This window comes from Chelonia mydas, chromosome 2 (genome assembly GCF_015237465.2).
Source record: "Chelonia mydas isolate rCheMyd1 chromosome 2, rCheMyd1.pri.v2, whole genome shotgun sequence".
NCBI lineage: Eukaryota > Metazoa > Chordata > Testudines > Cheloniidae > Chelonia > Chelonia mydas.
In genome coordinates, this window is record NC_057850.1 from 137,551,766 (window position 1) to 137,695,476 (window position 143,711).

The 143,711-nt window shown below is 46.1% G+C and overlaps 3 protein-coding genes and 1 long non-coding RNA gene across 9 annotated transcripts; 3 read left to right on the forward strand and 1 right to left on the reverse strand.

Moving 5' to 3' along the window:
- The first annotated feature begins 3,185 nt into the window (after window positions 1–3,185).
- On the forward strand, window positions 3,186–16,814 carry LOC102930333 (serine/threonine-protein kinase SBK2). The gene is made up of 4 exons (XM_007057805.4): window positions 3,186–3,293; window positions 14,235–14,409; window positions 14,841–15,043; window positions 15,489–16,814. Exons 1-4 carry the CDS (start codon window positions 3,186–3,188, stop codon window positions 16,056–16,058), a joined length of 1,056 nt encoding a protein of 351 aa, XP_007057867.4. The 3' UTR covers window positions 16,059–16,814.
- A 41,718-nt stretch (window positions 16,815–58,532) lies between these two features.
- On the reverse strand, window positions 58,533–69,779 carry CCT5 (chaperonin containing TCP1 subunit 5). The gene is made up of 11 exons (XM_037893345.2): window positions 69,643–69,779; window positions 66,314–66,374; window positions 66,051–66,215; window positions 65,352–65,550; window positions 63,250–63,442; window positions 62,861–63,010; window positions 62,410–62,529; window positions 61,770–61,955; window positions 60,582–60,719; window positions 59,517–59,697; window positions 58,533–58,822 (listed from the first exon to the last, which is right to left on the reverse strand). Exons 1-11 carry the CDS (start codon window positions 69,745–69,747, stop codon window positions 58,695–58,697), a joined length of 1,626 nt encoding a protein of 541 aa, XP_037749273.1. The 5' UTR covers window positions 69,748–69,779; the 3' UTR covers window positions 58,533–58,694.
- A 162-nt stretch (window positions 69,780–69,941) lies between these two features.
- ATPSCKMT (ATP synthase c subunit lysine N-methyltransferase) lies at window positions 69,942–84,255 on the forward strand. Of its 6 annotated transcripts, none has more exons than XM_027820248.3 (5): window positions 69,942–70,081; window positions 75,699–76,053; window positions 76,662–76,799; window positions 78,741–78,791; window positions 83,657–84,255. In XM_027820248.3, the coding sequence occupies exons 1-5, from the start codon at window positions 70,068–70,070 to the stop codon at window positions 83,855–83,857; spliced, it is 759 nt and encodes a 252-aa protein (XP_027676049.1). In that variant the 5' UTR covers window positions 69,942–70,067; the 3' UTR covers window positions 83,858–84,255. The 6 variants fall into 6 exon arrangements, with proteins under 6 accessions (XP_027676049.1, XP_043396204.1, XP_043396206.1 ...); XM_043540269.1 differs by having other exon boundaries at window positions 75,699–75,996; XM_027820249.3 differs by lacking the exon at window positions 69,942–70,081 and adding an exon at window positions 70,274–70,660.
- Window positions 84,256–90,873: 6,618 nt separating this feature from the next.
- On the forward strand, window positions 90,874–108,550 carry LOC122464590. Its single transcript, XR_006288773.1, has 3 exons — window positions 90,874–90,916; window positions 103,864–103,972; window positions 107,654–108,550. It is a non-coding gene; the product is annotated as an uncharacterized LOC122464590 (long non-coding RNA).
- Window positions 108,551–143,711: the final 35,161 nt, after the last annotated feature.

The window sequence follows — 143,711 nt, forward strand, 5'->3', positions numbered from 1 at the left end:
GGAGCTGCTGAGCTGGGGTCTCCCCTGCTCTGAATGGCACCAGCATTGGGGCTGGAGCAGTGCATTCCCCATGAGAGTTCCTCTGCTGGTGGGAGCCCTCTGGCCATCAGCCCCAGTGCGCCATGCTTGCACCCAGCCCAAAGCCATGGCTGCAGTGGGCTTTGCAGTACAGAATGCCCTGCATCCAGCTCTGCCCCGCAGTACAGTGACGCTCCCCACCCTGGGTCTGAGTGGGTTGACTGGGGCTGCTTCCCCTCCACAGAAATTGCCAGGAAAGAATTAGCAGTGGGCAAGTGGAGGGGATCCTTCAGCCATGGCGGTTGAAGCCAGAGGAAGCTGCTTGTTGGTGGGACACAGACCCAGACGAGGCTATGGCAGCTGCCTTGTCCCTGAGCCAAACACAATGCGAGAGTCACTGTCTTGATGGGAAGGGAGCAGGACATGGGAAAGCAGGTTGTTAGAAAGTCAGTTATGAAACTGAGAGTCAGGATACCTGGGTTCCAGCTGCAGCTTTGGGAGGGAAGTGGTCTCTAGTGGTTATAGCAGGAGGCTTGGGCGGCAGGACTGTTCTATCCCCAGCACTGGGAAGGGACTATTGTTTAGTCGTTAGGGCACCCAGGGGTGGGGGGGAGGGGAAGAGGAGGGGTCAGGACTGCTGGGTTCTATTGCTGGCTTTGTCCCTTAATCTCTGTGTGACTTTGAACAAGTACCCAAGGCCAGTGTTCAACAGTGGCCTCTGATTTGCATCATAAAAATGGAGGCATCCACAATCAGAAGCCACATTGTTCTTAGCCTCTCTGGGCCTCAGTTTCCCCATGTGTATATGATGACTGAGTTGTTAGGGGGCTGGCAGGGCCTGTGTACAATGGGATCATACAGCCCTAGCAGGGTGCCTCCCAATCAGCTACCCCAGCATGTGGCTCTCAGACACCCATCCAGCCAGGCCCAGGATCCCCATCTTTCTGCTGTGGTTGCTCAGGTCCCACCAGCACAGGGGCTCCCTACTTTCCACGTTGAAGGCCTTTCCCCATCACATGGGTGGGCCCAGGCAGCCTTCAGGCATGGGATGTGGAGGGGGAGCTGCTCTCATCAGCCCCAGCTGCCACGGGATCTTTGTTGCATCAGCCACCCAATCACAACACCCAGAGCCCTTCTCTTGTCCAGGTGCAGGGGCAAAGCCCTGATCCTGATGGACTGTGCTCCTTTTGCCCTCTGCTCTCCTGACCTGCCTGTGAGGCACAGGGGATGAGGCTGGTTCCCCAAGGGATTGTGGGTCTGTAACAGGCCAGGTGGGTCTCTCCTCACTGCCTTCCCATCAGGCAGGGCACCCAGTGACAGGCCCTTGGTGAAATATCCCTCCCTCTGGGCAGCACACAGAAGGGCTGAGTCCCTGTGCTGGAGAAGAGCAGCCCCAGAGCCTAGGGCACTTGTGCTTGCAGAGGCCACACGGCTCTCCATGGTGAGGGACAGCCTCTGTCTTTCGCCACTGCCCCTTGTCAGTCCCCCAGACAGCGCTGCCTTCCCAGGGATCCCAGAGCAGTGGCAGTGAGAGCTGAGCATGGGCACGTCACCTGTGCTGCTCTGGTCATGTAGAACAGGGAGCAGAGCACTCAACTGCCATGCGAGAGCCACAGCACTTGCCCCATACCAGAGACGCAGCTGCGCATACACAGGCCTCACAGTCACCAGCTAAACAGCATGCAAGCGGCACTGACCATCTGCTCCAAAACACAGGCCCCTACCCCACGGTCACGTGCTGTGATCTGGGTCACGTCAGTGTCATCATTGGGAGCAGATTCTTTCTCTTCCCACAAGTCCATGATGAAGAGAAAACAGCTAAGTCCCAGCCAAGGACACAACCTCTACACAGGGGTCAGCTGGCTGCAGCTATGGGGCATACCCCTGGGTAGGTCAGTGCAGCTGCCATTGGGGATTTCCATCTTCCCCTGTGGCACCAGCAGATGCAACTGTCACTGTGAATTGGCTGGGCCCACGAGGCTCCACTGTGATAGAATCCTAGAATCACAGAATATCAGGGTTGGAAGGGACCTCAGGAGGTCATCTAGTCCAACCCCCTGCTCAAAGCAGGACCAATCCCCAACTAAATCATCCCAGCCAGGGCTTTGTCAAGCCTGACCTTAAAAATATCTAAGGAAGGAGATTCCACCACCTCCCTAGGTAACGCATTCCAGAGTTTCACCACCCTCCTAGTGAAAAAGTTTTTCCTAATATCCAACCTAAACCTCCCCCACGGCAACTTAAGACCATTGCTCCTTGTTCTGTCATCAGCTACCACTGAGAACAGGCCCCTGCCACTTTCAGCCCCTGGGGCTCCCCAAGGCAGATAACTGTGACTGAAGGGACTTTTGCTGCTCAGCAGCCATGGTGCCGTTCTGGAGAGTGGTGCTGTGCTCTTCCACAGGGGGTGTGGCTCCAGAAGGCCCCTTTCTTGGGCACTGTCCCTGCAAGCATCCCTGAGGGCAGGGGGGCAGGGCAGGGTGGGGGTTTGAGGAGCTGAGGCGGTGCTGATGGGAGCTGATGTGGTGTCCAGTGATTACTCAGGCCTGGTCTAACTACACAGTTAGGTCAGTTTAACTACATCACTCAGGGCCCTGAAAAATTTCACGCCCTGGGTGATGTAGTTAAGCCAACCTGAGCCCTGGTGTAGACACCACTTTGCTGACCGAAAGAATTCTTCCATTGACTTAGCTACTGCCTCTCGGAGAGGTGGATTTACTACAGCGAGGGAAGAATCCCTCCTGTCTCTGTAATAAATGTCCCCACTACTGCGCTACAACGGCGCCTGTAAGAGCTCTGCTTTGTTCTGTGTCAGGTTCCAACTTGCAACTGGCTGTGCACAGCAAGCGCTTCACAGCGCCTTGCCAGGAAAGCTCAACCCTTAAAGGCACAGTCCCCAATTCCACTGATCGAGCCCCAAACCCCAGGTGCCCTCCCAACCCTGAGCATCCCTGAGGTTCATGGGATTAAGACTCCGTGGGCAGCAGTAGCCCCATTCCAAGCACTGTGAGGGCAGAGGACCCAGGATCACCCTCCTTTCCATGTGCCCTATCAGATAGATAACACACCAGGCACCTCCCCTCTGCTGTCACCTTCAAAGCAGAAGCAGCAAGTCCCCCAGGGCCAGAAATATGGGGAGGGGGCGGAGCGTCACGCTCAGCCCCGTAATGCCTGACAGCCCCTCCAGCTGCGCAGCGCAGACTGAGCTGAACCCTGCAGCAGCAACAGGAGAAGCAGGACAGCCTGCAGCAGTCAATCCTGAGCTGCTGGAGAAGGTGAGAGCCTTGGGGCAGGCGGGGGAGTGGGGGTCATGCAGTCCAGTCACTGTCAAAGAGAAAGGATAGGCGCACAAAGAGGCATGACTAGGTATCCCCAAAACCAGCACCAGAAAGCAGGGGTAATGCACTGCACAACATGGAGCCCAGCACTTCCAGACATCTAGCAGCCAGTGCCATCTGATCAACAGTGAGACTGTTACACGGTTCTGCTTGGTGAGATTGTTACGTGGCTTTATCCGGTGAGATCACTATGCAGTTCTGCCTGGTGAGATAATTTAACAGCTCTGTCCTGGTGAAATTGTTATACAGTTCTATCCTGGAGAGATCGTTAGATAGTTTTGTCGGGTAAGATTGTTACATAGTTTTATCCGGTGAGATTGTTATACTGCTCTGTCTGGGTGAAAATGTTACACAGCTTTGTCCCAGTGAGATCATTACATGGTTCTGCCCAGGGAGATTAAGAACTGGTTCGCTGACTGATCTTAAAAAACCAAAGACAGATTATTAGGCCAGAAGAGACCACTGTGATCATTTAGTCAGATTCCCCCTAGAACTTCCCTGAATTAGTTCCTGTTTGAACAACAGCATATCTTTGAAAAAATATTTCAATCTTGATTTTAAAATTGCTAGTGTTGGAGAATCCACCATGACCCTTGTTAAATTGTTCCAGTGGTTAACTACCCTCATTTTTAAAAAAGTACACCTTATTTTGAGTCCAAATTTGTTGGATCTTTTTATGCCTTTGTCAGCTAAATTGAAGGACTCATTATCAAATAGGTTTCAGAGTAACAGCCGTGTTAGTCTGTATTCGCAAAAAGAAAAGGAGTACTTGTGGCACCTTAGAGACTAACCAATTTATTTGAGCATCAAATAGTTCACCATTGAGGGACTTACAGCCTATAATTAAGTCACCGTTAACTTTCTCTTTGATAAACTAAATAGACTGAGTTCTTTAAGTATATCACTATAAGGCATGTATTCTAATCCTTTTATTATCGTCGATCTTTTCTGAGCCCTCTACAGTATATCAACATACTTCTTGAACTGTGGACACCAGAACTGGAAATGGTAGCCTAGTAGCGGTCAGACCTGTGCCAAACACAGAAGTAATATAGCCTCTCTACTCTGCTCTAGATTCCCTTGTTTATACAGCCAAGGACTGAATTAGCCCTTTAGGGCACAGTGTTGCACTGGGAGCTCATGTTCAGTTGATTATCCACTATGACCCCTAAGTTTTTTTCAGAGTCACTGTTTCCCAGGATAGAGTCCCCCATCCTGTAAGTATAACCTACATTCTTCATTCCTAGATGTATGACTTTACATTTGGCCATATTAAAACACTTATTGTTTGCTTGTACCCAGCTTACCAAGCGATCCAGATCACTCTGTATCACTGACCTGTCTTTTCATTTACCACTCCCCCAATCTTTGTGTCATCTGCAATCTTTATCAGTAATACTTTGAAGTTTTCTTGCAGGTCACTGATAAAAATGATAAATAGCATAGGGTCAAGAACTGATCCGTACAGGATCTCACTGCAAATGACCCTCTCGATAATGACTCCCCCTTTATTATTATTTTTTGAGACATATCAGTTAGCCAGTTTTTAATCCATTTAATGTGTGCCACATTGAATTTGTATCAATGTCATGTTGAATTTGTATGAATAGTTATCAGTGGGGAACCATCATGGAAGGGGGTGTTTCTAGTAGGGTTCCACCGGAATTGGTACTCGGCCTGACACTATTCAATATTTTTATCAATGATCTGGAAGTAAATATAAAATCACTGCTAATAAAATTTGTGAGTGACACAAGGATTGGCAGAGTGATAAATAAAGACAAGCACAGGGCAGTGATACAGAGCAATCTGAATGGCTTGATAAGTTGGGCCAGTTCAAACAAAATGTTTTTTAATATAGAGCTGGGCAAAACAATTTTGGTGAGTGGTACATTCACCAAAAAAAAATGCATTTTGGGGGCATCAAAACTATTTGGGAATTTAGGTTGAAGTTGGCCAGAAAAGAAAATTTTTCATTTTGATGTTTCATTCTGAAACAGCATTTTGTTTTAAATTTAGCTATTTAAAAAACAAAACACCAAAAAGGGTGAAACACCTCTAAAAATGATCCATAACAAAATGAAAAAAAAATCACTTTGGGTCAAAAGAAATGTTTAGCTCAAACGAAAATGATTTTTTATTTCATTTATTTTTGTTTTGATGGGAAAAACCAAAAACTCCTCAGTTTTGGTTCAAACTGAACAGATAGTTTTTTAGGATTTTCACAGTTTGGCTCCTGAACCCCAGAATTAATTATTCACTCAGCTCCATTTTAATACAGCCAAATGCAAAGTTATACACCTAGGAACAAGGAATGCAGGCCATACCTACAGAATTGGGGAGTGTATCCTGAAAAGCAGTGACTCTTAAAATGATTTAGGGGGTCATAATGGACAAGTAACTCAGCATGAGCTCCCAATGCAATGCTGTGGGAGAAAGGGCTAATGAAATCCTTGGATGTATAAATAAGGCAGTAGGGTGTAGGAATAGGGAGGTGATTTGTATCTGGCATTGGTGAGACCAATACAGGAATACTGTGTCCAATTCTGGTTTCAACATTTTAAAAAGGATGTTGAAAAACTGGAGAGGGTAAAAGAGCCACAAAAATGATTTGTGGACTGGAGAAAATGCCTTAGACCTGCTCTACACTAGAAAATTAGGTTGGTTTAACTATGTTGGTCAGTGGTGTGAAAAATCCACACCCCTGAGTGGCATTGTTAAGCCGACCTAAGTCCCTATATAGACAGTGCTAGGTCAATGGAAGAAATCTTCTCTCAACCTAGCTGTTGCCTCTCTGGGAGGTGGATTATGTAAATTAATGGGAGAGCCTCCCCTGTCAGCTTTCGTAGTGTCTTCAGCTGTGCAGCTGTACTGTTTTAAGTGTAGACAAGCCCTTAGAGTGAAAGACTTAAAGAGCCCAATCTGTTTAATTTATCAAAAGGAAGACCAGGAAGAGAGTTGATTACAGTGTACAAACACCTTCATGGAGAGAAAACATAGGATACTAAAGGACTTGTTAATCTAGCATAGAAAGGCATCACAAGAACCAGCTCCTGGAAGCTGAAGCCAGACAAATTCAAACTGGAAATAAGACACAATTTTTTAACAGTGAGGATGATTAACTATTGGACCAAACAACAAAGGGAAGTGGTGGAGTCTCCATCTTTGAAGTCTTTAGATCAAGACTGTACACATTTCTGGACAACACACCATATAACCTGTGGTGAACACTTTTCACAAAAGGATCACTCCATATCTGATCTTTTGATCCTCATCCTCAAAGGAAACCTGCATAACACCTTTACAAGATGAGCCTGGGAACTTAAATTCATAACTTTGTTAGACACTAAAAATCATGGTTTTAATAAAGACACTGGATTTATGGCTCATTACAACACTGGATTTATGCCCCTCTCCTTTTTTGTCATATTACTGCAGGAGTGTTTAATGGGCCCCTTCACCTTGAATGGTCGTTTAGAATACGTGTTAACTACTTATGCTAAACAATTTGTTCCACTTTGTATATAGCTGTAACACTCTGAGGCCTGGTCTACACCATAAAATTAGGTTGTCTTAACTATGTTGCATAGGGGTGAAAAGCCACACCACATGGCAGTGTGGTTAAGCCAACCTAACCCTCACTGTAGCCCACACTAGGCTGACAGAAAAATTTGTCCTTTGACCTAGCTACCACCTCTTGGGGAGGTGGATTACTTATGTTGATGGGAGAGCCCCGCCCCTCCATTGGTATGGGTAGTGTCTACACTGAAGGGCTACAGTGGTGTGGCTGCAGCGCTGCAGCTGTGTCGCTGTAGCATTTTAAGTTTGGACCTAGACAGTGTACCTTTCCCAGACCTGAAGGAGAGCTTTTTGTGCCTCAGAAACTTGTCTCTCAGATCAACAGAAGTTGGTCCAATAAAAGATATTACCTTACCCACCTTGTCTCTCTGGAAGATATGCTTTAGCCAGACAAGTTATAGAGCTCGATACACAGGTAACTGTGTGAAAGTGTGAAATTCTATGGCCTGTGATGCACAGGAGGTTAGACTACATGGACCCTTCTGGCTTTAATATCTATGGGTCTATGAATGTACGGTTACATAATTCTGTCTCAGTGAGATCATTACATGGCTCTGTCTAACTTCGGCTCCTGGAATGCATGGAGTGCCCCTTTTTTGACACTCATGTGCCAATCAGCCTAGTAAAAGTACCAGTTACCAACCCAGGAGACAATGTTACCCACCCAGGAGTAGATTCCTCTGGTGATAACTGTGGGGTGAGGGTGCTGGCTGAGACTTTGTATTCCCATGGCCTCTCTCCTCTGCACGGATGTTCAGGAGCATTTTCTAAGAATGGGGGATTTTCCTGGAGTGACCTTGGCTTGCATTTTATATCCTCCCTCTTCTTCCCAACCACTGCTACACCAGCTAGTGCTCTCCAGAAGAGTCTGGAACCAAACATATGTGTGGGCCCCCATGGGGAATGATTGTAAAAGACAGGAGGGGAGGTTGGTCCCCGGAGCAAGGCAGGGGCCGGGGCAAGCACAATGGAGCAGGAGGGGGTGGACAGGATTGTCCCCAGGGCGGCACATAACCGGTACCTACCTCTGTCTGCTGGAGCTGGGTCTTCGGGAGCCAGTTCTCTCTCTCTCCAGCTGAGCTGCAGCTCCTCCAGGCAGCAGCAACTGCTCTTCCTGCCCTCCTGACGGGGAGGCTGACTGCGGTTACTCCTGTAGTCAGATTTTTAGTGTCTGGTCAGCAGTACTGACAGGACATTGCCAGGTCTGCTTTCTGACTGGACTTTCCAGGCGAAAATCAGACACCTGGCAACAGGGGCACCAGAAAGGGGGTGGGGCAGGGGGCCATGGCCCCATCACTTTTAGCCTTCCCACTTTTTTCCTGCCGTAAGGATGCAATGCAGGGCCGGAGAGGAGAGAGCGGTGGGCAGGGCCTTGGGGGAAGAGGCCAAGCGAGGGCCAGGCTTTAGGGCAGAGTGGGGGTGGAGCATAGGCAGGGCCACAGGGAGTGGGATGGAGCAGGAGGATGGGGCCACAGTCTGGGCGCGGGTGGTCCCCCCCACTTTGAGGGAGCTTCCGGTGCTCCTGCCTGGCAACCATAATGGGCCCCTTCAGAGTGTGGGCCTAGCACAACGATGCCATTGGTGCTACTGTAAACCTGGTCCTGCTCTCCAAACAAGTCAAAGGTGGGCAGATCTGTAGGTGCATGGAGTGTGGGATGTACTCAGGACCTACAGTAACTAACAATAACCAATGGCAGGTTTCAGAGTAACAGCCGTGTTAGTCTGTATTCGCAAAAAGAAAAGGAGTACTTGTGGCACCTTAGAGACTAACCAATTTATTTGAGCATAAGCTTTCGTGAGCTACAGCTCACTTCATTGGATGCATACTGTGGAAAGTGTAGAAGATCTTTTTATATACACACAAAGCATGAAAAAATACCTCCTCCCACCCCACTCTCCTGCTGGTAATAGCTTATCTAAAGTGATCACTCGCCTTACAATGTATATGATAATCAAGGTGGGCCATTTCCAGCACAAATCCAGGTTTTCTCATCCCCCGCCACACACACACACAAACCCACTCTCCTGCTGGTAATAGCTTATCTAAAGTGACCACTCTCCTTACAATGTGTATGATAATCAAGGTGGGCCATTTCCAGCACAAATCCAGGGTTTAACAAGAACGTTGGGGGGGGGGGGTAGGAAAAAACAAGGGGAAATAGGTTACCTTGCATAATGACTTAGCCACTCCCAGTCTCTATTCAAGCCTAAGTTAATTGTATCCAATTTGCAAATTAATTCCAATTCAAAGTTTCTCGCTGGAGTCTGGATTTGAAGTTTTTTTGTTGTGATATAGCAACTTTCATGTCTGTAAGCGCGTGACCAGAGAGATTGAAGTGTTCTCCGACTGGTTTATGAATGTTATAATTCTTGACATCTGATTTGTGTCCATTTATTCTTTTACGTAGAGACTGTCCAGTTTGACCAATGTACATGGCAGCGGGGCATTGCTGGCACATGATGGCATATATCACATTGGTAGATGTGCAGGTGAACGGCCTCTGATAGTGTGGCTGATGTTATTAGGCCCTGTGATGGTGTCCCCTGAATAGATATGTGGGCACAGTTGGCAATGGGCTTTGTTGCAAGGATAGGTTCCTGGGTTAGTGGTTCTGTTGTGTGGTATGTGGTTGCTGGTGAGTATTTGCTTCAGGTTGGGGGGCTGTCTGTAGGCAAGGACTGGCCTGTCTCCCAAGATTTGTGAGAGTGTCGGGTCATCCTTCAGGATAGGTTGTAGATCCTTAATAATGCGTTGGAGGGGTTTTAGTTGGGGGCTGAAGGTGACGGCTAGTGGCGTTCTGTTATTTTCTTTGTTGGGCCTGTCCTGTAGTAGGTGACTTCTGGGAACTCTTCTGGCTCTATAAATCTGTTTCTTCACTTCCGCAGGTGGGTATTGTAGTTGTAAGAATGCTTGATAGAGATCTTGTAGGTGTTTGTCTGAGGGGTTGGAGCAAATGTGGTTGTATCGCAGAGCTTGGCTGTAGATGATGGATCGTGTGGTGTGGTCAGGGTGAAAGCTGGAGGCATGTAGGTAGGAATAGCGGTCAGTAGGTTTCCGGTATAGGGTGGTGTTTATGTGACCATCGTTTATTAGCACAGTAGTGTCCAGGAAGTGGATCTCTTGTGTGGACTGGACCAGGCTGAGGTTGATGGTGGGATGGAAATTAGTGGGTTTGTGTGTGGGGTGGGGGGGTGAGAAAACCTGGATTTGTGCTGGAAATGGCCCAACTTGATTATCATACACATTGTAAGGAGAGTGATCACTTTAGATAAGCTATTACCAGCAGGAGAGTGGGGTGGGAGGAGGTATTTTTTCATGCTTTGTGTGTATATAAAAAGATCTTCTACACTTTCCACAGTATGCATCCGATGAAGTGAGCTGTAGCTCACGAAAGCTTATGCTCAAATAAATTGGTTAGTCTCTAAGGTGCCACAAGTACTCCTTTTCTTTTAACAATAACCAATAATAATCATTCATCCTACAGCACCTATTTTTTGTTCAGGAAGGAGCTGAATTGCAGCTGCCTATCAGGTGATTCAGCATATGCAGTTACTGCATTTAATACAGTTCCAAGGACAACACAGCCAGATCATCTGCTATCCTCATGTACTACCTCAACCCCTAACCTGCCCAAGGAAGAGAGGTGGGCAAGATCCCAGGAGTGTGGTTCCCAAACACCCTGTTCTAACCCACTAGCTCAAACTCCTCTCCCAAAGCTGGGGATAGGAGCCCTGACTCCCAGCCCTTGTGCTCTAATCACACAGCCTTCCATGTAAGCATTAGCTGTATTGCCGATAACAATAATAGCATTGATAGTAATCAGCTGAAAAGAGAGAGATGCAGTGTATGAGCAGGAAAGGGCACGTGACCTGCCAGGCTGTGGGGAAAGCAGACTGTTCTACCCCAGAGGCATGCGGAGGGCAGGGAGAAGCAGAGGGGCAGTGCTATCTCCTGTGTGGGAGGTGGTGCACCAGGGATATGGATGACTTACGTTCCCTGATGGATCCATTTTCCAGAGATGATCATAATCATTTTAATTCCCACACTCTGCACCCAGCCCCTATGCCCATCCTCACCATGGGCTCAGACCTGTCAGTGAGGACTCCTCACCTGGGCAAGGGCTGCAGCTGACCCTGAAAGCAAGCGGTGCTGAGTCTCAGCCCATATGACAGGGTTTGGTGGGTTCTGGGGGTCTTGGCTCCTTCTCTCAATTCTGGGTAAATGCAGGGTAGGAGGGATATGAGTTTTTTGCACTCCTGACTAGGGCCAGGTTTCCAGAGATTCTCTTATCTGTGCTCACTGAGAAGCTAGCCCCAACTGGGGAGGCTGAGCCCCATCACATCTGGCCCTGAGCTCTTGTGCAAATCTGGTCCTTAGAGCTTTCCCTAGCTCTAGCAATTTCATGGCTAAATCACTAGATTCCAGAGCTCTGGTCTAATTTAGCAACAGCAGAGGGTGCGGGGAGGAAGGAGGAGGCACAAGCTTTGGCTTCTGATTTAGATGAAGCGATGTAAACCCAAGGGAAAACGCTACATACCTGTTATTCTTGCTCATTCTCCCAACGCTGCACCTGCCTGTATAGCAGCATGATGCCGCTCACTCAATAGAGTCAGAGTTTTTCAGGGCAAAGGTCCTAGCAGGCCCGTGGGGCTCTGACCTCTTGTGTCTGGCTTAGACACTTGGGGCAAGGTGCTCTGACTTACCAGTCCAGTGTGTACCACAGTCCAGCCCAGGTGACTAGTGCTGCTACCTAAGGCTGGGACCCTGTTAGCTCGAGCTATAGAGGATGGTCTGTGCTGCTGACTCAGGAACGTTGCCCACTGAGGTGCTGTGACTGGGGGTCATTATAGAGACCAGAGGCTGCTCTGGGCTGGGCTGTAGGGGACAGAGGGACTGGATCCTGCCCCCAGAGCTCTGTGGATGGTGAGCAGCTTAGAAGCACTGAAATCCCAGGATGGAGCAGGATCAGAGCGAGGGGCCTGACAGGAAAGCAGAGCCTAGAGACAATCTCCACAAACCACATAGGGCAGACTTGGACCCCATGGCACTGCACCAGCTCCCAAGAGAGGACTTGGAGCAGGGCAGGGAGGAAGGGGGTAGAGTCACACACAGCTCTACACCCAATGTGCCCGGAACCAGCTGTGTGTCCAGCTCTCTGGGAAACTTGGCATGAGAGTGAGTTGCGTCAGTTAACCCTCTGATGTCATTTGACACTGGATAGCTAGCTAGATAAGATTAGATTAGATGATAGATCGGTGAAGGGCATCTAATCGCTATACAATGACATCCAAACTTCAGATCACACAAGTCAGAAATGATCAGTTGAGAGTTTGGTTTCAATAGACTTGAGGGGCTAGGCTCTGTCCTGATTCCCACCACTGTAAATCCAGAATGACCCCATCCACCCAGTGTGGTTTGCCCTAGCGTCACTATGAGTCTGGCTGCTGGCATCAGGCTGGCAGAAACCAGTGAAGTTCAGGGTGACAGCATGGGACAGATAGACACTGTAGGGGCCCTAGGGTAGAGCAGAACCAGGGCCTAGCTGCAATGACTAAAAAGAGGGGGCTGGACATGGGCAGACCGAATGGCTCTCTGGAACCTGCCCTGCTCAGTGTTGCCACCTGGGCCTCCCCATAGGGCCGGGCCAGGCTAAGCAGTACCAGGTGAAGGCACCCCTAATCAAAAGGGATCAATTCTGGTCTCTGAGAGTGGGGGGGTCTAATGAGTTGGGCATTGCCCCCTAACCTCACCCCCACTCCCTGTAAAATGTGTCTGAGATGCCCAGGCTCCAGGGGACCTTGCCAGGCTCTGAGTCAGAAGGAAAGTGCAGTGCTTCTAAGTGCGCTCTGCCCGCTCCAAGCCTGGAGGCACCTGGGACCCTGAATGGTGCAGCTGGCAGGGAGGGACGAGTGTGGAGCTGCAGGTCAGGGTGGTGCCACGACCGTCCCAGCTGGGCAGGAGGGTGCTCTGTTCAGTGCACAGATGGGGCTGGCTGCCTGGGGATGTTTGGAGCTGCCGCGCCCAGCCAGTGTCCCCAGGAGAGCTGGGGGACATTTTTGTACCAAAAAATTTTTCAGCGAAAAATGCGGATTCAGCGACACTGAAACATTTTGCGAATTCGTGTCAGTTTCACCGAGTTCTTTGTTTTGAAAAAACAAACAAAAAAACCTGAACAAATTTTAATGTTTTGATTTTAATTTGAGTTTGAAATTGCCAGCAACCCAAAAAACATCACTTCTTCCCCCAGCACTAGTCCCAGGCACCCCTGAGTGTGTCCTGAGCAGCAAGGGAGCAGTCACTGGATCCAAGTGCGGATGCCTCAGGAGCCATGTCAGGGCAGGCGGCCAGGCCTCACAGCCAGAGGCTGTGCAGTGGCAAGGGTTTACAGATTTCTCAGGTGTACTGAGGAGTCAGGCCTTGCCCCTTTACACACTGCGCCTCTGGCAGGATCCCTGCAGGGCATGGGCTGACAGCACACGAGAGGCACTGTGTAGGGCTGGTGTGCCTTTGGCTCTTACGCAGCATCTGCAATAGGAAGGATCCACATGGGCAGGGTTTGGGGTATTTTTCCCAAATACTATACACAGCATGCAAGGTCTAGCCACATCTACACACTGCTGCTCTGGTGGGGGTTTGGTGGCTTCTGAACACAGAACACAGTGAGTGCCCTGTCCATGGGATAATCTGTCCACTCCCCCATTAGGTGGGGTCTGGTCTCTCCAGAAGCACTTAGAAGGGCTACTGGAAGGGCTTTAACTCAGCTCCAAGCCTTATTCTGAGCCAGAGGGACCCTGCATCTGGGATGGGGAATGAGGCTGGCACATTTGAGTCTCTTGCCATGTGCAGCGGTGATGGCCCAGACCTTACAAGGAGCTGATCCTGGCCCCCACCCACAGAGTTGGGCTGGGGAGGCTTGGGAGGGCTGTTCCTGGCAGCAGTCCCTCCTCCCACTCAAGGCAGCATCTCATTGGCCTGTATGAGATGAACGGGAGTCTCAGCTGCGTTCCCTCTGGACAGTGCCATTCCACCCCGCACTAACCAGCCCCTCGCCCAGGACAAACAAAGGGGGATCAGGTCACCAAGCCAGTTCTCCCCTCGCCTGTCACTTTGTGCCTACAGTGCAGGAGGCTGCTGGGCAGACAGGGCACCATCACCTGGGTGCTGGGCTAGGCACCATTCTCAGCAAGCCCCCAGGCTCCTGTAGAGCACTTAGGGATGGGGCGGTGTATAAGGTGCCAGGTCTGGCTCTCTCTGTCCAGTGAGAGCTGCCCCTGGCTCAGCCTGTGGTGTCTCTGCAGGACTCAGTGATGGCCCAGTGCCCAGGAGCAGCGGCATTGGCCGTGCTGGATGAGATGCTGGAGATCACGGCCCAGAGCCTGGTGCACGCCGAGGTGGCTGAGCACTACCAGGTCATCCGGGAGCTGGGCAGGGGCAAGTATGGCCATGTGGTGCTGGTGACACACAGGCAGAGAGGTAAGGAGCTGCCCTCCCCTTGGACCTGCACACCACCTCACCTCTGCTCCCCCCACCCCTCAGCTCCTCTCTCCCACTGTCCCGGGTCAGGCCAATGGTCCCATATCACCTGGAATCCTCCCTCTGACTGCCCCGGATTAGACCAAATGGGTCCATCTAGTCTGGTATCCCCCACCCCCTGCTGTCCCAGGTCAGACCCTGCCCACCCAGCATGCAGCTGGCTGACCCAATCTCAGGATGGCCAGGAATGGCCATTCCTCTTAACCAGCTCCTACAGTGCACCCCTGCCCTCAGGATCTGGCTGGAGATCCCCCTGTGGCAGTGAGTTCCACAGTTCCATGCCCCGTGGCTGCCCAATGCCCTGCCTGTCTGGCCGGCCATGGTGTGAGCTGCTTTTCAAGGGGAACCTAACCTCTCTCCCGCATCCTCAGGGACCCCCATGGCTCTCAAGCTGCTGCCCAAAGCTCACACCAAGCTGCACACATTCCTGTATGAGTACTGTGTGGCACTCTCCCTCGCCACCCACCCTGCCATCATCGGCATGTTTGGCATTGCCATTGAGTCCAGCCAATACTACGGCTTTCTCTACGAGCCAGCGCTGCACAGAGACCTCATCTCCATCATCAAACCACGGGTGAGTGCCACCGTGTGGGAACAGGAACTGGGACTCAGCACCAATCCAGATCCAGGAATGGGAATGAGACATGGGGTCTTCTCCTGTTGGAGGCACTCGCACCCATCTGGCCAATCTGTGGGAGACTAGCTGGCTTAGGAGGTGTCAGGATAGGGCTTTCCCCATTAGGGGGCACCAGCTCTGATCCAGCCCCAGCTTCTGGGACTGGCTGGTGGAGGGGGGCAGGGAATGGGCCCTGCTCAGGGAATGGGCATTGCCCTGCCAGGGGCACCATCTCCTCTCCAGCCGCAGGTTTGGGGGAATGACTGTACCCTGGGAAACCCCATCTCCAGCATTCGAAGTGTCAGAGTCTCCCCCACATGCAAAGCTGGCTGGTGCACGTTCGGCTGGCGGGGCTGCCATGGTGCTGTGGGCTGCAACATCTCCTCTCTCTGTCCCTGCCCAGGATGGGATCCCCGAGCCAGCTGCCAAGCAGTGTGCCAAGCAGCTGGTGAGTGCCCTGGAGTTCATCCACAGCCGGGGGCTGGTGTATCGAGACGTCAAGCCTGAGAACGTGCTGCTCTTTGACCCGGAGTGCCGGCGCATCAAGCTGACCGACTTCGGGCTCACCCGGCCCAAGGGCACCCGGCTCAAGTTGGTGGCTGGGGTGATCCCCTACACTGCTCCAGAGCTGAGCAACACCACCAGTGCCCAGGGCCTGCCCATTGATGCCAGCCTGGATGCCTGGGCCTTTGGTGTGATGCTCTTCTGCCTGCTGACCGGCTACTTCCCCTGGGAGCAAAGCCTGCCAGCTGACCCCTTCTTTGAGGACTTCGTGCAGTGGCAGGAGTCGGGCCTGGATGAGGACCTGCCACGCCATTGGAGGCGCCTGACGGCTGAGGCCACCCGCATGCTGCGGAGCCTGTTGGTCCTGGATCCTTCCCAGCGCAGCCCTGTCAGTGGGGCCCTCCACTACGTCGATTGCCCCTGGAGAGTGGAGAACTGGCCTGGTGAGGAGCAGGCTGTGGGGTCCTAGAGAACCTCCTTTGGGGGAATGGAGGCCATCTCCTTGTGGGGCCTGTCTATAGGATGATCAGGATCCAAGGCCCTACAACGTGCCTCCAGCAGGACAGGAATACATTGAAAGGGGCTGTCAAAATAACAGCCATAGCAAGATCTGTTCCAAGGAACTAGCTCCAGTTCCTGCCAGGCACCAATTCTCTTCTGGGTGCCAAATCCCCCACGGGTGCCAGTTCCCACTGGGCACTGATTCCCCAGTAGACACCAATTCCCCCTGGATACTGATGCCCACTGGGTACCAAATCCACCCTGGCCACTGATTCCCCAATTGGTGCCACTTCCTCCCGCCCGGGTGTTGATCCCCTCCAGGCACCAGTTCTCCCCCAGGCACTGATTCAGCAATGGGAGCCAATCCCCGCCCCCCCCCCCCGCCCCAACTACCACACCCCCTCCCTGATAAAGGCAGGTCTCGTTGCTATGGGGAGCACATCCCCCTGGAGCAGTTTCTGCCCACCACAGCCATTGAATTGTTACAGAAATAGAAATTTATGCATCAATAAATTCCCATCTGTGGCTCTTTTTCACTTGTAATAAAATCTCCAAGCGGGTGCCTATATAGTGTGTGAGAACGGGTTACAATGGGCTCTCTCCCTGCTTGGGAGATCCACCCAGGGTCCACTGCAGGATGCCAGTGAGTAGCTGGGGGACAGGTGCTGGGGAGCCAAGGGGCTGGAAGGAGGCAGCTAGAGGATAGGTTCCAGGTCTGGCAGGAAGCGGGTAGATGGGTATTGGGGGCAGGAAGGAGTTAGAGGCGGGCTGAGGGGCTAGCATGTGGTTGTCATGGGATAAGTGCCAGGTCTTGCTGGAATGGGGTAGCTGGGGACTTGGTTTTGGGATGTAGTTCTGTAGTGTCCTGTCTCTCACTCTCTGTCTCTATCTAATAAGTGTCCAGCTCAACTGCCAAGACCCCTTGCAGCAGTGCTGGGAACGTGGGAGCAGAGAGGAGGCTGAAGCAGGGCCTTAAATAGCCCCACACTGGCACAAGTCTGCCAGGTTTGGCTGTGGGTGCTCGAAGCCTGAGCTGGGTCTGGGATTTCCAGCAGTGACCTACCAGCGAGAGTCAGTGCCAGACACACACACTGCATTCTCTCACCCCTCCTGGGCCAGTTTGTTTCATTTTGTCTTAAATGGACCACGGTCAGACTCCAGCAACAACAACCACAGCCGCTCCAGCCCATCTCCAAACGCACAGTTAATACCAGCCAAACAGATTGCCTGGCAGGGGCTTCCCCTGGAAAAGCCTCTCCAGCCAATGGGAAAGGGCTAAGGGGATTGTTCCAATGGAAGCCACACGGCGTGCTGTCCCTCCCAGTGCTATCACTGTTTCTTCCCCTTTGCTGTGTGTTTGATAATGGGCTGATAGGGTGGCTGTTACAATGGGAGTCTCCAGGGCTGGCTTTGCACAAACCCCAACCACCATTACCTGCCCGCTGTGGGAACAATGATCATTAACGCTTTCATTACTATTGTCGCCCTTTAGCAACACACGCACAGGCACAAACTGGCTGGGACAGTCAGTGCAGGGGGTGCTTGCTCAAGTGGCTGGGTGTGAATGAAGCAGGCATGACAAGACAGGGGCAGAGCACCATGTGAGATGTGGGGCACCTGGCAGTCTGGGGCGTGCCATTAGCCTAAGGGTCACTGAGATATATTGGCAGGGATTGGCTTTGCTAACCAGAGTAGGGGTCAAACCCTGCAGTATGAGTAGCTCAATATCTCTATGAGCGACATCAGGCCTTTCCCATCCCACAGGAAGAGCGTCTCAACTCATAGTCACAATCAGTGTGGAGGGAGCTCAGTGTTATGTCACCAGTCCTACACCAGGATCAGGCCCCACAATACAGAGACCAGCTTCAAAATCATGAGCTTTTACACAATAATCCATGTGGGGTCTTTTGGGGTTGGAGCCTTTAGAGGACCTTGTTTGTTAGCTTTTCTCCCCACCCCAAGGGTAAGAAACAGAGTTTGTTTTGGAAGCTGAGATTGTCATATAATCTCATGACTCCAGGTGCTGGGGATTTATAAGAAACACCAGACATGCTGAGAGTTGGCAGCACTGCAGTGTTGGATGCTGGGACAGAGTTAAATTGGTGAAGTCAGAGCTCCAAGTGAAAGGTGGTATTTTCAGAGGGGGCCCAAGTGCACTCAGCACTCAGCTCCCACTAACGCTATGTGATCTAGGTACTGAGTCTACTCTGAAAACCCCAGGCTCAGTGTACAGGAACCACATTTTGAAAAGGGGCCTCTGGTTTAGGGTGTCTCAAACCAGAGGCCTCCTGTAAAAAATTGGCCCAAGTTTCTCTCAAGTCAAGATCTGAAGGAATGAGCTTCTATAACAGCTAAAGGGACAGCTACAGTCACAGCGATCAGGGGAAACAGCCCTTACTTTTCTAATGGGTTTTCTTTGTGCATTTCCCCAGGACCTGTGCAGTTGCACTGGGAGCTCATGTTCAGTTGATTATCCACCATGACCCCTAAGTTGTTTTCAGAGTCACTGGTTCCCAGAATAGAGTCCCCCATCCTGTAAGTATGGCTACATTCTTCGTTCCTAGATGTATGACTTTACATTTGGCCATATTAAAACACATATTGTTTGCTTGTACCCAGCTTACCAAGCAATCCAGATAGCTCTGTATCAGTGACCGGTCTGCTTCATTATTTACCATTTCCCCAATCTTTGTGTCATCTGTAAACTTTATCAGCGGTGATGTTATTTTTTCTTCTTCATCATTAATAAAAACATTAAATAGCATAGCACCAAGAACTGATCCTTGCAAGACCCCACAGAAACACACCTGCTCATAACCTTGGAATAATGAGGAAATTATAGACTACTGGAAGAATGAAAATGTCATGCTGATATTCAAAAAGGGCAAGCCGGTAACCCAGGCAGGCAACTATAGGCTGGTTATCAATCTCGAGCGAAATGATGAAAATGCTGATCCAATATTCAACTGACAACAAATTAAAGGATGGGAATATAATTAATTAACATGGTATTATGGGAAATAGGTCCTGTCAAACAGACCTGATTTCAGTCTTTGATGAGATTACAAATTTGGTTGATAATGTACACAGACCTTTGCAAGGCATTTGTCTTAGTACCACATGACAACCTAATTAAAAATAGCACTATATAATATCAATAAAAACACATGAGGTAGATTACAAACTAGTAAACTGACAGATCTCAAAGAGTAGTTGCCCTTGAATGGGGTGTTTCTAGTGCGTTTCCTTAGGCTGGATGCTAGTCAACCTTTTTACCAATGAGCTGGAAGTGAATCTAAAATCACTGCTGCTAAACTTTGCAGATGACACAAAGATTGGTGGGGCGGTAATTAATGAAGACAACAGGGCAGTCAGACATAGTGATATGGATCACTTGGTAAGCTGAGCCCATTCAAACAAAATTTGAATGCAGTTGCACATCTAGGAACAAGGATGCAGACTATATGTATAGAACGGGGGACTGTATCTTGGAAAGCAGTGATGCTGAAAAGGATTTAGGGGTCATAATGGACAAGCGACTCAGCATGAGCTCCCAGTGTGATTCTGTGGCAAAAAGGGCTAATGTGATCCTTGTATGCATAGGGGAAGGAGGAGGGAGGTGATTTTTACCTCTGTATCTAGCATTACTGGTGAGACCAATACTGGAATAAAGCATACAGTTCTGGTGTCTATGTTATAAAAGCATGCTGAAAAATTGGAGAAGGTGCAGAAGAGAGCCACAGAAATTATTCAAGGACTGGAGGAAATGTCTTAGAGTGGAAGACTTAAAGAGCCCAATCTGTTTAGTTTATCAAAAAGAATATCAAGAGATGATTTGATTATAGTGTATAACGACCTCTACGTCAAGCAGGGCTGCCCCACTGGCCCAGTGCGGGGTTGGTACACCCCGACACACAGTCATTGGGAGTCCCTGTGGGATCAGGTAATTGCAACAAGGAGGGCTCAGGACCTTGGCCAGGTCAAGCAAACAATCAGTCCGCAGCCCCCACAGGGCAGAACAATCAGTCTGTCTGTATCCCCTGGGTGGGGCAGAGCAAACAAATATTGGCCACACCTAGTGGCAAACTGGTCATGTGTAGGGGAACCCAGGCCCACCCTTCTCCACCAGGTTCTGACCCAGGGCCCTACGAAGTTGGGAAATTCCCCATTAAGGGTTTAAGCATCAGCTTTTACTACATTCCAAAGGTCACTTCCTACCACAAAGTGCATCTCAGACATCTCCCCAGCTGGCAGCAGCTGTGTTACCAGCTTTGCCCATTACTTTGGGGTACTCTCATTTATTAGGGTTACTCTTCTGGGGGGGTGATATTCTGTACTTCTATCAATGTACTGCTTGTGTTACTTGTGTTTTCATATGGAGCTCTACTTCTCCATGCTGCAAGTCCCCTCCCAATGGAGCTGTCCTGCAGGACCTAGGTTCCCCAGGGCTGGTTCCTCCAGCCCCAGAATCAGATGAACACACACACACACATTAACAGAGAGCGTCTGAGAGGAGCGGGTTAATCAGCACTCCCAAGCTGACCCCTTATATGTCCCTGGACTCAGCAGGCTGGGTGGAGCAGCACCGCCAAGCTGCCACCCTCATAGGCCGTGGGCACCGCACCAGAATAGAGCGCACCTGATCAGGCTGGGTCAAGCAGCACTTTCAGTCTGCCCCCCTCATATGCCCCTGGACTCTGCAGGCTTGTCGAGCAGCACTTCCAAGCTGCCACCCTCATAGGTCCCAGGTTCAGTACATCCCTCTCCCCACTTTCATGTTACAATTGTTCTGGTACAATTGTTACTTGAGGAGCAAACCCCACAGGCTTTTTGGGCACTGCAGGGATCTTTTATCTTAGGTGCAAGGAGCGTTGCTGCAGAGTGAATGAGGAAACCAAAAAACACTCATGAGGGGGAGAGAGAGAGAGAAGTAACCAGCTTAATCATGAAAGTTATTTATGGCCAGGTAAAAATCACAGGGGAGTGAAACAAACAAAACAGCATAATATTAAATCTAACTTAAATTTGATTATAAAAGTCAGGTTTAGAAAACTATAACTGATCACACAAGTCAAGGTCAGAAGCCTATACCGAGAGAGAGAGAGAGCTGGGTTCTCACCACTCTGTGAATCTGGAATCGATTGGGGGTCCCAGGTGGTGGTGGTAGCTGAGGGTCCGGAGTGCTGGAGACACGCAGAGCCGCCAGCATGATCAGTCAGGAGAAGATGAAGTCCCCATGGTATAGAGGCAGATTTTGGATCCAAGTATCAGAACATTTACTTGAGCGCGGGTAGGGGTTTTTGTAGGGAAAGAACAATGGTTCAAGGGAGAACACTAGATTTGTTTATGTGTAAACTGATGGCTCAAGGAACTATACCAAAGTTGTTTGGTTCAGTGGGAGCTGATAATTCCTGGTTTATGTGCGTTGTTTCTTGGAGGGAGCTCACAATGCAATTAGGGAGTTTCACTATTTTGGATACCAATAAGGATTTATTACTAGAATTGGTCTGATAACTATTGAGTATTGGGTATGTGCAGGTGTGGATTCATTAACATCTGGAGCAGAGACCCCCCATCATGCAGTGCATCCCTGCTTTTCCGGTCCCAGAGTTCCATTTCATGCCTTGGAATCTCTGTTCTCCATTCTGTATGCTAATGGAGATGCCTCCTTGTCCCATCTTTAATGCAAATGAGGCTAGGGGAGTTTCCTTAATCCTGTCACCCTTATCCCAGGGGTTTAGGTGTGTCTCCTGCTGCCTTTTCATTGCTTTTTGTAAGTCTTTCTTCTGATGCAGATTTGGTTCAAGCAAAGGCTGGGGGCAGGGGGAAGGTCTTTGTGTGTCAGACAGGCTGGGTACTGCGCCCTGGTTCCCCAAGAACACAGAACTGCTAGGTAACAGCTCGGTGACCCAGTCAGTCTCCACGGTCGGAAGGTTGTCCTCGGTGTAGTCCGGGCCCATGGTTCCCGTTGCTTGGAGAGTCGCAGGAGCCTCTGCAGGAGCCTGTAGCACACCTCCTTCCTCCTCCTCAACCAGCCCAGACTGAGCTAGGCGGTCTCCTTTTATCTGTCCCTACCACCTGGAGCATGTGCAGCAGGGGTGTGGGGGCGTGGTTTCCTGGGTCCACAGTGATTGGTCCAGTCCCGGTGGCCCAGTACAGGGTTGGTACACCCTGCCACAGGGAGAAAAAACAGGGTACGAATGGGCTCTTTAATCTAATAAAGAAAGGTAAAAGAAGAACAAATGTCTGGAAGCTGAAGCCAGACAAATTCACACTGGAAATGAAGCACTTTTTTATTTTTTTAACCAGTGAGGGTAATTAACCGTTGGACCACACTATTAAGAAAGCAGTGAAATCTCCATCTCTTGGTTTCTTCAGTGTTATGCTCTGTGTGCTGAGTCACAACATGAAAGGACTTCACGACTGCAAAACTAAACTGGCTCTTTTTTAAAGAGAGCTATTTACAGAGATGATGCGGAGAGATAGCTTTCTAGCCAGGTGCACAGAACGACTTTCTAGTGCCTCCTCCAAACTCTTCCTTCCTGCAACCTGTCTCCATCTTCCTTACAGGTTGCTATATCTTTCCTTTTAATAATTGTTGCTATTGTTTTTGTCTTTGTGCAATGTGCAAGCGTTTGCTGACTTGCTGGGACCAGAGGTTATGAGTACATAGCACACTCCAGGGACGTGGCCTTCACCATCCCATTGTAGTCTGCTCAGCCTCATAGTCCTTCAAGTGTGCTGGTCTTCAAACCAGTCTCCCACTTGTCATTTGTGTTATTGCTGTTTGTAGGACACTTACTCCCCCCTGTTGCTGGTCTGCTCTTTCTGTTGGGTGCTGTCCTGTTGGTCCCCTGTGTTGCTCATATACCTAGTTTCTGACTGTCCTAAATCAGATCAGCTGATGGCAGAGGCTCTTTCTATGTTCTCCTGGTCCTGGCCTTGGGCCTGTCTGTCTGCGTGAGCCAATTGTCTGCCACTACTCCACAGTTGTCTTCGGTTTCATCACCACTGCTGTCCTGAGTCTGTAAGTACCTCACATGAACTGATCACAATTCTTTCCTGAATGTCGTCCTGATAATCCACCTCCTAGAAGTTGGAGCAGTGACCTACTGTGACCATGTAGTTCCTGTCATTAAAAGTGAACAGGTCTGTTTTGACCTTTTCCCAGGGACGGGCAGGGATTTCATGAGGCTGCATAGTCTCCTTCTGTTGTTGATCCCCATGGGAGGAGCATCTAAAAAGCTTGGGGAGGCTAAACCTCCTCAAAATAAAAAAGGTTGGCTATGCAGGGGGCAAATGTCGGATGCGGGTCACTTCCGTTTGGAGGTGTGCTGGCCCGCCACCTTTGCACCCTGGGAGCAGGAATGCTGGAAGCTCCCTAGAAGAGTGGGGGCCACCGGCACCCAGACCATGGCCCTGCTCCGCCCCTCCCTTTAAGGGCAAGCGATGGGTTGGAGGGGGTAGACAGGAGCAAGCAGTGGGTGGGGCCTTGGGGGAAGAGGGAGAGGGGGTGGGAAGAGGTGGAGCAAGGGCAGGGCCTTGGGGGAAGAGGCCGAGTGTGAGCAGGGCCTCGGGGCGGGGCCACAATAGCCCCCCCCCACACTTCTAGGGAGCTTCTGGTGCTCTTGGGATTAGCATCCCCAAACAAAAGACTCACACACCACCTACGTCGATCACTATACTATTTGTACACCTCACACTGTTTCATGTATGCTCACAAATGGGCATTCATGCCTGACCAGTAGATTACCTGGCTGTTCTCGGGTATGGCTTTATACCCAGGTGTGAGCTGTGTATCTATCTCATGATGTCAGCTCCTAAATCTGATGGGGTTACTGCTCAATCTGCTTTAAACAAAATCCCACCTTGCCCACACAGCTCATCCCTCACCTGGTAGTAAGGGTAACCTCCTGTGGCACTTGCTCCTTGTGATCTGGCCAAACCTGGAGTATCAGTCATTCTACTGCCTGTAGCAACGATCCTGTCTGGTGTTTTGTTAGATTGCCCGGAGCATCCCATCAGAGATGTGAAGAGATTGTAGCATGTTGATAGAGTCTGTTTCCTGTTCCAGAGCCATCTGTGTTCTAGTCTAGAAGCTACGCCCTGCTCACTGTATCTGCCACCAGTTGTGACTCTTCTGGGCAGGAACTTGCCGTAACATTGTCGTGCTGGATTCTCAGTAACACGTGCTGTAGTCACTTGGGTGCACTCAGCAGTGGATTTTTCATGATGCTTTCTAATGGCATGTAATCACACTGCACATCCATGTTGTGCTCAACAGTGAACTGGAATCGTTCCATTCCAAAGACCACAGCTTGTAGCTCCTTTTCTACCTGAGTAAAGCCCCTTTCTGTGCCTGTCAGAGCTCTGCTAGCAAATGCTATGGGCTGCTGGCTTTGCATCAGTGCTGCTTCTAGGCTTCCTTTTGAGCATCCCATTGTAACTGTTCCGTAGGGTTGTAGCACTTTAGGACTGGTGCATTGCTTATGATTTTCTTTACTCTTTCAAATGTGTGTTCTTAGGTCTCTGACCTTCCCCATACTGCATCATTGTGTGTCAACTGCTGGAGCTGAAGGGCTCACAGGTTTCTGACAGGGACTCTATCAGTGGGTGGTACTGCTGTGTCAACTGTGCTAAACTCCAAGCGATAACGTTTCTTGTTCTGTGAGTTTCTTATTGACAGCCCATCACAAGCACTTGGCCACATTTCTCCACATTTCTTTGTCTCATCTAATGTTGCTGCTTACCACTGTTGCTGGGATTATATTGCAGCTGGCTCCACAATCCATCTGGAATCAAATTGCTTGTTGATCTAATAGCATAGTTACAAATATGGCAGTTGAATGACTGGCAGCCTTCTTCTGCACTGCATGTACACAGAGTCTTTGGATCTGCTAAAGCAGGGGTCAGCAACCTTCAGCACACAGCCCATCAGGGCAATCCACTGGCAGGCCACGAGACATTTTGTTTACATTGACCGTCCGCAGGCACAGCCCCCCACAGCTCCCGGTGGCCGCGGTTCATTGTTCCCGCAGCTCCAATTGGCCGGGAACGGCAAACTGTGTCCACTGGGAGCTGTGGGGGGCTATGCCTGCAGGCGGTCAATGTAAACAAAATGTCTCTTGGCCTGCCAGCGGATTACCCTGGTGGGCCGCGTGCTGAAGGTTGCCGACCCCTGTACTAAAGTCACATTGCAAGTACTCTCCTCTTTGCTGGAAGTCTATGTCCTCAATCACAGCATGTACTGCTGCCTTTTTCTTTCTAGAGTAGCTGTGGCATTGGGACATAGGAATGGTTGTATTTCTCATCCACCCCTTCCATTGTTGCCCATAGGCTGGGCTTTTTTCTTTCTGCCTTTCGGATTGCTTTCCCTAATAGATATACATGTAACCCTTCTGCCCGTCAGAGTTGGCAGCAACAAGGGCCGAGTTCAATATCTAGGGGATCCATTCCAATAACACAATGCAAACTGGCTCGAGCCCCCATCCAGTGACCTGGGACAAATATATACCACCCCCGCTGGGCACCTCCAAGAGGCAATACTTCCCCTCTCGCAAGCACATAGTCTGAGTGTAGCAAAAAGCCTTTTAATAACAGAGAGAAACAATGTGGCATTATGTTGGGGAAACACCACCAACAGGATTCATAACACAACCCATGAGCAAAAACCCACCCCAAGCAAATTGGGGCATGCCCTTTCCCTTTGGTTCTTGAGTCCAGCAACCCCAAATCACCCAAAGTCCCAAAAGTCCAATGACCCCAAAGTCTCTGTCCCTGGTCAGGGCAGCCCCAGAGTTCAAAAGTTTATCTGCAGAGCTTTATCTCCCAACCTGGGTGGAGATGGCGGGGGAGCAGGGGGTGAGAGAGAGGTAAGGGGCACCTTACATGATCTGAAGCTGACCGCCCCACAGCTCCATAGGCCTTCACTCCGCTCCACCAGCCGCCCCACGAACTGCTTTGCTCGGCTCCGCGTCCCACAAGCAGCTCCCGCTGTCCCACGAACTGCTCCGTGTCCCACAAGTAGTTCCCGCCGTCCTATGAACTGCTCCACCAGCCTGTCCACAAGGCACTCCAGCCATCCTGCAAACTGCTCCACAATATATCTTCAGGCTCCCCCACTACTTAACACAACGCTCAGTGATTTCAGCTCTTAGGTGATTTCAGCTTGTAGTAGGGGAGCCTCAGTGCTGGTGCACCATTAGCCCAAAGTGAGCTTAGCAGCCTGTAACTAGACTCCTAATGGAATCAAAATTAGCTCTGATATTCCACAGTGGAGAGAGGAGGAAGTGCAATTAGCATGTAAGGCCCTCACCAAGAGGCCCATATCACCAAGTATTAATACTTGTCCCCATCCTCCCCCAATTCAGAGTTTTGGAACCGATGACCCTTGCCTAGCGAGTGCTACTTAGTTGATGGTGAGTCCCTCCATCATAACAAAAGGCCAAGTACAGTTCCAAGCACAGTTCCCATAATCAGGGTAATAACAATTTATTCTTCCTGCCCCAATAACAGAGACACTGGGGATCCTACAGCAGCCAACGTGACCATTTGGGCATCTATGGCCTCGTTCTAGGCGGGGTGGGTGTGCCTATGCAAATGAGATCAGCCCCTGAAGTTCTTTTCCACAACTTGCCACACCTCACCACCAGATGTCAGGGTGGAGCTCATCCTGACACTGCTTACATCCAGAATCATGATGCCTTCATTCTTGGTCAGCCTGTCTTTGGGGTTTCTTTAGCTGGAGCCTGTTTACTTGTTCTGCACTGGTGGCTGTTACTGTTTTGATCTTTCCCTGGAGAGTTCAGCTGCCCTTGCTATTTGGAGGCATTTCTCTAGGGTTAGATCTTTATCTCTAAACAATCTCTCCTGTAAGGTGGAATCACGTGTCCCAGAAATGATGCTGTCTCTAATAGGAAACCTTTAATGTCTCCAAAGTTATATGTGGATGCCAGAGTTCTCAGTTCTGTAACCTAATATGTATTCCCACTTCTGCTTCTTGGCTTTGGGTAAATGACAGCTTGTCTACAGCCTCATTCCGTCTGGAATCGAAGTAGTCATTTAACATCTTTATCAGCAGGTCCAGTGTTTTGGGCATTATTCCTGGCAATATTGTCTCGCTCACTTCTCGTCTTTTTTCCCCAGTGAGATACTAAAAAAGCTTTACCTTCATTTTCTCATCTTTACCCCATGGTCAGCTCTGTGTACAGATTCAGTTCTTGCTTGCATGATTGTGCGAGATTTTTTTGTTGAAATCCAGTATTCCCAGTGGTCTGAGTCCCTCCATGCTGCCTCTGCTCTGTTTCTAGGTGCTCTGCTTAGTTTGCCTGTTAATAACACTCTGTTTCTCGCTGTGGGTCTCACTAGACTGGCTGGGTCAATGGCCACCATGTTTCGTGCACTGCATACAGAGTAACAACATGACAGGACCACGTTACTGGCTCTAAACTAAGCTGGCTCTTATGAAGAGGACTATTTACACAGGTGCTGCAACAGCAGCTGCCATTCTAACCTTATGCACATAGAGTGACTTCCTGGTGCCTCATCCACACTCTTCCCTCCTGCAACCTGTGCTCCTCCTTCCAAGTCCCAAGCAGGTTGCTACCTCGTCAAATCCAGGATTGGAAGCCTTTCTGCAAATTATGCATTAGCCAAACACAGATTGCGCTTCAGTCAAACAAGTTATTGGGCTTAGTACGGGGTAACTGGATGAAATGTAATGGTGTGTGGCACACAGGAGGTCAGGCCAGATGATCGAATTGTCCCTTCCGGCTTTAAACTCTAAGGAGTTAATGGTTAGAGTAGTGGCCGTTGGGAGTCAAGACTAGAGCCGGTTGGAAAAAAATTGATGTAACTCTTTGTTGGAAATTGTCAGTTAGTCAAAATTAAAGTCTCCTGGAGACCACTCAGTTTTGATGAAATTCCGCTGGAAGCCAGGTAGATTTCCAGTGAAACCTGCCTGGTTTCCTGCTAGCTGATTACCTGGCTCCTCAGCAGGCCACCTGACAGGTTACTAGGGAGCGTGGGCTTTGAGGCTCCTGGCTCCGTGGTGCCCTAGGGTACCTGGTTCTGGAGCAGCCTGCCAGGTGGACTGTCCTGAAGCCAGGGCTCCCAGTGGAGCTAGGCAGAGAAAAGTAATTCCATTTCACAGAATATTTTGAATTGTTTGGTTTTCATTCTAAATCAGAACAAAACCAAATTTCAAAATCTCAAAATCCTTCATAAAATGGAATCACTGGTCTCCACCCACCCCTGGTCCAGGTTTACCCTTCGTGTGGTGCAGTCACCACATCTGTCAGTGGGGTGCAGTGATTCTGAGCCACCCCAGAGGGTTTGCAAGGTGAAGTGTGCAGCTATGGCAGTGCCCAGGATTGTCTGTCACTGTTCTGCACTCTGTCTCCTTTAACTCAAAGAGTCCTGTCCCTTTGGACAGGCAGGATCTCTGCCTCCAGGGAGCTCTGTCTGGTGCACAGATCAAGGTCAGACCCAGCACTCTGACTGCACCACACCTTTGGTGTTGGTGAAACCAGCATAAAGACAGTGCCTCTGGTTTCCTCACAGGTTGGGCTCAGAGGCACAAGTGCCTGGGGAGACCGGGCCGGATGCTCTGCACCTGCCCCTGCCCCTGCACTGGGCTCCCTTTTCCTGGGGCCTCGTGCTCACAGTCAAGTTTCTTAAATCAACTAATAAGCAGGCATGTTGAAGTCTTTCTCTGGGGGGGCTGGAAATGGATCTTCTCACCCTTGTCACCCCTGCAGCAGCTGCTGAGAGAAGCCAAACGGAACAGCTCTGTGTGCAAACATGCCAGCCCTTTGCATTCTCATCCACCCACGGCTGGGTGGAGGGGGGTAGGGGGCTGGCCAGGTGCCGGGCACAGTAAAGGGCAACACTTCAGCTAATGCAGCCATGGGGTGGATCTGGTGACATCCCTGAGGCGGTATCGAGTGGCTGAAAAGGGGAGGAAAGAACCCAGCACTTATCTCCTCCCTGAAATGGAATGAAGAGAGAAACGGGGGAGGGGGGGGGGTAAGTACAGAGCCCACTGCACTGTGTGAATCCTGGCACTAACGCCCTGGTGCCCAGAACCCACTGAGCCCATAGGCCAGGGATGTGAATATCGAGAGGCTCGGGCTTGGGAGTTAGGATTCCAGGATTGGCATCATGGTGTCTGGACCCTTCTGCACCCAGGACAGGGCTATTCTGCACTCAGGACAGTTTTTAGTCATGCACTGAGTGCTCTGCTTGGCTGTGTGGGCAGTTGCTTTTTCACGGATTCATAGATTCCAAGGCCAGAAGGGACCATTGTGATCATCCAGTCAGACCTCCTGTATAGCACAGGCCATAGAACTTCCCCAAACTAATGCCTAGAACACAGCTAACAGCCAACCTCGAATTAACAATTGTCAGTGATGGAGAATCCACCACAGCTAAGATTGCCAATCCTCCAGGATTGTCCTGGAGTCTCCAGGAATTCAAAATTAATCTTCAATTAAAGATGATGTCATGTGATGAAACTTCCAGGAATATGTCCAACCAAAACTGGCAACCCTAACCACAACCTCTTGGTAAGTTGTTCTAGTGGTTAATTCTCTCACTGCTTAAAATTTACACCCTATTTCCTGTCTGAATTTGTCTAGATCCAACTTCCAGCCTTGCATCATATTTTACCTTTCTCTGCTAGACTGAAGAGCCCATTATCAAATATGTGTTCCCCATGTAGGTACTTCTGTAACAGCATGTGGGCTGTGATGCAGACAGAGCTAGGCAGGTGAGGACAGGGCAGGAGCAGGGTGGGGAAGGGCAGGGCCAGGCTATGTTTCCAGGGCCAGATGATGCTTGGAGCTGGGAGTTCTTCAGCCGGTGCCCTGCAGTGCAGCTCAGCGCAGTTCCCCGTGCCACAATAGTTAGAAAACAGATGAATGGTGGCATTTGGGGGATGGAAGCAGCATGGCAGTGGCTGGGGAGCCCACCTGGCCAGACCAGCCTGGGAGCAAGTGGAGTGGGGGCTGAGGGGGCAAAGAAGCCAGCATAGATGAGGAAACCACGAGAGGGCTCTAGGCACAGAACTGGTGCAGGGTGATAATTGTGGGCAGCTGAAGAGGGGATTAGCTGGGGAGGTGATAACGGTTGGGCAGCAAACCAGCCACCTCCAGGAATTAAAGGGGAGAGTCCTGCAGAGAGGGCTCAGGCAGTGTACTGGGGTTCTTACCCAGAACTCCAGCACCCCAATACTCTGGGCCGTCCCACAACCAGGCCCTTTGCACTGGCTGGTTGCAGGCCCCACAGTACAGGGACAGGCTGGGCACTAGGTTTGGCCCATCTCTCCTCCAGCTCCAGGAGGATGCAGGGCTGGAGTGGGACGTGCTGTCAAACAGGGGGCTCAGCCACTGACATTGCACAGCATGGAGGCTGCCTGCGGCCCCACTTGGGCCAGGCCCTGGAGCTCTTTCCAGAGGCTGGTGGTGCAGGGAGATAGTCTAAAGCATCCAGCAACAACAGGGGGTACCTTCTCTGTCACCTTCCTGGTCTCATCTAATCTTGAACAACACTTCCATGACACTGGCCAGCTCTGTCCCATGCTGGCAGTGCCTCACAGTCCCCAATGCCAGGCTGCCTCCCATAGCTCCTGGAACTAGAGGTGCTGGGGGTGCTGCCTGGCTTGAAGTGGTTCCCATCATATACAGGGTTTGGTTCAATGGCTCTCAGCAACCCCACTATACAAATTGTTTCAGCACCACTGTTGCCTCCCTCTCCCTCTTGGACCCCTGCCCGGCCCTGCTGATCTCCCCCTGCTGCCTGGGAACCCACAAATCATCACGGGGGCTGGGAGATTCCCAGAGCAGAGGCAATGTGCTCAGAAAGGGCGTGGCCCTAAATATTCCCTAATGCCACCATGTCAGGCCTTGATGGTGCAAGGAGACCCTTGCGGCCATGCAGAGCCATACTCACTACAGGTTTAAGTGACAGAGTGGCAGATGCTATTGCAGGAGTAGGGCCAGCAACTGAAGCCTTTTTTTTTTTTTTTAGGGCAGGGATTGCTGCATGTGCTGGCAGGCTGGAATGGGGCTGCACAGGGCCACAATGCTGCACCCCTCCCAGGTTCCCTTCTTCATCAGAATCTCGGCTTACATTTCAAAGGAAAGCCAGCCTTTAGCCCTTACACTTACTGCAAAACGTGACAGGGAGGAGAGAGGCAGGAGTTGGGGAATATTTTGAGTTGGAGCTTGCAAGCTGTTTAGCACCCATCACAACCAGAATAACTGACACAGTGCTGCCTGCCTGAGTCTGCAGAGAGCCTGAGACAATAGCTCTGAAATGGTCCATAACTATCACTGGCTGAGGAGTCATGACAACATCAGATGACCTTATTGCAGCCCAAAGGGACTGAGACCTCTTGGCTCAGAGCCAGATGGGCTGGAGAAGCTGTACAGGAGAGATGTGCTCTTGGCAGGAAAACGTGTAGACAGGAATGCAGTGCCTTGTGGTGCTGCAGCCCAGGCCCCTCCATCACTGGCTCATGCAGCCCAGAGGGCAGGTGCAGTGTGAGACAGAGGTAAATGCCTTATTTTGCGGGGGCCCAAAGTAAATGGCCTTATATCTTCCATGCCTGGTGGAGCAGCTTGGAGAGTGCCTGGGCCCCTTGAGCTGGGGAGAAGTGGGGTGGACTGTGTAACATAATCCCATGCTGACCTGGAGAGATGCAGGGATTCGATTCCAGGCCTTCTGCTCCTAGTTCTGTGCTGGAGCATTGAGGTGTGCAATGGCTGTGGGGAGAGTGCCCCTTTTCAAGCTCCCACTTTGCACCCTGGGTTTCCTGGGTTGTCTTCCACACAAGGCCTGGCCCTGTGGCTGTGGGGAGCTGTGGGCATCAGGGCTGCCTGTTGCTATGGGGGCATGTGTTTCCTTCCCCTGGGCTAACTGGCAGCTGGGCATATTTACAAGACTCATGTACTGACTCGATTGTGTGTGGGAGAGAGGGAACCGGGGGGGTTGGCTAGGCCCAAGGTGGTGACAGGAGGCTCTCATAATTGTCACATGGGCTAACTGCACCACTGACTCTACAGGTCTCTCCGAGTGCGGTCTCTTGGGGTGGAATCAGATAATTTTCCCACTCTCGGACTGGGTGCTGGGTTGCAGTCTACTGTGTATCCACTGTGATTACTTCATGAGGTCTGACTTAGACTCAGACCCTGCAGTTCTGTTCCCTCTAGGGAAATGACAGCAATGCAAGGGATTATTTATTTAGAATAAAAGCACTTCAAAGAAAATGTGTCTTAAAAACAATAAAACAGCCTCTGTGCATGCCTGCTTACAAAGTGCCTAACCACGTTCCATGGGCAACCCTGGACAGACTGATTCCCTGTGGACTCCTCCACGCTCAGTGTCAACTTTTCTGCCCCTCAGACTTTATTGACACTTCCTGACAACTCACTCCCCTTTGCATGTGTAACCCTTCTGCCCGTCAGAGTTGGCAGCAATAAGGGCCAAGTTCAATATCTAGGGGATCCATTCCAATAACACAATGCAAAATCGGCTCGAGCCCCCACCCAGTGACCTGGGACAAATATATACCACCCCCGCTGGGCGCCTCCAAGAGGCAATACTTCCCCTCTCGCAAGCAGAGTCTTAGTGTAGCAAAAGCCTTTTAATAACAGAGAGAAACAATGTGGCATTATGTTGGGGAAACACCACCAACAGGATTCATAACACAACCCATGAGCAAAAACCCACCCCAAGCAAATTGGGGCGTGTCCTTTTCTTTTGGTTCTTGAGTCCAGCAACCCAAAGTCCCAAAAGTCCAGCAACCCCAAAGTCTCTGTCCCTGGTCAGTGCAGCACCAGAGTTCAAAAGTTTATCTGCAGTTTTACCTCCCAACCTGGGTGGAGATGGGGGGGTGGGGTTTTAAGGGGCACCTTATGTGGTCCAAAGCCGATTGCCCCAACTCTCCATGGGGCTCCGCTCCGCTCCACCAGCTGCTCTGCTCTGCCAGCCGTCCCATGAGCCGCTCCAGCCGTCCTGCGAACTGCTCTGCTCCAAGAGCCGCTCTGTTCTGCCAGCCGTCCTGCAAACTGCTCCGCAATATATCTTCAGGTTTCAGAGTAACAGCCGTGTTAGTCTGTAATCGCAAAAAGAAAAGGAGTACTTTTGGCACCTTAGAGACTAACCAATTTATTTGAGCATAAGCTTTCGTGAGCTACAGCTCACTTCATCGGATGCATACTGTGGAAAATACAGAATATGTTTTTATACACACAAACCATGAAAAAATGGGTGTTTATCACTACAAAAGGTTTTCTCTCCCCCCACCCCACTCTCCTGCTGGTAGCTTATCTAAAGTGATCACTCTCCTTACAATGTGTATGATAATCAAGGTGGGCCATTTCCAGCACAAATCCAGGTTTTCTCCCCACCCTCCCCAACAAACCCACTCTCCTGTTGGTAATAGCTTATCTAAAGTGTTAAACCCTGGATTTGTGTTGGAAATGGCCCACCTTGATTATCATACACATTGTAAGGAGAGTGATCACTTTAGATAAGCTATTACCAGCAGGAGGGTGGGGTGGGGGGAGAGAAAACCTTTTGTAGTGATAAACACCCATTTTTTCATGGTTTGTGTGTATAAAAACATATTCTGTATTTTCCACAGTATGCATCTGATGAAGTGAGCTGTAGCTCATGAAAGCTTATGCTCAAATAAATTGGTTAGTCTCTAAGGTGCCACAAGTACTCCTTTTCTTTTTGCGAATATATCTTCAGGCTCCCCCACTACTTAACACAACACTCAGTGATTTCAGCTCTTAGTAAGTTTAGCTCTTTTGTGATTTCAGCTTGTAGTAGGGGAGCCTCAGTGCTGGTGCACCATTGGCCCAAAATGAATTCAGTTCAGCAGCCTGTAACTAGACTCCTAATAGAATCAAAATTAGCTCTGATATTCCACAGTGGAGAGAGGAGGAAGTGCAATTAGCATATAAGGCCCTCACCAGGGGGAGCCATGCCACCAAGTATTAATACCTGTCCCCAGCCTCTCTCAATTCACAGAGTTTTGGAACCCATGTCCCTTGCCTACTTAGTTGATGGCAAGTCCCTCCATCATAACAAAAGGCCAAGTACAGTTCCACTGTCCTTGATTCACATAATCAGGATAAAAAGAAAAGGAGGACTTGTGGCACCTTAGAGATTAACAAATTTATTTGAGCATAAGCTTTTGTGAGCTACAGCTCACTTCATCGGATGCTATAGCTCACGAAAGCTTATGCTCAAATAAATTGGTTAGTCTCTAAGGTGCCACAAGTACTCCTTTTCTTTTTGCGGATACAGACTAACACGGCTGCTACTCTGAAACATAATCAGGATAATAACAATTTATTCTTCCTGCCCCAATAACAGAGAAACTGGGGATCCCACAGCAGCCAAAATGACCATTTGGGCAGCTATGGGCTCATGCTAGGCGGGGTGGGTGTGCCTATGCAAATGAGATCAGCCCCTGAAATTCTTTTCCACAACTTACCGCCAGATGTCAGGGTGGAGCTCATCCTGACTCTGCTTACACATGATTCAAAATACTGATTAATTGTTCATAGTGCCCTTTGATCTGTTGTTGCTGGTGGTAAAGAGTAAAGCATTTTGAAGAGTTTGAAGCCATGGTTCAATCTCCTTTGCTTGAAGGTGCACACCCACAATTGGTCATAGAATCATAGAATATCAGGGTTGGAAGGGACCTCAGTAGATCATCTAGTCCAACCGCCCTGCTCAAAGCAGGACCAATCCCCAATTTTTGCCCCAGATCCCTAAATGGCCCCTTCAAGGATTGAACTCACAACCCTGGGTTTAGCAGGTCAATGCTCAAACCACTGAGCTATCCCTCCCCCCTCCTGTCAATTCAGGGTGTAGTCTAGGGGTATGTCTACACTACGAAATTACTCCAATTTTAAGGAAGTCAATTTTTGGGAACAGATTGTATAAAGTCGAGTGCATGCATCCACACTAAACACATTAATTATGTGGTGTGCGTCCACAGTACCGTGGCAAGTATCAACATTCCAAGCGGTGCACTGTGGGTAGCTATCCCACAGTTCCTGCAATCCCTGCTGCCCATTGGAATTCTGGGCTGAGCTCCCAGTGCCTGATGGGGCCAAAAATTTGTTGTGGGTGGTTATGGGTAAATGTCGTCAGTCAACTCTCCCTCTGTGAAAGCAACAGCAGACAATCATTTCACGCCCTTTTCCCTGGATTGCCCAAGCAGACACTGTAGCACAGCAAGCATGGAGCCCGTTCAGCTCACTGCAGCAGTTATGACCATTGTAAACACCTTGCGCATTATGGTGTAGTTTATGCAGAACCAGAACCTGAAAAACCAGGTGAGGAGGTGACGGCAGCGCAGTGACGAGAGTGATGAGGACATGGACACAGATTTCTCTAAAACTGCGGTCCCTGGCAATTAGGAGATCATGGTGTTAATGGGGCAGGCTCATGCCATGGAACACTGATTCTGGGCCCGGGAAACAAGCACAGACTGGTGGGACTGCATAATGTTGCAGGTTTGGGATGATTCCCAGTGGCTCCGAAACCTTTGCATGCGTAAGGGCACTTTCATGGAACTTTGTGGCTTGCTTTCCCCTGCCCTGAAGCGCAGGAATACCAAGATGAAAGCAGCCCTCATAGTTGAGACGTGAGTGGCAATGGTCCTGTGGAAGCTTGCAACGCCAGACAGCTACCGGTCAGTCGGTAATCAATTTGGAGTGGGCAAATCTACTGTGGGGGCTGCTGTGATGCAAGTAGCCAACACATTCATTGAGCTGCTGCTATCAAAGGTAGTGACTCTGGGAAACGTGCAGGTCATAGTAGATGGCTTTGCTGCAAAGGGATTCCCTAACTGTGGTGGGGCTATACACGGAATGCATATCCGTATCTTGGGACTGGACCACCAGGGCAGCCAGTACATAAACCACAAGGGGTACTTTTCAATGGAGCTGCAAGCACTGGTGGATCAAAAGGGACGTTTCACCAACATCAACGTGGGATGGCCGGGAAAGGTTCATGAGGCTCGCATCTTCAGGAACTCTGGTCTGTTTAAATGGCTGCAGGAAGGGATTTACTTCCCAGACAAGAAAATAACTGTTTGGGATGTTGAAATGCCTATAGTTATCCTTGGGGACCCAGCCTACTCCTTAATGCCCTGGCTCATGAAGCCGTACACAGGCACCCTGGATAGTAATAAGGAGCTGTTCAACTATAGGCTGAGCAAGTGCAGAATGGTGGTAGAATGTGCATTTGGACATTTAAAGGGTCGCTGGCACAGTTTACTGACTCACTCAGACCTCAGTGAAACCAATATTCCCATTGTTATTGCTGCTTGCTCTGTGCTCCACAATCTCTGTGAGAGTAAGTGGGAGACGTTTATGGCAGGGTGGGAGGTTGAGGCAAATCGCCTGGCCGCTGAATACGCGCAGCCAGACACCAGGGCAATTAGAAGAGCACAGCAGGAAGCGCTGCGCATCAGAGAAGCTTTGAAAACCAGTTTCATGACTGGCCAGGGTACTGTGTGACACTTCTGTTTGTTTCTCCTTGATGAAAACCTGCCCTCTTGGTTGCCTCTAAATTCCCTGTAAGCCACCCACCCTCCCCCCTTCGATCACAGCTTGTTGCAAAGGAAATAAAGTGACTATAATTTAAAAACCATGTATTCTTGATTAATTGATTATAAAAATAGAGAGATAACTCACAAGGTAGACCGGGTGGGGTGTGAGAGGGGGGTAGGAGGGAAGGAAAAGGCCACTTCAAAACTTGTTGAATGACAGCCTTCTGTTGCTTGGGCTGTCCACTGGGGTGGAGCGGTTGGGTGCCTGGATCCTCCCCCTGCCCCCGCGTTCTTGGGCGTCTGGGTGAGGAGGCTATGGAACTTGGGGAGGAGGGAGGGTGGTTAAACAGGGGCTGCAGGGGCAGTCTGTGATTCTGCTGCCATTCATGAACCTCCACCAGACGCCGAAGCATATCCGTTTGATCCCGCAGTAGCCCCAGCGTTGCATCCTTCCTCCTCTGGTCTTCCTGCCGCCACCTCAGTCATCCCTCCTGTCCTCACGTTCATTGGCTGCTTTCCTGTACTGTGCTACTGTGTCCCTCCACACATTCTGCTGAGCTCTGTCAGTGCCGGACAACTGCATGAGCTCAGAGAACATTTCATCACGCGTGCGTTTTTTTCGCCGCCTTATCTGAGATAGCCTTTGGGACGGAGGAGGGAGGCTTGAAACATTTGCAGCTGCAGGAGGAAAAAAAGGGAGTGAAGTATTTTAAAAGATACATTTTACAGAACAATGGCTATACTCTTTCACAGTGAGCAACACTGTTCACATTACATAGCACATGTGATTTTGGTACAAAGTCGCATTTTGCATCTTATATTGAGTGCCTGCGGCTTTGGTGTTAGAGATCACACACATAGTGCTGGGCAACAGGATTCGGCTTGCAGGCGGCCATGGTAAGCCATAGTCTTTCGGCTTCTGCAACCTTCATAACAGCAGCGCCCTCCTTTCCCATACCAAGCAAAGCCTGTTGAGTTGGCCATTTAGTCCTGTGGTTTTCGTGTTAACATGCAGCAGCAGAAACCAAACTAAACCCCCTGCCCCATCCACTTCTCTGGGATGGTCGCTTTACCCCTCCCGCACCACGTGGCTGGTATCAGAGAAGATCCCTGCTAGCCAAACGCGAACAGCTCAGCGCCAATGGTCCCCCCCTCCACCGAGTGGCTAACTGTGGGGAGGATTTCTTTTCAGCCACAGGAAACAGCCCAGTAGGAACAGCCATCTCTGAATGTCTCCTTAATTAACTTCCCATATGTCAACCAGGTTACCATGAACGATATCACTCTCATGAGGATAACACAGAGAGATAAAGAACGGATGTTGCTTGAATGTCAGCAAACACCGGGATCATACACTGCCAGGCTTTGTCATGCAATGATACCAGATTACTTGCTACTAGCATGGCGGGGTAAAGTGTCCTACCATGGAGAACAGAATAAGGCTGCTCTCCCCAGAAACCTTCTGCAAAGGCTTTCAGCGTACCTCCAGGAGAGCTTCAAGGAGATGTCCCTGGAGGATTTCCGCTCCATCCCCAGACACGTTAACAGACTTTTCCAGTAGCTGTACTGGCCACGAATGCATCCCAAGTCCTCAGGGAAAATTAATCATTAAAAAACACTTTCTTTTAAAACATGTATTATATTTTAAAAGGTACACTCACCAGAGGTCCCTTCTCCGGCTTGGTTGGGTTGGGAGGGTATTTCAGTCAGGGTGATAAAAAGATCCTGGCTGTCCGGGAGAATGGTGTGCTGTGTGCTCTCCTCAAGCTCATCCTCCTCCTCCTCATCTTCCCTGTCCGCAAAATCCTCAGGCATGGCGGAAAGTACTGCATCATTGGAGTCCATGGACAGGGGTGGGGTAGTGGTGGCGGCCCCCCTAGAATTGCATGCAGCTCAGCATAGAAGCGGCATGTCTGGGGCTCTGTCCCGGAGTGTCCGTTTGATTCTTTGGTTTTCTGGTATGCTTGTCTGAGCTCCTTAAGTTTCACGCGGCACTGTGTTGCGTCCCTGCTGTAGCTTCTGTCGCTCATGGCCTCCAAGATTTTTTGAAATGTGTTGGCATTTCGTCTTTTGGAACGCAGTTCTGATAGCCCGGATTCCTCTCCCCATACAGCAATCAGATCCAGTACCTTCCGTTTGGTCCATGCTGGAGCTCTTTTGCTATTCTGGGACTGCATGGTCACCTGTGCTGATGAGCTCGCCTGGCCAAACAGGAAATGAGATTCAAAAGTTCCCAGGGCTTTTCTTGTTCACGTGGCCAGTGCATCTGAGTTCAGAGTGCTGTCCAGAGCGGTCACAATGGTGCACTGTGGGATAACTCCCAGAGGCCAATACCATAGAATTGAGTCCACACTAATCCTAATTCGAAACGGCAATGTCAATTTCAGCACTGATCCCCTCATTGGGGAGGAGTACAGAAATTGGTTTTAAGAGCCCTTTATGTAAAAAAAAATGGCTTTGTTGTGTGGACGGGTGCAGGGTTAATTCGATTTACCTCTGCTAAATCTAACCTAAACTCATAGTGTAGACCAGGCCTAGGAGTGCTCTTGGCTTCCTTGCTAATGCTGAGCTCCATTAGCAGCATCTGTAATGGATTGCTTTCCATCATGTAATGTAATGCTTTCCATCATGTCCAGTTGGCTAGGAGACTCCGTCCCATCCTGGCAAATGAAGACCTGGCCACAGTTATTCATGCCCCTTCGTCACCTCTCAGCTGGATTACAGCAATGCAATATAGCTGGGCAGGAAGGAATCTAGCACTTAGGAATTTCCAGCTAGTACAAAACACTGCAGCATGTCTCCTCAGCAACACAGACTACTGGGAGCACATGAAACCTGAGCTCCACTCTCTGCAATGGCTTTCCATAGAATTTCAAATCAAGTTCAAGGTCTCAGTCCTTATCTTCAGACTGCTCCATGGCCTGAGCCCAGGATACCTAAAAGACTATCTAAAGCTCTGGGACGAAGACCATGGTCAACAACTCTGCTCCTCTCTCACAATGGAGCTCTCGACAATAAAGGTAAAGCTCATCTGAGCAGGAGACAAAACTTTCTCTGGTGGTGATCCAGGACTGTGGAATGAATTCCCCTAGGACCATCACAAACTTCACCACCTTCCACTCTAAGTGCAATTTCTTTGGCCTTACCTTCTCTCTTGTCAACTCATAGCAACAAGTACATTTTAAAAAATCCCTGCCAAAGCAAGACATTCCACTGCACATGTTTCTCCCCCTGGGGAGAGGATGAGAGAACAAACAACTTGAGGCAGATGTTAGTCATGCTGCTTAATGCGCTACTGGAAGACGCCCCAATTGTATGGTGAGGAGCATGGAGGGCAGGTGGACACCTCCTTCAGGGAGGCTAGCCCCCGGCCCTGCCCTTTCAGCATGAGGCCCCGCCCTCCGGCCAGAACCCTGAGCCCCTCTGGCCTCCCTGTGGCCGGAGAAGCCCCCCCCCAGGGCTGGCCAGAACCCTGAGACCTTGCAGCCTCCCCTCTCGCAACCAGAGAAGCCCCCCTGGGCTGGCTGAAACCCCAAAACCCCCGTGGGACCAGAAGGACACACGGACCCCTCCTAAAGATAAGGTCAGGGTAACAGGGTGTTGGATTAGAGATGTTTTGATCGAACCAACAAGTATAAGGTAAAGGGTGGTAACTAACCATGTCAGAGGGGCAATAGGTTACTTGTTTGTAACAGTGTATAAAAGAGGGGTCACAGAGGGGGTGTCTTTGTCTGGCCGAGGGGAGAAACAGAAAGTCCCGCCATTCACGGAGCTGGTCCATTGTAACGAACATACATATGTTAGTGTACCTTTAATCATTGAGCCGGGGCACTAGGACCATGCTTCATTGACAATAAACCTGGCTGAGTGCCTTCGCTACTGAACCCAGTCTGTGGTCTGCATGTGTGTTCTCTCTATGTGCTGCACCAGCTCCAGCCAGGTAGCCAGGACAGCAGGCTCCCATCGAACTGCCCGAAGCTTTAGGCCTCATACCAGGCCCCTTATAGCAAGCCTCATGTCTCAGGCTCTCTCTTTCTATAGGCAAAACAAGGCTTACAACAGGAGACAGGATTTTTGAAGCCAGCAGCCTGCCCTGTTGTCTTTCAAGTGTCTGGTTTGGTGTTTTTATGTGGGAAGCCATTTTGTCACCTTCCCTAGACATTGGAAGTGTATAATAAACATTCTACTACCCCCAATACAAGCTAGATCAATATAGTCACATAGGGAATTCTAATAACTCAATATACAATCACTTCCCCTCACTGATCCAGTTTTCATAAAATGGTTACAGCTCAGTACTCATAACATGACTTACCTCCATGCCTGTCACAGAGGCACTTTCATCATTATTGAGCCATATCCAGGGATCCAAATGGCCCAGCTGGCATGTGACCTGCCTGGGCAGTGAGCATCACTGTCCGCATGAGGGTGGGGAATGCCGCACAGCCCCAACAGGCTTGGGAAGAAGAATTATATACCCCTCACCCTATGGCGATGCAGCCGGCAGGGTCCCCTCCCCTTTCTCGGCTGCCCTGGAGCCTGTGGGGAACCCCCTTCCTCACTACCATTTCACTGCTCTCACTCTCTGACCCATCCTTCTCCTTAGCCCAGTCTCCATCTTGCTGTCTCTTTCCTCCTTCCTTCCCCTTGTCCGCTCTGGAGCTCAGACCCTCCCCTGCTCCAACCGCAGCCTCCCTGCCCTGTGAGCAGTGGGAGACTCAGCACTGGCAGGGAGCAGTACAGGGTGCTTGGTGCACAGCTGAGCTGCTTCCCCTCCAGCCAGGGGGAGGCGCTGCTTTCTTTCTCACACCTACACTCCACTCACTGGAATCAGTTCATTCCTCCCCCACCCCCCATGCCTGAGATGGGGAGCAGCAGTAAGTGCAGCCGCCCAGCACCTCTGGGCCAAGGCCTGTGCTCACACTGCTACTCACCAGTATTGGGGGCACTGCAGGTCACTTCTGCCCAGCCAGGACACTGAGTGCCCCTCTGCCTTCCTACCCAAGAGGGATGTGTGTGAGGAAGGAGCTCTGCCTGCTGCCACCTCATGCACTGAGGATTCAGTCTCCAGGGGCTGCCCAGCCGACCCTGCAATGGGGTAACTGGGCACTATAAGATGCCCACCCTTATTGGTGCGATAGCAGCACACACCAAGAGACCAGGCTGTGGGTACCTTTCCCCTTTCACACCTTAAGGCCCTCTCTCCAGTGAAGGCTCTAACAACTGTGTGGTCCCCCACCCCACACTGAACATCTCTCATCTGCATTGTGTGTCCCCCTGCTAGGAGCATAGGGAAATACTCACCCTGAGAGCAACAGCCTGCTGGTTAGAACACAGGGTGGGCTGGCAGCCAGGACTCCTGGGTTCTATCACCAGTTCTGGGAGGGGAGTGGCGTCTAATGGCCAGGGCAGGGGGTTGAGAGCTAGCACTCTGGAGTTCTAACTCCTACTGACCTTCTGTGTGGCTTTCACTGCCATTTCCCGTCTGCGTAGCAAAGGGAATGGCAGGCTGCTGTGCGAGGCTCCCAAGGAATGGCTAAGCTGCACAGCCCCTTTTGTGGGGGGCACGAGCACTCTAAACTGGGTGTGTGGGGATTAACTGGGAGCCATGGCTGCCGGGGGCTCTGACTGTCTGAGGCCAGGGAGGAGCTGAAGACCCCAGCCGAGGCTGCTGCCCAGCACCAAACCATTGGATAAGCAGGCACATGTCAGGAATTGGATATGGCTTGCAGAGGCCAGGCTGTAACAGGAGCCCTCTGTCCTTTCCCTTCCTTTCATCACCAAGGAAGAGGAGATGAGCTTACAGCGTGTGGTGTCTGGTGGCCTCCCCCAAGCCACAAAGGGGCTGGCAGGATCAGACTGGGGGAACAGGGTGGGCAGGAGTCAGTGATGGGACAGGATGGCTTTCATTATCCTTATGTCACCCACATTGTTGATTGTCAAGGTTCAACCTCACTCATTGCCTCAGCAGCACTTCCCATGCCCCGCACCCAGCAGGATCCATTCAGTTCTGCAACCAGCAAGGGTCCAGGGGGAGAACCTCCGGCACACTGCAAAGATTTAATCTGTACCCCAGGTCACACAGCAAGTGAGCAGCAGAGTTGGGGATAGAACCCACAAGTCCTGACTCCCAGCCCTCCATTAGAAACCACACCATGCCCTAGCTGACTTTCTGGGGATTCCAGCCTTGGCCTTTCCCTGTGCCTGCACCAATATCCCTGCTGTATCCCCTCTGCTCAGAGCTCAGACCCAGCATTTCTCTAACTGCCTTCAGCAAGCAAAGCACTGAGTGATCATCTATAACCCACACATCCACAGCTGCAGGCAGCCTTCCCATCCCCTACCCACTACTCTCAATCCACCAGCATCTCAGCAGCTGTCCTCAGAATTTATCTGTTAGGGACATTGCAGCCAAAGAATTCACCCCTGTATTGGGGAGCAACAGGGCTTACAGCCCGTCCACTGGAGGAATGATCCCCTGGTTGGATCCAACTCCCTGTCAGGGAGCAAAGGGGCTCCCAGCTCTTCCACAGGGGGACAATTCCCTGGACGGATCGAACCTCCCTTGTCATGAAGAGTGTTGTGTTGTACAATGGACACTAGGGGACAGCAAAAAGAAAAGGAGTACTTGTGGCACCTTAGAGACTAACCAATTTATTTGAGCATAAGCTTTCATGAGCTACAGCTCACTTCATCGGATGCATAAAGTGGAAAATACAGTGAGGAGATTTATATACACACAGACCATGCAAAAATGGATGTTTACCATACACATTGTAAGGAGAGTGATCACTTAAGATGAGCTATTAACAGCAGGAGAGTGGGGTTGGAGGAGAGAAAACCTTTTGAAGTGATAATCAAGGTGGGCCATTTCCAGCACATTTCCAGGAGTTAACAAGAACGTCTGAGGAACAGTTGTGGGGGGGTTGGGGGGGGGGAGAGGAGGAATAAACAAGGGGAAATAGTTTTACTTTGTATAATGACTCAACCACTCCCAGTCTCTATTCAAGCCTAAGTTAATTGTATCCAGTTTGCAAATTAATTCCAATTCAGCAGTCTCTCGTTGGAGTCTGTTTTCGAAGTTTTTTTGTTGAAGAATAGTCACTTTTAGATCAGAAATCGAGTGACCAGAGAGATTGAAGTGTTCTCCGACTGGTTTATGAATGTTATAATTCTTGACATCTGATTTGTGTCCATTTATTCTTTTACGTAGAGACTGTCCAGTTTGACCAATGTACATGGCAGACGGGCATTGCTGGTACACGATAGCATATATCACATTGGTAGATGTGCAGGTGAACGAGCCTCTGATAGTGTGGCTGATGTGATTAGGCCCTGTGATGGTGTCCCCTGAATAGATATGTGGGCACAGTTGGCAACGGGCTTTGTTGCAAGGATAGGTTCCTGGGTTAGTGCTTTTGTTGTGTGGCGTGTGGTTGCTGGTGAGTATTTGCTTCAGATTGGGGGGCTGTCTGTAGGCAAGGACTGGCCTGTCTCCCAAGATTTGTGAGAGTGTTGGGTCGTCCTTCAAGATAGGTTGTAGATCCTTGATACTGCGTTGGAGAGGTTTTAGTTGGGGGCTGAAGGTGATGGCTAGTGGCGTTCTGTTATTTTCTTTGTTGGGCCTGTCCTGTAGTAGGTGACTTCTGGGTACTCTTCTGGCTCTGTCAATCTGTTTCTTCACTTCTGCAGGTGGGTATTGTAGTTGTAAAAATGCTTGATAGAGATCTTGTAGGTGTTTGTCACTGTCTGAGGGGTTGGAGCAAATGCGGTTGTATCGTAGAGCTTGGCTGTAGATGATGGATCGTGTGGTGTGGTCTGGGTGAAAGCTGGAGGCATGCAGGTAGGAATAGCGGTCAGTAGGTTTCCGGTATAGGGTGGTGTTTATGTGACAGCAAACAGTCAGGGATTAGGAGTGGGTATAACATTTAAAGTGATTTAATGCAGAGTTTTACATCTAGGGACAAAGAATGCAGGTCTCACTTGTAAGACGAGAGGCTGTATTCTGGAAAGCAGTGATTCTGAAAAGCAGAGGTGGAAACCAATTGAACATGAGCTCTCAGTATGCTGTAGCTTAGCTATAGCTAAGAGGGCAAACATAAATCCTTGGATGTATAAGTAGGGGAGTGTTGGGGGGGGGGGGTAGGGAGGTGGCATTACCTCTGTGTATGGCATTAGGGAGACAGTTACAAGAGTACTATCTTTACTCCTCATGTCTATACTTCTAAACAAGTGAGATTCATGATCTGGAAGCTCCATCTCACAGTGAGACTCAAGAAGCTCCGTCTATTTCCCAAATGAGCTGAGGGTTTGGGTTTGCAGTGACACTGGCACTCAGCCTCAGCCTCAGGCCACGCCCCTCCCTGCCGAAGCACAAGGTGCTCCCCCTAGGGCTATCTTCTTTACAAACAGTGTGCTCTGGACAGTGAAGGCTGGGGCCAGAACTCAGGAGGGCCAGACTTCTAATCTTGGCTTTGCCATAAGCTTGTTGGGTGGCTTTGGACAAGAGATCCTATGGCCCTTTCTGTGATGGCTGGGCTGTGACTGCTGGTGTCCTGAGCCAAGCTGTCTGACAGCAGAATGCAACCCTATATACACTTCACTTCTGTGTTGTTCAGTGATGTTTCCTGGATGGGAGCAGCCAATTGATTAATAAAAATGTGCACAGATCCCCAAAGCTGCATGAATTTATCACGATTATTCCCCATCTAAAAATGCCCCCCAGAAAATAGCCTGTTTATTATGCACAGCCATCCTGTTGAAAAAGGATTGTTCTTTCTAGGGACAGGAGCACAGGGCATAGGTGACAGACCACAGCCAAGAGTCAAGTGACTGGGGGCAAATGTCCCATGGGCTGGGATTGTTCCCACTGGTGAACAAACACTTTAGGAGAAACCAGGGGTGGGTCCTGAGCAACTCAGGAATGGAAGGAAGGGCGAATATAACAAGAAATATGGCTTGCATGGAATGACTAGCCCATCTCTGCCTCTGGCCTATGCCAGCATGTTCTGATTAGCAACAAGCTGCCTCCCTGCATTTCCCCTGTTGGACAAGTTTGTAATTACCTCCCACTCTAAAGTGCAGTGCTGTGTAGGCCTACAAGGGTGCTAGTTGATTTTGGAGTGAAAGCAGCATATTATAGTGATTCAATAATTGATTTACTCACTAGAGTATGTTTTAACTTCTAGCCCTTTCAGTATTTATGGCCATGGAGCATTGTCTGCTGTGTCAACACTGGGTTCCTCTAGTAAATTCATTTTTATTGCTCAGGCAGTAATCTGGAATTTGGACACCTAAATCAGAGTGCATTCCTTCATCACAGACACGACTGCCCCTCCTCATCATTGAATAGTTTAGAAATCAGTGGAACAACCCAGTCAGGAGTATGACAACATAGGACAATTTGAAAGAAACAAGAAAAAGGCAAATGATTTTGATTGCATAGAATTAATCACTACAGTAAGACACCAATGAAACCTTCAACTACCTCTCTCAAGAAGTGTATTATTTGACCATAGATTGTAGAATAAGGAGCTGGTCATCTGGCCAGCTGGTGATTCATAAATTCTAACACACATGTAACAACCCCTTACTAAATCTTGACAAAAACAAGGTGTTTGGGTCTCATTCCAATGCTACATTTCCTTTCACAGATGAAGAAAGTTGCTTAAGAGGAGTTCTCTGTCCCTCTACTCTGTCCAGTCAAACTAGACTCCCATAGGAGATAAGGTGATAACTAGCCCTGTGTCACTGTGCCTCAGTGCGTAGCAGCCAAGAATACCAGATTCAGAACAAATTGATGATAAATGGGGCAGACCCATCTCAAACTGGTGGTTATTCTTCCATAAGATATACCAAGCCAGTAACAAAAGTAAACTTCTGTCTCATGGCACTGGTTAACAAGAAATCCAAACTGCAGTCTCTTTAGGCATCCCAGCCCTTGTTTCATCACCTAGACACTAGACTTTATGATGAGTGGTTATTTAAAACCAATTTAATCAAACAAAGGGTTCTTCTAATCCCAAGAAATCAGCCACATAGTCAGGTCAATATATAATTCAGATCTTACCCAATAATCAAGCTGTTGCCAATCCTTTAGTATCTAATATCTAAAGGTTTATTTATAAGAAAAAAGGAGGCGGGAGTTAAAATGGTCAAAGGAATCAAATACATACAACTGTTGCAGAGTTCTTATATCAGGTTTAAAGCACTGATGGAATAAACCACTGGCTTGTAAAGTCTCTGGTAACTTGCAAAAGATTGGAAGGTCTGCAGTCGATTGATTAGAATGCTTCTTTTAGTGTGAGTACAGAGATCAGAGCAGGAAAGAGGCAAAATGGAGATGCTTCCAAGAGTCTTTTATACTTCTATACTTTCTCCCATGTGGAGGGGATACTCTCAGTCTTAGTTGTTTGTGGAAAATTACAGGCACAAAATGGAGTCCAGAGTCACATGAGCAAGTCACATGCCCTTGTATACTTTGATGAGTCATAGGAGCAGCCATTACCCATATTCTGGCTAAAACATCTACAGGAAGGCTCACCGGGAAGAGATGAGCTTCCTCTGTACCCATTGTGGGAGCTAAGTGTTCTTTGATAAGCCATCAACTTGAATAGTCCATTCACAATGTGCTGGCCAGACTGGATGTAAATTACATTCTGGGTGTTACCCCAGGAGAGAACACATTTGGAATATTGATACATAGTCAGTATTCATAACTTTAGATACAAAGAGGATACATGCATAAAAACAGGATAATCATATTTGATAGATTGTAACTTATCCATAGATACCTTACATGACATGTGTTGTACAAGATTTGTTGCAATTCTGTAACAGTGGCAATATTAATGATATAACTGGTCATGTTTCAATCATACAGCGTTACACCCTGCTATCGGCCTTCCCTCCAGTTATGGCCTGATTTTGTTCAGCTTGTCTGAAATAGACCTACTCATTCTGTTCAGAGCTCATGTTGCCAACTTTTAGCACTTACCTCACCACTCTCCTCAGAGGCTCCAGTGCTAGGGCAGGCAGGGGTCAAGGGGCAAGGTAGCTCCCATGTTCCCAGCTTTTCTAGGGCCAATTCAGACCCATAGCTTTGCTCTGGGTTTTGTTTCTTGAAGCACGGGCATTCTGGAACTTGTCTTCAGCAATTGCAGCTGCATGGATGAGGGGAGCAGGTGAAAGAGAACAAGCAGGCTAGAATGAGTAGGCTTTTGCTCCCTTATTTATAACTTGGAGGGTACTCACCCCTAGCTCAATCTCAGTGCTCTGTGGGTTAGAATCATAGAATATCAGGGTTGGAAGGGACCTCAGGAGGTCATCTAGTCCAACCCCCTGCTCAAAGCAGGACCAATCCCCAACTAAATCATCCCAGCCAGGGCTTTGTCAAGCCTGACCTTAAAAATATCTAAGGAAGGAGATTCTACCACCTCCCTAGGTAACACATTCCAGTGTTTCACCACCCTCCTAGTGAAAAAGTTTTTCCTAATATCCAACCTAAACCTCCCCCACTGCAACTTGAGACCATTACTCCTTGTTCTGTCATCAGCTACCACTGAGAACAGTCTAGATTCATCCTCTTTGGAACCCCCTTTTCAGCTAGTTGAAAGCAGCTATCAAATCCCCCCTCATTCTTCTCTTCCGCAGTCTAAACAATCCCAGTTCCCTCAGCCTCTCCTCATAACTCATGTGTTCCAGTCCCTTAATCATTTTTGTTGCCCTCCGCTGGACTCTTTCCAATTTTTCCACATCCTTCTTGTAGTGTGGGGCCCAAAACTGGACACAATACTCCAGATGAGGCCTCACCAATGTTGAATAGAGGGGAACGATCACGTCCCTCGATCTGCTGGCAATGCCCCTACTTATACATCCCAAAATGCCATTGGCCTTCTTGGCAACAAGGGCACACTGTTGACTCATATCCAGCTTCTCGTTCACTGTAACCCCTAAGTCCTTTTCTGCAGAACTGCTGCCGAGCCATTCGGTCCCTAGTCTGTAGCGGTGCATGGGATTCTTCCGTCCTAAGTGCAGGACTCTGCATTTGTCCTTGTTGAACCTCATCAGATTTCTTTTGGCCCAATCCTCTAATTTGTCTAGGTCCCTCTGTATCGTATTCCTACCCTCCAGCGTATCTATCTCTCCTCCCAGTTTAGTGTCATCTGCAAACTTGCTGAGGGTGCAATCCACACCATCCTCCAGATCATTTATGAAGATATTGAACGAAACCGGCCCGAGAGTTATGCAGGTGAATTGCAAACTGTCCATAATCATCCTAGCCCCGATGGATGGTGGGAGGGAGGAGGCAGAGAGGAAGACTTGGAGTTGGAACTGTTTGCTCAGAGCAATAAGGAATGTGTGCTTGATGAGAGAGAGAGAGAGCATTTGCAAGGAGCAACTCCCTTCAGGAATGGCAGGCATCAAGTCTCTTTTCTAGCTTTTCCCTTTCTTCCAGGTTCCCATGCGATGTGGGGTGGCAGGGAGCATCTCACTGCCCTCAGTCAGAACCTTTCCATTCTGATTCTTGCACATTGGCCTCGGGACCATTTTCTTTATTCATCTGGGTGATTCAGACAAGTTATCATTTAGGGTAATAATACATTTTCAGAATATTGTTGCCAGTTAATGTCTCTATTAGCATCGACAGGCTCCCATCTGAGATCAGCAAGCCAGTGGTGAGGCGATGCCCATGGACAAACCAAGAACTTGCAATGAGAGAGACCATGGCAAGATTGCTTGGTGGAGCTCAACCACCAGCCTGCTGAGAGCTAAATGCAATTTCTTGTGCCACCGATATTTTACCAAAGTAAGAAGAATTAGAGGGATGGAACTGGCAATGGGCGACTACTGCTCCAGCTCAGTTTATTGACAGCTCTGTATGATCTGGAGATTGGAGTTATCTGCCTGTGGCAGGGGGTAAGGGAGTTTAGAGGACAGAAGATCAACCAGCAGTGTTCCTAAACCTGACCATCACAGTTTCATTGCCCTTTATGAGGGAATGCAACTAGACTCTCTTCCAGTTGCACATTCCATTTCCTTGTAACAGAACCTGGAAGATAAGCTGTGCTGGCTTTTTAGAGGGATAGTTGAGCCAGGGCTTTTAAAGACTCTGCACCCACCCCTCACACCTAGTCTCATATAAGGCAGGTCCAAAATCAGAGCTAGATCAGAGCAAGTTAGAGTCATTAGCACCGGGCCTGGTGGAAGAGTTGTTATTAAAGGAAGAGTTTGGGTAGGCACAGCCCTAGGTGTTTTGCTGCTCAGGAAAACATTTTTGGTGCCCCAAGTGCCTGAGAAAAATAAAACAAATAGCTGAGTGAGTGACACTCCTGCCAGATTTTGGTTTGGCACCCCTGGAAGTTAGCACCTAGGGTGATTCCCTGATCGCCTGGCGCTAAGGCCATCCTTGACTTTGGGGGATATGGGGACTACGCACATGACACCTGGCTATAGAACAATGAACATAAAGGTGGAGTTGTGACTTTTTGTTTAACAGAGCTGTCTTCCAGCCACTGATCAGCTCAGTGTTCTGGGGCTTCACTGAGCAAAAAGCACAAACCAGGGAAATACAAGCACGACAAGCTCTCTTTTTTCCTGGCACAGTTTTGGTGAATAAATGAGCTTATTTCCTGTAACCGTCTGCAGATGGGCAACAATAGGGGGAGTGTTTTATCCACCAAGCTAGGATTGAGTTTGACTTTGCTGAAGGCAAGTTTTCCTGGCACAAGAAGAAAGCAGAGAAGACAAAAGGAGCAGGCCAACTATAGAAAGAAGGACAAAGAGCCATTCACACAGAGCCAGAAGGATGTCCCCTAATGTGACCAAAGCCTATACACACAGCTGAGTAGAAGCCCTTGAAGAGCAGCTTCACACTTAAACTCTCATATCACCTAACCTCTTCTCTTGAAGGACCTGGAGTAATTGCTGCTGCACAGAGTTGGAGATGTGGGCTGTAATGTCACACTATGTTGCATGGAGTGAATGAAAAGACTTCTTCCCCAGTCTTCTTCAATAATGGAACAATTCCTCACCTACCCTGCCCCACCCAGGAGGCCCACTGTCAGAGAGAGAGAGTGCGCACCTGTCTTCATATTGGCTTTTTCCCCATGTAACCGCTTCTTAAGTATGCTAAGTCACAACTTGGTTTCCCAGCAGGAACTCCCAGCCAACTGTTGCGGGTGAATGTTAGTTCCAGTAACACTCACCCAGAGGTCCCGCACTGACAGCACAAGTGTGTGAGGCAGTGCCCCCCTGCAGGAGGCAGCCGTCCCAGGATCAGTTACAAACAGAGGAAGCTCCGTGCACTGCCTGTTGCACCAGAGATGATTTGTTGAGGTAGTTATAATCCAAACACTGTCAATCCATTTAACTGGCTCTTTAACAGGGTGAGAAATGTTCTCTTGGCAGCAGGTGAGTTTCTGGGAACCCCTCCAAAAGCGGAAGCGCAGAAGCAGTTCCATGCAGTGAGAGACGATGTAGAGGACAGAGGATCAACACGCTGCTTTCCCACAATTTAATCACCCCCTTCTATGGGGCATTATTAAAAAGCTGGCAAAAAACCCTTGTCAGAGCTAGACTGTTAGTTTGCAGCAGGGCCTGGTGTTTACTGAGACAGGGAGAGGGGGTTAATATCTTGTTGTGAAAGGGAGGATGGGCCAAGCCATGTCATAAAACTAGATATAGTGGAAAGAATCCAGGATAGGAAAATGCTGGCTCCAGCAGAAGAGCTGGAAGCAGAAGAGTGAAAGTGGGTAGCAGAAGCCTGTGAAAAAAAAGAGGAGGGGAAATGGCAGCCCAAGAAAAGCAGAAGAAAAGGCAATATGAGCTTAAAAAGCTGGAATTAGAAGGACAGAGCCCTAAGCCCCTGGGTGCTCCTCACAGGGACCGCACAACTGGGACACACTGTGCCCGAGTTACAGGGAGCGGGATTGCATCGCAGAGTATTTGACCATAATATCTTACTCCACAAAGCTGTTAATATTGGGAGCAGTAGCAGAAAGGAATATGTCCCTAAGTTCCCAGCAGTAAGCTTTGAGGAGGAAGAGGTAGTTGATAGAAGGGAGAGGAGTCTTGTGCTCCCTTATCAGCAGAAAGTAGTTATGAGTCTCTAAGGGAGGGGAGTGAAGATTCACCACTATTAGCTGAGACAGCTCTCAGTGCAAGCAAAAGCTAAATAAAGTTTGCCCTAGAACTAAGTGCAGACACCTCCCTGGAGAGCATGCGTGAAGCCATCCTTAGCAAGGCCATGGAGAAGCTCTCTACAGAAAAGGGAATGATTTACAGAGAGGCCTTAGTTGGGAAAAAGAAAAGTCCAGGGAGCTCTACAAACAATTGATTGTGTTCACAAAGCATTGTGTCCAGTTAATGCTACTAATTCATGACTGCCATTTTGCTGGAAATGGAGAGGACATATGCCAGGCTAAAGAAAAACTTCTATTGGCTCAATATTAAAAATTTGTGACCACTAGTGAATACTCTCCCCCCCGCCCGAGCCTTAAAAGGTACCCACGATTCCTGAATGGAACTGCTGCAACAGGAGAATCTGAGGGAGTCCCACATCACGATACCCCATAGTTCACTGCTTAAAGCCTCCTGTTCAAATCCTTTCTCCCCATCTAGCAGAGAGGGGGGAATTGAACCTCGGTCTCCCACAACCCAGGTGCATGTTCTGACCATGGGGCTAAAAGTTTCAAGATCAACACCTGCTTCTCTGGCCTTTTTGCATGGAGCAAGTCAGGCATCTAACTCATTCCTACAAGAGATACCTGACTCCAAGTGGTGGGTTCCTGTTTGTAGATTGCTAAGCCGAGATAGGTGCCTCCCTGGAGCCCAGACTTAGACATCTATTTCCCAGAGAGGGGCGGGGCTTAGCATACACCTCTTTTGTTGGCATCTCCCACTGGATACCTTAGATGGTTGCCTAGCGTGCTGGCTTTGTTGATTGCAATCTAAGGGCTTGGCTACACTTACATTTTATAGCGCTCTAACTTGCTGGCTCAGGGAGGTGAAAAATCACCCCCCTGAGCGCAGCAAGTCAGAGCGCTTTAAAGCGCTAGTGTAAATAGGCTCCCAGCGCTTGGAGCTAATCCCCTCGTGAAGGTGGATTACCAGTACTGCCCTCGGACTTCAAAGCGCTGCTGCGGGAGCGCTCCAGTGACAGCGCTTTGGTGTTTCCAGTGTAGCCATGCCCTGTGGATATGTCTACTTGTAAACCATGACCGTGGTGCAGCTTCATCACTGCAGCTGTGCTGCTGCAGCATTTCAGTGTAGCTATTCACCACAGCGATGGCAGGGGTTCTCCCATTGTGGTAGCGAGGTCGATGGAAAAATTCTTCCGTAGACCAAGTGCTGTCTACACTGGGGATTAGGTTGGTTTAACTATGTCACTCAGGGATTTGTATTCTTCACACTCCTGAACAATTTAGCTGGGTTAACTTAACTTTTTTGTGTAGACCTCACCTAAGGTGCCTATCTGATCCCATTCCTTCTAAAGGGAGGCTAGGCTTGTGGATCTCAGTGCTGATTCTGTGATTTTCTTGGAACTTGAAAGTTAGGCACCATGATGCTCAGCATTGTAACGCCTAAGTCCCTTTGTGGGTCCCACCCACAATGAGTATAGACAAATGTTAAACTGCCTCGTCTCTTTTCACTGTCCAAAAATGAAATGCACAGCATCATAGAGAAGAAATTACTTTAATTTTTCACTTTAATACTGACCTGAATCTGACACCATTCCATTATTAAAACAGTATTCTAATTGTGTTTTTAAAGGGGGTGGTTTTGGAATATTACAAACTAATTTAAAAACATTACACAACTTCCAATTAATTCAAAAAATGATTAAGTTGTGTTGTGGTGAAATAAAGGTGGACCTGCAACTAATGATCAGACTGGTGTTCTTCCAGGTTTAATCCTGCAGTCATTGTGCATACAAAATTCTTAATGGGAAATGCATGCAAGTAGGGGCAGGAAGGTCAGGCAACCAGGAGCAAAATGATCAAGAAAAGTTTGTCAGTACATTGCTGATAGGTACATGTGGCGTTTACATTTCCATAACCTTAACAGGGTTTGATTGTTAGGATTATACTTGTTGGTAAAGCATGAGTAGGAACTATAACCCAATTCTGGTTGTGAAATGAACTTTTTAAAGTAGAGTTTGATTCTGGTAAGAAACAAAAGTTGTTGTAAATGTATTTCTGTTCTATAGTGTGTATGATGGTTCCACTCAGAGGGGAGTCATGGAGTTATACTGCTCCCTGCAGGTCTAACAGTAGCTCTAGTATTTTCTTTTTCACGTTCACATTGAAAAAATTGGTGCATGCATAGCACTATGTATATGTAAGGTTAAGTTCAGATTTTAATCACTAGTCAAAGACTTCAGAATCACAGCAACATAACCGAGCATGTGGACACTCAGCATTATACAGAACTTTAAATGTACAAAACATAGCTCCCATTGACATTAATTGCCGCCGTGGATGCTCAACTCTCCTGCAAATTGTGTACTCCAGGAAATGAGGGCACCCTTGTCTCCTGTTTCTCTCACTTTCTGCAAGTGGGTCCTGTGGGAGGGTGCTCCCCACCCACACCTCACCCCTGGCCCTCCAGAATGCCCCCTTAGTACCCTGCCCGATGAGCCTCCCTGTCTGTCCCCACCTGAGCTGGCTGCATGACAGTCAGCTGGTCCACCTCTGAACTGCACCCAGACAACATCTGAACGCACTCATGCTTCACATCATCCACTTTCTTGCCCTTGTGTCCCACCCTGACATAAAATAGCAGGACCTGTTTTCACCTAAGGAGGGTTAGGAACCCTGGAGGGCCCTCCAGGAATATTAGCTGGCAGTGCCTTCATGGAGCCTTGAGTACAGGCATGTACCTGCTGTGGTTCATGAACTCACCCGACAACTATCCCTTTTGCAGGAAGAGGGAGATCTCTGTATGGTGTATCAGGTTGCAGCACCTCTTCCAGGTCCTCCAGATCCTCTTGCTGAGGTTCTGGCTTCACTTTTCCCTGCATCGTCTGATTTCTACAGACCCCATCTGTGGTCCCACAAAGTCACGGGACCTCCTCATCAGCTTCCTCCATGGTGGCCATCTACCATATATGGAGGAGGACGCGGGATGGGGGTGAGTACTTTGCAACTGTGGGGCCTGTTTCCATTCCCTTACTCTAGCACATCTCCTGGCAGAGTTCCTCTGGGCAGTGCTCACTGACTCCCTAAAAGCCTTTGAGGGACAGTGGGCTCTGTCTGGGGTTCTCTTGTAGGTGTCCCCTTCTGGTTTCTTGATTTTTAAACTTTGACCTCACTCGTGTTCCTATTTTCTCCTTTGTTGTCCTCCATAATCAACCTGGACTAGTGGTTCCTCTCCCTTGGTTGAGGGGAAGGACATTTAGTTTTGGGTAGGCCTAGACTCAGCTGTACCAGTACTTTAGATAGTATGTAACTGATTCATTCCCAGAGCAGAGTCCAGGCTGTGCACTGAATGAGGCAGTGGGTCGTGTGGAAAAATTTGTATGTGATCATGTAATTAAAGTCATACTGCACATACACTGGTAAACTTAACTGGCATTTCCTAACATTTTCAATGTAATTTTCTAAATTAAAAAAACAAAACAATAAAAATAAAATTCTGTTTTGTGGAACCATATTGAGCCCGGGTGTTTTCAGAAGGGTTGGAACCTTTAGATTCACTGCACAGACCTCTGCCACTTGAATTAAAGGAATAATTGATAGCAGCAGTAGGTTGTCCTCCACGTAGGCCAGCATTAGAAGAGGGAGAGACAGACTGTGCCTGTGGGTTTCACAGATATTTGCTGACAGCAGAGGAATGATGAGACACAGGAATCTTCAGTTCCATTCCAGGCTCTGTAGTGTAGTCCCAGCATCCTAGTCCAGCCAGTCACTCTCCCCTCCACAAAGGATCCTTTTCCAAATCTCACACCTCCCCACCAAAACCTGTGGCTCTTTCCTCTTTTGCATTCAAAGCAGTTAACTTCCTCCTCCATGGTGGCTGTGTCATCAAGGAAAGCACTGACAAGTGAGAGCCCCCAAGCAGCCCACAGCTGCAACTGCAGGGAAAGAGTCCTGTTCAGCACAAATGGAAGCTTTAGGGAATTTAGCTGCCAAGCTCCCCCATCACCCCGAGAATGTGCGAACTGCAATTTTTCAAACACATATCACGTGGCCAAATTTAGGTGAATTTTCACAGGCATGGCAAAAGCCCTGCTCTAGGGCCTGGAGGTGCTAGAGCATCTCAAAGAAAAGATTTCCACAATTTAACATGGGCAAAAATGTACTAATCTCTAACCTTGTTCTTGGAAACTGATGAACAGTTTTGTCTGAAATTTTCCAGAGATATCCAGCCTGAGGCTGACACCTGGCTTGGAAAATTTCACTCTGAAGAGTTGAAGTTTGGCAGAGTTTAAACAACTGAACACAGGATCTTATAATGGGAAGTATCAGCCCTGCCTATAATAGCTTTTGAGTACAGAAACACACAGTAAGCGAGGAGACAATCTCCAGACAATAATACAACATAAAAGAAACTCCACTTTAATCTTATGATTCACAACCCATTTTGCTGGAGCCCTCTCCACCCCTACCTTCCAAAGGCTGCATAGATGGCTGAGACACTTATGTGAACTAGCTCCACTATTCTGTTTTCTCTCACCTGTTAATAGTTTGGGAGGAAAGAGGATCTGAGGGCTTTAATTTCTTTTGCCATCCTCCTCCCCTACTTCATGGCGCATCATTCCCCAAAAACTAAACATGTTGCCCATGTATGGGAGCTGACATAAGTTCTGTAGCAAAAAAAGGGGAGCTTGAAGGTAGCTGCTCCTATATCTATCTGCTGCCCCAGAATCCGGCATAGGCTTCCCTGGAAGCACCAAGCTAGCACTTTGCATGCAACTATGGAAACATGGTAGCAGGGCAGGGCCCATGAAGGATTCCGTAACTTTTGGCAGCCCTAATGCTCAGGCAGATTGTGGTGGCCCCCCCACAGCACAATTATATGGTAACTATTGTAATGGATGCATGCAGTTAACACGGGTGAGTTAGGAAACTATAAACTGAATTTCCCTATTAAAGTCTCAACTAAAATTTTAGGGTATTTGATTTTTTTTTTTTTTTAAATACAATTTGATGATAATCTGTTTGAACTTGAGTCAACAACTCAATCCTTCCTATAGAATTGCACATTTAAAAAATCTATTTAGCAGGTAGGCACCACTGATAAGGTCTTTTAGATATTAGCTTACATCTTTTGAGATTTAACACACAAATAACTTACAGTGGAATAGTAACTTGCCAGCCATTTCTCATTTAAGGTCTTCTGAGCAATTTAATTGTACCATTCTCAATATACTATATAGTACTGGAGCCCTTTTGAAACAAGTATATCGTGAAATGACAGCTAAGATATTTCTGTGAAACAATAGTGGGGCTGTTTTGAGAATTTATTTTTGAAATTGCCCAGAATCCCCACTTCTCAATGTTTACACTATAAATAGCCATTACTGAAGCACAGTGTAGATTTTTCTTCAGTATGTCACTTTCCATAGTAGAGAATTCCTCTGTGCAGTTGGAGCACATGGAAGTTGAAGTTCAGTTTTACTTCATTTATTAGAAATTGGTGACATGCTCAATTATTAGGAAGTAGCTTTTGAACTTTCTCAAGTGAAAGAATTTAAACTTTCCTTCTTAAACTGCAGTAAAACACTGCCCTTGGGTCTCCATTGGGTTTTATCATGTTAGTCTTTAGTTTCTCCTGTGAGGTGGTCTTTCATCATGTGTCAGCATTCAAGGGTATGTCTACACAGGGATAAAAACCCATGGCTGCCCAGCCAGCTGACAGGCTCAGGCTGAAAAACTGCTATGTACATATTTGGGCCCGGGCTGGAGCTTGAGCTCTGGGACCCTGTGAGGGTGGAGAGTCCCAGAGCTGACTCCAGCCTGAGCTCAACCATCTACACCACAACTCTTAGTTCCACAGTCCAAGTCATCTGACCTGGGCCAACCACGGCCATGCTGTGGGTCTTTTATCCCTGTCTAGCTGTATCCCAGGTGGCGACAATAGGAAGTAGCACTAATCATTATGACAATGATCACAAGTTGTCATTAAAAAATGAAATACTGTTAAATAAAAGCAGCTAAAACTACTGGTTTAGAGAATAATAAAAATTAAATGCTCACATAAGGGAAATGGAAGCTTTAAAACAGACCGGCTACAAAGACCCCTAATTCATCAAAGCACTGAAGCATATAAGTAGTTTTATTCAGCAAAGCACTTTAACATATGCAATTTTCAGCACGAGTAGTCCCAATTACTAAAGTTAAGCACAGATTGAAGTGCTTTGCTGAAACTGAGCCAAAATAAAGATAAGAACAAATAAAGTAGTCCAATTTAAGAGGAAAATGAAAAGAATGGACTTTCTACATGTCTAAAATACAGCTATGAGTAATACAAAATTCTGCAACAAAACTGAAAATTAGAGAGGATGGGACAGTGTAAAATCAAATTTATCATGTGAACAAAGAATATTGCATTATTCGTTTGCATATTTAATTCCATACAAGACTCCATTTTTAAAGTTTATGTAAATTGACACAGAATTTCCAGTCTGCTGCACTGAAAAGCTAGAGAATCCAGACCATCGGACAGTCAATGGTAAGAGATTCTGTCTACAGGCAACAGCAGGAGTCTGCTGCAGGGACAACGGATGAAGGGCCATAAATAATTTGAACAATGGAACATCTGAGCTATCTTTCTTGCAACATGTCAGTATAAAAGGATGTATTTGCTAGGAAACATGTAAGAACATACAATGATGCCTCAAATAACTCTTGAAGCCACAACTGCTAAATGGTACTTTATTGTCTTCAACAACTAGCAGTTACAGTATCTAAAACAAAAAGAAAAGTTGTCAAGAAATAAATAGCTGAAGATGAACTGTTGAGATCTCACTAATTTTTGTTACTGCAGTGGCTCCATTACATTTTATTCCTTGTTTTTCAGCCTTCATTCTTCAGATTCTCCAGGCCTACGAATATCATCAATCTTTAGAATCATTCTAACCATCTGAGTAGCCAGAGCAATCTGTTGCTTTTTACCAATTAAGGTTTCTATGACATGCTGTTTCTTCATATCTGTCAAAAGAGGGGAAATATTTAGACATCCCCCCCAAAATCAAAAATTAAAGACACACTAAAAGAGCCCGTAGAGCGCAAATCACATTTCAGATTTAAAATTCTACTACCATACAATCATGCCCTTCTACCAAATCCCAGAATTTTGGTTTTATTCCCTTTATTCCCTTATACCAAAATAATTTTGGTATTATTCCCTTTCAGCTGTTTAGAGATTACAGTGAGGTATCATTACACATACTGAATCTATTTCCTTAAGTTAAGTATTCTCACACCTTCTTGTCAACTGTCTAAATGGGCCATCGTGATTATCACTACAGACGTTGTTTTCTCCTGCTGATAGCCTCTCACAGTTTGTATGGTGACTCTGTGTGTGTGTGTGTGTGTGTGCGCGCGCGCGCGCTGTAAATAAATTGGTTAGTCTCTAAGGTGCCACAAGTACTCCTTTTCTTTTTTCTAAAAGCAAAGACAGTTCCAAGTCAAATTCTCACCTGAACTCATTCTACTTATGCCAAAATGTTTTGCTCATGTGGTGTAAAATTAAGGATTTTTATTCCAAATTCTTCAAATATGAAGTACTAAGTGACTGCATTTTCCAAAGTATTTGTAGCACGAACGGTAAGTCTACTATGGCTTTTTACATTTGTTGAGAAATGCCTTCCACAATATTCACAGTGTACCAAGGATTTCTTACCATTTGTTCCTTTGCGCAAACAATCGATCCCAAGAGCAGGATTGTTTTCTTTCACTTGCCTAGCTCGCACTTCAGTCATAGTCTGTATGGGATTCATTCCACTGTTTTCAGAAAGCGCAATGGGAATGACTTCTAGGGCATCAGCAAAAGCCCTCATAGCATACTGTTCCAAAGAGGGGCACTAGAAGAGTATAGGCTTATATTAGACTGTTGGAAAAACCAGGTTACCACACTAAAACAGTGAAAGAATTTATCCATATACTATAGATACAAGTGTTCCTTAAAAACATGGCCCACCCTACCCAACAGAATGTTTATACGTGGTGCCAAAGTACTTATATGCATAATACATCCTACATCAGTCTTAAGGACAAATGGCTTGTCTACATGGTAAGCCATTTCACTGTGTGAATCTACAATGCATCAGCTGGCTGCTCAGTAACTCATCACATGGACCCTGCTACATTAAAAGTCCTGGCATGAAATGGTGGGAGTGACTGCAATTTAATTATCATATTGAAATGAGGGTCTGGGGGTAGGGGATGGAATCATGTGCCACTGAATGCCCCATCTACAACCATAGTCTCCATTCCAGGGGCTGCATATTGTGACCTGGCTAAGGTTACATCCTTTTAAAGCCAAATCCTAAGATCTGTACTTGAATTCAGACATGACTTTGATATGTTTAAGTTGCCCCATTTCATCTTTCAAAAGACAATTTTAGTATTGCAAAAGGAACATCACTGATAACAGTACATCAGTCTGGAAAGGCCGCTAGCAACCCAATGGAAAATTTCACAGTATCATTTAATCAGTAACCACGAAATAGTTTACTAAAGCACAACAGCTTTTCTTCTTCTACTTTGCTTTCCTATGCTGAAGCAGCAGCAGTTACTATGTGAAAAACTATGTATAGTTTTTCACTAAAACTATACAACACTGTGCATAAGTGAAAGCATGAAATTCCTTAGCATACACTTGTTTTGCAGTTACAGATACTAAAGGCTGATGTTTTCCTTGAACGGGAGAATGATGAAAAAGGTTGTTTTTTTTTTTTTTTTTTACCTTATCTGCTGTTTCACTAACTGCCAAAGCACAAGAGATCTCGGCAGCACCTCCTCCATACACAATGCGGTTATCACGAACCAGGTTCCGGATTACACACAAGGCATCATGAAGAGATCGTTTTGCTTCTTCGATTATCTTGAATTTTAGAATATAACAAGTTATGTTACAGTATGTAAAGTTAGGAGAGTCCCGAAAATCTTACTTCATCAAGGTTTCCTAATACAAAATCAGAAACTCCACACAGCCAAGTAATATCTGAATAGAAATCTGTTGTTGTAATGACCTAGATTTTTTTAATTCACTGTTTTCATGAAACTTTACATTTTGAAATAATCAACTTTTCAATACTTAGAAATTGCACATGCACATTTTAAAGATTTTCAACCCTTCACTTGGATGATCAAATTGCGTTTCAATCCTGGGGTATTTCCAAGATAAAAACAAGGCTTTTTACACTAAAATATTTATGGTTCATACTTCAGAAAGTCCACTTAATAGCTTGATGCATTTTATTATTTTTTTAAAAAGCTAAGCAAACATCAAAAAGTTGTTTTTTTTTTTTTTTTTAAAAAAAAGATTACAAATCTATTTTTAACTCTTTATTTGTACTCTCTCAGTTTTCCCCTTTTTCTTATGCTTTTGGCTCCAAATAGGACTTAAGTACCAGCAGGATAAGAACAAGACACTAGACACCAACCGATTTAATGCAAAGTTTTGATATTTTGTTTTGCTGTACAGGAGATACCATTCTTATCTAAAAGGTCAGGCCAAGACTTACAGATGAAGATTAGATATATACCGCTATGTGAAAATGAGTAGGGACCTGGATCCTCCAAATTATTCAATATCATTTTATTCACATGAGCAGTCCATTAAAAGTAAAAGGGATTAGGCACAAGAGTAAAGTTACTCGTAGAGCATGATAACAAACGATCATCAGTTTTACTCAACACCAAACAAAGTGAATCTTGTGGTACTCTGCACAGCGAGTTGCCACTCTTAACAAGCAATCACTGTTGGCTGTCCCAGTCAGGTGGACTACGGACTTATTCACTCCCTCTAGCCACACTTCAGATAAGACAGTACAACACTGAGGCTTCTTTTGGATGCACCTGCTGATTTTGCAAGCTGACAGAATTAGCAGAAGACATGTTCAAACTCTCATTTACATATTGAGCATCTCACCATCTTATTTCCTCCTCTAATGAAGATGGTCACAGCTCTGGAATTCTGACATTGCTCAATGACAAGCATTTTATCCTTTGTCGTTCCAAATGAGATCTCCCTGACAATGCCAGCAAAGCCTAGTTTCTCAGATGTGAGTTCGCAGAAACGAGGAACGATGCGCCCTCCAGTTGCAATGGCAATCAACTACAAGTTAAAAAAACAAAACCAAACCAGTCATTTTGAAAAGAATTTTTTCTCAAGGGTTTTTTTATTGTGGGACATGGATGGAAGAAGGCCAGCTTATGGACTAGACTCTGAAATGGACACTTCCCCCTCCTTCAGAGTATTTCAGGGAATCAGTTGCTTCTGCAGAGCAAGGAATGACATTTTAAATGCGGAGTCTTAGGTCACCTTTCTGTAACCCATCACACTTTTTTAGCTCAATTTTAACTCCCATCCTTCAGTTATTATTTGTATTGGGGTAGTGCCTAGAGGATTCAATTGTGAATCATGGCCCCATTCACAGTGGGCCCTTCTCACAAGTGATATTCTACAATCAGTGATTTAGACTTGTATATATTAGTTGTGCTGCTCTCCTCCTGAAAGCCAGAGCTTCTGAAGTGATCATGTGTTAGAAGTCTGAGAGAAGTATACTTACTTCTATTTCAGGTCCGCCAACCCAACGAACAGCAGGTAGCTCATTCTGAAGCAGTAAGTGATTTGCCTCATCATCAAACCCCCACTGGCAAATAGCTAGGTTTGCACCAGTGTCTTTAATCTGAAAACAATTCCAATATATGTTGCTAAGTTAAAAGCAATACAATGCATTTAATTTGAACCCACAAGTACCAAAATACAGTGGATACAAAGGATGACCCGTAAAGACACTAACCATGGAGCTGAATTTCAAATTAGTCTGTTAATTAATTACAGCTATTTTTTTTTTTAATAGTTTGTCATTCAGTTGTAACTTTTTAAAAGTATATGTATGCAAACAGGTCTGCTTCTTTTGAGACTACTAGTCAAATCATACATGAAAAGCAAAATATTTCACTCTTGTATACACTGGGGAAAAGTCATCAGGGATAAATACGTTTATAAACTCTAACCTGTTTTACCATCTCTTCAAATTTCTCCTTTTCATATTTCTGCAGTGCCTTGTAATCTTCCACGGATGTTACATCAAGCTTGTGCTTGGTTTTAGGCTTAGGTGGCTCAAATGGACAAGTGAGAATTGCAATTTTAGCATCTTTAACTTCCTACATGTTAAAATAAAGTTTAAGATTAATTATTTTGACCTCAAAAATATTTGCACTCTCTCTCCCCCGCCCAACCCCATACTAATAAAGCTATTTTTTCAACAAGCTAGGAAAGAGCAACTTTTATTTTAGAATACATGAGAGGTGTTCAGAGACAGTAGTTAGAGGGGCAAAGAAAAGTTCCTTGATGATTTAAATAAAGCCTAACATACAGACACTATCAGAAAAGACTAACTCACTTTAGGCATCTGTGGATGGCTGAAATCTTTATCCACAATCACTCCTTTGACCAATTGGGTATCTTCCAGTCTCCCTCCCACTTTGCCTTGTACTTTGATTAGCTCAAAATCAACATCTTTGCGTTCCATATCAGCCACCGTCAGTACAGCATTGACAGCGATTTCTGCCATTTGTCTGTTGCAACGATTAATTCTAAATTTAAGCAAAATGTAATGAAGTTAGTTAAGATTGTTTAAAACGTCCCCCCAAGAGAACAACTGTCCTAACAAACATTATTTGAGCATTGAATGTTTGTTCATTGTAGGAAGATGGGAGAAGAGGAGAAAAAGGAAGTTAAACTATAAAACAGGAGACAAAGAACTGAATATGTCTGCCTGGGTAGTAGAGACAGACACCTCTTCTTGGATATGTTACCAAGAAGCAGATTTGGGCTCTCACACTTAACTGATTACAAGTGAGTTATAACCAATGAATGACCTACAGGCTGCATGCCAAACAACATGCAAGGTACATCTTGGAAAGGACCTCTTTTAACGTGATTACATGTACTTGATATACTGGTGCATGCTATAGACAACTGGTGCTGGACCATATGTAGATTTTTGGCTGCACAGAACAAGTTAAATTCTAGATTAATCTTTAAGATTAAAGCAAAATGGTTTGACTATATCCACTTTAATATGCCCCAAAGACAGGGGAAGGAGAGAGCTGCCTTCAACTACGACACTAATTGAACAGTTTTCTGAGAGACCTGAAGTGTTCCTTAGTGTAAGTAAGACAAGCAGCAAATGTCACAGAGTTAACTGAAAAAACCAAGTGTTTTTTGAAACTTTGTTTATAGTGCCATTGTTCTACCTGCCCTACATTAAGAACAAACAAAACAGTAAAAAGAAGAGGAGTACTTGTGGCACCTTAGAGACTAACCAATTTATTTGAGCATAAACAAAATAGTGTTAATCAGACTTACAGTTAAGTCAAGCATCACTAGTAGCTTTTCCTTTGTTCCAATAGCGACAGGAAGGAACAAGTGAATTACTTTTGTTTTAAAGTGTCTGGCAGCCCAGCACAAAAAGATAACTCACACCTACTATCTTAAAGGGAACTGAGAAAAACCGTCAATGGTCAATTGATCTGTTGAATACTTGTTGATGCATCATGCTGGGTTACCCTATACTGTGTTTCTTAACTAGTGGGTCATGAACGGCAATTGAAGGGTCATGAACATTTATTAAGTCTAAAGCAAAGGACATCTCGCTCTCCCCTCCCCGTCCCCATTACCTTTCAAGGTTAAATACTCTTTGTCAGCCTCTCAACACACACACAAGTTATATAGGCTTATTATCGTCATCACTGATATAAATTAAATGTAAGGAGGTAGTGGAAAAACTTTGACTTCAAAAAAGGGGCTGCACACCTGAAAAGGTTGAGAGGCTGTCACCTAAAATGCCTGCACCACTTTGGGCTGGTCTACTGACAAAAGGGGAAAACCATATTATGCCATCAAATCATTATCCCAGCAAATTAAAGAGCCACATTTCATTAATTAACCCATGATGAGTATCAAATTAACTACCTAAATACCATTTTACTATAGCCAAAAAAATAAGAGCAGTGACAGAGCAAATTAATAGAAGTAAAGGTAGCAGATAAGGCTATAATGATATTAGCTATTTGTCACATGTGAAATCCATCTACTGTCATCTTTTCTTTAAGCAAACTATCATCTTTTAAAAGTGAGGGGAAACAACCACACAGAAATATATAAAGGGCGGTTAGGAAGCGTGGAAGTGGAAAAGAAAGGAATTAGACAGATAGCATAGAGGAATTTCTATTGCAGCTGCTTGTCACATGTCATCAAATCTGTAAAGAGAATGGTTTACTAATGTCTTCTCCTAAACTTGTTGCATCAGGGAGTTACAGAATAGAAATTAACTGGCAATAAAAATAAAAAGTGATGTTTAACTTTAAGGAAAAATTTCATTGACGAATGCAACAAATTTTATATTCCAGCTAAAAAAGTCAAACAACTGTAAAGGATTTTTCCCCAAAATGCTTTCAAGTATGAAACTACATTAGTTAGGTTTTTCAAGTATAAACTTACACTTTAGAACCTAGAGTTGTCTTTGCAGTCTGGATAAGAGGTTCGCTGTTCTGTGGATCAACTGGAAAACTGTCGCTGATTTTGTCTAGATTCTCAATGGCAACGCGTGCAGCCTGCTCATAACCATCTGCTATTCGCATAGGGTGAATACCGCGATCTAACAACTGCTCAGCCTGTTCCAATAATGCACCAGCCAGAACTACAAAACAAAATAAAAACAAGGATTTACTTTCCTCGATCGATTTACTAAGTTATTTGATCTTGCAACACGTTCTTAGAACACGGAAAGCGTGTTTAACGGACTTGCCCCTGCAAGTTTACACTAATTTCTAAAATTCATCAACAGATGTTGACCAATTATAGTGAGGAAACTACCCAATTATTGCTTTTTCTTAAGGAGTGAAGATGGAATTGGAAGAAAATTAAGATATGTGAAAAAATAAATACATGGATGCATTTAATACAAGGGATAGAGTGTCAATATTGCCTGCAAATTTAGCCTACCCTTTTAAAAACAAAAACAAACCACCTCCTTCCCCCAGACTTCTGATACAGAGCCCGCAATATGGGAGCTGCAAGAGGATTAAAATGCTAGCTACTCTACTAGGTTTGTTTGAGATGCTAATTGTTTATGTAGGGCCAACTCTTTAAATATTTTTTAAATAACCTAATTTCAGACAGATTTGAAATGTCTCTTACCTACAACCCCTGTAGTTCCATCCCCAATCTCATCATCCTGCGATTTAGACAACTCTACCATAAGTTTAGCTATTTGATGATCCACGTCCATCATACTTAGAATGGTGGCCCCATCATTCGTGACAGTCACCTCACCATCCTTGTCCACCATCATTTTATCAAGACCTAAAACAAGTGTTCAAAAAGTATACAAGTTATAAATAATCAAAGAAACCTTACCAAAAAAAAAAAAAAAGTGTTTAAACTTACATTCTCATACTTACCATTGGGCCCCAGTGATGTTCTCAGTGTATTTGCCACAGCCTTTGCTGCCATTATATGAGACTATGAAACAAAAATGCAAACATAAATTCAGTCATTATGACACATCCTTAAAAATACAATGCTTTATTAGTAACACTAAGCAAATAAATAGTGAAAAAGAAAGTCTTTTGATTTTAGTTGTTTGCAGATACAGTTGTGTGTCAGAGAAGATTAGGTGTTCGTGTTTTCAGGCCCATCAGTTAGCCAGTTGCAATTCCCATCTCCAATGTTTTCCATTGGTGCAAATATGAAAAAAACTTGCACGGGTAATGAAAAAGGCAAAGTAACTTCTCTCCCCCAAAACACTAAAAAAAACCAACAAAAAACAGCATTAAGTGGGGCTGAGATACAAAACAACTGCTACAAATGATTTTGCTCTAGTTCAAGCAGAAGTTAAACTAAGTAAAAATGTATATTAAAATTATACCTAGATCAGGCAAATTGTGTGTGTTGATATGTAATGACAGACCCCAACTTTTCCTTCTGCACACCCGCTAGCTGGTGCATGCATTACAGGCATTTGACTAGTGGGCTGGACCTTTGCCTGTGAATTCTAACTCTCTCATACAAAAGGGATGATCTGCGAAGGACTTTCGCCAGATAAAGGATTATCGACATTCAGTCATTCTTTAAAAATCCCTTGGCCTTTCAACATACCATTGCATTACTAGTATATCCAAACTGCTCACATTATCCACTAGGATAAAACAAGAGCATCCCATCTCTGCTGGTGCAAAACACCAAAAATCCTGGGTTTTTAAAATTATACTTTTCTTCTCTTTCAGCGATGCAACAGGTGAATTATTGAAATGCAACACATTTATTGTGTTACCAAAGCACGTAGGAGCCCTAATAATGGACCAGTACCCCATTGTGCTATATACTGTAGAAACAAAAACAAAAAAATATGGTCCCTGTCCAATCATTTATAATCTAACGACTGGTCTACACTGAAAACTTTACCCGAGAGACATAATTATGCTGACCTAACCCTCAGTGTGGACAGTACTAGGTCGATGGAAGAATTCCTCCATTTACCTACCACTTCTCAAGGAGGTAGATTAATTACAGCGATGGGACAACCCTTCTCGTCACTGTACACTGTATCTGGGATGAAGTGCTACAGAGGCGCCGCTGTAGCATGGCAGCTGTGCCGCTGTAGCATTTTTAGTGTAGATGTACCCTAAGTACGAGACAAGAGCCAACAGATGGATATAGGCAGACAGACAAGGGAGTACACGTAAACAATGAGACGATACATGATCTCGGCACACCAGCTGTCCAGTATTTCATAGACAACATGGTAAAACAAAATTTTAGGTCTTTATAGTCCTGAAGTTTGGACTATCGGGCATGTGAGTCGCATGCCCCAAAGTGTTGTACTGTAACTGCACCATGTAAACCCTGCTGGCGTGAGCTAAAAGGTACCTAATTCATGTTTCCAGGACTATGTTGATATGAACTGGGTACTTTTTAGTTTACACTAGGTAGTTAAGTGCAACGCTATAGTGCACAGCAATTCACACCCCCATAATCCACATCTATGTAGACAAGCCCTTAGGAAGTAGGATCAGAAGGATAATGAGGTAGCTTTGAGAATGTTTATGAGGAGTGCTTCCCAAAGATGAGAGGCAGCATGAGAGAAAGCACAAAGGTGTTTGTTTGAAAAATGCAACAAGTGGGCAATGGATGCTGAAATCATGGGCTGATTGTAGGAGAATATGGACTGCTCAATAATCAATGACAGACAATAGGTAGCGTGACCATGAAACACCTTGAAAATTAAGACAAGTAGCTTATGTTTGAAGGGATCGAGAAGGGGGAGCCAGTGGAGGAACGCAAAGAGAAGACTGACATGGTCAAAGCAACAGGTTAGGAAAATGATTTTTGCAACAGCATTCTGAATGGATATGAACAGGACATAACTGCATCTGTCAAATCAGAGAAAAAAACGTTGCAGTAATCTAGATGCAAGATGAGAAGAGCCTGGACAACAATTTTAGTTGTGTGGATGGAGTAGATAGGCCATATCTTAGCCATGTTAGCCAGAAAGAATTGGCAAGATTCACACACTGCCTGGATATGAATACAGAGGTCAAAGACAATGCCCAGTTTAAGGGCATAAGTGACAGGCAGGATGGTGGTGTTGTCTACAGTGATTGAAAAAGGAAGGAGCAGGTGGAGCAGATTAGGAGTTTTGTTATAGCCATATTCACCTGGAGCTGACAGCTAGATATCCATGAGATGTCAAAGAGAGGGGTCAAGATTTTAGCTTGGGCAAAAGGAGACAGGTTTGCTGCAGGCAGGTAAATGTGTGAGTTGTCAACATACATGTGGTCATTTAATTTGTATTTGTGGATGAAATGGATTAACCAGAGGTAAGTTGTAAAGCGAAAGGAGAAAGGTACAGTGCCCTGTGGTCCCCTCCCCCCAAAAGTTGAAAGTGGGGGGAGGGTGAAGAGCGTCCTCCAAAGGACATGCCGAAGGAGTAGTCAGAGTTCGGAGAAAAACCAAGAGAAAACAGAGTCCAGGAAGCCAAAGGAGGAAACATTTCAAGAGCAGGAGGGTGGTTAACTGTATCAAAAGCAGCTGACAGGTCAAAGAGAATGAGGATAACATCCTGGCTGTGAGCTTTAAGATCATTAGAGACTCTGAGTGGGTTCAGTCGAGTGCAAGGCGGAGAAACTTGAACTGGAGAAAGCGGGCTGTAAACAACGTGCTCAATGCGGTTATTAGGTGGAAGGGAGACGGGACAATAACCGTGGCGAGGGGTTAAGACAGGAGAGACTAAAGCACGTTTGCATGGGGGGCTGGGGGGGGGGGTTCAGCGCGTGAGAGACTTAAGGGGAAGACGCAGACTGATGTTAGTTTAGTGACTCCGTGACAACAGGGCCCGGCCATAGCGTTTAACAAGGCACCCGGCGGATGCCGCCGCCCCGCTCCAGCCGCACCAGGAGCCAGCTCCGGGCAGCCTGGGGCGCTTCCGCAAAGGCTTCGCTCGGGCCGCGGCCGGGCCAGGCGGGGAGCCCCCGATGGGGCGGGGCTAAGAGCTCCGCGCCCGAGCCGGGTCACGGCTCCTCCCGCACCCGCCCGGCCTGGCCCGGGGGCGGGAGAGACACACAAAGGTCCGACGGCTCCAGACCCTACAGGAGGAAGGGGGATTAGCGACCAATCGGCGGAGGAGAGAAATGGGGGGGGAGGGGGCGCTCTGATCCCGAGGTGGGGGAGGGGAAGCACATGGAGCCGGGGCTGGGAACCGGCGGTTCCCCGGTGGCGCATGCGCAGTTACCTTGAGTGCCTCCAGCCCCATGAGGCGGCTCTTGCGATCCTGGTCCTTGAGGATCAGGAAGGGCCGCCCGTACTCATCGAACGCGAGAGTCCCCATCGCCGACATGGTCCTGCCACCACCGGGGCCGCACGCAGAGAGCCGCTCGGACACCAACCGACCGAGCACGAGCCGCGGCTGCTGCCCGCCACGCCCAATACAACGTAACGTGCTAGGCGGGAGATTCTGCGCCGCGCATGCGCATCGGGTTACTACCGGAAGGATTTCTCAGCTGGGACCAATGTGGCGCCCCCCTGAGCCCTTCTGGAAGCGTCTGAGGGAAAGAAGGGCGCAAGTCAGAGTGGGAGAGACCACTAAGCGGAACTCCGACACACATCATATTCGCAGGGTCCACGGCACTACAGCGCGAGCAAAAAGAAACGGCGCAAATGCGCGCTGCGAGGTGGGGTACGCTACTCTACAGTGCTGCGCAGCCTGCCACGGGCGATCCTCCCCCCTGCGTTTCGGGTGGTATCGTCCACTCCGCTGCGCCTGCGTCGGTCCAAGTCCCCCCCACGAGGAGTTCCCGCCTGCTCCTCCGAGTCTCGCGGTATCGGCCCCTCGGTGAGTGGGGCGGGCGCTGGCCTGGCTCGGCGAGGCAGGGCCCCTGGCTGCACCGCGGGGGGAGGGGTGGTGCCCCGGCGTGCGGGACCGGGCCTGTGCTGCCCCCGCCGGTGCACGGCGCGTTGGCCAGGGGCGCGCCCGCTAGCCGGGGGACCCTGGGTCTGCCGCGCCGCGGAGCCGCGCCCGCCCCTGCCGCGGTGCCTGCTGAAGCGGCGCGCCGGGGGAAGCCGGCTCGGGCTGCTGGTTTTCCCCCTTTATTAAGTCCCTGGAGGCTCGAAGAGTGGAAGTTAGAGCCAGAGAGATGCAGGAGTGGAAGGGGCCTTGCTACATCATCCAGTCCCGTCCCCTGCACTGAGGCAGGATCAAGTGTTCTCTCGAGCAGTGGTCTCCAAACTCCCTTGATCGCCCACCCCTACCAGTAAATATTTTTTGAGCACGCACCCCCAATATATGTATATTTATTTATGTATAAATTATATACATGTACTACTGTACTAATATATTAGGTAAATTATAAAACATACACAAAAAGACATTAAAAACAATGAGATAAAGATGAAATAAAGAATATTTTTAATTTTTTATATTTTTTATTAAAGGTACAAAAAACCTTTTTGCTCTCACTAAAAAAATATTAGTGAGAGCAATGTGATTGAATATGCTTTTATTATTTTTGAAAATCTTGGTTTAACATTTTGTGATACAGCGGGCGCTCAGGGTGGGGTGCAGGGTCTGGGACGGAGTTCATAGAATAGAATATCAGGGTTGGAAGGGACCTCAGGAGGTCATATAGTCCAACCTCCTGCTCAAAAAGCAGGACCAATCCCCAATTTTTACCCCAGATCCCAAACGGCCCTGTGAAGGATTGAACTCACAACCCTGGGTTTAGCAGGCCAATACTCAAACCACTGAGCTAGAGGGCGCTCAGGGCTGGGGCAGGCAGGAGGTGCAGAGCATTTACATGGGGCAGCTCCTGTTTGGTGCAGAGGGTGTGCAGGTGGCTCTGCGCAGCGTGGCACCACCCCCATGGCCACAATTCTGGGAGCTGCCCCCCCTCCCCCGGCAGGCAGGGCCACCCGGAACACAGGGGCTTCAGGGCCCTGGGCTAAGGGGGCCCCAGGGACCCGGCCTGCAGCTCTAAAGCCCTGTTCGGAATGCGGCCCTGCGAGCACGGGCTGGAGGACTCAGGGGCAGCTGCGCAGCCAGCGGCCGGAGGGAGGTGGCACTTTCCCCTTCACCCCACTTTGGAGACCACTGATCTAGAGATTGACTCTGACAGGTGTTTGTCTAACGTGATCTTAAAACCCCCCCCCAGCGACAGAGATTCCGTAACCTCCCTAGGCAATTTGTGGCAGGGCTTAACCACCCTGACAGGTTTTTCATGATGTGTAGCTTACACCTTTGCTGCAGTTTTAGCCTATTATTTGTCCTGTCCTCAGCAGCGAAAGAGAACAGTTTATCACCTTCCTCTTTATAAAACCTTTTGCATATTTGCAGGTTGGTGTCATGTCCTCCTTTGGTCTTCTCCCGTTGTTTCAGTCTTTCATCGTAGATCTTGTTTTTTAGACATTTAATAATTTTTGTTGCTCTCCTTTGGACTTTTTTCTTTTTGGGCACATCTTTCCCAAAGTGTGGTGCTTAGAACTGGGTGCAGTACTCCAGTTGAGGCCTTACTAGCGCTGTGTGGAGCGGAAATATTAATTCTTGTTTTGTATACAACACTCCTACTAATATATCCCAGAAGGAGGTTTGCTTTTTTTACAACAATATTACATTGTTGGCTCATATTTAGTTTGTGATCCATTGTAATCCCAAGTATCAGAGGGGTAGCTGTCTTAGTCTGTGTCTACAAAAACAATGACCGTAAACACCTGAAAGACTAATAGATTTATTTGTGCATAAGCTTTTGTAGGTAGAAAACCCCCAAATCCTTTTCTGCAAGATTTTTTTTGAGGCATTTTCCATTTGGGGACAGCTACTGAACTGATATGACTAAGACACGTCTACATTAGAGCCAAAGGTGTAATTCCCAGCTGAGATCCAGCTAGCATGCTAAAAATAGCTGTGTAGCCTTGGCCACGGGTGGTAGGGTGGGCTGGCCTCCCAGAGTACAAACCTGTTTGAAACAGTAGGTGTGCTGGAGGAAGCTAGTCTATGCCACCACCTGTGCATCTACACTCCTTTTTTTAGCATGCTAACTGAGTCAGGGATAGTGCAGGTTTGTCTACACCAGGGGTGGGCAAACTTTTTGGCCCAAGGGCCACATCGGGGTTGCAAAACTATGGAGGGGTGGGTAGGGAAGGCTGTGCCTCCCCAAACAGCCTGGACCCTGCCCCCTATCTGCCCCGTCCCACTTACTGCCCCCTTCAGAACCCCACACCCATCCAACCCCCCGCCCCCGCTCCTTGTTCCCTGACTGCCCCCCTCTGGGACCCCCCCCACCCCTCCAGGAACCCACCCCCTATCCAACCCTCTGCTCCCTGACTGCCCCAACCCCTGTCCACACCCCTGCCCCTTGACAGGCCCCCTGGGACTCCCACGCCTATCCAAACCCCCGCCTCATCCAACCGCCTCCTGCCCCCTGGGACCCCTCCGCTTCCCATCCCCTTACCATGCCGGAGCCTGCTGCGCTGCCTCGCAGGAGCGGTGGACCAGAGCATTGGCGGTGCGGTGCAGCACACTGAGGCTGCGGGGGAGGGGCCGGGGGTAGCTCCCCTGGCCGGGAGCTCAGGGGCTGGGTAGGACGGTCCCGCAGACCATAGTTTGCCCACCTCTGGTCTATACCTTTCGCACCCTGCCCTCCCCTTGAATTACAACTTCAGTGTAGGCGTGCCATGTGACTGTGTCTGTTGTCATGGGATTCTTGCAAACCTTGGTTCCCTAGAGTTCCAAAGCCAATCCATTTGCTACTGAAGTCCAATAGGATTCTCTCCATTGATTTTAGTGGGAGTAGGACTGAGCCATAGAAACCTGCCCAACTTTCTGTGTGTGGTTACAGGTTCTGGGGTCTAATTTTTCAAGCATCAAAGTCCATTTGTAACCACTTTAAAAAAATTAAAATCTTGGATAGCAGACCATTGAAAGCAGCTGTGTAGTGACCAGAGGTTTAAAAGCAAACAGAATATTAGAAAGTATTAAAAACCACACCACCTGAGCATAAATTGTTTAACTAGATGGTATTTCCTCACTTTAAATACTACATTGTGCTTTAGTTATTGAACCTCAAAGTTGCAATAGCAGAAATAGAAAGGGTTTAAAGGCAGATGGTGAAAATATTCAAAGTGTGGAAAGAGGAAAGATTAGAACTTGCTTTAGTGTATACATAACAGAGATGTATAAAAACAAGGTGTGTAGAGATTAATTGGATACTTATGTTTATTGTTTCCTGTGATTCCTGAACAGGGGGACATCCACAGAAAATGAAAGGCAACAAATTTGAAATTGATAGAAGGAAATACTATTTTTAATAGATATAATTGTATAGAAATTACTTACAAAGCTCTTACCATCACTAATATTTTGTAGTATTAAAAACTAGATATTAATATAGATGATTACATAAATTGATAACTTTATAGCTATATTGGAAAAGATTCAGAAAAAGGCAACAAAAATGATTAGGGGTATGGAACGGCTTCTGTATGAGGAGAGATTAATAAGACTGGGACTTCTCAGCTTGGAAAAGAGACGGCTAAGGGGAGATATGATTGTGGTCTATAAAATCATGACTGGTGTAGAGAAAGTAGATAAGGAAGTGTTGTTTACTACTTCTCATAACACAAGAGCTACGGGTCACCAAATGAAATTAATAGGCAGCAGGTCTAAAACAAATAAAAGAAAATATTTCTTCACACAACACACAGTCAATCTGTGGAACTCTTTGCCAGAGGATGTTGTGACAGCCAAGACCATAACAGGGTTCAAAAAAGAACTAGATACATTCATGGAGGATAGGTCCATTAATGGCTATTAGCCAGGATGGGCAGGAATGGTATCCGTAGCCTCTCTTTGCCAGAAGCTGGGAATGAGCGATAGGGGATGGATCACTTGATGATTACCTCTGGGGCACCTGGCACTGGCCACTGTTGGAAGACAGGATACCGGGCTAGATGGACCTTTGGTCTTACCCAGTATGGCTGTTCTTATTTTAAGTCAACAGTAGTTGTTGATTGCTCGGCAGTTTTGAAAATTAGGACATTTACTTAAGTGCATGAAAATAGAGCTTAGGCACTTTGGGCACTCATTTTTAAAAATCTTGGCCACTGATTCTGCAAAGGGCTCATACTTCTGTCATGCCTTAGCTCTTTTGGCACAAAGCAGCTTGCTCTCAACGCCATGTGGTACTGGATCATGAGTGGTAAATGTCACACTTGTATGGACAATGCCTGATGACATGGGGGGAGGGGGGGCCCTCCTGTTTATGTAAGTGTAGCAACATCGTATGAACTATTTTGATGTTCTCAAAAAAATGGATCAAGATGGAAGCACACCAGTGGGACAATGTGGGGAAGCCTGCACTTTCACTGACTTTGCTATATTGTGTTGCAAAATATAAGACAGGGTTGTAAGGTCAACCTTTCATGAGCACTATATTCATTTCACATAAAAAATATGATATTCAGATTCTCTCTAAGATTTTTAAAGGCATATTGTGTCTGGAGTGTTAATATGATATTACAATGAGTTGAAAGAAAAATGATCAGACTTACATTATTTCTGTACAACTGTTTATCTGTGTTCCTTAAGAATGCTTGGCTACCTTTGGATATTAAATAAAGTACGTAAAGAAGAATGTGTTGTACTTTTTACATTGAACCATAGGTTTATTAGCAGGCTTTGCACTGCATGGCACTTAACTACTTGATTTTTTTACCTGTTTTTCTCTGTTTTAAGTAGAAGAAACCTGCTCCTTTCATGATTGAACACAGTTCTATTTTGATGAGAAAACAGCTACTGATATTTTAAAATAAAAATTTTGCAGTCATTGTGCACAAGAACAGGTTTTTTGAGTGGAGGTGTTGTTTTCATTTCTCTGTATGTGGGATTTATGTACTTAACTTCTATTTGTATTAATGGGAGTTAAATGTGTAATTTCCCTGTGTTCTGGATGAAAATAGGCTGTGTGCTTCTTAAGTATGTATTCCTTGCTCTCCAGTACATTTATGTGGGCCTAAGGTGAGCAAAAAAGTCAATTATGGTAGAAAGAACAGATTTTAAAATTCAATTATTTTCTGATGATTTTCTCCAAGGCCACTTAATATTTTGTTAATAGGATTTATGAATACATCCCAGCTCAAAAGGAGGTAAGCTTTATATAAAATGTAGCTTAAGCCTTAGAGTTTAGTATGTGATTCTATTATTGTATGCTGTTCACCAGCAAGCTTTTGTCTGTAGAAATAGGTTTGTACTTGGCATTTCAAAGGAGTCATGTTATATATGTTTTTCCCTTTCTTCAGATACACTTTGTCAATGTCAAAAGTACTTCAAGGAGAAAGCCATACCCAAGGCATCTTGCATATGAACCTTGATAATGACAACGCAAGAAAAAGAAATTGGGGAATGTTGGTCCCTGGCATTGTTGGTGGCACACTGGTAGTACTGTATGCTGTTGCCACTCCATTCATAACTCCAGCACTGAGAAAAATTTGCCTTCCTTTTGTACCTGCAACTTCAACTCAGATTGAAAATGTTTTGAAAATGTTACAGTACAGAAGTGGATCTCTGGTTGACATAGGTAGCGGTGATGGACGTATTGTGAGTTATAAAACTCTGGCTCCTCTAAATTCATGTACATCAAACAGTGTTATAAAAGTGAGCTACTGTAGTAGATATTTTCCATTATGCGCCCCTTTTTCCTGGTATTTGTGAAGGTTCTCTACCCTGTTAAAAGTTTTCCTCTCCATCAAGTTATTTGACTGTTTGTGAATTTTTTTAATAGTGCATAATGGAAAAAATGTTCATTAACTAATTGATATGGAAAACTTCAAAATGTGTGGAATAAACTATTTGAATATTTGACTAGTTTTATTCAGGAACAAAAAATATTTACTTTCTTATCCTTTTCTACTTTTCCATACATTTCTAATACAGAATTTTTAAATTTTAGTTTCACATGATCTGAGTCATTTAATTATTTAAAGATACTTGTCAAGTAGTTTAAATCCTACATATTGTATATCTTGAAAGTTGCTAATTTTGTTACCATATTATTCTCCTGATTAATTGGGGCTTTAGTGTTCAAGCAGCCAGAGGTGGATAAACACAACTAATAAAGACATATAGCACTCTTCCTTTGGGTTCTGCTGTTAATAAAATTACACTATTCTCTTATGTTTCCTGCAAGCACAATTCTGTCATAAATAGTGTCATACTGTAGGTTTATTCTGGCCCTGAATGAAGACTGCTTTTTCTTTTTGTAGGTGATAGCAGCTGCAAAAGAAGGATTCAAAGCTGTTGGTTATGAATTAAATCCCTGGCTAGTCTGGTACTCCAGATACCGTGCTTGGAGAGAAGGGATGCATCATAATGCCAAATTTTATATTTCAGATTTGTGGAAGGTACGTGTTTTGTGAAAAAGTACTATAGAAATCAAAGTATGCAATAATAATTTCACTGGTGAATTAGAAGTGATCAATTTGAAAACACACAGCTGCAGATAATATAATTATTAAAAAAACCCTCTGCTAAAATAATGTTAATGTTATACATCTAGCATTCATAAGTCAGGAAATACCGAAGGTAAAGATGCAAAGTGAATGTGCTCATGCATTTTGATGCAGATACTAATTAGATAATCTCACTGTTTCTCAAATAATACCCTATATCATATAATATTTTCTATAACTTTAAATATGCTAATGTATACAAATATATAGTTTCTACAACTTTCACTGGATTATTTTGTATTATTTGAGAATAGTGTGGTATTATGTAACTCATTCATGTGCACAAGGGAAAAGAGTTATGGTTGCACTGGCAAGTTCAACTTTAGCATTTACTGACTTGAGTATGCTTCTGTGCAGCCTCAACATTCTCTTACTGCAGTATTTTTTTTTTTTTTTTTAAATAATGGAAACCTCAGGTATTTCTTTTAAGGGAAAGAAAAAAATAAACTTCATAATCTGGAATTATTTTATTAGACATCACTGGAATGTTGTCCCCTATAATGTGCTCTTCCAAGCCCTGATACAGCAAAGTACACAAGCACATGCTAATTATGACTACTCACTAGCTTAAATGCTTTGCTGTTTTTTGGTCCTCGGATATACACCCTTTGCAAGAAGAAAAGGAGGACTTGTGGCACCTTAGAGACTAACCAATTTATTTGAGCATAAGCTTTCGTGAGCTACAGCTCACTTCACTGGATGCATCCGATCCTAACTATCGGCTGCTATTCTGAAACCCTTTGCAAGGGCTCTTTTGGGGTCCTGATTCATTGAGTACTTCGCTCACATTTGTGTACTTACTGAATGAGGCTGGGTGCTACAAAGCCCTGCCATAGACAGATCTTGATCCTGCACTCACTGAAATCAGTGGCAAGACTATTCTCTGTAATGGTGCAGGATCAGGCCTCAATGGGCACTGTATAAGATGTGCATGTTCATATGCAGCTTCCTTATTGTGCCTACATGTCATGTCGGACTACCTTTCATTTCATGTGTGTACATAATATGTGCGCGTGTGCACACACACACTCGATTTTTGAACACAGCTGTTTTAAAGCAACATAGTGCAGTTTGATTTTTTTCAAAGCCTCATAATTCAGATGAATCAGAATAATTTTCTATCAGAACACTTCTTAGTGATTAATTCTCTGCAAGATTTCAGTTTACCTACCCCCTGCAGTTTCAGCCATTGAGTGATAAAGAAAAAGAATGGCAAGAATTTTATATAATGGGAAAAGTGTATTCCCCCCACCCCCATGTTCAGAAACAGATAAACTATTTTTGAATGAGTTGTTTGTTTTTTTTTAATCATCTTAAGGCAGAGAACTGACCCAGACATTCCTTCCCAATAATTAAAAACTGCAGAAAGTTGTGAGGGACTCAAAACACAGTCTTGGATTAGAAATGGTTAGTTCATTTTAACTCTAGATATATTGCTAAAGACTTAATCGACAGGTGGCAAAGTTAGGATGTTAAATGAGCAAAGTTTTCCTTAGGGATAAGAACTGCAGTAAAAATGAGTAAACTTGTGCAACTTCTCTGAATTGATTAATATTCTGGAACTTAGGGCCAGAGCCTTGGTGACACTGAAGCAGTTTTGTGCCACTCAGTTGGTGCAAAGCTACCCTGTGTTGCGGAATCCTTGGGCTATGTTGAGCTGGTGTAGTGGCTTCTATATCATTCCATGTCCTTGTCCTTGGTGTAGGAGGCCTGGCTGTGAAAAAGGGTGTGAATAAAGGGAAGATTATTATTACTAACATTCCCCCCACTATCCACTCATATTATAAATATTGATCGTCCACAATGACAGTAATATACAATTTTTTTTAATAGGTTAGCTTTTCCCAGTATACAAATGTTGTTGTTTTTGGGGTACCTCAAATGGTAAGTCTTTTTTCATTCTTTCATTGTCTGTATTATGTTTTATGACCATAATAGCAAGGCATTCAGCACTGGGATATTGATCTATAAAGTGAGTCCACTTATCAGGACCTTTGACATTCAAGTCTTTGGTTTGACAAAATGCTGATTATAGTTTATAGACATTTAAATAATACAACCTGTTACAATTTGAAACTTCTGCAGAAGATCTAAATCTCAATTGTCTATCTGTTCTTCTGAAATTCCAATTTGTGCACTGTCTCATGAAGTCCAAATTCCAATATAGTTCAGAACCATAATTCTGTGAACTCTTACAAACAGCTTAAATTACTTGAAAAATTAGTGGAATGTTCAAAATTCCATTTTGAAATTGGAATTTGAAATTCCATTTTGAAATTCCAATTTCCATTTGATCATTGAAATTGATCGTTCTACAGATTTTCAGTAAAATATTTTTCAGGGAGGATGAGTATTGACTAGTTTCAGCTCGCTTCTGTGGACTTATATGGTAAAGAACCAAGTATTGAACTTTGATTATACACTTTTCAAAAACTGAAAGCACCTTGACAGTATCAGTTCGTAGTAAATAGTAGTCTTCAATTATCTTTGTAAAAGATTAGTAAGATGGAGTGCTTTTAATATAATTGCTAGTACTATTTTATAGTTTTATAATTATAATACTAAATTTACTTAAAATAGTAATTGCTAGTTTGCAAAGCGTACAGGGAAACTGTTTTTCACTTTGAGAAAGCTGTGTATCACCCATAAAATGTCAAGTTCCAGATGAAATTGTATGGCTTTTTAAAATTACTGTGAAAATGGTATTTCAAGAGAGACCACTTTTATGATACAGTAGATGGACTCATTCAAACTTTTAAAACTCATTTTTGGTTTTTTTTCAAGTGCTATTTGGTTATATTTTTACATTTTCCTTTGAAGGGCAAGAAAATACAATATTTATTCCATTTACATACTTTTATGACAGTAATAAGAGTACTAGCCTTGTATGTGTTATGAATGCACTGAGATATCTCCCTTTCACTCCCCCATTAATGTTTGTAAGTAGTTTCATTCCTTAGGGCAGGCGACTGTGTGGCATGGAATGTGTGAAGAGTTTATGCCAGAGAAATGCGGTATATGGTCGTAGTGTAAAATGGGAATAGTGTGTGATTAAAATATTGTTGTAACATAAACAGGGAGTCACAGTAGGAAGCATAATACCAACATTCTGTTTTGTTTTCTGTCTTTTTTTTTTCCTCTTGTAGGGAGTAGGACTAAAAGCTTATCTGATTCAGACACCAACCACAGCACTCTCTCATTTTGAAAACTGTGTATTTTAAAATGCAGTTTTATTTCTACTTCTGTAGTTGGCATATTGAAGGAAAGTCTACATTATCAAGTGTTCCAACAGTTTTATTGTATGCATTCCCAAGAGACTGGGTAATAAACTAACCATTTTGGTTGATTTACTGCACTGGAGCAGTCTTTGTTCCAGGAGAGGGCAGTAGATGCCTTTGATACAGGGATATCTGTAATTACAAAACCAAGTGTTCAATTGCATGATTTTGACAAGACTATCATGTAGTAATTGTTCTTTGAAGCAGTTAATGTGTGAGGAAATTAGACCACCCTTTCTGAACTGAGTGATATTATGATCACTCTCTGGTTCACTTGCCAGTACAGATATGAATTTGCAATTAGAAATTCTGTAGCCGCATTGCAGAATCTCTAAGGGCAAAGGTGCAGAGGCAGGAAGACTATTTGGCAAATAGGAAGTTAACAGTTGCACAGAAAAACAAATGTGAACAAATTGATTAGACATACGTGTTTGGAACAAACTTCGGAATTAATAGCAGCCTAAGATGAGGTAGATTAGTTATTGTTGCTATCTGACCTAATAAGGTAGAAGGAAGAGCCACAACGTTTGTGGGGAAAAAAAGAGTATTTTACTTATTTAATCCAATATTGTGGCAGTATGGGGTTTTTTTGTTTGTTTGTTTTTTGTTTTAAATCCCTCAAGTAATAAAATACTTCTTGGTATGATCACAAATGTTGCCATAAATGCAATGGGCCCAAATGTCTGAAGTAAATGCTGAGGGCCTCCTTATGGTTGTGGAATGCCCCCATTGCCTTCAGTATGGTGGTTGTGAGAGCTCAGCCTCAGGACACTTTGTAACACATATTTTCTTATATCTTATTACTTGTAGAAAGGTCAGTTACAGTGTTGGCCTAGTTTGAAGCCATGAGCATATTACTTTTTTTCTATTTAATGTCTAAGGCTAACTTACAAAGACAGAGCCTGGATTTACTGACCCACAGGCCACACTGCAAGATCTCTGTTCCCACAAGCTTTCTCTGAAGGAGAGGGTTGATCAGTATGTGTGTGTGGGTGGACTGAAGGGAGAGGATCTTATCTGTGGTGGTTGGAGATGTTTCGTGGATGTTGAGTGGACTGAAAGGAGAGAACTTTGGGATGGGATGGGGAAATTTTTTTAAACATGTTAATCCAGTGAAAATTTTGTATATATTTTATAATATATTTGTATAGTGCCTATTGCTTTAGTGTCTATTAAGGTGAAGTAAATAAATCTGAGCATGTGCTGGCACAAAATAAAAAACATCATCCTTCTATAAAAACCCGAGTATCTAAACAGTCAATGTCTGGGATATTTATTGTTACTAATAATTTTATGGGTAAATTCCAGTTTATTTTAAGATTTCTTTTATATCTCTACTTTGTCAGTTGAGGGATAAAAGTTATAAGTGGGTTACAATTAATGAATTTATATAACTCTCAAACATAATTATGCCTGATATTATGTAGACGTGACACACAACCACTTCGTATTCTGTATATTAAGAATTAGATTAGTTGCATATTTATGCATGCTTTAGTGATTGGCTCTTTTATTTTGAGGTTGATTTTGGCTCAGTCTGAGATTCTAATGTCATTTTAAAATAATGGAAACTATAAAAAAATATCAACATGAATGTTCACAATCATTCTTTGTACGGACAAAATCAGAGTATGGGACACTGTTATTTTAAAGTTATCTTTGTTACATTTTAATTTATTAATGTCATTGCCTCAAGGGAAATATCAATTTTAAACTTTAAGCTATAAATAGAATTATTATAACAAGTATTCTGCAGCTGTAGAAAAGTTTTTGATAGTGGAAGCTATTTGCAGCCTTTGATAATGTTTCTCTAAATTTGTCTTCTGGTCCCAGTGAAAGAATGTCTTATTGTCTGACTGAGGCCACTGATGACATGGAGAATCCCATATAAAACATTTTTTGTATTTTTGAGAAACTTTGGTTCCTTGTAACAGAAGTTTTACTTGTGATTTGTGGCTTTTTAAACTTATTTATATGCATAAATTAGTCGTCTTTGACACATAATCATTTTTTTAGAAATTAAAAAGAAAATAATTTACAGTATATAAAAGGAAATACTTTTTCACACAGCACTACAGCTAGTCTGTAGAGCTCACTGCCACAAGCAGATTTTGAGGCAAAAATCTAAACAGTAAAACTTGGATATGTGTAAGCATACCATGAGCCCTTTCCTGAGCCAGGATACAAATTAGAAGGTCTGTCAGCCTTCTTGCTTCAGGTCATAAAGTGGTGAGCATCTGGGGTAAGGACCTTTTAGGTCTAGGTACATGATGAATCTTTTTCACTTTCTTCTGAGCATCTGGTATAAGTTATTGTTGGAGGTAAAATGACCAATTAGATGAACCATTGGTCTGTTCTGGTCTGGCAAATCCTATTTTCTTTGTCCCTGACTATATACTCAGCCTTCTGCAAGTGGAGGGAAGCTGGATTGAATGGATCTCGGGCCAGAGGGTTGTACATGTAGGGGGAGTTGTGCATATTGGCCCTGTGGTACTATGGCAGGGATTAACCTGCACAAGGTGAGAGCATGGAGCCAAGGGGACTGGCCTCTCTGTAGCATTGTTTCCTCTTCAATCACCGTATTATTCAGTAACTCCACCTTCCAACTCCCACTCCTGTTGATTTGGTCATTAGCCATCAGGGATGCATTGACTTCTCCAAAAGATGCCGTAGGGGCATGAAGCATCATAGAGGCACGAGCCTCCAAGATGTATGTGGATTCTGAAACATAATAAAGCTTTAGGGGGATGAAAACACGTGAATGTTCAATAGAGGGTCAAACCCCACCACCAGTCCAGTGAGCTGGATGAAATTGAGTCAAAACTTGTGGAGCATCCTGTCTGCCTACACAAGTTTTTCTGTGTAAAGCAGGGGTCGGCAACCTTTCAGAAGTGGTGTGCTGAGTCTTCATTTATTCACTTTAATTTAAGGTTTTGCATGCCAGTAATACATTTTAATGTTTTTAGAAGGTCTCTTTCTATAAGTCTATAATATATAACTAAACTATTGTTGTATGTAAAATAAATAAGGTTTTTAAAATGTTTAAGCTTCATTTAAAATTAAATTAAAATGCAGAGCCCCCTAGACCGGTGGCCAGGACCCAGGCAGTGTGAGTGCCACTGAAAATCAGCTTGTGTGCCGCCTTTGGCCTGCGTGCCATAGGTAGCCTACCCCAGTGTAGAGGATGATATAGCTCCCAATAAATGTGATATGTAAGTTCTAAAAAGTTATGTAAACTTAAAATTTTCTTGCTCTTACCATTAGTCAGAATAAATTAAAGACTGTGTTTTGGCTTCATATACTGTGTACCTGCATATCAAAGTTAGCATATGACCCTGCATCATGGAAGCTTTCTAAGACTGAAACAGGGATCTTCAAGCCTTGGATTAGTTTTGAGTGCCTGAAGTAGTTTCAAGAGGGAACGCTTCTGTCTTGCACACCATCTGAAGGGCTTTTGTTGTTGCTCCACAGATGCCACAGTTGGAGAAGAAGCTTGAAGAAGAACTTGTTCACAATGCCAGAGTTGTTGCCTGCCGTTTTCCTTTCCCACATTGGATGCCCGATCATACTACTGGAGAAGGAATAGATGTGGTGTGGGCCTATGATTCAAAAGCTTTCAAAGGAAATTTAAAGACATGCTCAGAAACTCTGCAAAAGATGCATCCTTTGTAAGATTTGCAATTAAAAACTGTTGTTGAAGCTAACTGTAAATGGTGACCATCTGATTTGTATACTTAAAGTGGTGGGAGGATAACAATAAGTAACACTGAATGTTTCTTAAACCCATTTAATTGTCAGAATGTCTTATGGTGTTAAACAAAACTGCATTGTAGTCTTATTTTATATGAAAACAAAGCGAAGGCCAGTAAAATGTAGACAAAGTATACCATGGAAAACTGCAAAAAAGACTTGTATGCATTGATTACAAGAAGAAACTCAAGAAATTTTGTTAGTATTATTTTTTAAAAATTCAACATGAAAAGCTGTAGGATGCAGACAGAGTTCAGTACTGTTAAGGACACACGTATAAACTAAATGCTCTACTAATATTAAAGTTATTGTTAACTGGTTTTGGTCTGGCCATATTTTGAGCTCTCAACATTGGTGCTTATAAGCTTATTTATTTATTACTTTTGCGTAGCCAGAAGTGGTTGGCAAGTTGCTTTGCAGAAACAAGTAATGACTTGGAGCCTGAAACTCGAAGTGCAAGGCAGTGGAGTCATTTACACATCTATAAAATTAGTGTAAAATGTTAGCACTCTGATCTGTCGGCGAGTTGCATTTACCGTACTCTCACTTGGACTTCATTGTGGAAGGCAGTGCAGAATCAGGCCCATAGCCCTGGACCTGAGCAGCTTACATTCTAAATTCAGATTGACAAACAAGTGAGGGTCATAGAGGGAAGAGGAAGGACTTGGGTTACAATATCAAGATAACTCAGTAGAGCATATACACATCTTGATGACCTCATTAAATTGAATTCACTTATTTGAATTAACTCCTTTAAGGCAAATTGCAGAAATGATGATTTAGGAGAGACTTCTACTGTTATAGGTGTTTGCAAATTATCATGACTTTCCTTACACCAGAGTCACTCTACCTCTGTTGACAAATGAGACAAAACAAAGGATTTAAAGGTGACCTGGGGAAAAAAATTTGTCTTCTTTCTGCTGCTTTATCATATATCAAACAGGCCTGAAAATCCCCCCCCTCCCCCCCCCCTCCCATTTTTGCAGAAGGGCATTTTGGAAGACTGGAGATCTATTGTGAGATCACAGGAGATTGAAATCTGCAACTGAGAGAGAGAGAGAATTTTTGTCACACTATTTAGAACTCTTTGAATTTAGTTTGGTGGCACCTTAAAGACTAACAGATTTATTTCGGCATAAGCTTTTGTGGGTAAAAAAGCCCCAGTTCTTCAGATGGATAGAGTGAAAATTACAGATACTGGCATAAATATATATAAATATAAGAGAAAATAAGTAAATATTACAGATACCTGTAATTACAGGTATCTGTAATATTTACTTATTTTCTCTTATATATTTATGCCAGTATCTGTAATTTTCACTCCATGTGTCTGAAGAAGTGGCTTAAATAAATCTGTTAGTCTTTAAGGTGCCACCAGACTCCTCGTTGTTTTTGTGGATACAGACTAACACGGCTACCCCTCTGATACGTGAATTTAGTTTGGTTTTATTAATACTGATTTCACTTAAATTCTTGGCAAACACTTGAGAGAAGAGCTTTTTTTGCGAGACTCAGCATTGCTGCATGTTTGAGGCAAAAAACTAGTTTTCTAGTCCTTCAAGGTCAGGGAAGGGCTGGAGCCAAAATAGGGAACACAAGATCTGGTATTTCTAATGCAAAAAACCAAGCAGAAGCTCCTCCCACTCTTCCCCAACAAAAATATTCAGACTTTCTTTGTATATCAGTTACTATGTTCCTTAAACATGATTCTCATCTATGATCCTATTTCCACCTGTCAGATCACAGTACTGAGCAAAAACTAAGCCAGATAGATTTGCCTTAGGTTTAGTTGAAATAGAATAGAAGTATTCTCTTTTTCTCTTATGGCTTTGGATAAGGAGTTTCAGTTCTGTTTTCCTGTTCCTCCTCTCCATCTTTTAAAATAAATACATAAATAAATAAATAATTGTACCAAAGATGACCACTATTTCTGCTGATCTTCAGGACCATACTTTCATATGTTAACGCTTTCATCCAAAATAATTATCTTGGACTATTTTTAAAGAGACAAAGCTGATATAATTTTTAAAAATTCATTCTTAATATTATACTCTAGATAATCTGTCAAATCATATTCGATAATCTCTTAACAATAGTGTGCAATATTTACTTAGCACTTTACCTTTTATTCTGCACATCAAATTTTGTTATAGCCCTTGATCTCTACTTTTGATGTTTGAACCAAAGTCTACTTGTATGCACTGCTGCAGTTCCTATGTCAGCTAGCTTCATAAAATGTAATGCATGACTCTTACTGTGTGGGAAATTTGGTTACAGGAGCAGACTTAGAGCTCCTGTTTTCAGGCTGCTGGAAGATAAATGTGCAGGAATGAATGTTAGATTGCGTCTGGTGGCTAATCTATAGGCTGGTGGTCATAACTAGGGTGTCTCTTTTGAACCAGGTTACTTTCTTCACTGCAGCCTCTGTGCGTCCATCTGGCACAAACGCACTGAAAAGGCCAATGAACTTTCCCAGTGGGATATTCTGGCATGGAGGAGTCCCCAGCTAGAATAGAACTTCCATGGCTGTTTCCACACCAGCCCCTGGTGGAGTGGAGTGGGGCTGGATTGGTACAGTATTCCAGCTTTTCTGGGCTGGCATAACAGCTTCTGGGGGGCCATAGTCAGCCAGCATGCTTCAGAGAAGCCCTAAGGCTGCTCTAAAGTATTTCAGGGACAATCTAGAAGCAATGCCAGGATCAACCAGCTCCTTTGTCATCCCCATAACCACAACTCTGCCCAGTGGATAGTGGGCACAGTGCAAATCTGGACCAGTATGACTAGTATGTGAAAAGGCATAGAAAAGGCAGCATTGGTGACAGCAGGTGGCTTTCAAGATAGAGAGAAGACGAAAAGTTTGTGTGGAATAGCAGACACAAGATAGAAAATTCCTGTTGTGAAAGGTAACAAGAAAGTGAGACACTCTACAATACTCTGGGATTCTCCGTGTTATAAAAGAAATACATTATTCATTAGGAAACCAAGGGGAGGAATAAGTGGTCAGTTTTCACAATGGAGAGGTAAATAGCGAGGTCTCCCAAGGATCTGTACTGTGACCTGTGATGTTCAACATAATCATAAATTATCTGGGAAAGGGGGTGAACAATGAGGTGGCAAAATTTGCAGACCACACAAAATTACTCAAGATCGTTAAGTCCAAAGCTGCCTGTGAAGAGTTACAAATGGATCTCACTAAACTGGGTGACAAAATGGAAGATGAAGTTCAGTGTTGTTATGTGCAAAGTAATGCACATTGGAAAATATAATCCCAACTATGCATGCAAAACAATAGGGTCTAAATTAGCTGTTACTACTCAAGAAAGAGATCTTGGCATCTTTGTGGATAGTTCCCTAAAAACATCAACTCGATATGCAGCAGCAGTCAATAAAGCAAACAATGTTAGCAACCATCAGGAAAGGGATAGATAAAAAAACAGAAAGTATAATGCCACTGAATAATCGGTGATATGTCTACATCTTGAATACTGTGTGATGTTCTGGTCACCCCTTTCAGAAAAGATATATTTTGGAAAAAGTACAGAGAAGGGTACCAAAAATGATTAGTGGTATGGAACATCTTCCATATGAGGAGAGATTAAAAAGACTAGGACTGTTCATTTTAGAAAAGAGATGACTAAAGGGGGATATAATAGAGGTCTATACAATTATGAATGGTGGGGAGGCAGAATAAGGAAGTGATATTTATCCCTTCACATAACACAGAAACGCAGGATCACCCAATGAAAGCAATAGGCAGTGTGTTTTAAAACAAACAAACAGAAGTACTCCTTTACACAATGCACAGTCAAACTGGAGCTTGTTTATAGAATATCAGGGTTGGAAGGGACCTCAGGAGGTCATCTAGTCTAACCCCCTGCTCAAAGCAGGGCCAATCTCCCATTTTTGTCTCAGATCCCTAAATGGCCCCCTCAAAGATTGAGCTCACAACCCTGGGTTTAGCAGGCCAATGCTCAAACCACTGAGCTATCCCTCCCTGTTGCTAGAGGATGTTGGGAAGGCCAAAAGTATAACTTGTTTCCAAAAAAGAATTAGATAAATTCATGGAGGAGAGGTCCATCAGTGGCTTAGTCAAGGTGCAATCTCACACTCCAGGTGTCCCTAAATCTTCAATTGACAGAAGCTGGGGCTGGACAATGGGGGATGAATAACTCAAAATTGCCTTGTTTTGTTCATTCTTCTCAAGAGTTTGGAACTGGCCGCTGTTAGGCTAGAGCAGGGGTGGGCAAACTTTTTGGCCTGAGGGCTACATCGGGGTTCCAAAACTGTATGGAGGGCTGGGTAGGGAAGGCTGTGCCCCTGCCAAACAGCCTGGCCCCTGCCCCCTGTCTGCCCCTTATCGGCCCCCTCCCACTTCCTGCCCCCGACTGCCCCCCTCAAAATCGCCGACCCATCCAAGACCCCTGCTCCTTGTGCCCTGACCGCCCCCTCCTGGGAACACCCACCCCTAACTGCTCCCCAGGACCCCACCCCCTATCCAACCCCCCCGTTCCCTGTCCCCTGACTGCCCTATCCACACCCCCGCCCCCGACAGGCCCCCTGGGACTCCCACGCCTATCCAACCGCTCCCTGTCCCCTGGCTGCCCCCCAGCACCCCCTGCCCCATTCAACCCCCCTGCTTCCTTACCATGCCGCTTAGAGCACCAGGACTGGCAGCCATGCCGCCTGGCTGCCGGCGCGCAGTCTAGAGCACTGGGGCAGGCCGGCGGCTCTCGCAGCCCTGCCTCCCAGAGCACTGGTGGCATGGCGAGCTGAGTCTGCAGGGGAGGGGAGATAGCAGGGGAGGGGCCGGGGGTAGCCTTCCCGGCCGGGAGCTCAAGGGCTGGGCAGGATGGTCTCGTGGGCCGGATGCTGCCTGAGGGCCATAGTTTGACCACCTCTGGGCTACATGAACCATTGGTCTGACCCAGTATGCCCCTTCTTATGCTCAAAATACATAAGAAAATTTATTAACAGCAAGGCCTAATATTTGGAGTCCTTGATGAGGCTGTTGAGGTACCCTCCCCCAACTCCTGAGCAGAGTGACTGGAAAGATAACGATGTTCTTCTGTGACTGGTGGATATACTAGGGGGAAAGTATTTTCCACACTAAACCAAGTAAAGATATTCAAATATGAAATATCTAGTTGCAGCAGGATTAAAGAATAATAGAGCCAGTTATAGCAGCTTTTTATTGCTGGGAAAAAATTGTTCATCAACTATTAGATCCACTGAGACATGCTCTGTTATTGCAATGAACAATGTTTTGGCTTTCACTAACTAAAAAGGATACAAGTCATTTATGTTACTCACATCAGGGATAGCCACAATTAGATCATACATTATGTCAATTGCAGACTCCAATGCCAATACAGTTTAAAACAAACATGTGTCTGTTGTTTTAAAAGGATTTCTCTAGAGGAACAGCAGTGAAATCCATGCTGTATCTGGATGAAGGAGAAACCCTTGCTATGTCTATAGTACAGACAAAAACCAAATCATCCTGACAGAGTGCTGGTTGTAGATAGAAACTCATTAGCTTGCAATACCTTTACTAGAACATTATAGTTATATAGAAAACAAATGTCTGAAAGTCAGGAAATAAGCATGCTGTAATTAAAAAAAAAAAGTCCTCCCATCCAGCCAGTGTAGCTGGTGGAATTTGCATAGGTATTAAGTTGCACTGCAGAGTTTTGGAACTCCTGTGACTCAGACTGTTCAGGTGGTGGAGTTTGCAAATGTCACAGATTCAGTTGCTCTGCATGGTTGGCATAAGTTTATATGTTCTTGAGGGGGTTCAATACTATGTTCCCAGACCTGCCAACTAGACTGGGTTTTCCTGTCGGTATGCAGGGAAAACCACACTTCTTTGGGCAGCAGCTGAAACCTTATCAAATATGATCCTGGACATATAGCTGGAATAGGAAAAGGTGTATAAAAAAGGATGTGGCTATCCCATCTGTTATTGGGATGCCGAGACGATGACATGGGACAACTGGGTAGGAAACTTTTCTTTTGGGGTGAGCTCCACTTACTTTTTTTCCATCTTTGCTTCTAATGGTCCCCATAAGGTTGTAAGTATGCACAAATCTAAAACTGTAAGTCTGAACAATGCAGGAAACCACTTTCCTGTACCTATCTTATTCTGACACTTATGTATATTGATGTTTCCTATGATTTCAATTGTATTTGTCTTCATTAACTGTGCGCTTCATCAGTTTCATCTTCTTAATTAACTGTATGTTGCTGCCTGAAAAAGAATAGCAGGTGCACTTTGCAACCTAGATTAATACCAGACTATGCACAAAAATATACTATGGGTCTGATTCTCCACTGCCTTGCTCCTTGTAGCATCATTTACTCCTGTGCAAAGTGTGTACAAAATGCTACCATTCTGATCTGGTAGTGTTTTACACTCATGTTGTTGCATAGGGCTGTTGGCTACAGAAGGAGCAAGGCAGGAGTATGATTGCAAAGAAAGCCATCTGAATGTAAATAGCTTCAGTAATTAGGTTAATTGATTATATAACATTGGTAAAGTTGCTTCTGCTGGTGCTAGACATCCCCCAACTGATTAAACAGGCTCGAATAGTACTTTTCCATGTTAAAATCTGAGTGTGGGTTGCATGGAAGAACCAGGGATTCTCAGCTGTGTTCTCTCCAAGCTGTGTGGTTGCCCGTCCACCCAGGAGTGAATCAAGTGCCCCACACTTCATTAGCAGAGCCACTGTCATAAATATAAAGGGAAGAGTAACCACCTTTCTGTATACAGAACTATAAAATCCCTCCTGGCCAGAAGCAAAACCCTTTCACCTGTAAAGGGTTAAGAAGCTAAGATAATCTGGCTGGCACCTGACCAAAATGAACAATGAGGAGACAAGATACTTTCAAAGCTGGGGGGAGGGGGAAATAAAGGGTTTGTCTGTCTGTGTGATGCTTTTGCCAGGAACAGATCAGGAATGCTCTTCAGAACTCCTGTAAAAAGTTAGTAAGTAATCTAGCTAGAAATGTGTTAGATTTCTTTTGTTTAAATGGCTGGTAAATAAACTGTGCTGAATGGAATGCATATTCCTGTTTTTGTGTCTTTTTGTAACTTAAGGTTTTGCCTAGAGGGATTCTCTGTTTTGAATCTGATTACCCTGTAAGGTATTTACCATCCTGATTTTACAGAGGTGATTCTTTTACTTTTTTCTTTAATTAAAATTCTTCTTTTAAGAACCTGATTGATTTTTCATTGTTCTTAAGATCCAAGGGTTTGGGTCTGTGTTCACCTATGCAAATTGGTGACGATTTTTATCCGTTATCCTGAGGATTTTACCCCTCAGGAAAGGGGGTGTAGGGCTAGGAGGGATATTTGGGGGGGAAGACATCTCCAAGTGGGCTCTTTCCCTGTTCTTTGTTTAACACGCTTGGTGGTGGCAGCACAGGGTTCAAGGACAAGGCTAAGTTTGTACCTTGAGAAAGTTTTTAACCTGGTAAGCTTATTATTCTGGTAAGAATAAGCTTAGAGGGTCCTTCATGCAGGTCCACACATCTGCACCCTAGAGTTCAGAATGGGGAAGGAACCTTGACAGCCACACACATCTGGCAGCATGAATTCAGGTGCCCCTTCCCCTGCTGCTTTGCAGCTGCTTTTGCAGTATTGCTCCTGCTCTATGCCTTGGAACCCTTGGCCAGCTGCTCCCGGGAGCCTCCTACTTGGTGTGCAGAGTGGGGAGGGAAGGGGGGTGCTGATGTCAGGATGTCCCCCTCCGCCGCCTCCCATCCTGCCCATGTATCCAATGCCCGCAGAGTGGGGGAGGGAGGACAGGGCTTAGGAGCAGGAGTGCTGCTGCAGTGAGTGATTACCTTAAAGAGGCAGCGCAAAGTCTCTCAAAGACTTCCCCAACAGCCAAACTGTCACTTTATCTCTCTCTCACACACTGTGTGTGTCTCTCTCTCACACTCACACACACACACCGTGTTTCATGCTCACCTTCCTACCTACACTTGTATTGTTGCTGTTACTACTTGGTACTTCCTGTAATGCGCACATATTCTCTGTAATTGTATTCTTTCAAAGTGCTGTTGTTTTACTTTTTTGACTGGTCTATGCATTTCATAATTTTTATTTCTTTCTTATACTTAAATTTAATTCTTTGAATAGTGAGTTCTAAAATGTCTAACCTGGAGTACTTATCCCTATGGTAACTTTTAAAAAGATATATGATGTCTAGGTTTTTCGTGTTGACTGGTGGCACACATCCACACATACCTCGATATTGGTGCACATAACAAAATTCATTCTGCGCATCGGGGAAAAATTAGATGGAACATTGGTTCTCAGCCTTTACATCCTGCAGGTCCCTTGAGAATCTCTGCAGGCACAGATGCCTTCCTCTGGGGAGACCCTGTGTTTCTATACTGGCTCCTGGATCCCTACGACTCTGCCCTGTGCATTGGATATCCTGGTGACCCATGAGGAAGGGCATAAAGGGCAGAGTGGGCTCAATCACCACTCAGTTCCTTCACTAATACAACAAGGAGTCTGGTGGTACCTTAAAGAGTCACAGATTTATTTGGGCATAAGCTTTCGTGGGGAAAAAACTACTTCTTCAGATGCTTGGAGTGAAAATTACTGATGTAGGCATTATATACTGACGCATGAAGAGAAGGGAGTTACCTCACAAGTGGAAGAATCAGTGTTGAAAGGGCCAATACAATCAGGGTGGATGTAGTTCACTCACAATAATAGATGAGGAGGTGTCAATTTCAGGAGAGGCAAAGCTGCTTTTGTAATGAGCCAGCCACTCCCAGTCCCTATTCAGGCCCAAATTAATGGTGTTAAATTCGCAAATGAATTTTAGTTCTGCAGTTTCTCTTTGAAGTCTGTTTCTCAAGTTTTTTTTGTTCAAATACAGCTATTTTTAAATCTGTTATAGAATGTCCAGGAATATTGAACTGTTCTCCTACTGGCTTTTGTATGTTACCATTCCTGATGTCTGATTTGTGTCCATTTATTCTTTTACACAGGGACTGTCCAGTTTGGCCAATGTACATGGCAGAGGGGCATTGCTGGCACATGATGGCATATATCACATTAGTAGACATACAGGTGAATGACCCCTGATGGTGTGGCTGATGTGGTTGGATCCTCTGATGGTATTGCTAGAGGAGATATGGGGACAGAGTGGGCAACGAGGTTTGCTACAGGGATTGGTTCCTTGGTTAGTGTTTCTGTGGTGTGGTGTGTAATTGCTGGTGAGTATTCGCTTCTGTAAGCGACGACTGGCCTGCCTCCCAAAGTCTGAGAGTGAGGGATCGTTTTCCAGGATAGGTTGTAGATCGTTGATAATGTGTTGGAGAGGTTTTAGCTGGGGGCTGTACGTGATGGCCAGTGGTGTTCTGTTGTTTTCCATGTTGGGCCTGTCCTGTAGTAGGTGATTTCTGGGATACTAATACAGTATCCCTTAGGAGCAGGACCCTGAATAAATGGGGAAGGCAGGTAGGTTGTGGAATATTTGTGGACAATGCATTTCAAAGAACCATAGCTATTCTAACTGTTCTTTCTTGTTTAAGTGATTGCCCACTCAGATTCCACTCTTGGTGATTAATAGTCAGTTGCCCAGTTGTTTGGAGGTAGGTAGGAGGTGTCCTACTTGAACAGCAATTACAGGACGGCCCTACCCAAACAGGCATCCAATCTGGAAGCCTGGACTAGTTGTAAGTGTGTGGATCAGGCTCCATTCTGCTGCCCTACATAGATCAGGTATGGAAATGTTTCCCAGACAGGTAGCAGTCAGTCTGGGCCCCTGAGCTCTAATATTATGGCTAGGGGTTCTTTCTTAGTTAGTTGGTAACAAGTCCTTATGCAGTCAGGGACCCACTTTGGACAACTTCTAAGTAGGCCTTCGACCCTATCAGTGAATGCCACAAGGAGTGTTCCTGAAAGATTTTGTCCTATCTAAATAAAAATATTATGCTCCCACTACATCTAATGCATGGAGTTTTGCTTCTCCTGGGTTAGAATGAGGTTTGGAGGTGAAAAGATTGATCTTTATGTGGAATTCTGAAACCACCTTTGGCAGGAACTCTGGGTGAGGTCTAAGGGTGACCCTGTCCTTGTGAAAGACTGTGTACAAGGGACCCTTCCCTTCCTGGAAAGTCTGGATTTCCCTGTCCTCCTAGCTGATGGAATGACCACCAGAAAAGCCATTTAAATTGAAATACAGTGAAAGGAGCAGGTTGCCCTGGGCTCTAAACATCAAACCAGTTAGTGCTATATTAAGGTCCTTAGAAGCAGGGGGCTCCCTAGCTGAGAGGGAAAACAAACAAGTTCTTTCAGGAATTTTGTCACTGTAGGGTGTGAAAATACAGTGTGGCCCTGGACAGGAGGGTGATTTGCAAATATCTCAGCTAGATAGACTCTTACTGAGCTGATGGATAGTCCAGAGGGCTAGCAAATAATTTAGTATTGCTGGAATTGGAGCTCTCAGTTGTGCTGGTGCTGAGCTGCCTAGATAGCAAACCTTAGATGAGCAGATTCTTTCTATGGATGCCCTTCAGCCTGCTTCCAGGTTGTCCGGTGTAACAGTGCTAAGTTCAGCTGCCGGATCTGAATAATGTTTTGGGAAGCAAGATTGGGCAGAACTGGTCAGGTAACTGGGGTCTGTACTGATAGATTTACCAGGACTGAGTACCAGAACTGCCTGACCCATGGTGGGGCTATCATGATGATGCAACCTTTATTTTGATCCAGCTTTCTCAGAACCCTGGGTATCTTGGGTATTGGTGGGAAGATGTACATTAATCCTGGTTTCCACAGAATGAAGGAGGCCTCTGTCAGGGAGCCTGGGCTTGCACTCCCTCTGGAGCAAAATATTTGATACTTGTTATTGTGATATGTCACAAACAATTCAACTTCAGGATTGTGTCCTTCAGGGACTGCTCATGATTTTTGGAAAAGTCCCTGCTGATCTGATCTGCTAGGGTAACCTGTAGAACGGGTAGGTAGAGAGCTACCAGGGTGATATGACCAATCCCAAAGACACATGGTTTCTTGAAAGAGTGGAGAGGATCTTGCTTCCATTTGTCTGTTAATATAGTGTATTACTAAGGAGTTTTCTGTCAGCACTTGGATTACTAAATCCTGAAGAAGGAGGAAGAAAGCCTTGCATGCCCTGAGTTCCAGAATGTTTATGCGCAGGTATGCCTCATGAAGAAACCATATCCCTTAAATTTTCTGTTGTTCAACATGCACTCACCCCTTCCCACCCCACCCCATCCCTGAATAGAGGCGTCTATTGCTAAAGACTTTGTAGGTGGAGGCATGGAGAAAGGAATTCCATTGCACACCTGAAGTGGTTCTGCTCACCAGTTTTAGGAGAGGACTTCTTGTAGGACTATGATCACCAAATCCAGGCAGTGCCTTTGGGTGAGTATAGTGATCTCAACCACCCTGGTGTGAACTGAAGGTGAAGTCTGGCATTCTTTGTAACATAGGTGCATGTCTGACCCATGAGTCTGAGGCATGTTCCCATTGGTGTCCTTAGCTGTGCTTGGAGCTAGTTGATGAGGTCTGTTTTTGTCTGGAATCTCTGAGGAATAAATGCCCTCATTGACCTGGAGTCTAATACTGCCCCACTGAACTCTATGCTCTGGATGGGAGTTAGTGTGGATTTCTCCCTGTTGACTTTGAGTCCTAGCAAGGCAAAGAGATCTAGAATCACAGAAAATGAGTGGGTCGCTTTCTGAGGAAATCTTCCTCGACCTAACCAGTTTCCAAGATAGGGATATACTTGAAGTCCCTGCATTCTTAGATGAGCTCCCCAACAGCCAGAACCTTGGTGAAGACTGTTGGCAGTGTGGAGAGACTGAAGATCTGTGCTGATAGTGTGATGAGCCTCCCAGGAACCTGAAGTATTTGTGTGCTGCATGCATCAAAATGTGAAAATATGCATCTTACAGGTCGTGAACCACAAACCAGTCTATAGCATCCAAGACAGGGGGTTATGGAAGTGAGGCTAACCATGCAGAATTTGAAACAATGAATAGAAATGTTCAGATGTCAAAGATTGAGGATGGGCTCCAACCATTCTCCTTTGGGATTAGGAAATAGTGGGAATAAAAGCCCTTGCCCCTGACTCTAAGGGCACTTCCTCTACTGCTCCCAGGCGCTAAAGAGAGTCTCTACCACCTGCTTCAACAATCATTTGTAAGAGAGATCCCTGAAGCAGGACAGAGAGCATGGGATAGGAGTTGGAATAGACTGAAACTGGATGGGATACTCCTTGTTTACAATCTCCAGGACCTACCATTCCAAGGTTTCCCTAGCTCAGGCATCTTGAAAATAAAATAGATGGTTGCCAAATGGAGAGGTTGAACACTCCAATGGTGGTTCAATCAGGCTCTTGACATTGGCATCAAAAGTATTGCCTATTTGACGTTCCAGACTGTGGGACTGAATTATAAAAGAAGGGTAAAAACATTTACTCTACTCCTCCCTTTATCTCTGCTCACAACATCAGAACAACAAAGAAGAAACACACTGAATTGCCCGGGGGACTGCTGGCTGGAAGGGAATCCAGCCTATTATAGCATGTAGGGGTGAGAGAGACATTTGCTCTGAATCCATTTTAGTTTGTTAGATGTCAATTGTGTTTTATCTTTTATTTCTTTTGTAACCAGTCCAGACTTTTTATGACTCATTACTTGTAGTAACATCTTTCTTTTCTTCCTGTAGTTAATAAACTTATCTTATTATTTTATCTTAACCAGTGTGTTTTGGATTTAAATGTGTAGGAAACTCCATTTGGCATAACAAGGCTGCTGCATTTCATTTTCCTTTGATGAAATGATGGCCTTTCTATAAGCTTACATTGTCCATTAGACTGCTGGGCACATTTCTGGGGGACAGGGCTGAGATTGAGAATTTGCTGGTCTCTGCAATACAATTCATGAGTGGCTGGCAGAGTATTCATGAAACATGCTTTTTTGCATGCTTGAGGCTGTGTGAGAGCAGGCCAGGAGTGGATGTTCTTACAGCAAAGCAGTAGAAAGGACACCCCAGGTTGGAGAATTGAGGGAGTACAGTTGTTCAACAGTTCAGATTGTACCCTGGCGAATGTCTCACTCTCATTCCTAGACTCACTGATGAATAGATCTTTCAGCTTCTTTGGGTCCTTCTTGCAACGACTTTGGATAACCCTGCTACTTTGATCTTGCCTGGACTGCTTGTACTACCAGGGACACAAGTGCAGGATGCTGGCAAAAGTACCCAATCCCTTTGACCGGTACCTGATACTTACCTCGCACCTCTCTTCAAGGTAGCTGGGATGGATGCAGGCATGTGCCACATTACCTTGGCAGGTTTGAGTAAGCTCTCATTTATAGGCATCACCAGCCTTCCTAGTGTTGTCATATGGAGGAAATCCAGGAGTTTATTCTACTTCTCTTGGATGACCTTTAGAGGAAAGTCCAGTATTTCTATTATCTTTTATTAGGTCCTGAAAGAGCTTGAACTCATCTGAGGCTGTAGATTGAGGGCTGACAGCCTTGTCTGGGAAAGAAGAGGATATGGTAGGAGGTGCTGGGTGCTCCTGTGCTGGGGAATGATTGTTGTCTTCACTGTGCTCCTCACTGCCTTTCAGTAGCTGAGGTTAAATCAGCTGGGTGGTTGTGGAGGTTGAATCTGCTTCCTGTGGGGAGAAAATTTCGCTGTTGAGATGGTTGAGGATGATGGTTTTCTGGCGTAGGGTTTCATACCCTAGGGGGATCTAGTATGACTATGGCTGATACAAGTAACAAGGAGGATACACAGGTTGGATACACCAACAAGGGTGTTCCCGATGTTATTCCAATATCTTTCTGGCACCCCAACAGAGCAATCTCTGGAATCCCTCCCAGACACTCACTGTGCCACACAAGGGAGGATGAGTCATAAGCAGGGGAAGAAGCTTTGCTATGCTCTTCCAAAGAAGGAGAGGAAAGGAGTAAACCTCCTCAAGGGGAAGGCAGTCCTATCTGGAGTGCTCTGTCTAGGATATGCAGATGTCAATGTTAGTGGTGACTGAGCAATTGGGGGTTTAGCTACAACCTCCCTTAATAGCTTTTGCTAGTGAGATTGGAACCAGACCCACTGAGACATAGAATAACAGAGTTGGAAGGGACCTCTGGAGGCCATCTAGTCCAACCCCCTGCCCAGAGCAGGACCAATCCCCACTAAATCATCCCAGCCAGGGCTTTGTCAAGCCTGACCTTAAAAACTTCTAAGGAAGGGGATTCCACCACCTCCCTAGGTAACGCATTCCAGTGTTTCACCACCCTCCTACTGAAAGTTTTTCCTAATATCCAACCTAAACCTCCCCCACTGCAACTTGAGACCATTACTCCTTGTCCTGTCATCTGCTATCACTGAGAATAGTCTAGATCCATCCTCTTTGGATCCACCTTTCAGGTAGTTAAAAGCAGCTATCAAATCCCCCCTCATTCTTCTGTTCCGTAGACTAAACAATCCCAGTTCCCTCAGCCTCTCCTCATAACTCATGTGTTCCAGTCCCCTAATCATTTTTGTTGCCCTTCGCCGGACTCTCTCCAATTTTTCCACATCCTTCTTGTAGTGTGGGGCCCAAAACTGGACACAGTACTCCAGATGAGGCCTCACCAATGTCGAATAGAGGGGAACAATCACATCCCTCGATCTGCTGGCAATGCCCCTACTTATACATCCCAAAATGCCATTGGCCTTCTTGGCAACAAGGGCACACTGTTGACTCATATCCAGCTTCTCGTCCACTGTCACCCCTAGGTCCTTCTCTGCAGAACTGCTGCCTAGCCATTCGGTCCCTAGTCTGTAGCGGTGCATTGGATTCTTCCATCCTAAGTGCAGGACTCTGCACTTGTCCTTGTTGAACCTCATATTTTGGCCCAATCCTCTAATTTGTCTAGGGCCCTCTGTATCCTATCCCTACCCTCCAGCATATCTACCACTCCTCCCAGTTTAGTGTCATCCGCAAACTTGCTGAGGGTGCAATGCACACCATCCTCCAGATCATTTATGAAGATATTGAACAAAACTGGCCCCAGGACCGACCCTTGGGGCACTCCGCTAGATACCGGCTGCCAACTAGACATGGAGCCATTGATCACTACCCGTTGAGCCCGACAATTTAGACAACTTTCTACCCACCTTGTAGTGCATTCATCCAGCCCATACTTCTTTAACATGCTGACAAGAATACTGTGGGAGACCGTGTCAAAAGCTTTGCTAAAGTCGAGGAATAACACGTCCACTGCTTTCCCTTCATCCACAGAACCAGTTATCTCATCACAGAAGGCAATTAGATTAGTCAGGCATGACTTTCCTTTGGTGAATCCATGCTGACTCTTCCTGATCACTTTCCTCTCGTCTAAGTGCTTCAGAATTGATTCCTTGAGGACCTGCTCCATGATTTTTCCGGGGACTGAGGTGAGGCTGACCGGCCTGTAGTTCCCAGGATCATCCTTCTTCCCTCTTTTAAAGATGGGCACTACATTAGCCTTTTTCCAATCTTCTGGGACTTCCCCAGATCGCCATGAGTTTTCAGAGATAATGGCCATGGAACCAAACATCACTTGGTTCCATGAACTGCTTCAGTGCCGAGATTGTGAGTACCAAGGTATCTGGTGCTGTAGGGTCTGTTGGTACCAACACAGCAGTTGGTGTTGTAGACGAGGTGCTTAATACCAAGGGCAGCATAGTCTTTGCTATCTAAAGAAAGCATTGGTGCTGACTTAGTCTTCAGAATGGCGGTACTGTATGGGTCCTAGACTTAAGTCTTTTGGTGGAAAGACTTGAGGCTGTGAGGAGTGGTGTGGGTCTTATGATTCTTGCTGGGCATTGGAGAAGGTGGTCTATGCCTACCCTCTTCCCAGGAGTGCTGCTTCTTCCTGCCCCTCTCAGATGCTGATGTTGATGTGGCAGATGAATGGGGTTTGGGAGAAGCAGCCCAAGAGCCTGGAGTGGTGTGGCAGCTCACTGATGCACCAACACTGTGAGATTGACCCATCTGAAGAGGCTTCTCCGAACATCTCTTGGACTCAGAGGAGGTCTGCATAGATCTTCAGTAAGGAAAACTTGAGTCTTGTCTCCTTCATCTTCAGTGTGTGCTTCAAGAATGAACAGCACACAGAACAACATTCCAGGATGTGTCCCTCCCCAAGGTAAATGAAGCATCAAGAGTGCACATCATTAACAGGCACAGCCATACCACACTGGGGGCAGGTTGTAAATCCCAGTGACTTGGTATCTGCCATCTTGTAGAATCCTTGTTGGGGAGGGAGGGAGGAAATTTACCAAACTACCTACTTTGAGTCTTGTCAGCCTAACTACGAACTACTCGCACAGTACAAGGGATACAGATGCTTCTGTGTCTTGCAGCCTTGGTGGTGAGATGGCACTGAGGGGTGCTTCAGCCTGCTCCACCCTTTATGCCCTCAGCTTCAGGGGGTAAGGATGCAGGCACTACAACATAGGTCTGTAGATCCTGGGGCAGCTGACATTCCTGGGACAGTGCCATCAGGAGGCCATATAGAGGCACAGCCATGGAGCACTGTGGAGAATAGGTGCTGCAGGAAGTACTGCCCAAGGAACTCAGAGTGACCGTACACTATGGCTCTCTGATTGGCTAAGTGCCCTATTTCCCCCTAGATGGTGGCCCAGGCAATTGTCTGGGAAACCATACAGACTTCTGGCCTGTTGTGACTCCAGACCTCACTTTGTCTTCTGATGACTGGTCTCTGACCCTGACGCTTGCTTCCGGACTCTAGCCTGGTGCTACCTCTGATCTCCAGCCTCACTTTGACTCCGACTCTTGCTTACTGAACTCTGCTCTAGTGATTCCTCCGACCCTTGTTCACTGATTGCCATCCTTGATTTGTGAACCCCCGCCTCACTGTGGCTGCTAGACCAGACTGCCTGTGCCTTGGTCACTTACACAGAGCAACACAAGGCACCTAGGGATGCAGGTGGGGCCCCAATGGACATTGCTATTGAAAAAATTCTGATCTTGCATGCACAGGGCACATGTGCACCAAAAGTGGAATCGGTGTGGACAACCACTCAAAGTAGTTCTTATTTCCAGACTATCTGTTAAATTCCAGTGTGTTCCTTATTCTGGGTAGGTCAGTTGAATGTTCTGAGTCAGGCTGCCCTTCCTCTATTCTCTCCAACCATGGAAATTCAGGACTCTGAATTTCCTTCCTGACTAATTCTGCTACATTGGGAGTTCCCACTGAAAATGTTTAGGGTTGCCATCTTCCATCTGAGTGAACCAATTCTGCTCCTTAGTTAGCCCCGTGTGAATTTTCCAACCCTGTGAAAGCTTTGTGCCTGTGGTTTAATGTTGCAGCCATTATATGTTTTTTGTTGGTTTTTTTAAAGTAAAGTGGCCAATTTTAGTGCACAGAATATTCTTTTGTTTTAGAGTGAAGTGTGGGAAGAATAAAAATACCCATACATGAGTGATTTCCTAGAGAAACTTTATTCCTGGGTTGTGAAAACTGCAGAATTAATATTTAGATTAAACAGTTTTTCTCACTAGAAATTAGTTTTGTTTCCATTCTTTCATTCTCTTCATCTATATTACATTCCATTCGTTTACAACTACAGTTACCACTTCTACCTTTCTTTTTTTAAATTTCATCCTTTGTTGTCTGAATTCTCTCACTCCTATTTCAGCATTTGGTTTCTGACTTGGATTTTATTTGGATTCTCTGACTCCTTTGTCTATGAACTGGTCCTTTTCCTTCATAGACTCATCTCAGGTTCTCCTCTTGCTCATTTTCATTCCCTTTTATTTTTTCCTATAAAGCAACTGCCTCCTTCTGCCAACTAACATCTTTGCAATTTTTAAAGGATAAAATATATTTTTAGAAATGTCCCTTCTTTTTATATTTTAGCATGTATTTAACTTACCTCCCTGTTATATTTAGCATTCTGTATGCTGATGCAGCACCACTTTGTTTCCGGTAAATGAAAGAAAAACACCTTCACCCTCATAGTATTTAGACTAAAAAAATAGTTTCAGTCTACAGCAATTCTGAATGTTTTGGAAATTTAAGTACTTAATGAATTTACATTATTATTATTATTATATTTTACCAGTTGGCAAATTCATCCAGGATTTTTATCCATTTAGTAGTTTTGTGGGTTTATTTGTTCAGGTGGATTTTTGCTGATTTTCATTTTTAAATATAATTTGGAGCTGTCTATTTAGAGACTTCCTGTTGAAGTGCAGTGTTGGTGTTTTGGGTTTAGCATAGTGATGTGCTATGCAGCCTGTGTAACACCATCCAGTCACTGTAATACAATCCAGTGGATTGTGTTTGGACTGATCAAAGTTTTAAAGTAAACCACAGTTTGTATACTGCTACATCTTAAATAATTCAGCATAGTTATGAAGACCAATTCTTCAACAGTAAACCATGTACCAATAGTAGTGGAAGAAGTGAGCTGTGTGTGAAGTGAGGACCGATGAAAGAAAGAATGAAAAGTGAGGACCAGTGAACGAAGACCAAATTGAGAGTGTGACTGCACTCTCCTATATCTGTACTACCTCTCCTATATCCCAAACATCCTTGGTTGGGTAATTTCTTCATGTATGGGTGGTTAGGTCAAGTTCCTCCAGCATCTGTGGGTTGACAGTAAAGGGATGGTTGAGTAGCTCAGTAAAGTGCTGCATCCATTTTTCAGAGATGCCTCTCTTGTCCTTAATTTAGGTAGTTCCATCTGAACTCTTTCATGGAGCTGGTCCCAGTTCTGATGGGGCATAAATGGTATTCAGGGAATCATAAAACATCTTTGTGTTGCTAGTATTAACATAACACTGTGTTCCTTCTGCTTTCTTTTCCCACCAGTCACCCTCTAGGACACACAGCTGTCTTTGAACTTTGGCTTTCAGGTGCTTAAATTTATCTTTCTTTGATGTTGATTCTTTGTCATTTTGCCAAGACATAAACACATTATTTTCCTTGAGGATCTTTTTGATTTCATCATCATTTTCATCAAAGCAGTGTTGATGCTGTCTTTGATTTTTGCCTAGAGTTTCTTCCGAGGCTTGGAGAATGGTTGATTTGAATATATTCCACTTTTTGAATGTGTTCTTGGCTGATGATGTAATGCTATCAATTTTTTCTTTTAAGTTTTCCTTCAGTTTTTCTTGAAGAAATGGAAATTTTAGCTTTGCTCTGTTCAGTTTCCGTTTAATCTGTTCAGCATTGCTTTCACTGACAGGCAACAAGTGGATTGCTCTGGTGATCTCTATGTCCCTTTGACTATGTCATTATATGGCAATCAGGTACCAGTGCTTTGATCTTGCCTGAATGCAAGAGGTTTATATTTGTCGGCTTGCCTGAAGATTATGTTGGTAATAACAAGCTCATGCTCAGCACACTTACTGAGAGGAGGAAACCATTGCTGTTTCTCTGATGCCATGGGTTTTTATTACACCACTCTAAGCCTCACTATCTTTTCCAGCTCCGGCATTAAAGTCTCAGAGAGGTATGAGCATGTCTTCACTGAGTATAGCTTTAATTATGTCATCCCAGTCATGATAGAACTGCTCTTTTGTTTCTTCTGTATTGTTCACAGTTGGCGCATAAGCACTGATCAGAGAGTCACAAAGCGTGATTTTTCCCATGGGAAGTTGTAGCGTCATTAGGCATTCGTTTTTGCCCACAAGTAATTGTTTCAGTGATTTCAGGAGGTTGTCTTTAATGGCAAGACCGCTGCCAAAAATTTTGTCTTCCTCTGCTTGTTTCCCTTTCCAAAAGAAGATATAGTCGCCTCTTAGTTCCTTTATGGAGACTTAGTCTGCAAGTCTGGTTTAACTCAGGGTAGCTGTAACTAGCAAGTTCCCTTGCAATTACTGCTGTATGCCTTTTGGGTTTTGATATGTTATCTCTATCCATTACAGTCTGCACACGGGTTCAAAGTGACTTGAGGAGCCAGTGAACAGGAGCAGCAAACAGGAGATTTTGTGAGGGAGTTCTCCAGGTGAAAGAGGAGACTACGTGATTCATGGGGTAAGTTTGTCTGTTAGTTTGTTGTTTGCTTGTGTGCAGATTACAGTGTGATCTCTTTTGGGGGCTGTGTACTGAGCAAAGTGGCTTGCCATGCTAGGTTGAGAGCTTACTAATGAGTCCCTAGATCCTTTATCCCCACCCCTTGTCAAGGGATCCTAAAAAGGAGTTCGGGTTTAATGTATGAAGAACAGGGGTTTAAAAAGTCAGGTTATATTGGACCAGAGGAGCTAGCAAACAGGAGAGTTTTGCAAGGGACTTTAGAGAGGGAATATGCGGCAGATACACCTAATAAAAGCAGTCTATACTTAGACCAATAACCCCTCCTCCCCAGAGCAAACAAAAAAACTCTTGCAAGAGTAAAAATAATGCAGGCAGAAGTCCAGCAGCATGGTGGGATCTATCCAGTTTGTTGCACTGCATATAGCATGTACAATTACCTGCCTTGTGGGCAGGTAGAGTATGTGTGCATATGTTGCAAGCAGCTCATGGCCCTCAGAGATCATGTATGGGCTCTTGAGACCACAGTAGCTGAACGGAAGGAGCTAAGGGAGACCGAAAGGTACACAGAGGAGACTTTTTCCAGAACACAGTAGCGGGGTCTCACCCCTAGTCTGACAGTCTCTGTGCTGTTGAAGAGGATTAAAGTCATGGGGAAGGGGAACATCAAGCTGGAATGGAGGGGAATGATTCCATAGTTGGAATCCTCATTCCAGAAGATGTCATGGTATCCTCTCAGACTGAGGAACCCCTCCAGGGGAGATCCCCAGTTGTTAGAAAGAGACACATAGCAATAATGTAGGATTCAATTATTAGAAATATAGATAGCTGGGTTTGTGATGACTGGGAGAACTGCAGGGTTAATTGTCTGCCTGGTGCAAAAGTTTCAGACCTCTTAAGACATCTAGATAGACATATGTGCCATTCTGGGGAGGAGCCGGTGGTCATAGTATATGTAGATGCCAAAGACATAGGGAAAGGTAGGAGAAAAGTCCGAATTTAGGCTGCTAGGTAGAAGATTAAAATCCCGGACCTCCATGGTAGCAGTCTCTGAAATGCTTCTGGTTCCACACAGAGGGCCAGTTAGACAGGCAGAACTGCAGAGTCTCAATGTGTGGATGAGAAGATGGTGTTGAGAGGAGGGATTTAGATTTATTAGGAACTAGGAACCTATACAGGAAGGATGGGCTCCACCTAAATCAAAATGGAACTAGATTGCTAGCAAGTAAAATTGAAAAGATCATGGAAGAGTTTTCAAACCAAGGGCTGGGAGAAACCCAACAGATGTGGAGGAGCACACTATTCAGGCAGATAAACCCTTTAGGTGAGGATTTATTAAAGGGGATACTCTATATCCCAATAAAGAGGAGAGGCCGCTGGGTGATAATGGTACTTTTGTAAAGGGAAATCATGCCTCGCCAATCTATTAGAATTCTTTGAGGGAGTCAACAAACATGTGGACAAGGGTAATCCAGTGAATATAGTGTGCTTGGACTTTCAGAAAGCCTTTGACAAGGTTCCTCACTAGAGGCACTTAAGCAAACTAAGCAGTCTTGGGATGAGAGGGAAGGTCCTCTCATGGATCAGCAACTGGTTAAAAGACAGGAAACAAAAGGTAGGAATAAATGGTCAGTTTTCAGAATGGAGAGAGGTAAGTAGGGGGTCCCCAAGGATCTTTCTGGGACCAGTGCTGTTCAACATGTTCATAAATGATCTGGAAATGGGGGTGAACAGTGTGATGGCAAAGTTTGCAGACAATACAAAATTATTCAAGACAGTTAACTCTTCGCTGTCCGCTTTGGAGTTACAAAGGAATCTCATTAAGCTGGGTGACAAAATGGCAGATGACATTCACTGTTAATAAGTGCAAAATTGCATGTTGGAAAAAATAATCCCATCTATACATGCAAAGTGATGGGGTCTAAATTAACTGTTACCACTCAAGAAAGAGAACTTGGAGCCATTGTGGATCCTGAAAACATCCACTTAATGTGTGGCGGCAGTCAAAAAAGCTCACAGAATGTTAGGAAAAGGATAGATAATAAAACAGAAAATATCATAATGTCTCTCTATAAATCATGGTACACCCACACCTTGAAAACTGCGTGCAGTTCTGGTCACCCCAGCTCAGAAAAAATATATTTGAAGTGGAAAAGGCCCAGAGAAGGGCAAAGAAATTATCAGGGGGGTGGAACAACTTCCATATGAAAAGAGATTAAAAAGACTGGGACTGTTCAGTTTTCAAAAGAGATGACCAAGGGGGGATATGACGGGGGGATATGACGGACGTCTATACAATCATGACTGGTGTGGAGAAAGTGAATAGGAAAGTGCTATTTACTACTACATATATACAAAAACCATTGGTCACTCAATAAAATTAATAGGCAGTGGGTTTAAAACAAATAAAAGGAAGTACTTCACACAATACACAGTCAACCTGTGGAACTTGTTGCCAGGGGATGTTGTAAAGGTGAAAAGTATAACTGGGTTAAAAAAGGGAATTAGAAAAGTTCATGGAGGAAGGTCCATCAGTGACTACTAGCCAAGATGGTCAGGGATGTAACCCTATGCTCTGTTTATCCCTAAACCTGTGACTATTGGTAGCTGAGACTGGATGACAGGGGATGGATCACTCAGAATGTCCCTGTTTGTGTTCATTCCCTCTGAAGCATCTGGTACTGGCCATGGTCAGAAGACAGAATACTGGGCTAGGTGGCCCATTGGTCTGACCCAGTGTGGCCATTCTTACTTTCTTATGTATGTTCCATGTTGTCACACTGAGAACTCTTGCTTTGCTTACTGAATGACTGAATGTGTGAATGATATACCAACTGCAGTAACCTGGCCAGATTGGAATGGGGTAGGTAATCACTTGGCAAAGAGATCATGCCAGCTCAAATCTTTAAACTCACAGATCCCAAACTGTCAGCTATCTATGTGAAATCATTAAGGATATCTGGAAAGCAGAGGAAATTCCTCAGGACTTCAAAGCTGTAATCATAATTACACTATACAAAAATAAATGCCACAAATGTGGCTGTGGTAACTACCGGGATATCTCCTTGCTATATGTAGGTGGTAAAATCCTCACCCATATTTTGCTGAATTGGCTTGTCAGAACAATATAAAGAATTTTCTACCAGAGAACCAATGTGGATTCAAATCAGGTCAGAGCACCACACACATGATTTTCATTCTTAGACAGATTCAGGAAAAATCCGATTCAGAACAAAACATAGAAGGAACTATATGCTGTCTTCACTGATCTAAAAAACCCCTGTGTTCGACACTGAGCAGAAACGGCCTCCCAAAAATTCTAGAAAAGTCTGGCTGCCCCTCCAGTTTCATTAACATCATACATCAATTCCATGAAGACCTGACTGGTCAATTATTCTCAGATGGTGGCCTTTCCAAAATATTTCCCATATCTAATCGGGTGGAACAAGACTGTATGGTGGCATCAGCCATTTTTGGTCTGTTCTTTGCAACCTTTCTATACAAAACAGAGAAGGTTCAGAAGGGCATCAACATCAGGTACAGAACTGATGGAAAACTCTTCAGTCTCCGAAGTCTTATTGCAAAGACAAAAGTTCTTGAGGAACTTATATGTGAAGCCCTTTTTACTAATGATTGTGCACTACTTAGTCATAGTGAGAGTGTCCTACAGCTTATCTATGACAGGTTCTCAGAGGCAACTAAACAATTTGGACTCACCATCAGTCTGGAAAATAACTGAAGTCCTCTTCCAACCAGCTCCATCAACCATTACCACTGAGCCAAACATCACCATTGATAGTATAGAACTAAAGACCATCAATCACTTTACTTACCTTGGCAGTATCCTCTCAACTGATGGTTCCCTGGATCAAGAAATATCCAAATAGAACATTCAAGGCAAGCCAGGCCTTCTGAAGACTTCACCATAGGATACTCAATCATCACACAGTCAACAAAACTGATGATATACAATGCCGCAGTGATTGTATCCCTTTTACATGGGTGTGAAATGTGGACAGTTTTTATCACAGACACATTAAGCAACTTGAAAAATTTCACATGCACGGTCTCCACTGTATTCTGAAAGTCCATTGGCAGACAAAGTCTCAAACATTAACATCCTTAAAAGAACAAAACCAAACAGCATTAAGGCATTGATTATCATAGCTCGTCTTAAATAGACGAGCCATGTTATTAGAATGGGCAATGATAAACTCCCCCCAAAAGGTTTTCTATGGCACTCTTAAAGCACAGGAGTTAAAAGTCTTCAAAGAGACCCTTAAGCAGAATCTCATCTCATGCAGCATAAATATTGGTCACTTTGAAGACATAGCCATGGACAGATCTAAATGGAGAGAAACGATCAATAAATGTTATAAACACTTTGAGGAAGACAGACATGAAAAACTGATTGAAAAAAGTGCCAAGCATCATAATAAGTTTTCAATGGGAGCCTGCGCGTTCCTGTGTGATATCTGTTCATGATATTGCTCCTTGTGGATCAGACTACACAGCCACATGAAAACACAGGTGATGCCATGACATCAGCATCTGATATGACACACTGTTGTATGATTGTCTAACAATATAATAAACTTTAATTGCATCTTAAACATGAAGGGCAATGATTTTCTGGCTAAGTGGTATCAGTTTTTGTTTTGTTTGTTTCTGTGTGTGATTAATCCTCTGCTCAGAAAACAGGATGTACTCAGGAAGAAGGGCGTCTTGATAGAACTAGATCTAAAACTAACTGTAATGGAGAGATTTTTGGTTTTTAAAGTTGAGCTAATGAGAAAGTGTTTCAAAATACTTTAATATTGTAGGTTAAATCAAAATAACAGCTATGTACCATAAAAATTAAACACCATTTGGACAAACATTTAGTTTATGTTGAATACAAAACAGATGCAATAGGTAATCTAGTGGAATATTGGATAAATGCTGCTCACCAACTCTTATTGTAAGGGAAATCAAAAACCAGGTCACCCAGGAAGACCAATATAAAGCTTAAAATGTGAGGCAGAGGCACTAGCGAGCTCAAATATAATAGGTTATCTGATGGGATCATGCAAAGTATTGGCCAGGTAGGAATATGTTTACAAAAATGGTCACATTTTTTCTGCTCTATTCATTGTTGTTTGTCCTGACAATTGAACTACCTTGGGCACTTGCAATCCACACATCTAAGCCTTTGTGCTGCTTTTCCTGTAAGGACATATCATCACAATTCACTGCACTGTGACAGTGTTGTGTGTTGCTGGTGGAGTTTGGTCAACTCTGGCTCCACTAGACACTCTTTGACACGGGCACGGACAGCAACTCTGTGCATACTGCAAAAAATAGAGGCAGGAAAAAATATTCCAAATCTGTGTCCATTCATGTCTTCCCTAACCCGCAAGGAAACCTGGACCCCAAAGCTTTCCTGAGTGCTTGGAAATGAAGACAACACTGACTTGTAACTGATATTTTCTTATGGTCAAATACTGCCACGCTTCTCTGCAAAGGCCTAGTAACTGGGCTTTGTGTCAGGGACTTATGTGGGTGCTGGGGGCAGAATTCTGTCCTTTAGCCTGGAGTTATGGCAGGAAGCACCTGTGCTGCCTGCCTCTGGCCGCTGCCATAACCCATGAGCTATAGTAGAGGCTGTGGCCAATGGACAGTGCAGTTTGCAGATCCACTGGCCACACTCCAACCAGGCCTTTGGCTTAGTCAGAAATGTTCCTGTGGCAAATCCACCACAGAACCTAGCTTCATGGCATACGAAAGCTACAGAGTTCCTTTGCTTAGCCTCTCGAGGTCCTGCCTCCCTACAAAGAAAATGTGGTTGTTTTACTATGTGGGGAGCTTCCTCTATTCATGGAAGAAACCAGAGATTTCACTCCTGTTGAATAAATTGCATTTAGGCCTTAGAGATGAGGCCAGATTGAATCGCAGCTTTTTCCCTATCGCAACAGTTAACATACAGAAGCAGAGTCAGATGTATGCAAGTTGTCATTTGGTGCACATTCATCAGAGATCCCTTTGGCAGAGTGTGACTTTCTCTTTTTTTCTTTAGAACTATATTCTAAAGAGAAGATAGAAGCTCCTCTGTTCCAAGCACTCCAGCTTTCTGTTTTAAAAACATTTTATTTTATCTTGCTAATTAGACAAAGGAAGGAGGATTACAGAGTGGTAGAGGATGGGTATTTACTCAGCACTGATAAAACATGGCCCTACTCCCTCACAGAGAAAACAAACATGAGGAATTGAGCCTAGACTTGGAATGGAATGGTGTGAGAATGCAGACGGCAATCCTCTGCAAATTCCAGCTATAACCATATTCTATCTGAGATCAAGCAAAGGTTATATTTCACATTTGCCAAGATTCCACAGAACTGATGCTTCTGTTAACCTCTGCTGTCCAAAGTGTCAAATGCAGTGGAAGAATGAGCCATCTAACCTGGCAGAGTGACACAGTTCACAAAAGGGTGTTGGTTGGCTCTCAGAGCAAAGAAATTTGTACTTTTTGCAGTTGGAGATTTTCCCTTTATGTTTTAGCAGATAATTTAGGCTTTCCAAGGTTCATAAATCTTAACTAAAAGGAAGCCCTGTTGCTGAGGAGTCCCACCATGCTACAAGGCAGTTGTCAGCTGGCATCTTTTTAACAACAAGGACTTACTTTTTGAGCACCTATTGAGTAAAAATAAATTTGGTACTGCTATAAATAGGTTCGGAGAATGAAGAGGCTACCATTACTTCTGTGGAGACTGCCAGAGTGCTAAAAAGCACTAACTCAGATTTCTAGTAAATTCAAATTGTGCTACTCAGACCAAACATTAATAACTAACAGCAAATCATAATGGTTTGGGAATATGAATGTTATTGCTAGTAACAGCTACTGGAAGTTCTCCTTTACCTCAATCGGTAGAATTACTGCTTTTGAACTCAGTCCTATAGGTGTAGCTGGCTACTCTGAAGGGAAGTGAGGGAGTGAAGGTGCAAGCAGCCAGGTGCACCACTTCTACAGAGCTGTCAGGGCAAGCATGGGACTCTTAGGAGTTTCTGCCCTCTGCCAAGAGCCACCTTCTTTCCTTGACAGTACAGACTTCAGCCAGGCTCGGCTCCTCTGCTTCTTTCCCTTGGCGGCAGCAGGCAGCCCACATTGGCTTCTATCTGGCCCTGTCAGTTATCAACTCTCTGTTTATCCTAACTTAAAAGTATCCTTGAAAGTAACAAAAGAAATGTCACTAGCAGGAGTCCTAAATACAAGCTAACACAATTAATGACAAATTGGATTGGGACATTCCAGGTAGTTTGTTTTCGTTACCTCTTTGTTCTTGAAAAACTTCTTCAGTTAGAGTCAGTGAGACTTTTAGGTATGAATAAAAAGAGGAGATGAGTCACAGGGAAAATTTTCTTCCCATCCCCTTACTCCTGTCCCTGGAGCAGGAGAGACAGTGCACAGGTGACAGTGGAACAGTAGCACCTGTTCTTATGGCATTGCAGGAGGAGGGGTACATGTTGTGTCTTCATCTAGAAATATTAGATCCCATCAGCTTAGAGAGTAAAACAACAACAAACTCATTAAAAAGGTGAATTTAAAGCAAAGCTCTATTTATCCACATAAAATTTGTGAACATTTGTTGACGCTTACAAAAACAGGGCGTTCAAAGTCACTCGCTGTGCTCCTCGATATGAGTTTCTTCTTTCCATCTTGGTTAATATGGGCCGAGGGATGATGGTAACCTCAAGACCATTCTATTGTTTTTCATACATGACCTGTATAATTCTGAAATTTTAGAGAGAAAAAAATCATTAATTTTCCTTTAATAAATGGTGCAGTTTGGCCAAGCGCCAGTTACTACGAGAATTTTGTTTGACTTTCCTATGGTTCTTGACAGTGCAAAACTGCATCCATAAATCTGTATTAACGTAGGGCTAGACTGTGCTCTAGGCAGGGCCCTGAGCAAGGGGAACTGCCCAAGAGTAACACCATGAGGCACTGTGCCTCTCAGCCACAATTCCTTCCCTGCTTCCTCCTTGCTCCACAGGGTTGTAATTTGTTGCTGGTTTAAACGAGAAGCAAATTACAACATTCCTCCCATATGCGCACCTGTGCTGGCTGCAGGTAGAGGCTATGGAGTCAAGACTCTTCCCATCTGTATGCTCCCTAGAGGGTGTAATGAGGTGTGTCCCCATTGTGAGCTAAGGCTCAGGTGCCCACATAGGGGTATAAGTGGCTTCTTCTTTTTCCTTGCTCCATCATGTACTCCAAATCACAATGCAGCCTATATGGTTCATTTATTGCATTTATGTTTTAAAAAGAAAAATAACATTATAATAACTTCAGTGTGTGTAGGATGCATGTGTATTTGTTCCATTGCATGGAGAGCCAGTGCAATGTATGTTCACACATGAAAATCTGAATGCTTTCTCTGTCCTAATTTCTCCTCAGTTACAGCTATGTCACCCCATTGAGAGGAGAATTTGGCACTTGAAGTGCACTTAAATTAATAAGAATAATATATTATGCACAAACAGCATGCTTTTCTCAGCCAAATATATATTTCTCATTAGGGTCTGCACACATACTAAGTTTGAACTTACAAAAACAAAATAAAACCGCAAACCTATCAATAACCCTAACCCCTGAATAAAGATTTAAAGCATGTAAAAATCACACCTGTTTCATGCTAAAATAAGTAGAAAATGTCCAGGTGAACTTTGCTCAAATATGGGCGTGGGGGGAGGAAATAAGGCCCCCTACTCCGGAACCTGAACATTGCTGCTGCATTTTTAAGGTGCTATCACTTTATTACTGATTAGACCTGATGTACTAATTTGATCCAAGCTTCAGAAAAGGTTTTCCATCATGTTTTGTCAGTTCTGTTTGCCTTAGGAATTTCTAATGTTTATCACCTTGGTACAATGGGTGGGTAGGGGTACATTTAAAAAGGTTCCACTAGTGTACCAAAATCTGTTGGCTCCAGAGATTGGCCCTGATACACCTAAGAACTTAAGTACCTGCGTAGGCACCGACTCCGTGGGTGCTCTGGGGCTGGAACACCCATGGGGAAAAATTAGTGGGTGCTCTGCACCCACTGGCAGCCAAGCTCCCCACGCCCCTCCTCCTCCTCCCTCTCCCCTGAGTTCACTGTGTCCCTGCTCTTCCACCTACCTCCCAGCGTTCCCCCACCCCCGGCTGCTGCCAAACAGCTGTTTGGCATCCTTAACATGCTCCGGGAGGGAAGGGGAGGAGTGGGAACATAGTGTGCTCAGGGGAGGAGGCGGGGCCGGGGCGGGGATTTGGGGAAGGAGTTGGAATATTGGCAGGGAGGGGGCGGAATTGGGGTGGGGACTGTTGGGAAGGGTTTGGAATGGGGGTGGGGCCGGGGGCAGAGTGGGAGTGGGGGGGTCGACCATCCACGGGAAGTCGGCACCTATGAGTACATGTGAAACTTTAAGCGTGCAAGGAGTTCCATTAACTTCAAATCTAGATAATACTTAAGGCAGGGGTGGGCAAACTATGGGCCGGGGACCGCATCTGGCCCTCCAGACATTTTAATCTGGCCCTCGAGTTCCTGCCAGGGAGCAGGGTTCGGGGCTTGCCTGGCTCCCTGTGTGCTGTGGCTCCGCGCAGCTCCCGGAAGCAGCGGCATGTCCCCCCTCCGGCTCGTACGCATAGGGACAGCCAGGGGGCTCTGCAAACTGCCTCCACCCTAAGTGCTGCCCTCACAGCTCCCATTGGCTGGCAACCATGGCCAATGGGAGCTGCGGGGGTGGCGCCTATGGACAGGCCAGTGCGCAGAGCTGCCTGGCCACGCCTCTGTGTAGGAGCCGGAGAGGGGACATACTGCTGCTTCCAGGAGCTGCTTGAGATAAGTGCTGCCTAGAGCCTGCACCCCTGAGCCCCCACCATGCCCCAGCCCTGATCCCTCTCCCACCCTCTGAACCCCTTAGGCCCAGCCTGGAGCACCCTCCTGCACCCCCAACCCCTCATCCTCAGCCCCACCCCAGAGCCCATACCCCTAGCTGGAGCCCTTACCCCCTTCCGCACCCCAACCCCCAATTTCGTCAGCATTCATGGCCCGCCATACAATTTCCATACCAAGATGTGGCCCTCGGGCCAAACAGGTTTCCCACCTCTGACTTACAGTATGTCTACGCTGGCAGAGTTACAGTGCCAGAAATTACAGCGCTGCTCAGAGAGCTCTGAAGGGAAACTGCTGTTGTGTGTTCACACTGTCAGCTGCCTGCGCAATAGCGTGTTCACACTTGCAGCGGTATTTGGAGCGGTGCACTCTGGGTAGTTATCACACAGAGCATCTCTTCCTTTTCTGCCGGTAAGAGTTGTGGGAAGGCGGAGAGGGTTGCATCCTGAGTCCTGTCCCAATGCCCTGTGATGCATTGCTTCGCATCCTAGCAATCCCTGTGCTTCTGTCTGCATTTGGTGCCATCTTTCAACGGTTTGTGTACTGCGTGCTCTGCCTCTTCAGTCTGCAGTACTGGATCCTGCACTGTTGACCAATATGCTGCTCACTCTGACTAACATGTCATGAGTGGCAGTGGAGTTATTCCTTAAACTACAGAGGTAAGCAGAGTGCAACATTGATCTCACCATACACAGTAGCTATGACATGAGATTCACGGAGGTGCTGACCACAGAGCCACCAAAGTATCCACAGGGGCCTTTGCAATGGAGGTGGGGTCGCCACCAAGTATCGCGTCCAGCTCTTTGTAGAACTGGCAGCTCGTGGGTGCAACACCGGCGCAGCAGTTTGCCTCCCGCACCTTGTGGTAGGTGTTCTGCAGCTCCTTCACTTTGACCCTGCACTGCAGTGTGTCCCGGTCATGGCCCCTTTCTGTCATGCATTGTGAAATCTGTCCATAGGTATCATAATTCCTATGGCTGGAGTGCAGCTGGGGCTGGACAGCCTCCTCTCCCCAAATGCTGATGAGGTCCAGCAGCTCGGCATTGCTCCCAGCAGGAGAATCGTCTGGTGCGTGGAGCAGGCCTAGTCACCTGGAAAGATGCGCTGAGGCCACTGCACGCATCACTGAGCAAACAGGAAGGGGACTTTCAAAATTCCCAAGGAATTTAAGGGGTGGGGCTCACAGTTGGTCACCTGAGGGCAGGGCAGTAGAATTCAAACCGGTGACCAGAGAGGCGAGAACAGGCATTGTGGGACACCTCCCAGAGGCCAATCACAGCGCTGTAATCGCCCAGGGTGTAATCGACTGGCACCGCAGCACTGTACCCCCGGCACAGAAAGCTGTCCGCCTCTCGTCAGGGTGGTTTTTTTACATCGCTGCAACTGCACAGTTTCTGCACACTAAGTGGCATGGCAGTGTGTGCACCTCGGCAGTGACAGCGCAGAAAGCTGCTTAACTGCGCAGAAACTTGCCAGTGTAGACAAGGCCTGAGTCCTGCCATGAATGTAAGGGACTGGACTAGAAGACCTCTTGAGGTCCCTTCCAGCATCTGATTCTATATTGGATTGGAGCCATATTCCCTACTTTTAAAATGGGAAAATCCTTTAGAACTGGTAGAATCTTTCAAACCGGTGGAACTTTTTCAAGGTGCTCACAATACCTAAGCACGTAGCTTACTCTACACCATATTTTACTACTTCAGTGTTCAGTGACCCAGGCCATGTAAAAAGTAACATAATCTGACCAATAAATTCTACAGTACTTCTCTTGAATCACGTGGACAGTAACATGTGGAACTAGCTAGAAATATATTTGCTTTTTGACAATTGACATTATTCCACACATTTACCCAGCGCATGGGTGGGAGGGATAGCTCAATGATTTGAGCATTGGCCTGCTAAACTCAGGGTTGAGAGTTCAGTCCTTGAGGGGGCCATTTAGGGATCTGGGGCAAAAATTGGGGATTGGTCCTGCTTTGAGCAGGGGGTTAGACTAGATGATCTCCTGGGGTCCCTTCCAACCCTAAGATTATATGATAGATTGCATTAACAATTATAGGAGCACTAAAAACATTGCTTGGTCATGTTTCTTAAAAAAATGTTCTCACATGTCATCTTTTAGAAACAATGCTTTATTCTGCTAAGCATAAATTGCTTGTAATTCATAATAGATCAGTTTTTAAGCAGCTTAGAAATTGTACTGATCAGCCTGATGAAGTCAACATTCTTGATGCTACTGATCTCCACATGATTGGTCTGATAAAGGGGGAGACAGGAGGGAAGTACAGGAATTTAGAAGAATATAGACAATTGCTCTTCTTTGCTTATAGCAGGCTTTACTCCCTGTGGCTTCTAGCAAAGCCTTAATACTGCCATATAAAAGGGATTATTATCACCACACATTCATATGATGGATGAAAATGTAAAAGTAATCTAATGCAAGCACACTGACCAGAGAACAAGCCAGTGTTACTGAGTTAGGATTTCTGGTTTTCAAAGAGAGAGAAACTATACAGATCTGTTCTCCCCTAGATGAGCACACGTCATTCCCGTTAATGCTGAAGGAATTTGCATGTATGCACTGAAGGAAAATAGAACCATTAAATGGAAATAGGTGTAGAACAAGACAGCCTGAGTGCTAGCTACTAAAGAGTTAGCTCTCAGCTCCATAACACTTCTCTAGCACTATTCATCTTCGAAGCACTCTCTAAACTTTCACAACACGCCTGTGTGGTAAATAGGTGTTACCTCCCTGTTTACAAACGGGGAAACTGGAACAGAGAGGTTGTCACTTGTCCAAGACCACCAAAGGGAATCAGTGGCAAAGCCAGGATTAAAACTTGGAAGTTCCAGGCTCCCAGTGTACAGCTCATGCCTATTTTGTATTGTATTAGACATTTTATCCTTTATTAACATCTTTCCCCAAGGACAAGAAATAATTATCTTTGGCTGCAGCAAAGGAGATTTAGGTTAGATATTAAGAAAAATCTTTCTAACTGTAAGGGTAATTAAACTCTGGAATAGGCTTTCAAGGCAGTTTGTGGAATCTCCATGACTGGAGGTTTTCAAGAACAAAATGGATAAACACTTGTCAGAGATGGTTAAGTTTTACTTGGTCCTGTCTTGGCACAAGGGACTGGACTTCAGTTTCTTAAGATCCCTTCCAGCCGCACATTTCTATGATTTTATGAAGTCCTTTTTTTCTTGGTATATCCAACCTCACTGTATTACCCAATTATCTTGAGACTTTGGACCAGATATTTTGCCTTTTTCTAAAATATTAGAGTGATACCAGTCCCATTTAATGCTTCATGAGCCTGTCTGTCTCCCTTCTGCATATTAGCTGTATTGCATTTTTCATTTTATGACCTTCCATTTCTTCAAACTGTCCTTTATTATCAGTTTCCCATCATAGTTTGAAAAGTAGAACATTAAAATATCTACTATATTTCTGAATGACACACTAACAACTGAATTGTAATTGTATTCAAGATGGATACGTTATCTAAAATACAAAAGGCTTTATTCCAAGTCTACTTTTCTTTGCAGATGCTTGTTTACTTGTTTGGCTTCCCTTTAACTATCTTCTTGTACAACATGCCAGTTAATTAACTTTTCTTAATGTTTGTACAAAGTGAAATAAAAACCTGTAATCAAAACATGGTTTTGTTAAAGAAAGCATACCAGCTGATTTTTAATAGTCTGAATGGTAAGTTTGCGAAATGAGCTTCCCTAGCCACACAGGAGATTCAGCCTGTGAAACTGATGTGTAATCCACCTGCACTAAACTTACATTTTTAATATACTGAATAAAGATATACTTATAACTTGCTGAAAGGAGAGAAATGTGTTCAACAAAAAGGTTTATTATGAAAATACAATAAGAGCCCTTTGCTGAGTCGAAACAGAATGCCTAGACCACGCCCCAAGTATTTGATTGTGCTAACGGAAAAGTTTGCTCAATCTTAAGGGGCTGATTATCCTGGTTTGATGGAAAAAATGTATAAGGAAAAATAATCGTCAATTGCTAGCAAATTTTCTAGCACTTCACATATAAATTACTTCTATGCAGCAAGGCATGTCTGCAATCAGTTCTTTTGTCTTAATTTGTCTCAGTTAAAATGCAACAGCAATTTCAGACTTCTTTGCATTGAATCTTCAGATGCTGATGGATCTGTGAATTCAGACATCGTGGTGAGGGGATGCAACTTCATCACACCTGACAAAAGTCTCCTGTCATCTCTATTTAATCATGTGGATTTCAAGTTCCACAGGAAAAAACAAAACATTTTAGAGTTGGTAAGAGACTGCTAGTAAAGTCTATTTAGGACTCTGGGTTTGCTTAGCCATATCTACATTACAATCTTAAGTCAATCTATGTTAGGTCCTCACCAGGAAGGCTTCCACAGACTGAAGAGGAGCAGTGTGGGGAGCTGAGAGCCAGGACCCCAGCTGCCCCCCATCTCTTAGTCCCCTTGCCCAGGGCGTCTCACCTTCCCACTTGCTGAGAGTGGCGCAGGGGGTGGGGAAGCCACCTGGGGCTTCTTGCCTCCGTCAATGAGATCTGTACCCAGGGCAGTGGGCTGCCATGCTCCCAGTGGGGAGTGTGGAGCTGGGACCCTGGGGGGAGCAGGGAACTAGGGAGCAGCCCGAGCTGGGAAACTGGTTGGCAGCCTGGTTTGGAGTGGAGACCCAGCAGCAGCCTGGCTGGGGAGCCCTGCTGCCACCCGGGATCCCGGCTCCCCATGGGGAGCTGTAAAATTGACAAGACAGCCAACAGCGATGTGAGGAACACAGTGTCTACACCAAGGGTGGGCAAACTACGGCCTGTGGGCTGGATGCGGCCTGCGAGCCATTTTAAGCTGGCCTGCAAGCTGCACCACGCATCTCGGCCCTGTTCCGGCGCTCCAGCCGGGGTGCTGGGTCAGGGCCACACCATGCAGCTCGGCCCTGCTCTGGCTGGGATGCTGGGTTGGGGGCTACACCACGCAGCTTGGTCCAGCTCCAGCGCAGGGTCGGGGGTCACAAAATGTGGCTCCTGGAAGCCGCGGCATGGCTCCACTCCGGCTCCTACGCACTCCAATGGGAGCTGCAGGGGTGGTGCCTGCGGATGGGGCAGTGTGCAGAACTTCTTGGCCGCACCTCCACGTAGGAGCCGGAGAATGGACATGCCAGTGCTTCCAGGGGCTGCTTGAGGTAAGCGCCTCTCAGAGCCTGCACCCCTCAGCCTCTCCCCATGCCCCTGCCCCAGCCCTGATCCCCCTCCCGCTCTCCAAACCCCTCAATACCAGCCTGGAGCACCCTCCTGTACCCCAAACCTCTCATCCCCAGCCCTACCTCAGAGCCCGCACCCCCAGCCAGAACCTGAATCCCTTCCTGCACCCCTGCCCCAGCCCTGATCCCCCTCCCACTCTCCGAACCCCTCCGTCCCAGCCCAGAACACCCTCCTACAACTCAAACTCTTCATCCCCACCCCAGAGCCCACACCCCTTCCCGCACCCCAACCCCAATTTTGTGAGCATCATGGCCCCCCCTACCATTTCTATTCCCCTTTGTGGCCCTTGGGCCAAAAAGTTTGCCCACCCCTGGTGTAGACCAAGAAGGGACATAAGTAGCATGACCTTTTCACAAGAATGAAAGTGTAGACTGTTGATGATTTTGTTATAAGACCATATTTTACACTGACATCATGTAATTCAAAATAGTCTTTTTTTGCCCGTTACCACTTTTCTTCTCTTATATTACGCTTTCCCAGCATGTGTCTCTCTTCCCCGTTCTTTTCTCATAGGGCCAGTACTGAAAAAGGTCTGAAAAATCAAATTTCTGTGGAAGCAAAAAATGGCATCTTTCCAAGTTCTTCACATAAAAAACTCAAATGAGAAACAAGGCAAAACTTAGGCATCCTGGGTCAGATTCTCCATTGCCACATACCCTTGTGTTGCCATTTATACCTGTGCTAAATATTACTGCTAACATGTTGCATGGGGTATGGCAAATTGGGGCGACTGCCCTGGGCCCCACACTTTGGGGGCCCCCGCGAGCAGGGAGGTGACGCGGGAGGCAGGGGGGTGAGCGGGATCAGGAGGCGAACGGGAAGGCAAGTGGCAGGTGGGCAGGGAGACGAGGAGGAGCCCCCATACCAGAACCTCCCCTTCCCCGCAGTGCCTCCTGCCTGCTGGTGAGCCCTGCCGATCAGCGTCTCTCCTTCCCTCTCAGCGCCTACCACCTGCCATGGATCAGATGTTTCATGGCCTCAGGAGGCACTGGTGGGGAGGGGAGAGGAACGAGGGTGCAGTGCACCTGGGAGAGGGGATGGAACTTGGCAGGAAAGAGGCGGAGCGGGAAGAGGCAGGATGGGGGCAGGAAAAGGTGGGGGTGGGGCCTTGGAGGAAGGGGTGGAGTGGGGGCAGGGCCTGGGTGGAGCCAAGGGGGAGCACTTCCCAGCAGATTAGAAACTCAGCGCCTATGTCCTGGGCCCTGCACCCTCCGAGGGACGGCCCTGTCTGTAAGTATATTGAAAGGTCTGAAAAAGTTCCTTGGGTTTGGATCTGTGGGAAATCTGGACACTATCAGTTCTGAGGTCAACAGGAATGGCGTTTGCAGATGTGGATGGGTATATGCAGTTGTTGAACTGTCACCTATGTACAGCAGACTGTAATGAAACTAGTAGCAAACACAGGCCCTGAATCAATATCGCACAATTGCAGCAGTTCTGACATGTATCTAGGCAATTGAAACCATTCTGATCATCCTATCCACCTGGCCCCCCCAGCATAGCATTATTCAGGCATTCCCTCTATGTTGGTATTCACTCTGTGCTGTTAATGTGAAAACACAGTAACACATATCCCGTTCTCTAGTTTACAGCCTGTACTTTCTTAACAACCCTTAGCAGAGGTCCTTTAGAAATAACAACAGTTTACCTTGCTGGAAAGATAAAATAAAATTGTTACAATAATTCAGAAGGAATAATACAATCTCAGGGTCATCTAGTCCAACCCCCTGCTCAAAGCAGGGCCAATCTCCAATTTTTGCCCCAGATCCCTAAATGGCCCCCTTAAGGATTGAACTCACAACCCTGGGTTTAGCAGGCCAATGCTCAAACCACTGAGCTATCCCTCCCCCCAACTTCAGATCATTGGCAAATCTTGTATCTTAAAAAAAAAGCAGTATTTATTGACATTTAATTAAACGGTGACAAAACAATACAGAGCCCCTTATTGCTAAAGTAATGACTTTTCACAATATTTGTAGTTTACCATATGCTTGAACTATGGTATAATCCTTATGGAGGACATTCAATTTGTTCCTTCCAAGCTTCAGTAGATGCAGTTGAGTGTGTCTCTTTTTAGACAAATTGTTAATGAAAAGGTAGCTGAACAATCATTTTCTTCTAATATGCAATTCTGTCTCCTTAAATACAGCAGTCTGACAGAGCTGTTCAGCAGTTAACAGTGTCTTGATAGCACTGAACTCTGTTTGACCCTCAGAAACTAAGCACTTTAGCATAAAGGGATAGATGGAGGGAAAATAGGTAAAAATAAACATCCATTTGTAATAAATGTAATCCTGAAGTCCTGAATGTTGAAAAGAAAGAGCACTTATAATATTGTTTCTTGATAGCATACAAAGAACTACCTTTTGCACAAAAATGAAAGTTTTTGAGGATTTGTTTTATGATCTCTAGGATTACTCTGCGTGTGGTGGTTTTGCCTTAAAGAGAGAAACCAATCACCACCCCAACGGTATCAAATTAATTGGAACATGCATTAACACCAGAAAAGATAAGACCATAAAAATGGCCATATTGTTATGGTCTTGGCCTTCACAACATCCTCTGGTAAAGAGTTTCACAGGTTGACTGTGCTTTTCTGTGAAGAAAGACTTCCTTTTTGTTTTGTTTTGTTTTAAACCAGCTCCCTACTTATTTCATTTGGTGACCCCTAGTTCTTGTGTTATGAGAAGGAGTAAATAACACGTCCTTATTTACTTTCTCCACACCAGTCATGATTTTATACACCTCTATCATATCCCCCTTAATCGTCTCTTTTCTAAGCTGAAAAGTCCCAGTCTTCTTAATCTCTCCTCATATGGAAGCTGTTCCGTACCCCTAATCATTTTTGTTGCCCTTTTCTGTACCGTTTCCAATTCCAATTTATCTTTTTTGAGATGGGGCAACTAGATCTGCATGCAGTATTGAAGATGTGGGTGTACCATAGATTTATATCAGGGCAATATGATATTTTTTGTCTTATTATCTAACCTTTTCCTAATGATTCCCAACACTCTGTCCACTTTTTTGACTGATGCTACAAATTGAGTGGTTATTTTCAGAGAACTATCCACAATGACTCCAAGATCTCTTTCTTGAATGGTAACAGCTAATTTAGATCCCATCATTTTATATGTGTAGTTGAGATTGTTTTCCAGTGTGCATTACTTTGCATTTATCAATATTGAATTTCATCTGCCATTTTGTTGCCCAGTTACCCAGTTTTGTGAGATCCTTTTGTAGCTCTTCGCAGTCTGCTTTGGACTTAACTATCTTGAGTAGTTTTGTATCATCTACTAATTTTGCCACCTCCCTGTTTACCCCTTTTCCTGGATCATTTATGAATGTCTTAGAGTGCTGGTCCCAGTGCTGACCCTGGGGGACACCACTATTTACTCTCTCCATTCTGAGAACTGACCATTTATTCCTATCCTTTGTTTCCTATCTTTTAACCAATTACCAATCCATGAGAGGATCTTCACTCTTATCCCATGACAGCTTACTTTACTTAAGAGCCTTTGGTGAGGGACCTTGTGAAAGACTTTCTGAAAATTTAAGTAAACTATATCACTCTTCTCCACATACTTGTTGACCCCTCAAAGAATTCTAGTAGACTGGTGAGGCACGATTTCCCTTTAAACAAAATGTTTACTCTTCCCCCCAAAAATCATGTTCATCTATCTGTCTGATAATTATGTTCTTTATTATAGATTCAACCAATTTGCCTGGTACTGAAGTTAGGCATACCACCCTGTAATTGCCAGGATCGCCTCTGGAGCCTTTTTTTAAAAAATGGCATCACATTAGCTATCCTCCAATTATCTGGTACAGAAGCAGGTTTGACTGATAGGTTACATACCACAGTTAGTAGTTCTGCAGTTGCACATGTGAGTTCTTTAAGAACTCTTGGGTAAATACCATGTGGTCCTGGTGACTTATTACTGTTTAATTTATTGATTTGTTTCAAAATCTCCTCTAATGATCCCTCAATCTGGGAGAGTTCCTCAGATTTGTCACCTAAAAAGAATGGGTAAAGTTTGGGAATCTCCCTCACATCCTCAGCCATGTAGACCGATGCAAAGAATTCATTTAGTTTCTCCACAATGAAATAGGTTTTTGAAAAAAACCTATCTTTTTATCACTGTTAAAAAAAATAGTCAAAAGTTGAATAAAAGACTAAAGCAGGTATTTTTACCTATTTCATTATATTTTTGCAGCTATCCATTCCTCTGGATACATTAACATATCTAAAACATCTCATTAACCAACAACTTTATTATTATTTGAGTAACAGTAGCATCTAGAGGCCCCAACCAAGTTTGGGGCTTGTTGTATCTTTTTAGCTATACACAATAGCAATAATATGAAGAAACCACAAGGGTATAGTTGGGTTCCACACAGCCATGTATGGCAAATTGCCAGCACTACTTTTGATGGGTCTCACGCTTTCTCTTCTTGGGGAGGGTTCAGGGCACCGTTTCTCACCCCTGAACTGGGGTATTAACTGCCCCACTAGTGTCCTAGAGGAGGGGAGTGGAGAGGGAGGGACCGGGCCCACCCTCTACTCTGGGTCCCAGCCCAGGGGCCCTAGGGATAGTGGTAAACCACTTGAACTAGTGGTTTCTTCCCCTGGGCTACTTCCCTCTCCTGCCCTTCAGCTTGTGGGGCTTCCTTTACCTTCCAAGTGTCCCTTTACCTAGGGTCTTGGTCTTCTTAGCCCACCACAGCACTTCCCCAAACTGTCATCTGCTTCCCTCTAAACTGCTCTCTGCTCCAACACCAATCCACTCTGCTTCAACTCCTTCCCTTGTTTGATTGAAGCAGGGGGGTTTGATCAAGTGGCTGTCTTCAGGTGCTCTAATTGGCTTCAGGTGCTTTAATTAATCTATAGCAAACTTCCTTCCCTCTACAGGGAAGAAGGCTCCCTTCTGGCACTCTGCTGCTGCCCTCTGGCCTGGGCTTTCCTTGCTTTTTGCCCCTGCTTTAGTTCCCCCCGCGACCGGGCCAGACGCTTTTTCTTCGTTTTTTTTTTTTTTTTTTTTGCTATTTTTCTTTGCTGCCGTTCGAGTGCTGGTCTGCTGCCAGCTTGCCTGCCAGCCCCCCCACGCCTGCCCTCGGATGCTGCTACTGCTTCAGTAACCAGTAACCGGAGGAGGGGGGGACTGCCGACCCGCTCCCCAGAGGAGGGGAGTGGACGCCCCCAGACCCAACCGTTTTGCTGTTCGTTTGTGGACCCACGATTACTCGTCTTCTTATCTTTGCTTGGCATTTTTTGGAATGCTCCACAAAGACCGGGAGAGAAGACAGTTGACAGAGACATCGCCCGGGGAAGCTACAAATCATCATGGAGGGGGCCGTAAGACTGAGTAACTTTTGAACTGTACTCTCGTGTGGGGGGAGTTTGACTGCGTCTTAACTGCGTTTGTAGGGGCACAGGGGGTGTGGCACAGAGCTGTCCCCCGATCCATCGGTGCCCCCCCCAACACTACTACAACCATCACGGCCCCCCTGCTGTCCGTCCCTGCTGGCAACCTGCCGTCTGCCTCTAGCCTCAACTGCTTGCTTTGAATTCCATCATCCAGACCAGACCCAACAGCCGACCAAACGAGACTCTTTGGATAAATGAGCGTGGGTCCGCGTTCCCCCCGCCCACCCCCGGACTGACCACCCCACAGTTTGCCCCACTACCTGACCCCAACTCCTGTTTCCTTCCCCTGTCCAGTCCGACCCATTTGCCCCCCCCCCCCCCCGCCTGCAGCCCAACAGGGAGAAGTGGTTAATCTGCTTCCCCCTCCCCCTTCCTCCTTCTGGTGTCTCCCCATCTCTCCCTGCTCACGATGGCGGTTGCCCCTCCCCCACTTACCCCCCTGCCCAACCCCCAAGCCCCCCTCCCCACCACTGCTGTCAAAACACCTGCCACCGCCCCCGCTGGGGCATCGGCAGCTGGAGGCACCAGGGCGACTATTACCGCTGCTATGCTCACCACCCCCCCAGATTCTAGGAAAGCCCCCCCGGTTAGCCGGAAAGGCCAGGGTGCGAAGAAGGGGAAGGACCCCGCCACAACCACCAAGCCCTCCATGGCAAAGGCTGCCCCCACCGCTGTGGCCTCATCATCGACCATGGTGTCCCTCCCCGCTGTTCCCTCCACCAGCTCTCTAAGCGTCCCTCCCCCGGCCCCCAGGGCATATGCCCGGGAGGTGGCAGCCCCCCCCGCCTGCCGCCTCATCATCTCGCCCACCCACCGCCTCCTCTACCATCAATAGCGGCCGAGGCCCCTTTCCCACCATGACCAGGAAGCATGGCGTCCGTTGCCTCCTGGTGCCCGCCTCGCCCCACGTGGAGACATACGTGCAGGTGTTGGCGAGGGTGATAGGACCCATGGCTATTGTGGCGGCCTCCAAAATGTGTGGGAAGGTCGTCTTTTTCTTAGCATCGGAGGCTGCCACCCAGGAGGTGGTGGAGAAGGGCCTGGAGGTGGGGGGGGGTATTTGTCCCCCTGGAGCCACTAGAAGACCTGGGCGTCCGCCTTGTCCTGACCTCCATCCCTCCTTTTCTACCCAATGCCGCCCTGTTACCCGCTCTCTCCACCCTGGGGAAACCTGTTTCCATCATCAGCCCTCTCCCGTTGGGCTGCAAGGACCCCACCCTCCGTCACGTCCTTTCATTCGGCTGGCAAGTGCAGCTTTTACCGCCGCCGGCGGCACGTGACGGAGAGGCGCTCGAGGGGTCCTTCCTAGTCCCCTACCAGGGAGCCCGCTATCGGGTTTACTATTCCACAGGAGAGGCCTGGTGCTACCTCTGCCAATCAGCGGGGCATGTCCGAAGAGACTGCCCCTTGGCTCGGTGGAGAGGGGCACCCGAGACCCCCGAGAACCGGAAGGACATCGGCTCCATCGTTGCCGACGCCCCTGGCCGCCTGACATCTGAAACCACCTCTCCTCCTGCTCGATCCACCGTTGCTCCTGCCCGGGCCCAAGAGACACCTCCCTTACAACGCCCAGAGGAGAGAGGGAGCCCCGCCCTTGCTGTTAACAATCCAGCAGAGCCTATGGAGGAGGGTGCAGCAAAGATATTACCGGGTATAGGAGAGGGCCCGCCCCAAGGAGAACCGCCCCCCCCCCATGCTGCCTCACCGTTACCCCCCCGAGCCCCTGAACCATCGCCTCTGCCCTCCGACACGACCCCTGCTAACCAGCCCCCAGACGATGCTATGGAGGGCTGGACCCTAGTCCAGGGAAAGAGAGGCAAGCGGAAGACTCGAGCGCTGCTGCACCCATCCGATGCGGAGGCCCCCCGGAAGACCAGGAAGGGAGGCACTGACACTGAGCCTTCCGCTATGCCCACGAGTGAGATCCATCCGCCGGTGTTGGGAGGGGAGGACAAAATAGCACTGGAAGGTAGACTCTCCCCTCCACGGGAGACCCTCCCCTCCGAGACCCCTGAGGAAGCCCCTTCTGCCCGTATATCACCTGAACCCCCCACGAACCCCAAAGCGACTGTCGTAGCGGGCGCCAGAGGGGAGACCCCCGGGATGGCAGAAGACGACCTCTCCTCCATGTATGAGGAGATCGAGGCCCTAGGTTTGACCCCAGTCACCCAGGGAGAGAATGACCTACTGCCGGCTGGCCTTGATCTGGGCAACCTTACCCCAGTCCCCCTTTCCCCATCCTCCCTCCCCCTAACTGTCTTCCCGGGCGAGCACCCTGCAGAAGGTGGTCCACCACCTGAGGCCATGGCTGTCAAATCCACGACAGAGCCTGAGCCTAGCACCGCTGGGAGCCCCCTCCCCACCCCCTTAACCCTCGAATCTGTTGGGGAGGCACCACCTCTCAGCTGCTTGCCTCCCGAAGTCCAGAGCCTCGCCTCTGCCCCCGCCCCCACCCCTGTTCCTGCCCAATCCACCTCCTCCTGCAATGCTATTGCCGCCCCGGGGTTATTTCCTTCCCGTTTTTTGCAGATCCCCCCCAGGGAGCAGCCTTTGCATTTTCCTGCCGCGACCCATTAGGAGCTGCAATTTTCCCTCCGCCATCCTCTTCTACCCCAAGGCTTGAGGCGGACCTAATAACTTTAGCCTGTCAGACGCCCCGTCGGTGGTCTGCACCCTGCCTGCCCGCCTCAGCGGACCACGAGGCTGCACCAAGAGCCCCACCAGGGAATAACCTGGAAATCGTAACCCCACCCCCCCATGAGCTGCGAAAAGCGTTGCAACAGTTTTTAGAAGACATCCGAGGCTCCCGCAACAGGGTACAGCTAGCTCTCCAGCTATGGGGGGATTTTGATCAAATCCTCTAGGCCACAAGGGCCCTTATAAAGGAGGGTAAAGGGAAAGGAAGGCACAGTGCCGCAGCCTATGGGCGGGCCTGCAGCTTCCGTGACGATTTACTCACTTATGGGATGGGTCACGGATTGTAGCGCGACCCGCCGGGGGCTGCAAATACCCCCGCCAACAAGGAACCCCCACTCCCCCAGCCCTCCGCATGACGCCCCTCATTATTGCAACTTTGAACACCAGGGGCTGTAGGATGGCTCTCCGCAGGTCCCAGGTGCTCTCTTACCTTCGGGAAGGGGGGTACTCTGTGGTTTTCCTGCAGGAGACCCATACGGATCCAACCGCCGAGGACAGCTGGCGGCTGGAGTGGGGGGACAGGGTCTACTTCAGCCACTTCACAATCCGACAAGCTGGAGTGGCGACCCTGTTCTCCCCCAACCTACGGCCTGAGGTGCTAGGGGTCACTGAGGCCGTGCCAGGCCACCTGCTGCATCTCCGAGTCCATATGGAGGGGCTCGTGGTCAACCTGGTTAACATCTATGCCCTGACAACAAGCCCGAAGTGGCCGCAATTCTATCAGCGGGTGTCCGACTTCCTCAGCACCCTAGATTCTCACGAGTGCTTAGTCCTGGGAGGGGACTTTAACACCACCCTCAAGGAACAGGACCGCTCAGGGGCCGAGCTGAGCCCGGCCGCTGCGAACATTCTCCAAGAAATAGTTGAACATCACTCCCTAGTAGACGTCTGGCGTGACCACCACCCAGATGACACTTCCACGTTTACCTTTGTCCGGGTGGAGGCCCATCGGTCACACCACTCTCGGTTGGACCGTATTTATTTATCCCGTTTCCATCTTTCACAGGCCCACTCCTCCAACATTCGGCCGGCCCCATTTTCTGACCATCATCTAGCCACCATAACGGCCTCCCTCCGTGCAGAGAGGCCGGGCCGGCCTATTGGCACTTTAACAACAGCCTATTGGAGGATGAGGGCTTCGTGACGTCCTTCCGGAGTTTTGGCTGGCCTGGAGAGAGCAGCGGCGTGCCTTTCCCTCGGCGCAGTGATGGTGGGATCTAGGGAAGGTGTGCGCCAAGCTCTTCTGCCGTGACTACACCCGGGGCACCAGCCGACGGAGAAATGCAGCGATAGAGCAGTTGGAACGGGAGGTCTTAGAGATGGAGAGGCGTCTGGCCGCCAGCCCCGAGGACCCGTTCCTCTGCGGAGCGTGCCGGGAGAAGCGGGAGGAGCTCCGGGCCCTCGAGGACCATCGGGCCCGAGGTGCCTTTGTTCGATCCCGCATCTGCCTCCTTCGGGAAATGGATCGCGGCTCCCGTTTCTTCTACGCCCTGGAGAAAACGAGGGGGGCCAAGAAACACGTCACCTGCCTTCTAGCAGAAGACGGCGTCCCCCTCACGGATCCGGTGGAGATGTGTGGGAGGGCCCGAGCCTTCTACGCAAGTCTTTTCTCCCCAGATCCGACAGACTGACTCTAGCGCTTGCAGAGTGCTCTGGGAGGAACTCCCCACGGTCAGCCCGAGAGACCGAGACCAGCTAGAGTTGCCTCACTCTGGCCGAGTTCTCGGAAGCCCTCCGTCGTAGGCCCACTAAGTCTCCAGGCATGGACGGGCTGACCATGGAATTCTACCGCGTGTTTTGGGACGTCCTCGGCCCAGACCTAGTCACCGTCTGGGCCGAGTCTCTGCAGAGCGGGGTCCTCCCTGTTTCGTGCAGGCGAGCTGTGCTCGCCTTATTGCCGAAGAAGGGGGACCTCCGCGATTTACGAAATTGGTGTTCCATCTCGCTCCTCAGCACAGACTACAAAATCATAGCGAAAGCAATCTCGCTGTGGCTAGGGTCTGTGCTGGCGGACGTGATCCACCCAGACCAGACCTACGCTGTCCCGGACCGCAGTATCTTTGATAACCTATTTCTGGTTCGGGACCTTTTGGAAGTCGGGTGTAGAGACGGTCTGTCGTTTGCCCTCCTGTTCCTAGATCAGGAGAAGGCGTTCGATAGGGTGGACCACGGGTACCTCCTGAGCACTCTGCAGGCGTTTGGCTTCGGACCCCAGTTTGTGGGTTTTCTCTGGGTGCTGTACGCTTCTGCGGAGTGTCTGGTTAAGCTCAACTGGACCCTGACTGAACCGGTCAGCTTCGGGCGAGGGGTGCTGCAGGGGTGCCCCCTCTCGGGCCAGCTGTACGCTCTGGCAATCAAGCCTTTCCTCTGTCTCCTCCGCAGGAGGTTGACAGGGTTGGTGCTGCGGGAGCCGGAGCTGCGGCTGGTCCCGTCGGTGTACACCGATGACTTGCTCCTCGTGGTCCAGGACCCGGGCGACTTGGCGTGGGTGGAGGCTTGCCAGGCCATCTATTCGGCAGCCTCCTCCGCCCGGGTCAACTGGGTCAAGCGCTCTGGCTTGGCAGTAGGAGACTGGCGGCAGGCGAGCTCCCTCCCACCCGCGCTTCAGACCATCCGGTGGAGCGTGGGTCCGCTGCTCTACCTCGGCGTTTACCTTTCTGCCACACATCTCTCTCCGCTGGAGAACTGGAAAAATTTAGAGGGTGGGGTGATAGAGTGGCTCTGGAAATGGACGGGACTACTCCGATGTCTCTCCCTCCAAGGGAGAGCACTGGTGCTTAATCAACTAGTCCTGTCCATGCTCTGGTACCAGCTCAACACCCTGTTCCCTGTCAGGGTTTCCTGACCAACCTCCAGACATCGATTCTGGGGTTCTTTTGGTCAGGAATGCACTGGGCCGCTGTAGGGGTTCTTCATCTACCCCTGAAGGAAGGAGGACAGGGCCTAAAGTGTCTGCTCACTCAGGACCGCGTCTTCTGCCTCCAGGCCCTACAGAGGCTCCTCTATGGTGCAGGCAGTTCGGCGTGGAGCATACTGGTGTGCGCCATCCTGCGCCGTATCAGAGGGCTCCGATATGACTGGCAGCTCTTTTATCTCTGTCCGGGAGGTCTTCTGCAAGACCTCTTCGGGCTGCTGGTCTTCTATCAGGACCTCCTCCGGACTTAGAAACTGTTTTTAATGACCAGGTCCGTGGCGGCCACCAAGGGGGCAGATCTCCTCGCAGAGCCCCTGCTATACAACCCCCAGCTCCGTGCGCAGGTGGCGGAGTCCCGCTCGGTGCGCCAGAGCTTGATCCTGGCAGAAGTCACGAGAGTCGGAGACCTCCTGGACTACGACCGGGTAGACTGGCTGGATCCCCTGATGCTCACTCGGCGCATGGGGCTCTCCAGACCTCGTACCCCCTGGCGCGTACTTCAGGAGGTGAAGGTCGCTTTGCCGCCCGCTGCTCGAGCTTACCTCGGCCGGGTCCTGCTCGAGGGCACGCCCCGCCCACCCTCTACCCCAGGACCTTTTTAATTGGACCCCTGCCCCGTAGACCCTATCGACCTCCTCACCCCTTTACTGCGAGCCGGCTGCATGAACTGCAGCCCGCATGCTTCCAAACCGTGCCAAGGAAACATCTATACAGGCTCGTGCTCCACACCCTTCACGCCCTCACCCTAGTGTTCCGCCCCGACATAAAGTGGCGAGACCTTCTGCCACCTTTGGAGGGTGAGCAGCCCTGGTGGGCCAGCCTATATTCCACCTTGGTTCTGAGGCCCATCGGGGACATCAGTTGGCGTCTCCTTCACAGAGCTGAGAGCACGGGCATGTACTTGGCGCGGCTCACCCCCATCCCAGATACTTGTCCCTTTTGCAGTGTGAGGGAAAACCCTGGTGCACGTATATTTGGAGTGCGCCAGGCTGCAGCCCCGGTTCCGGCTCCTCACAAATCTTCTATTATGTTTTTGGTTGCATTTTTCCCCTCACTCTAGCTGATAAGGCACTAAATGCCCTGACCTCTTGGGAGGAAAATATTTTCATCAGCTAGTCTCCAATTCAGAGTTGCTATCTACCAGGAACAAAATATGATATCCTGAATTATTCAAAATTTGTAGACTTCAAAGACAAACTTCCTCAGGAAGACAAGGCCTAGTTACAAGCCCTCATTGAAGAAGGCAGGCAGGTGACTAAGACATCACTTTAAGCAGCATCTAGAGCCATTACCACAGCCATAGTCATGAGACATGAATTGTGGCTGCAAACTTCAGAGTTCCCCAGGGAGGTCCAGAATACCATTGAGGATCTTCCCTTTGATGAACAGACTGATGAGTTTCCACATTCTCTTAAAAATTCTAGGACAACCCCCTGGTCCATGGACATTTTACACCCTAGCCCTGAAGAAGAAACATCATACGGAAACCTACAGGTCTGGACCTCCTCCTCGATATTTTGCCATCAGTGCCCTTATGAACCACCCCTTCCCCCCCATAAATGACAAAGGGTTCAAAGACCTAGGCGTATAACTTCCACCACTTCTACAAACTGCCACCCAACCCTACTTACCATCCAAGGGGCTTTTTGATGGCATGCTCAAGGACCATGTACCAATATTGATGCCATGCCTTATTGCCCTCCGAACCTTGGGTAGCTGCCTTACCCATGTTGCTCACAACTGGAGGTCAATAACAGCAGACAAACATGTACTAGAAGAGATCATCCACTCTGGCTACCCAGTCTAGTTTCTCTCACCTCCACACCACAAACCCCCTTCTTGGGCCCTTCTCAGGGACCACTCTCATGAGGAGACTCCTCACCAAGAAGTGAATTCTCTCCTTCAGAAAGGGGACATAGAACTGGTGCCATCCCAACATCAAGGGAAGGCATTCTACTCCCCATAATTCATGGTCCCCAAAAAGGATGGGGGATGGATACTGATTCTTGATCGATGACAACTAAATGCATTCATCTAAAAAAAATTCTGCATGGTCACACTGGCATTAATAATCCACTATCTAGAAGAGGGCACATGGTTTGCGGCTCTCAACATGAAAGATGGTTTACTTTTGAATAGACATTCACCCATCCCACAGAAGGTTCCTTGCATCCCTCATTGGGCAAGACCACTACCAATTCAGGGTCCTCCCCACTTGGACTTTCTTCAGCCCCCAGGCTCTTTACAAAAGTCCTTTCAGTGATGGTAGCTTGGACAAGAAGAAACGGCCTTACTGTCTTTCTGTATCTCGACAACTGGCCCCCGACAGGCAGATCCAGCAGGGATGTCTAATTGGTGACCCTATTCCTACTCCATCTACTATATTTCCTGGGAATCTGTTTCAACCATGAAAAGTCCACTTTGACTCCCACGAGGCCCATGGATTTCATAGGAGTGACCCTGGACTCAACTACAGCAAGAGCCTATCTCCTGATGGAGAGATTCCGTGCCATGGGTGATTTGATAAAACAGGCTAACCTCAGACTAGAATCAGGACCTGTCTTTCCCTCTTAGGCCATGTGGCTTCATGCACCCACTACATTATTTGACAGGCTTCATCTCTTCAGCCTACAAACCTGGCTTCAGTCCATCTACTTCCCAGCCAAAGACAACATCAGTGCCAGAGTAACAATTCCAGCCAAAGTTATGGCCTCTCTTGCCCGGTGGACAAAGCCAGTTCAGATGGGAGTTTCTTTCCTCATACCCATGCCTGAAGTGACTCATCAGAGATGCTTCCCTCTTAGTTTGAGGAGCCCATATAGACAATTACACCGTACAATGCACAAGGATCTCTCAGGAGGCCAAGAGGCACATCAGCTTACTTAATTAAGGGCGGTTCTTTGGACCTGCAACACATTTTTTCCTCTCAGCTGATCCATATATATCCAGGTATTTTCAGGCAATATAAAAACTGTCTTCTATGTAAACAAATGGGGGGAAACAAGATCCTTCCCTTTTTGTGTAGAGACAGTCAATCTCTGGAACTCATGTATCAGAAACCACACAACTTATTCAGTAATATATCTACCTGGCGCACCAGAACTCCCTAGCAGATGGTCTCAGTAGACATTTTTTCACAGAACATAAATAGGAGGTTCACAATTCCATTTTGAATGAGATCTTACTGGGTAACACCACCTGACAAACAAGAAACTCCCTCTCTACTGCTCCAGAGCAGCTCTGGGTGGCAGCTGAAAGGGTGATGCCCTCATGCTACTATGGATGGACCACTTCAGATATGCCTTCCCTTCATCTCACTAATACCACAACTCCTGTGAAACATCCTCACCTCGCCCAACTGGCCAAGACAGTTCTAGCTCTCAGACCTCCTGAAGATTATAATGTGAATAAATTGAACAACTGTCTTGTTAAGCTTGAATGAAATAGAAGTATTGCAGACGTTAGGCCTCAAACTTCCGTATTCTGCAAAATGCAAGCGTTGCAAAAATAAAGCTTACACTTGTGACTTGTGGTCAGGAAACGAGGCGACCAGATAGTGATTTATGCTGACTCCTATGTACTTATCAATCCAAAATTACCCACATTCAAAATCTAATCGGCTACAGAAAATAAATAGGCCTCAATTATACAAACAACAAACAATTGGACCTAAAAATTAAATACACATCAATTATACAATTAGGGCAACCACATAAACAATGTGGCCCACCCTGATTGGTCAGTCTGTTCTAAAACATGGCCGTCAGACCAGATAAACAGATGAAGGCACGGGAGTGTGTGTGTGTTTTCGGTCATACCTGACCCACATCCCCTGAATCAAAGGAACGTGCACTTCTCTGTCTGTACCGGGCCAGTGCGGAAAGTGGCCGACTAAAGGGTAAGTCTATAAAGTAAAAAAGTCTGGTCGCTCAAGCTAAACTAATCATAGTCATATCAATACTGTAGTACAAAATCAATAGTAAATGGCTACTGCATAATAGCTTTGCATGTGTTATTGCTTGTCTTTTACAAAGTCCTAGCAAATGCATGTGGCACTGTTGTTCATCAGCTTTATGTTGTCTTTTACACAGAAATATAAAGCTGGTAAATAATAGTTTTACCTATGCTTGTCTTCGGGGCTTTTATTATAACCTGCCAGGACCAGCATATGTAAAGTCACTGTTCAAAAACTTGCAAATGGTCCACAATATTACTTGTACTTGCGCTTGTCTTCAGTATAATCTGCCTTTTGTATTAATCCTTATTCAGTGCTGGTCTTTGGTTTTCCTTTTCTTGTTTATGCTGTTATTATAGGCAAAAATCATTAAAAGCCTTCCTTAAGGAATAATCAGTAGTTCTTACTTATTTTATACAGACACCACTTAACCTCATCACATCTGTGTTAGGTGGTGGAAAGTAGTGAACACCCCGGGGTGAAACAGGGCCCCGAGGTGTGCCTCCTTCTTCCTTTATCTCTGCATATAACATCTGCTTATCAACTTCTGACCATTTCTTGATCTGCTGAAGCAACACAATGGTACAATCAGGCACCCCAACAACTCAAGGCCTGGTATTTGGGTGGGCATCAAACCCAGTACTCATAGACTTTAAGGCCAGAAGGGATCATCATGATAATCTAATCTGGCCTTCTGCACATTGCAGGCCACAGAACCTCACCCACCCTGTAACAGACCCATAACCTCTGGCTGAGTTACTGAAGTCCTCAAATCATGATTTAAAGACTTCAAGTTACAGAGACTCCACCATTTACTCTAAACCTGCAAGTGACCCATGACCCATGCTACAGAGGAAGGAGAAAAACCCACAGGGTCTCTGCCAATCTGACCCAAGGGAAAATTCCTTCCTGGCCCCAGTATGGTGATCAGTTGGACCTTGAGCATGTTGGCAAGACCCACCAGCCAGATACTGGGAAAGAATTCTCCGTAGTAACTCAGAGCTCTCCCCATCCAGTGTCTCATCTCTGGCTGTTGGGGATATTTGCTATTAGCAGTTGCAGATGAACCCCATGCCACTGTAGGCTATTTCATTATACCATCCCCTCCGTAAACTTACCAAGATCAGTCTTGAAGCCAGTTAGGCTTTTTGCCCCCATTGCTCCCCTTGGAAGGCTGTCCCAGAATGTCATTCCTCTGATGGTAAGAAATCTTTGTTTAATTTCAAGGATAAACTTGTTGATGGCCAGTTTGTATCCATTTGTTCATGTGCCAACATTGGTGCTTAACTTGAATAACTCCTCTCTCTCCCTGGTATTTGTTCCTCTGACATATTTACAGAGAGCAATCGTATCACCCCTCTGCCTTCATTTTGTTAGGCTAAACAAGCCAAGCTCCTTGAGTCTCCTCTCATAAGGTGATTTTCCCTTCCTCTGAACATCCTAGTAATCTTTCTATGCACCTGTTTCAGTCTGAATTCATCTTTCTTAAACATGGGAGACCAGAATTGCACACAGTATTCAAGATGAGGTCTCACCAATGCCTGGTATAATGGTATTAACACTTCCGTATCTCTACTAGAAATACCTCACCTGATGCATCCTAGGATTATATTAGCCTTTTTCATGGCCACATCACATTGACAGCTCATAGTCGTCCTGTGATCAACCAAAACACCCAGGTCTTTCTCCTCCTGTGTTGCTTCCAACTGATAAATCCCCAGTTTATAGCAAAAATTCTTGTTGTTAGTCCCTAAATGCATGACCTTGCATTTTGCACTATTAAATGTCATCCAATTTCTATTACTTCAGTTTTCAAGGTTGTCCAGATCTTCTTGGCATCATGTTCTGGTCCTCCTCCATATTGGCAATACCTCCCAACTTTGTGTCATCTGCAAATATTATTAGCACTTTCCCACTTTTGGTGCCAAGATCATTAATGAAAATGTTAAATAAGATTTTTCCCAGGCAACCTCCCTCCAGCCTGACAGTTCCTCTTTCAATATGACCTGTTGTAGTCTCCCCTTTAACCAGTTCCTTATCTGGTTCTCTCAATTCTCACATTAATCCCCCTCTTCTCCAATTTAATTGATAATTTCCAGTGTGGAACTGTATCAAATGCCTTAATGAAATCTAGGTAGATTAGATCTGCTGCATTTCCTTTGCCTAAAAAATTAGTTATTTTCTCAAAGAAAGAGATCAGGTTGGTCTGGCACAATCTATCTTTTGTAAAACCATGTTGTATTTTATCCCAGTTACAGTTTACCTCTATGTCCTTAACTACTTTCTCTTTCAAAATTGTCCCAAAACCTTACATACAATTGAGGTCAAACTATTGGGCCTGTAGTTTTCCAGATCACTTTTTTCCCCTTTCTTAAGTATATGTACTATCTTAGCAATTCTTCAGTCATAGGGTATGACCCCCCCGAGTTTATGCATTTATTAATAATCCTTGCTATTGGTCTTGCAATTTCATGTGCCAGTTCCACTAATATTCTTGGATGGAGATTATACGTTCCCCTCCCCCAATTTAGTCCTATTAAGATGTTTAAATTTGACTTCCACTTTAGATGTGGTGATTTCTACTTCCATATCCTCATTTCCATGAGCCACCCTGCCACTACCCCAAACTCCTCATTACCCTAATTAGAAACTGAGGCAAAGTATTCATTTAGGTGATGGGGCATGCCTAGATTATCTTTAATCTCCACCCCATCCTCAGTGTTTAGTGGTCCCACTTCGTCTTTCTTTGTTTTCTTTTTATTTATATAGCTATAGAACCTTTTACTACTGGTTTTAATTTCCTTTGCAAGCTCCAACTCTGCTTGGCTTTGGCAGTTCTCACTTTCCTCCTACACTTTCTAGCTTCCAAGAGGTAGCTTTCCTTTCTGATCCATCCCATCTTCCATTCCTTCAATCCATTCTCAACCAAATCAGGAAGGATTCTACCATGAGGTGCTGTTTGGCCAAATGGAAGTGGTTCTCCTCTTGGTCATGACAATGCCAGTTACCTCCCGAGTCTGCTGGGATTCCTGTTATTCTGTACCTACTTATCTTTAAGACAATGGGCCTCTCTGTCAGTTCCCTATGGGTCCATCTTGCAGCAATCAGCACCTTTCATTCTCCAATCAAGGTCCATACTATCTTTACTCCTGCTACACTTGAAGGACTTGTTAGAACTTTCCCACGGCATATTGGGCTGCATTCGTAGGAGCATTGTCAGCAGATCGACGGAAGTGATTATTCCCCTCTGTTCGGCACTGATGAGGCCACATCTGGAGTATTACATCCAGTTTTGAGGCCCCCACTGCAGAAAGGATGTGGACAAATTGGAGAGAGTCCAGTGGAGGGCAACGAAAATGATTAGGGGGCTGGGGCACATGACTTATGAGGAGAGGCTGAGGGAACTGGGCTTATTTAGTCTGCAGAAGAGAAGAGTAAGGGAGGATTTGATAGCAGCCTTCAACTACCTGAAGGGGGGGTTCCAAAGAGGATGGAGCTCAGCTGTTCTCAGTGGTGGCAGATGACAGAACAAGGAGCAACGATCTCAAGTTGCAGTGGGGGAGGTCTGGGTTGGATATTAGGACAAGGCGGGGCCCAGGATTCCTGGGGGTTTCCTAGGACACTTCGGGGTACTCTCTCTGCACTGAGCACTTCCCTGACCCATTGATCATTACATACAATTTAAAGCAAATACAAGTTGTTTAATCAACAATTAATTTTAAAAAAAGAATAAGGAAAAATGGGAAAGGTTAAAGGAAAACACATCACCCAGCTCCGTGTCAGGGAACATTACAAACAGTGTCTCTGGAACGTCAGGGCAGTTCACAGTCTGTTCCTTGTAAGTCCCAGGCCTCCTTCTCAGGCCCTGGCTGTGCTGCAGGGACGCTGTGGGTTGGACACTTCTCTGGTGGTGGCCACACACCTCCGGGCTTTGGGTGGTGGGACCCTTCTTCCCAGCTTCAGCCCCCCATTGGGTTAAGATCCCCCTTCCAGTCTGGCCTGGAAGGACCCTTGGCTGGGGGTGTCTTTCTGTGCTGGGCCCTTTGACCAGGGTCCCCCCTAGGCCGGCCCCAGTTGCTCACCACACCTGGCTCTGTGGCTGCAGCTCTGCTCCCAGCACAGGATCTGCTCTCCCTGGGCTGCTTCTGTGACTCTGCTCCCAACTCTGATCTGCTTTTCTGGCCCCTCTGGATCTGGCACAGTTCTGCTCCCCAGCTCAGCTTGGGCCACTGTTTTCTCCTTAGCTCAGCCCACTTTGTCTGACCCAGGCAATTCCAGCTCACACGGAGGACGGGACCTGCCCTGGCCTCCTGACTCCCTGATTAGCCTGCCCGCCCTGTCATTCAGGCTGACCTGGAGCATTGGCCTCTCCCCGTTGTTCCTGGGGACTGACAGTCTCAGGGTCCTGATTTCCCATCAACCCTTCCCCTTTTAGTACTGGGAGCTTGCCAACCAAAACACCCCCACTGAATGTTAGTAAGGGGGCAATAGTCCCCTTACACAAATAAACATGTTCACTAACTGTACTCAACATGCCAGGCATAGCTATAATAAATAAGCACTGCTTATTTCCTCTGGGTTTTGGTGGTGTCTGACATGCAATGAGACAGTGTGTGCCACTTGGCCTCACAATCTATTTAATGGTTATACTACCCAGTTTGTATCCACTACAACCACTCTTCCTCATGTTGAGTGGTACTTATGAGTGTGAGTACTACTTGATGTGAGTAACGGTGACAGATTGGAATAAAAATGTCTAGCTCATGTTCCTACTATGTCTTTCTTTTATTACATTGCATTGTTTCCCAGGTTTCTAATAAACGTGTGAACTGAAGAAGGGTCCAATACTGCAGTTCCTACAAACACAAAACTCATAATGACCGCAGGACTGGGTTTAAGTGGGTGTTTGTGCACAGAGAAGAGTTGAGGCAGGACTGTTGTTGAAAAGATCTCCCCGTTAACATCTTTAAGAAGATACCTTTTTACCAGTCTTCAGTGTTCGTGGACTTTCTTCTAAAACATTACAGTACTTTAAACAATATTTTCCTCAGTATAAACTAGTTGCTATAATTTCCTTTTGAACCCTAGAATTTACATGGCTATAGAATGTATTATATAAACAAGAATTAGACTTGATATAAAGGCCTCCAGAAAAATAATGCGTTATAAGCACCTAGTTCAGCAACAAAAGAACAATCCTTCAGTCAGCAAACATCACTCCTGAGGTTTTAGAGTGTAACAGTAACAATAACAATAACAAAAATTGCTTCATCTGTCTAGGAAATGAATAGAAAACCCGCAGCTTGGGTTACAACTAGTCCTGAAACAACTGAGTGCACAGTTCTGCATCCTTGAAGTCCCTTTCTAACTATCAGTTGGTTGTTTGTGTAATCTCCTAGACATCTTCTGAAGACCTGGATCTTAAGGACTGGTTTGAATTGCTCACTGAAATCCGCAATTGGATAGGGCCCTAAATTTCCAGCTCTGACTCATATGCCTTTATTAAGTCTAAACTGGAAGCTATCAGGGCTTGCTGACCATGTGACATGTATAAACTATTCAGTTGAACTCCCCTTAAACATTTTGATATGACTATAATTAACTAAAAGCTTCTTAATATGTATTCCTTTAAAAACACTTTACTTTCCATTCTCTTGCATTATTTAATTCGGTAAAGCTATTTTGCAATGCAGTATTACAAAAAATACAAAATAAAGTTTAACTGTATAGCATTAATATATCATAAAAATGGTCTATTATAATTTTAAATACAGGAAAATAAAGGCATTGCATTTTAAAGACTGTATTTAGAAATAAACATAAAATATGCATTAGTGTAATTTGATCTAGTTTTTGGCTTCCATTCACCTATAGTCACTCCTCACTTAACGTTGTAGTTATGTTCCTGAAAAATGCAACTGTGATGGATTGGATCACAGAAACCCCCTTGGGAACTGACAACTGATGTGCCAAGGCTACTTCTGCCCCTGCTTTCCTGCCCTGACAGCTTGGGACTTAAGTGCCCTGCCTGGTTTGAGCCAGACCTGCTAGCCTGCTGCAAACCCAGACCCAGGTCTGAACCACATCCCCTAACAGCTGTAGGCTTAATTGAAAGCAGTTTAAGAAGTGTTCCTGTCTTTAACACTCAGATGCTCAACTCCCAATGGGGTCCAAACCCCAAATAAATCAGTTTTCCCTTATATAAAGCTTATACAGGGCAAACTCATAAACTGTTTGCCCTCTATAACACTGTTCCCCCCCCAAGGTATTAATACATACTCTGGGTTAATTAATAAGTAAAAAGTGATTTTATTAAATGCAGAAAGTAGGATTTAAGTGGTTCCAAGTAATAGCAGACAGAACAAAGTGAATTATGAAGCAAAATAAAATAGAACAAGCAAATCTATATCTAATACAGTAAGAAAACGGAATACAGATAAAACCTCACCCTCAGAGGAGTTCCAGTAAGCTTCCTTTTACAGACTAGTCTCCTTCTAGTCTGGGTCCATCAATCATTCACTCCCCCTGTAGTTACTGTCCTATGTTCCAGTTTCTTTCAGGTATCCTTGGGGTTGGAGAGTCTATCTCTTGAGCCAGCTGAAGACAAAATGGAGGGGTCTCCCAGGGTTTTAAATAGATTTTCTCTTGTGGGTGGATACCCCTTCCTGTGTAGAATTCCAGCTACAAGATGGAGTTTTGGAGTCACATGGGCAAGTCATACATCCATGCATGACTCAGAACTTGCAGGTAGCAGCCATGGTTTACATGCTAGCTTGAACGTCCTCATGTAGACTTCTTATGTGGATTGGAGACTTCCAAGATCCATTGTCCATTAAGTGCTTCTTGAGTGGGCACTTAATTTGCACATTCCTTTCTCAAGAAGCTGACCAAATGCTTTACTAAGGCTACTTAAAAATCAAGCAAGTACACAGCCAATATTCATAACTTCGAATACAAAAATGATACATGCTTCAAATAGGATGAATAGGCTCAGTAGATCATAACCTTTACAGAGATATGTTATGTGGTATATGTAGCATAAAACATATTCCAGTTATGTCATATATACATTCATAAGCATATTTCCATAAAGCCTTATGGGGTGTACCATCACGGCAACTTTAAGTGAAACGATGTTAAGTGAATCCAGTTTCCCATAAGAATTAATGTAAATAGGGGGGTTATGTTCCAGGGAATTTTTTTTCACCAGACAAAAAACTATATTGTATATATATATACATACACACAGTATAAGTTTTAAACAAACAATTTAATACTGTACACAGCGATGATGATTGTGAAGCTTGGTTGAGGTGGTGAAGTTAGAGGGTGGGATATTTCCCAGGGAATGCCTTACTGCTAAATGATGAACTAGCATTCGGCCGAGCCCTCAAGGGTTAACACATTGTTGTTAATGTAGCCTCACACTCTACAAGGCAGCACGAATGGAGGGAGGGGAGACAGCATGGCAGACAGAGACAGAGATACACACCCCAAGTGTGTGTGTGTGAGAGAGATGCACATTGCCCCTTTAAGCACGCTGACCCCACTCTAAGTACACCACCTTTTTAACTAGATCAGGAAGTTGAGACAGCAGCTGCGGCCAGCAAGCTCTCTATGTCCTGAGCCCTGTCATGTCCCCACCCTGCTCTATATGGAGAAGGGGTAAGTGGGGAGCAGGAGCAGGGGGGAGGGGGACATTCTGCCATTAGCACCCCGTCCCCGCCCCCCGCACAGCAAGCAGGAGACTCGGGGAGCAGCTCCAAGGCAGAGGGCAGGAGCAGCACATGGCCGTGGGGGGAGGGACAGCTGAACGGCAGGCAATTGATAGCCTGCCAGGCGGCTGCCGCACAGGGAACTTAGGGGAGCAGGGAGCTGATGGGGGGCTGCTGACCCACCCTGGTTACAAGCCCCCACCAGCTGGCTCCAACGGGCTGCTCTTCCTGCAAGCAGTGGACAAAGCAGGTGGCTGCCAAACAACGTTATAAGGGAGCATTGCGCAACTTTAAACGAGCATGTTCCCTAATTGATCAGCCACGTAACAACGAAACAACGTTAACAGGGATGACTTTAAGTGAGGAGTTACTGTAGATGGGACCAGAGTGCCTATTTGGTTCTGTGTAAATGTCTGAGCCTGACATGCACATCAGGAGGGAGAAAAAGATATTTAATATTTAACTGAGTTAATGAATGAATTTAAATATTTTCATATTCATGATCAATTCCTCTCCATAAACACAATACAGAATTGATATAACAAACAAGTATTACAGTGTTTGTGTTCTGCCTAGAGATGGTTGGTCAGTACAGTTGACTTTGTTCTGTTTTTGCTATCTTGACTTTGTGATTTGATTGTGTGGCTTATGACAGTGAAATACTAGGCACGGGCAGGCGTTTGGTGCTAGTATGTTGACGCTGAGATGAGAAAATATTGTAACCTCTTTACTACTGTGGGATGCAGGAGGGAGAGGTGTTTAATCTGTTTATAGAACACAGAAGATGAGATGTCAGTTTGGTGATTCATAAAAGGGATGGTATAATAGAGAAAGTTTTGTGACCAAGCAGATGGCTTCTAGTAAGGGAGAATGTTATTTATCCTTTACTGTCATAGAATCATAGCCAGGTAGGGCTGGAAGGGACTTCATGAGGTCATCTAGTCCATCCCCCTGTGCTAAGGTAGGATTAAGTATACCCCTAGACCATACCTGACAGCTATTTGTCTAACCTTTTCTTAAAAACCTCCAGTGATGGGGATTCCACAGCCTGCCTAGGTAACCTGATCCAATGCTTAACTATTCTTACAGTTAGGATGTTTTTCCTAATAGCTATCCTACACCTCCCTTGTTGCAAAGTAATCATCTTAGCTTGCAACAAGGGAGATTTAGGTTAGATATTAGGAAAATCTTTCTAACTATAAGGACAGAGAAGCTCTGGAACAGGTTGCCTAGGGAGGTTGTGGAATGCTCATCTTTGGAGGGTTCTAACAACAGCTATGTTGAGTAGCATGTAGGTAGTATGTTGAGTATGGGAAGTTATAATGGGAGCATGTGAATGTTGGAAATGTAATAAAAAGTCTGATATGGTGGCTGTACAATTGTCTCCAGAATATATAAACATTATAAGCTCCACAGGAATCCCTTATACAGTCATGAGCTCTGTAGTCGTACCTGTATGAGGGCAGTCGCAAGCCCCTATGGGAGGTGCAAGCTCTAGGAGTACCTGCAGTAACGGGAATCCTCCACAGGCCTGAGGAATCTGAAAGCTCCACAGGAGTCTCTGCAGTAGTCACAAGCACCAAAGGAGACCTTACAATGGAGTACTTGCGAGTCCTACAAGTCTTTCTGTGACAGTTATAACCTCTGCAACATACCCTGCACTAGCTATGTTTATTAACTATTTCTTTAGTGCCAACAATGTGCGTGCAATGTGCTTATAACGGTTGCATGAGTCCTTTCAGGGAACTCCATGGAAATTCCTCTGGTCATTATTAAAGCTTCTTGGAGCTTTCAGTTGCAGACATCTTAACTCCATTATACACAGACAGCTTGAATGTGTACTTTAAAAA

Excerpts from the sequence above, each read along its gene's own strand:
- CCT5 (XM_037893345.2), bottom strand. The coding sequence starts at position 69,747 with ATGTCGGCGATGGGGACTCTCGCGTTCGATGAGTACGGGCGGCCCTTC. Across the intron at positions 65,551-66,050 it reads TGGAACTACAGGGGTTGTAG|TTCTGGCTGGTGCATTATTG; the intron begins GTAAGAGACATT and ends TTTGTTTTGTAG. Across the intron at positions 60,720-61,769 it reads TTAGAGGAGGAAATAAGATG|ATAATCGAAGAAGCAAAACG; the intron begins GTGAGATGCTCA and ends CTAAAATTCAAG.
- ATPSCKMT (XM_037893346.2), top strand. The coding sequence starts at position 75,520 with ATGAATACATCCCAGCTCAAAAGGAG. Across the intron at positions 75,546-75,698 it reads ACATCCCAGCTCAAAAGGAG|ATACACTTTGTCAATGTCAA; the intron begins GTAAGCTTTATA and ends CCCTTTCTTCAG. Across the intron at positions 76,054-76,661 it reads CATCAAACAGTGTTATAAAA|GTGATAGCAGCTGCAAAAGA; the intron begins GTGAGCTACTGT and ends TTCTTTTTGTAG.
- LOC102930333 (XM_007057805.4), top strand. The coding sequence starts at position 3,186 with ATGCCTGACAGCCCCTCCAGCTGCGCAGCGCAGACTGAGCTGAACCCT. Across the intron at positions 14,410-14,840 it reads GGTGACACACAGGCAGAGAG|GGACCCCCATGGCTCTCAAG; the intron begins GTAAGGAGCTGC and ends CCGCATCCTCAG. Across the intron at positions 15,044-15,488 it reads TCTCCATCATCAAACCACGG|GATGGGATCCCCGAGCCAGC; the intron begins GTGAGTGCCACC and ends GTCCCTGCCCAG.